This window comes from Pelobates fuscus, chromosome 6 (genome assembly GCF_036172605.1).
Source record: "Pelobates fuscus isolate aPelFus1 chromosome 6, aPelFus1.pri, whole genome shotgun sequence".
Lineage (NCBI taxonomy): Eukaryota > Metazoa > Chordata > Amphibia > Anura > Pelobatidae > Pelobates > Pelobates fuscus.
The window spans coordinates 57,582,854-57,727,032 of NC_086322.1; the positions used below are offsets into that span (position 1 = coordinate 57,582,854).

Here is a 144,179-nt window from a genome sequence, read left to right on the forward strand (position 1 = left end):
ATACCTGTTATATATATATATATATATATATATATATATACACATAAAAATCCAATATCCCCCGCAATCACGCTTAGTAGATTTCCAATGTGCCGGGTGCCATAGCCTGGACTCCAATAGTACAGTATGCCAAAAAACAGCTGCTCACCGGTCTTTAAAAGCTCCAATATTTTATTAAGTATAAGTTAAAATGAGAGACCAACGTTTCAGTCCCCCGTTCGGGACTTTCCTCAGGGTAACAAAACAACATGCTATCAAAACAGGAACCTTGAAAAGGGAACACCACCTTCCAACTACCAACCAATAACCTGGTTCCCCACAACATGGAAACTCCTGTCAGGCATTGTAGCCTCCAAGATCCCAGGGCATATAAGTCAATATATATGCAAAATTCATAAGGGAATTGGAAACAACACCAGAGGATCAAAACACCAACTACTGGTAGACCAAGCAGTCACAAGAGATTCTAAGATCAAACAGACCAATCTGTGCATGGTCTGGATAAACTACAAGAAAGCCTACGACCCAATGCCACACACATGGATACTGGAATGCGTGGCTCTCTACTCAGTCAGAAAGACCATAAGAGCCTTCATCAAGAACTCGATAGGCAAGTGGAAAACAACTCTATTATTAATATTATGTTATTATTTATATAACAAATTCCGCAGCGCTTTACAGTGGGTGGACGAACAAACATGTAGTTGTAACAAGACAAGTTGGACACACAGGAACAGAGGGCCCTGCTCAATGAGCTTACATGCTAGAGGGAGTGTAGTAAAGTGACAAAAAAGGTAAGGATAGTATTAGACTAATGACAGTTGCAAGAGAGGAATCAGTCGGGAGCTATTAACAATTTAATTGATACGCTTTTATGAAGAAGTGAGTTTTTAATGATTTTTTGAAGGAGTGGAGACTGGGTGAGCCTCTAATGGAGGAGGGCAGTGAGTTCCACATGAACTGTTTGTTCTATAATTCTAGTAACCTCCTGAGATCTCTACTTTTTGTTTCTGCTTTTTTTTTGTGTTTGCCCCAGCTGTTCCCTTTCCCTTTGTAATACAGGGAATTAAACAAGGTATTACTTGGATTTCGAATTACATAATTTATAGAAAGTTTTTCTTGCAACGTATACTAGGCTTCACTAATTAGAAATATGTCTAAATAATTTTTTCATTAGGACACCACAATTTTTTTTGCCAAAATAAGAAAACTAGACCCATTTTCCATTTTATCCATTGTTCCAGCCTGTGTGTAATGGCCCAGTACATTGATATATTATTACATCTAAGATGTTTGGGCGTCCACATAATATCTATTAGTGAGGTGCTCGAGATCCGGGAGTTTTCCATGTCAACACATTTTGGGACATGCATCCTAATTGCTGATTCTAATATAGAGGCCTTGTGGTATGCCGCTACATTGAAAAGTCCCACGCCACCCTTGGAGGAGTGCTTTTGCATGAGAAAAAATGATACTCGGGGTCTGCGGGAGTCCCATATGAATTGGTTAAGAACCGTTTGGTTTGCTTGTTCAGAGCAGTTGGCAGATGCATGGGTAACATGCGGAATGTGTACAGTAATTTTGGCAGTATAACCATTTTGGTAGTATTTATTCTACCTAGCCAAAGAAAACTTTTCCACTGGGAGATTGCGGCGGCGCACATTTGTGGCAGAGATTGGTAGTTCAATTTGAAGGTGCCCTGTAGCGACGGAGCTATTTTGACGTCTAGATATGTAATACTGGATTTCCCCCAATTAAAAGAGTAGTGTTGTGTGAGGTGCTGTACTGTTTGGTATTATATGCCCACTGGTAGGGCTTGAGTTTTGGCCTGGTTGGGCTTATAGTGAGGAACTACACCATATTCTTTAAAGAGTTGAAGGAGTGCTGGGACCGAGGCAGTTGGGTTGCTTTGTGTTAGCAACATGTCATCAGTGAACATCAACAATCTAATGTCCTTTTTCCCCAATAGTACCCCTTGTATATTCGGATGTTGTCTAATCTTGTGGGCTAGTGGTTCTAGGCTAAGAATGAACAGTAGGGGGAGAGGGGCACCCCTGCCGCGTTCCGTTGGTGATGTGGAGGTTGTCTGATAGGAATCCTGCATGGTAGACCCGCACTTTCGGTAAGTTAAATAGAGCTAGGATGCCTGCTATGAAGGAAGGAGGGAAGCCAAATTTAAGTAGCGCATTTTCCATGTACCTCCAATTCAACCGGTCAAAGGCCTTCTCCAAATCTAATGCCAAGAGAAGACCGTCGTCTTTGGAGGGCTGCATGTGGTGAAGAATGCTGTTAAGAATTTTATGGGTATTTTCCGACCCTTGTCTGCCCTTTACAAAACCTCATTGGTCCGCATGAATTATGTGCGGAATAACGCCAGCTAGCCTATTTGCTAACATTTTTGCATATAGTTTCACATCTGAATTCAAGAGGGTAATGGGGTGAAAGTTTTGGCATGCCGTGGGGGGTTTCCCAGGCTTTGGTAGGGTGGAGATGTGGGCCAGTAACATGTCGCTTGGGAGAGCGCCCCTGTTATAGTATTCTTTAAAAAGTGCCGTCATGTTTGGGATAAGGAGATCTGCAAATTTGCGGTAATAGACATTGGAGTAGCCATCTGGACCAGGGGTTTTGCTAGCTGGGTGGTTTTTTTTTATGGCTTCCGCTATCTCCGATTTGCTAAAGGGGGCAGAGATAATAGTTAGTTCCTCTGGGTTCAGGTGAGGCAGCTGTACTGAGTGCAAGAAGTTTTGTATGGATTCTGTGGTGGGGTGAGAGGATTGTCTTGTAGATTGTAGAGTGCTGTAGTATTTTGCAAATTCGTTAACTATATCCTTCGGGTGTAGGAGTTTGCCTTTTGTGGGTGAGTCAATATGAGTATTTTTGGAGTGTGTCATGCGGACTTTCAGTTGAGAGGCTAAGAGAGCTCCTGCTTTGTTGCCCTGCACAAAAAAAATGTATGCTTGCACTTCCAAAGCATGAATATGGTTTTGGCCATTTCCATCTCCTTCAGTTTGGATTGTTTCCATCTCCTTCAGTTTGGATTGAAAAAAGTCCCACAGAGGACTGAAACGTTGACAGAAATGTTGTGGCTATTCTCAGCCAACCTGCACCTTTCATTTTCAGGCACATCTTCTGCTATTTATAACACACCACTAACCCCTTCTCCCCCTTCTTTAACGTCAGTTGTTTTAAGTGTTAAACTCAGATTGATCAGTCTTGCTTCAGCACTGAGGAAGAGCGAAAAGCTCTAATTAATATATTTTGAGTAAGTTATACCTTGAATGAAAATGTTGTAGACGTTCCAAACAACATTATCTTTTAGTGTAAATTATTCAAATACATACTAAGAAACTATAAACTACTCTAATATTATTAAGAAATCTATTAGAACATTGACCAGTTTTAATCAAATGTTTAGGCGTCACTGCTATCCACAGTTCATAAATAGAGATGTCGCGAACATAAAATTCTCTGTTCGCGAATGGCGAACGCGAATTTCCGCAAATGTTCGCGATCGGGCGAACCGGGCGAACCGCCATAGACTTCAATAGGCAGGCGAATTTTAAAATCCACAGGGACTCTTTCTGGCCACAATAGTGATGGGAAAGTTGTTTCAAGGGGACTAACACCTGGACTGTGGCATGCCGGAGGGGGATCCATGGCAAAACTCCCATGGAAAATGACATAGTTGATGCAGAGTCTGGTTTTAATCCATAAAGGGCATAAATCACCTAACATTCCTAAATTGTTTGGAATAACGTGCTTTAAAACATCAGGTATGATGTTGTATCGATCAGGTAGTGTAAGGGTTACGCCCGCTTCACAGTGACAGACCAAACTCCCCGTTTAACGCACCGCAAACAAGCGCAAACAGTCCATTTGCACAACCGCAAACTCCCAATTTGCACAAGGTTGGATACCAAGCTAGCCATGTCCCGTTCCTTGTCCTCACTGATGTCATTGAAGGTCTCTTCCTCCACCCAGCCACGTACAACACCAAGGGTCCCGAAAGGTGACAACAAGACCCCTGGGACGCCTGCTCTGTTTGGTCTTCCACCTCCTCAAAGCTACCTTCCTCCTCTGACTCCTATTCTTCAGACTCCTCTCTCTGCGTTGCCTCTCTCTGTGTTATTATAAGGTGTGTTAAGTAGTACTATTCCTATCAGTTTAATCCCTATTACGTCCCCTATCAGGGGACGTGTATATGGCATCGATTTTAGGAACTGGGAGATGGAAAAAGATGCTTGGTCGGTCCTCCTACTTCAAATTTGGGGCACTGCGCGTGTAATCTAATGTGCCACCAGATATGAGTGGTGTGTTAAGTAGTACTATTCTTATCAGTTTAATCCCTGTTACGTCCCCTATCAGGGGACGTGTATATGGCATCGATTTTAGGAACCGAGAGATGGAAAAAGATGCTTGGTCGGTCCTCCTACTTCAAATTTGGGGCACTGCGCGTGCAATCTAATGTGCCACCAGATAGGAGTTGTGTGTTAAGTAGTACTATTCTTATCAGTTATCAGTTTCCCTGTTACGTCCCCCTCATCAGGCCTTTTTTAGTCGAATGTATCGCCCACTGTCAGTCCCTTCGGGATCCATCCCTCATTCATCTTAATAAAGGTGAGGGAATCTAGACTTTTTTTACCTAGGCGACTTCTCTTCTCAGTGACAATACCTCCTGCTGCACTGAAGGTCCTTTCTAACAGGACACTTGATGCGGGGCAGGCCAGAAGTTCTATCGCAAATTGGGATAGCTCAGGCCACAGGTCAAGCCTGCACACCCAGTAGTAGAGTGTTCTCTGAGGGTGGACCCCGAAGGGCTGTGGCGATGCGTAGGACTTAAAAAGCTCTGCATGTCTTCCATCAACAACACGTCTGTAAAGCGTCCTGTCCTTGCCGGCATGGTCGTGGGAGGAGGAGGATTACTTTCACCTCTTCCCCTGTTAGATTCCCGTTGTGCTGTGACATCACCCTTATACGCTGTGTAAAGCATACTTTTTAATTTATTTTGGAACTGCTGCATCCTTTCCGACTTGCGGTAATTCGGTAACATTTCAGGCACTTTCTGCTTATACCGGGGGTCTAGTAGCGTGGACACCCAGTACAGGTCGTTTTTCTTCAGCCCTTTTATACGAGGGTCCCTTTCCCCCTGTTCTTCTTCTCGTCCACGGAAGCATCGTCATCATCAACCGCTTCACTTGTATCTGGCAACTCAGCAAAGGAAGCAAACATCATCATCATCACACCGTACGTCCATGTGTGTAATGCTGCCTGACTGAGACATATCCCTGTTATCTACATCCTCTGGCAATAATGGTTGCGCATCACTCATTTCTTCCAACTAATGTGTAAATAAATCAAGTGAAGCGGCTTTGGTGCTAGTGTTGGTGGTGGCGGCCAAGGGGGCGAGTGGTAACTTGAGAGGTGCCCAAAGCTAAGCTGGAGGAGGATGGTGCGTCAAGGTTCCGAGCGGAAGCTGTAGAAGATTGGGTGTCCTGTGTTAGCCAGTCAACTATGTCCTCAGAACTTTTCGAGTTCAGGGTACGTGGCCTCTGAACACTGGGCATTATTCTAGGGCCAAAGGGAAACACAGCACCACGACCACGACTGCCCCTGCGGGGTGGCCTGCCTCTGCCTGTCATTTATTTTTCGATTAGTGGTACTATGCGTGCAAACTACTGTGACAACAGATATGAGTGGCACTGTGCACTGGCAGAAGTTGGCAGAGTAGACGCTGTAGGCCTGACACACACGCTTGCAGACAACTAACTGCTATTCAATCTATTACAGTCAAAATTTTATTTTATTTTTTAAATGTACACTACTGTTACACCAGATATGAGTTGCACTGGTGTGACACTGTGCCCTGGCAGGCCCTGAAACGCACACGTGTGAAGGAAACTGACTGCTATTATTTCATAGTCAAATTTCTAGTTTTTTTTTTTTTTTTTTATGTACACTACTGTTACACCATATATGAGTTTCACTGGTGTGACACTGTGCCCTGGCAGGCCCTGAAACGCACACACATGAAGGAAACTGACTGCTATTATACTACAGTCAAAAAAGTTGTTTTTTTTTTAAATGCAAGCTATTGTGACGACAGATATAAGTGGTAGCACTGGGCAAGTGGGCACAGTATACGTTGTGAGCCTGACACACACGCTGGCAGGCAGGCAACTGCAATTAGATTACACACAAAAAAAAAAAAAGCAGACTGATGTTCTAGCCCTAAAAAGGGCTTTTTGGGGTGCTGTCCTTACAGCAGAGATCAGATGAGTCCTTCAGAACTGTAGTGGACACTGAATTCACTAGCCTAGCTATCGATTTCCCTATTAAATCAGCAGCAGCTACACTGACCCTCCTCTCACTAAGAATGCAGCTTCCGGGGGGCGGGGCCTAGCTGTCATGGAGGAAAGACGCACTTCGTGTGAGCTCCCTCAATATCTCACTTTAAGCAGCTATCAACAAGCGAATTTCACCCCAGAAGGGGATGACCCAGCAATGTTGCTCCTACCTGGCCGACCCGACATGCTTAATAGTGGTCAGCAACTCGACAGAGTCTTACTTACCTCCGCGTGGCAAGTGTGGCCTGGTGCTCACCGGGCGGGAGAGGCGGCCGATCTCCTGATCCTGGGATGCCCAGGAGCAGCTACTTCCCGGCAGGAGCTCCGTTACCCTGCCTCGGACCGGTGGGGGTTATCCCGGTCCACCCCATAGAGGCTGTCTGGAGCTAATGGACGCACAGAGCACAGCTGCCCAGGCTGACATACTCATCTGTGACTCTCCCAATATGGCGGCAGCCGTGTGTCCTCCTGGTACCAGCAAAGCATGGCAGGATATTGAGTCTAAGCTGGACAGTCTCTTTAATCAATTTTGGAAGCAAATAACAAGCAGGAAGCCCCAACAAGCTCCACCACAGCCCCAACAAGCTCCACCACAGCTAAGCGAAGCAGTCCCCATTAAAATCCACCAACGCAAAAGGCGTCGAAGACGGGACCGGAGGCACAAACAGAAATGCAGAGCCTGCCCCACGTCAAGCACTCGCCTCCACCTTAAGCCACCACAATCCCGCACCGGACTTGAAGCACCACCAGGACAGATCCGACCACCCGACAAAACAAGCTTCCACCACCTCAAGCCGCGAACCCGGCACTCAGCCAGAGACTTGCCTTTGTTGTTGTTCCAGGTATCAGGGACTCCCAGGGTCTGCACCTGGCGCCCAGAAGGGATCGGATGTAAACAGCAGTATGCCAAGCATGTCCCACTATAGCCGATCCTCCACACCATGCCTTTGATCACATGAACTGCTCTCTACACATTAACTAATCGTAAAGTAGCAAGTGTTTAGACATGTAATTATTTCACCTCCTAAAGAGTTTATTGTCGTAGTTCCTTACATGCCTTTACCTTAACCGTTCATGTATTATGTTATTCACTAGTCTCATCTCATGGGGCGACTCACACTTGATTTATAACTAGTGGTGGAGCTGCTGATATAAATACACAGTTGATAACATGCAAGCTACACCCTAAACATGACAGCCATCTTTCACAACAATGTACTGCTATATACTCATACCCTCAGTGCAACTAGCCATGATATACGCATGTTCAGCCTAGCATGCTCAAATATAACACACTTCTGTCAAAAAAAAAAAAAAAAAAAAGAATGCAGCTTCCGAATGAATCTAAAATGGATACTGTACAGGAGGTGGGAGGGTCTGGGAGGGAGGGTCTGCTGCTCATTGGCTGGAATGTGTCTGCTGACTGTGAGGTACAGGGTCAAAGTTTACTCAATGATGACGAATAGGGGGTGGACCGAACATCGCATATGTTCGCCATCTGTGGCAAACGCGAACAAGCTATGTTCGCCAGGAACTATTCGTCAGCGAACTATTCAGGACATCTCTATTCATAAACAACCAACTCTCAGAACAAATTTATTCCAATGTATATTTATAAACCAGGTAATTATAAATTAGTCTAATACATACTTAGAGACTATTGGTGTGGCGGAACCAGCCTCGCCACTGGGCATTGGAGAAGACTGATTGACAGCCTCCTGCCCTGTGTCTATGGCCCCATGTTGAAATGATTGATTTTCCCCTGCAAAGACCCGAAAACCGGGTCATTCTGTACTTTCCCTATGTGAGCAGTGTTACCCCAGATAGCTATGCCATGGAGCCCATTCGTGTAACAAAAGAATATGTGAAAGACTTTGGCTCCATGGCAATTGAACTGTATGTATGTTATCTGAGCGCCATTCAGTCATAATGTGCGCTCAGATCTAAGCTATCTGGGGATATGTTGAATGTACCGGTTTTATGCAATAGCTGCACAGTTATATATTGTTATGTATTTTATTGTATTTTGCTACCATGTGGCTAATGGAGTTTTGCCTCTGTCCTTGGAGATAATTGGATTACTTCCCAATTATCTCCAGGATAGAAGACTCTGTGAAACTGGTTTTGGGCAGAAAAGCCATGCTTCATTTGGTCAAATAGGATTTTCCCTTAACTTTTTAACCCCTGAACCGATTGCCCTGATTTTTGAGTATATGTATATTTCAAGCATGCTGATTATGAAAATGTATGTTTTATGTGAATGGCATTGTAACGGATCGCCCGGCACCCCGACTGGGTACCTCCGTTAAAGGATGCTCCTAGCGTTTCCGGAGGACTCCAAGCACTGCAGCAGACACCACAAACACCGAATCAGTACATTATGGTAGCAGTCCATAAGCCCCAATTCAGTCCCTTAAAGGGCAATACCTCCCAGGGACCATAATCACTGGGCAGGAGGCTAGCAACCAGGCTTCTCCAGTTCTCAGTGGCGAGGTTGGTTCCGCCACATTTCTCCCCTTTACCAACTAGACTAACAGGGTATCTGACCTCCTGCCGGTCAGTGCCCTGGTTAGTCCAGCAACCCACCCACAAAACAGGAACAGCAGAGTAGCCCACCCACAATAACTGGTTACTACACCTGAGTAGAGGAGAACTTTGTCCATGCCCAGGTGCCTCACCACGGCTGTGCTGGGGGCTGGTAGACTGCCTTGGTGGGTTGCTGAGTGGGCAGAGACCAGCGGTACTCTGCCCGGATGCCAGCACTACCACGGGAGTAGTCGGGTTGAAGCCTGGTTGTTGGAGACCGACTGTCTCCCCTTTAAATACACCGCTCTGCTGCTGGAGACCGACTGTCTTCCCTTGAGTTACACAGCTCTGCTGCTGGAGACCGACTGTCTCCCCTTTAGTTACACAGCTCTGCTGCTGGAGACAGACTGTCTCCCCTTTGGCTAAACAGCCCTGTCATGGGGGGGCAGGACCGACCGTCCCTACCCCCTGTGTTGGAAGTGCAGAGACCACGGTCCCATCTGCACAGGTGTGGGGCTTGCAGTCTCCCCCTGGTACATGAAGCTGCCGCTGGGGAGAGGTGGTAACCAGCTCCTCTCCCATTAGAACACTCTGCCGCTGGGGAATGGAGACTGGGCTCTCTATTCCCTGTACATTAATAATCTGCCGCTGGGTAGAGGTGGTAACAATCTCCTCTCCCATACATACTTCCAGTCTCTGCGGAGGGAGACCGACTGTCTCTCCTCCCAACACAGAGTCCTGCTGTTGGGGAAAGGAGGCTGGGCTCTCTATTCCCTGCTGGATACTCTGCCGCTGGGGAATGGAGACTGGGCTCCCAATTCCCAACAAATCACACTGCCGCTGGGGAGGGGGGACGGCCCCTTCAGCTCCCTGTAACTTGGGCGCAGAGACCACGGTCCCATCTGCACTGGTGTGGGGCTTACTGTCTCCCCTTGGTGTGCTAAGCTGCCGCAGGGGAGAGGGGGTAACAAACTCCTCTCCCTTACACACCTTCAGCTGCTGGGGAGAGGGGATAACAGGCTCCTCTCCCTGCACCGTAGACTGCCGCTGGGGAGCAGGGCTGACCCTCTGTACTGCCTGTAGGCAGGGCGCAGAGACCACGGTCCCATCTGCACTGGTGAGGGGCTTACTGTCTCCCCTTGGTGAGCTGTGCTGCCGCTGGGGAGAGGGAATAACAGGCTCCTCTCCCTGAACCGTAGACTGCCGCTGGGGAGGAAGGACGACACCTTCAGCTCCCTTTTTGTCTGCTAGCTACTGCAGATACGCTGCCGCTGCTTTCCTTGTGCTCTGTATGTATTTCTCCTCCGGGGGTTTTGGTCCATAGAAAGCCAGCAGCATTTTCATCATAGCGTCAAACTCCTCTTGACTGTAACTGGGCGCCATGCTTGCTCTGCTGAAGTTGCTTCTTTTGTAGATAGGGGCGCTGTACGGGTACTAGCGTTGCCCTCACTTTGTAATCCAAACGAACTGTGTCTCCGAGCTGCTTTACCTCACACTAGGACGCCATCCCACCGCTGCCACCAATGTAACGGATCGCCCGGCACCCCGACTGGGTACCTCCGTTAAAGGATGCTCCTAGCGTTTCCGGAGGACTCCAAGCACTGCAGCAGACACCACAACCACCGAATCAGTACATTATGGTAGCAGTCCATAAGCCCCAATTCAGTCCCTTAAAGGGCAATACCTCTCAGGGACCATAATCACTGGGCAGGAGGCTAGCAACCAGGCTTCTCCAGTTCTCAGTGGCGAGGTTGGTTCCACCACAGGCATGTATATTTTGGAAGTTATTAATATTTTGTAAAAACTGTATTTCTCTGCCTGTGATAATTATATTACCCATTGTGTTCAGTAATAATATCACAGGCAGAGGGGAGGATTTTGTGTGGGAGTGTCTGAGTGTATTGTATGGATTGATTGGCTGTATTTCAAAACCCTGTGGGCAGTACTATGTTTGTGAATAAAAGAGGCTGTATGTGCCAGTACAGTCAGTTCTGCTTCACCTCAAAACGAAGTGTTGTCTCGTTATTGGGGGAATTGGATTGTATGCTGATTGCCAGGAGTGTAAGCTGATTGTATGCTTTTCCTGTTCAGCTGTTTACAGCATTCATATGCTTGAGAGCATTTGTATGCTTCTACGTTTCGGTGGTTGTGGTGTCTGCTGCAGTGCTTGGAGTCCTCAGGAAGCGCTAGGAGCATCCTTCAACGGAGGTTCCAAGTCAGGGTACCCGTCGATCCGTTACAATTGGGATATTGACTAACTTTCACTAACTCTGGGTAGCTAAACGTGTACCTTGAGTTAGTAGATGCAATACTGTCTTAATCTATTTTATTACATACCGTATATTTATATTTAAGGCTGGGCCTGTAGTTGTGGGAGGGGCTTGAGTCCCTTTTATAAGGACCCGTTATTGGTCTGACAAGTTGAGTGTGACTACTTCTGGTCACTCACAAGTCGCCATCTTGCAGAGCTTATCTGTGTCCTCCTTTTCCTGGTTTCCTGGCTTGCTGTCCGTTTGTTCCGCTTACAGACTGCTTACAGAACACCACCAGCCTGCTTCCTCTTCCAGCTCCCTCGGAGACTGACCAAGAAGTGCTCACTGAACCATAAGTTAGACCCAAGCCATCGCGCCGTGGTCGCATTATATGGCATCATCCCGGTTTGGGTCTATTTCATTACTTACTGGTTTGTACGTTCGTACGCATGTTTTTGTGCCTTCTCGCATGTACACTTACTTACAATAACTAACGTTAGGAGTCTTTTACCCACATGAACAGTAACTTCATTCGGCTCCTTTCGCATATAAGTAGCAATACAGGCTTTTTATAAGTGTTATAATAATAATAATAACTAGTATTTCTATAGTGCCTTTCTCCCAGTGGAACTCAAAGCGCTTTTCATCGCACGCTCTCAGAATTAACCAAATTGTCAGCTGAATAGTAAAATATGTTATTATTACCCAGTTGATGGTACTAATGTTATCGACCTCAGAAGGATGAAGGGCTGAGTTGACCATGCTGGAATTTGAGCCTGTGACCTTGCATTTTTGAACAGGCTTTGTAGTTTGGGAATTTACCAACTGAGCAACCTCACCGGCTGTATTAGAATAATTTGTGCAAACAAATTTAATTTCTTACAATGTATCGGGAACACACGAACATCTGTTTGTGGTATTCCCAATTTCTTTTTGTTTCTAAGTTCACATAAGTATACAAATCAATGAGAATTTGGTTTTAAGTTAGTCTACTTATTCAGGTAGTGGATCCCCCTGGTTTAACTTGGTATTACAGCTTGAATTTAATTGTAGTTAGTTTTGTATTATCTTAGGGGAGGCTTTAGGTTATATTGGATATATTCATGTGTTACACCTGATATTTTGTTAAACATCTATATGTTGGCCATATTGTGTTCACAGGTTTGGTCAAGTACTATTAATCTGCATGAATTGTTCCTATCTTTGGGCGGCTCATCAAAGTTGTCACTTCTAGGTTGGTCACATTTTAGTTACTAATTATGCTATAATCCTCAATCCCTCCTCTGATGTTTATGGTCGTGTTTCGCTTGTTTAGATGATACTCTCTGTCCAGCCTTTTCCAGTCACAAGGTGCGCATAATTTTGTTGCAGCACTTGCCATTTAACCTTGTATCTAGCAGTTTGGGTAGGTTAGCTTAAGTTAATTGGGTCCATGATCTGGCCCACACATGTTCCTACGTTCTCAGATATTACCCTACGTTTCTCATCTTTAGGTTGCTGTACCTTACTACTACCCTTACTCTACTTCTACTGTTGAACCTTCTTTACAGTCTCAGGTACGACATTTAGTTATTGCTCAAATGTAGTAGTCCCCTATTAGTAGACGTTACTGGCTATTAGGGATCCAGGGGTCCAGTAGTGTATTTTTCTATGCCATAGGCTAGTGGTCCCACGAGGCCAACACCCATCATCGTACTCTGAGGTATATGCCCATCAGCCCAACGCATAGTTATTTGCCTCGCATGTTTGCATAGAAAGGGCCTCACCTATCCCATACAACCTTCTGCTTTAATTGTCACCAAGAGGCTGACACCCCACCACAACATTAGATGGCCTCAAATTCCCCTCAGGATAACGCATAGTTAGAGCCTCTCAAGCCACTTGGCAACTAGTGGGCCTCACCTGTCAACCGTTTTAGTGGAATTGTCTCGACGCTTGGCAATAGCTAGTCTGCCAGTACCAATTGTGTTTCACACTAATGGTGCTTTCTATTTCAGTATGTCTCAGGTTCATGAAGTTCCAGATGAACTTTCCCTTCCCAGCACCCCCACTAGGTATGGTACTCCTTCCCGTGGGGCAGACACTGCTAGTCCATCGTCACTTAGATCATGGACTATCCTGCGCATCACTGCTGAACTCCTCAGAAGGAATATTCCATTCCCGGCTACTGGCAGGAAAGCAGAATTGTTCAGGCTACTGTATGTCAACACCGACAACTCTGATGCTGGGGAAGGGTCTAGTGGTTCCCAACTGCCTGATGTCCAAGCCATGATGACCTCATTGTGCTAATTAATGATAGACTGGAGAAGTTGGAGTCAGGCAGCACCCCTAACTTACCTGCTAGATCCACCAATGCAATTTTAACTGGATCATCAATGTCAACCAGGGCCGGCGCTACCATAAGGCGGCCCAGGCGGCCTTAGGGCGCACCAGCCCTGGGGGCGCAATGTCAGGCTGACCGGAAGGAGGGAAGCACACTGCGCTCCCCTCCAGCCGGTTACAATTTGTAGCGTGGCCGAGCGCAGCCCAGATATTCCCGCCCGCGGAACCCAGCCTCTGCCCACCCACCTCCTACCCCGGTGTCTGCCGACTGCCGCAGGCTGTGTGGAGGGGGCGGGGATATGAATGACATCATATCCCTGCTCCCTGTGTACCGCACAGCGCGGCTGGCGCCCAATGATGAGGCTGGGCTGCAGGACAGGACTCCACAGAGCCGGACAGAATGCCAGTAAGTATGTAAGTATGTATGTCTCTGTCTGTATGTAAGTATGTATGTCTCTGTCTGTATGTCTCTGTCTGTATGTCTCTGTATGTATGTATGTAAGTATGTATGTATGTCTCTGTCTGTATGTCTCTCTCTGTGTGTATGTATGTCTCTGTCTGTATGTCTCTGTCTGTATGTATGTATGTATCTGTCTGTATGCCCCTTTTTGTATGTCTCTGTATGTATGTATGTCTCTGTATCCATGCATGTATGTATCTGTATGCATGTGTGTAACTCATGCCTTTATGTCTCTGTATGCCTTTATGTCTCTGTATGTACAGATGTATGTATGTGTCTGTGTGTCTCTGTATGTCTTCGTATGCATGTTTCTGTATGTATGTGTCTGTATGACAGTTTGCCTCTGTATGTATGTGTCTGTATGTTTATGTATGCCTGTATGCCTGTATGTCTCTGTATGTACGTATGTATATGTATGTATGCCTGTATGTCTTTGTATATATGTTTCTGTATGCCTGTATATCTCTGTATGCCTGTATATATGTATGTGTCTGTATGGCGGTATGTCTCTGTATGCATGCATGTCTTTGTATGCCTGTATGTATGTATGCCTGTATGTTTATGTATGCCTGTATGTCTCAGTATATATGTATGTATGTGCCTGTATGTCTTTGTATGTATGTTTCTGTATGTCTCTGTATGCCTGTATATATGTATGTGTCTGTATGGCGGTATGTCTCTGTATGCCTGTATATATGTATGCCTGTATGTTTATGTATGCCTGTATGTATGTGTATGTATGTTTCTGTATGCCTGTATGTCTCTGTATGCCTGTATGTGTCTGTATGACGGTATGCCTCTGTATGTATGCATGTCTTTATATACCTTCATGTCTCGGTATGCATGTATGTCTTTGCCTTCATGTCTCTGACTGTATGTGTCTGTGTCTCTATGTCTCTGTATGATTATTTCTGTGTTTGTATGACAGTGTACCTGTGTGACTGAAAAATGATGCCTGTGGCTTGGGAGGAAATACACACAGGTGAAGATGCATTTTTTTTTTTTAAAGGAGGGTGAGGGGCACCAAAATGCATCTTCGCCTGTGTAACTAAAAATCCTAGCACCGGCCCTGATATCAACCACGGGTAATTCTCTGATTCCACTGAAAGTCCTTGAGGCCCTTAACCCATCGCGTATGGTTCTGGGTAACCTCATGAACGATATCCTGGAGGGCAAGGATGTTAACCTTGTCTTGCTCCTAATTGCCTTTCAGGATGTCATTGAGAACAGGGCATATGCATATGGGGATATTTCAGTGGTGCTTAAAGCGAGAGGCCCGAGGTTAAATAAGAAACTGTCTATACCTGAACTTGTATTGGCTTTTGGTATCTATAGGGATGTGTTTTGTTCCATCTATCCCAAGAAACAAGATGAACTGGATGTGTATATGCATAATCTGGTGGATCTGGGGTACGGTGGTACGGCCTTCTATGATTGCCACCGTTCTTTTTCAGAAAAAGTGGCTGCAGTTCCGATTCAGTTTAACTTCAGTGTGGATTGTAGTAGACTGGATAATGAGTTATTCTGCAGACACTTTGCAGGCCTCAGGACTCTGGCTTGTGCAGTTTGCACATCCACGTCACTCTCAACAAACTTATGCCCTAACACTCCCACAAATTCTACTAAGGTAATTAAGGATAAGCTGGGTCGGGACATTGTGTTTTTGGGCAAGTCCCAAATATGTAATAAATTTAATGTGGTATTCCAGTGCTTGCAGACTATTGCACATTTGTTCCTATTGCTTCCGGGCTCATGCGATGTCCATGTTCCCTAAACCCTACCTGAATTATTACAGTGCCACCCCTCACAACACTTGGTTAACTTTCTCATTGATGGGTTAACATTGGCGTTTCACACGGGTATCATACACTTGCCATATGGGACGCTTGAATGCAATAATTTGCAGACAGCACTAGCAGATCCAGAATCTGTGGATAAATTGATAAAGACTGAGTTGGAACAGGGATTTGTTCTCGGCCCTTTTAGGTCCCCTCCTTTTACTTCATGGAGGACAAATCCTATTGATATAGTCACTGGTAAATCTTCGCATAAACGCAGATTGATCATTGACCTATCAGCACCACATTCCTCCACAGTTGCTAGTCTTAACTCTCCTTACAATACTCCACCATTGACAATGTCATCTGGGCCATTCTTGCAGCTGGGGCAGGGGCATAGCTCAGTAAAACTGATATTGTCAATGAGTTCAAACTACTTCCTATTCATTCCTCACTTTGGCATCTGCACGGCATTAAGTGGCGGGGTTTCTATTATTGTTTATTCCAGCTCACGTTTGGTTCCAAAAGTAGCACCAAGATATTCTATATTTTTGCAGAAACCCTGTGCTGGTTTCTACTTAATGTGTGCAGATGCCCGACTGTAATACATTATTTACACGATTTCCTCATGGTTAACGACAATTCTCACCCCCCTCACAGGTCCTGACACGGTAATAAACTTTTTGTGTATTAAACTAGACTCGGTCAACATGCAGTCCTGTCTTCCTCATGATAAGATTGGGTGCAATCTGTCAAAATTGACCTTTACTTGCAATTAGGTTCTTGCAACTGTAAAGAACTACAGTCCCTGCTTGGTTCACTGAATTTTGCCATGAGGATCATCCCACAAGGTAGATGCTTAATTTCCCGACTACTCTCTTTGTTCCCTAACCTGACCTCAGACAACACCCGCATCACATTAGATCCACATGCAATAGCTGACTTCATGTGGTGCACCTTTCTCACAAATCCGAATGGAAAAGCAATGTTTATTCCTCCAATCTCTGACAATTCCCCAACACTCTGGACAGATGCTGTGGCCAATATGGGTTTTGCAGCTATCTGTGGTGATAACTGGCTCTGGGGTCCCTGGCCTGAAGAAGTTATGTCCCTACCACGGTTTTCTAAAACTTCAGCCTTATTTGAGCTATACCCCATTATTGCCGGCAGCAATTACTCAGTCAGATGCTTCTCAGACAACCTAGCTACCTACCACATTGTAAACAAAGGTCGGTTATCATCTTTGATAGTTATGAGATTTTTGAGGGGACTCACTTGGGTGGCAGCCAATCACCAGTTTTTCCTTACTTGTATTCACATCCCGGGGGTCACTAATGTATAGGCTGTTCACCTGTCTCGTTTCCACTTACAGGCATTCCACAAGACTCTGCCCACCGCTTCCCATCTGGCTACTCCTGCCCCTCCATTCCTAGACATGTTAATGGATTAAATGTTTTATTATCACACGCACAGAACCTTATCCACCTAGTGTCACGTCCTGCTCTGTTCTGTGGAGATGTCTGGCACTGGCTTCTGGTATCCAGTACTTCTTGTTTAGTTTTCCTTGGTCTTTTGGTTTTCTATTCTATGTCTGGTTTTCTTTATGCTGGGATTTCTGGGTTCATTCTTATAGTCCGTCCCTGGATTTCCCAGTCTCTTGGATTCATTTAAATGTTTGTTTTATGTTGCCACACCCGTTTGTTTTCCATCATTCCTTTTTGTTTCAGTGTCCTGCAGTCAGCTCCTCAAGTCTTCTGCCCTTTCTTGCAGGTAAGTGCTATATATGTCTTCTTTGGATGTTTTAGCATACATTAGGCAGTGTAGGACCTGCCAGATATGGGGTACATTGGCGTTGTTGGCAGGCTTATGCAATGTATGATCATATAATGTGACTAAATCCACATGATTTCCATATGTAGTACTTAGTTATTTCTCCTCTTGTTTTGCCTATGTTATCTTGTCTTGTTTTAGTTTGTATACCCAGTCCATGTACAGTCCTGTCCAGTCATGCCTATGTTATGTTCATGTTTTCCTCTTGTCTTGTGTATATGTTCTGGGTTTAGCTTACTATCTTTCTCTGGTTCTGGGTTCTATTAGTTCTGTCTTGTTTTCATGTTTGGTGCCTATCTCTAGTCTTGCCTTGTTTCTAGTTCTGGATACAATCTTGCTGCAGAGCCTCCCTATTCAGCTCCTGGGAGGTCTGCTTAATTTCCAAGCTCCTAGTTCCTGGTATCCGCTGAAGCTGATTCAGGGTTTTGGTATGTGGCTGCACAACGCTGGTGCTCAACACCAGGGGGCGTGCGGTTACCCTGCACCAGACCCTGCTAATCCACCTCCACATTGTGACTCCTACTCTGAACATCAGGCATACTGGGTCCCGGTCCTGCACCGCCACCCGGATAGTGTCTGGGTCCCAGGCAACGGACTGCCACCCTGACACCCTGATTAACACTAGGAAACCCTACGATAGGGCTTTTTACCTTTTCACTGCCGAATCATTGCTGATTTTCACATTTATGAAATGTTTGCTATGGAGTCTTTATTGGGGTTTACTTCTTTTTGCCCCCTTAAGCTAAAATTTTCATATAACACTCAAACTCTAACAAAGGGGCATTTAACATCACATGCTGATACAACACCCTAACAAAACAGGATTCCTATCATCCTACCTAATTAAAACCTTACTGAAAGGAGAAATCTGACACAATATAACCCTCTAAGAATCTACCCATCCATGGTAAACTGTTCCAATCCCTATCCGATATATTAGACACGTCAACTTTCGAACCTATTACCAATATGGTAATTAAAACCGCCATATACCTAGCTTTTTACGGATTACTACAACCAAGTGAGTTCGCCTCTATTAATCTAACTTCCACAGATTACCTTAAAACTACAAATATCCATAAAGCTAGAGATCACTACATCCTTTCACTTTCCCACTCTAAAACTAGCCAGGTGGGACGCCCGGTCGTCATACCCTTCTACCATACCTATAACAAATGATGCCCAGTTAAGGTATTAGACAAATATTTCAGCACCATTCGCAAACTACCACACCAACCACTTCTAGAATTACATGGTTCCACACTCACTACTGCCAAATGTATGCTCTATGTTCGCATGCTATTAACAAGGTTTGGTCTTAATTTAACTTACTACTCGGGCCACTGTTTCCTCATAGGGGCAGCATCATCTGCCTCCTCTAATCATGTTCCAGCACATATCATCAAAGTAATGAGATGCTGAAAATCATCCACCTATGCCTTATATATACCAGAAACAGTTAAAGATATTCGTCAGGAATTTCGTAAATTATCCAAGGGATTTGATGTATTGTAGAATGAATACATTTTGTATGGTGCACTTCTTTTTGCCCTTTTTTATTACAGGCCTACTGCATTGTCGGTTCCCACCACAACCGACTGGTGTTTTAACTATGGTATTTGCTACTACTTATGTGTTATCTAACTCTTACGGCAATATTGCCCTGACCACAAATATATATATATATATATATATATATATATAGATATATAATTTTTTTTTTTTGAGGTATTTAAAAAAAAAAAAAATCCCATCTCTGCCTGCCCCATTACGATATATTTGATGTGGTCACCCAGTACATGGCACTTAATATTGTGTCTTTTTCCCTATTAGGAAATATATAAATCATATATGTTATATTCATATTTTTTTAAAATATTTGTCAAAATATATATTAGATACCTCTGTTCTTAAATAATGTGACTTTTATTGTTTTTGTATTTTATATTGGGTTTTTATGTGTAAAAACTTCAGTACTGGGTGTAACAAATGCCCTGTTCGTTTGGATTACAATGTTGTTAATGTTTGAACTCTTTGTTGCAATACCCTGCACCTATACCACATACGAATTTAAAAACGAACAAACTATACCCAATTTGTTTGTTTACTGAATGTTAGACCACCCAAGCCAGTCGTGTGCCGCCAATTGACTAATTTGACTCTATGCCAAACCGCAACCCCAACGTTTTAAGTGGTTCACTGGGTGGCTGTCGATTCGTTTGCATGAACACGTGGCTGCGGCCATCTTGTTTTGTCGAACGCGTCCAGCGGAATTTGGTCGTCGAGTGTCTGGAACTATTTCCGGACACTCGATCTCCCGAACACCGCTGAGACTTCCAGGATCACTTAGATTTGTGATAATTCATTCGAAGAAGGTGGCATTCGGTAGAAACATCATACGAATGAAGAGGCACACGACCATCACATGCACAAACGTTTATGGGAACTATTGTTCGACATTTTTCAAGGCATGAAAGAGACCGGCCGCACCAGCTGAATGCATGGAACTATTTTGGGCAGTAGCCTCGTGTGTGGCCGGGCATAAACTGGACTTCCATATAACTCCGGAAGCCCTGAACCGATTTGCATGATTTTTTAACATGTTGTTCCCCTAACTATGGACTATCAGAAAATATATGATTTATGGGGTTTGGATATGGTTTTATGGTATTTCTGAAAATGGTTACAAATTGCCATTTTTTCGTTTGGAGATAATTGAGTTGATACAGTAATTAACTCGATTATCTCCCAAGCAGAGGGGAGGAATTTTGTGTAATGAATGAGTGTTTCATTATGTGACTTTATGTTTATTGGCTGTTCTCTGTGCCCAACAAGGTCCACCTGGGTGGCAACCTTTTTGGAAAAGTTGCATAAAATGCCAGCATGGCCCAAAGATTCAGTTCGGCTTAACCCTCAACACATAGCCTTGTCTCGTGCTTGTAGGGAACCTGCTTCACAGCTAAATACGAGCTCTTGTAAGAACTCTACTACACCTTCTACTGCTGGCTCGGCTGAGATGACATCTGGAGAATATTGCAGCACAGCTCCTCTCAAGGGAAAAGGACGTCTCTAATGGCATACACCCCTCTGATACCCAGGGTGGCCGTTACACTGAGTGTTTAATATTTTTATAAGTAGTGCTTGTAATGTCCCTATTTTATGTTTGACTCGCAATGAGTTTTATTTGCAGTTATAATAATAATATCCACAATGAATGTGTTTAATAGCTGATTACATAACAAACTTTAATGAACTTTAAATGAAATATAGTAACAAAGTATGTCAATTATAGACTTGAAAATCTATCCAATTGGAATTTATTATGGAGGAGTACGAAATGCCCTTCAGCATCCTTCATAAAGATGGGAGATCCATTTCAGATGAAGCCGGAATGTGAAACACGTTGATGTAAATGTACTGACATCATAAGGTGGGCTGAGGGAGTACCAAACGGAGGTCCCCGCGGAATTGAGAGAATACTCTGCAATAACTTTTTAGTTAACAAAATGCTTATGCCCGCATATTTTCACCACCAAAATCTTGTAAGCAGTTCTAATTTCGCTGATTGGTTTTAATCATAAGTATATAAATAAAGTTTGACCATTCTAAGAGGCTTTATCCATCGCATGCAATCTAGTGAGCTGTGTGGTCAGCTCTTTAGGATGTGAGTGGTAGCTTTTCAAATATATTTTATACTATTATTATAAATAGGGATGCACTATTATTTGTTATGATTTTTTCTTTCAATATGTACTGGTACATTATTTGGAGTCACTTGGAAATATGTTTTTGATACCATTTATTTACATAAGTATATCCCACTATATTGGTGTTTGGAGCACGGCTGTATAGAGTTATATTATATGGTTGTATCCATACCAATACCTTCTTTAAGTAGGTAAATGTTAATTATTTTATTCTATTTGGTCTCTGGTTGAGCAATATCCCCAACCTGTGATCACAGCGATACCCATATTACATCTATATTGTCTTATTTACTTAGAACTTATCAGGGCTAACTGTACAACTAATTTAGCACAAATGTTATACAGATGGATACGTTTCTCTCTTTATATTATATAAATAATTAAGAATACAATAAAAATAGGGATTTGGAAGCAATATCTTTTGTATTTAAAATATTTTATTGTATATAAATGAATACAGACAATATAATTTTTTTACAATCCATTATAATAATGAAAGCAGAGTGAATAAAGTTAAATGCATATATTTGCATTATAAGTAAAATAGAATAACATACCCTCCTGATTGTACAAGAGAATCTCTCAGTCTTGTATTAATGCAGTTGCAAAAACATATTCTCCATCAGCCTTTTTCTAATATTGATCAAAACATATATATATATATTGATTTTAATCCTAGACCTAGGTTTAAAATCAGTTCATGTTAAGAAAAAAAACAGAAAAACAAACGTGACCTTGACAAACCATCAAGGCAATGACCAAAAGATAATGTGACATACCCTGATTTGTTATCACTAGACTAAAACAATTGGCGTTTTTGTCTTTGATCATGGTCATTATCTGAAAAAAACATATTTTGTTTGATCTTTGCATTGAAAAGGAGGTTGGTTAAAAGTTTTGAGCAAGGATGTTGTTTAAGATTCAAGAAGGTCCTCAAACTCTGGGGCATAACTTGCTTGTACGGATCCTGGAAAGAGGGATAGGTTAAATTTTTCAATGAACTGTTGTATATCAGATTCCTCAGATAAATTGTTGGAGGTGGAGTTTTGAGGACATCTGGGTATTTGGCTAGAATTGGTTGCAGATTTTCTTTCAGCATCACCTATAATGAATATAGATTGAATAGAAATAATGACAATCTCTCTGATATTGGCCTAAATATATAGGGATTATTTGAATTAGCAAAGTACCTGTGGTATTTTTACATTGATATGTAAAATGGTAGTTTCCTTGCACAATCTCATTAAATGTAAAAAATTATCTTTTTTGTATTATCTCTCAAGATCTCTCTGGAATAGTTGATAATTGGAAACAGATAGATATGAAAATGATTTATTCTTCTTTGTTCTCTTAGGGATTTGAGAAACTGTCCTCCAAGTTACGATCAGTAAAAATATAACTATCGTTATCATTAATAGTTTAAAATACCAAAACCTGTTCCAAAACCAGTTTTACCGATATTTGCTAAAGTTTTGGCTACTCTTTGGGGGAAAAAAAAAATCTACTGTAGATAAAATTGGGGCAAGTGACTTACCAAGTTTTTTGGACCCCCCTCTAGTGCAGGAGTGGCCAAAAGGTAGATCCCTATCTGTCATACAACTCCAATGATGCTATGCCAGCTGGGGATCTACAATTTGCCCATCCTTGCAGGGTTGCATTTGTGAGCAGGGCTGGTGTGTTAGAATGTAAGCATGTTTTGTATAGAGCATATATGTGCATGTTGGGGTGTACTTGTGTGTAGTGTTTGTGTTTGATTGATGGGTGCTTGTCTGTATTTTAATACATCGGTGTGTTTGTAATGTTTGTGTTTACAGGTGTGTGGTTATATGTAATGCTGGCTTTTAAATGTGGATGTACAATTGTGTATAGTATTGTTGTTTGAGTGAAGGGGTGTGTTTGTATATAATTTTGGAGTTTGAATGCAGTGGTGTGTTTGTATGTAATATTTGTGTTAAATTGCAGGAGTGTGTTTGCATGTTGTGTTGGTGTTTGATTGCTTGGATATTTGCACATACACACATATATACTTACACAGATATACAAACACATTAACACACAGATACACACATATAAACACATTGACACATACACACAAATTCATATACACACTGACACACACACAGATATACACACACTGACAGAGATACACGCCTTGACATATGCACACTGACAAATGCACACACCCTGACACACAGATGCACAGACTGACACACACAGACTGACACATGCACACACGCTGACACAGATTAACACACTGACACAGACATGAACTGCCTAACTCACAGATGCTCATACACATAGACAGATGCACACCCTGAAACACAGATGCACACACTGACACATGCAAACACCCGGCACACAGATACACACACTGACATATAAACCCACACACAGATGCACACTCTGATACACAGATGCACACACTGACACACACATACACAGATATTCAGACTGCCACATTCACACACTCTGACCCAGATACACACACTGACATATAGACACACACATGCCCTCCCTTACTCACAGATGCACATACAAATAGACAGATGCACATCCTGACACACAAATGCACACACACATATACAGATGCACACCCGGACACATATATACACACACTGACATATACTCACCTTGACATACAGATGCATGCACACACATACACACACACACACACACACACACTGACGCACACACACTCAGATGCACACACTGAAACATACACACAACTTGACATAGATACATACACGTACAATCTGATATACATAAACACATACATTTCATAATTTTAAAATTTCCAGCCACCCTTCTGCCTCCTGCGTGGCGCTATGTTTGAAACTGGGACGAAGTGACTGGCTGTCACTTCCTCCCAGGCACAGATATTACAATTTATAACCATTGAGCGGCCCTAAGTGTATGGGCCACCTGATGGGCCACCAAAGCATATAGGCCCCAGAGCAGCCACACCGGTTGCATGGGTGGTAGCTCCACCACTAGAAGTCACGTTCAAGAAACTGGATGCTTAACAATGTTAATCTCACTTTTTTAAATGGAAACTATAGTCACCCAGATGCGAGGCGCGAGGGAGACAGAGGGAGCTTTAGTTCCAGGAATACAGGTTTGTATTCCTGGCACTATAGAATGCCTTTGAGTATGTTTTCAACTTGTTTGTGGGTGGAGTGTAAGGTGATTTAGAATTTTTGTAAATGAGCCCAAAAAGCATTCATAAATGGTAGCTTTACAGATATTGGAGGTATATGTATTTTAATTGTATAGGGAGTTTTAACATGTTCCTGTAACAACAGATATCATAATCTGTTGTAGCTATGTCTTGTTGAAATGGGGGTATGTTACAACCAGAATATGAACTCATAATTATATATGATCCATTTCCTAGAGGTTCAAAGTACAAATAACCACTTTCTACTTGTTCAATATCGATTAAACAATCAGTAGATGTTGCAGGGTCATTACCACAAGGAATTTGTGCTTTTATTATTAATTTTTTGGGTGGCTGTTAGGATTTGATATCTCTATCAATTACTTATTACATTAATATTTAGGTATTTGCTTACTACTTAGTACCTCTGATAACTTTTTGTACATTACCAGCATGTTTTGATCCTTTTTGATATGCATTGTGAGATATCTATTTTCCTTGTACCTATCTTATAATATTTTTTTTTCACATTAATAGTTATGCTCCTTGATTGGATATTATCTTCCACTTATGTTAATCAGATTTGTGTCAATCATATCACTGCAAACGTAAATGAATACCGGGTAGTTTCGGATTTGATAGTAATCGTAGTGGATTCTTTCTTTTAAAGATGGTACTTCATTCATTATTGCTATTGTTAGTGTAATCATATGTTCTTTAAGTACTATAATGCCATTGCGTAATGTTTCACTAGTAAGACCAAAAATTCTGGCCACTACTTGGATTGCATCTACAAGTACTTGTCCAGTATATATGAAGGAATATGATTTATTGAGCAATTTCCGTCTACTGCGAGACAGAGGCCTTAATGTACATTAATCTGGAAAAATAGTTGGCATGCCAATATACATTTTGTCTAAAAAAGTATTATTTGTAGGCCAGGATGCAGCTGCATATGGCATTCCAGCAATATTTTTCGGATTCCACTTCAGATAGTCACAAGGTCTATCTTTTTTTGAATTTAAATATTATTAATTTTTTTATACTATTAATTACAGTATCTATTGTATATTTTATACCATCACTAAAACATTTCCGATACAGGGAATAAACAGCATAATTTACCTTAGTAATTATAATTTTTTATTATGCACCACATTCCTGGAAGTCTGGAATGAAGCAAGAACCCTTGATCAACAACTTTAGGTTGCCAGTTGAAGTCTTGATTGGTATTGTCATACCAAAGAGAGCAAGGAGTGTAATGGTAGACTACAGTTGGAATAGAACCAAATAAAGATTCATTTTGTTACCAATGTCTCTGTAGTTATATTACAGGGGTTTCTTGCTTTGCCAGTATGCACATAATATGTAGAGTTAAAAGGACACTCCGGTTAAAATAACAATTTCAACTAAATTAAGCTGTTATGCTGCCAGTAGGCCCCCTGGGTGCACTCTTACATTTCAGGGATAAACCATACTTCAGTGGTTGCCTTCAGTGCCGATCAGCAGCTCCCCAGGCAGTATCTGGCTTCTGATCTCAGTTTCAGAAAGCGTGGAGTGCCGCCGGGCATCAGCTGACCACTCTAAGCCAATCAGCAGCAACCATTACCTATGCGCTTCCTGAAACAGAGATTCAGAAGACGGATGTCGCCTGGTGGACCTGCTGATTGGTGCTGGAGGCAACGTTGTGGAATGGTTTTACCCTTTCAGGTAAGAGTGCACCCAGGGGTTTCCTGGCACCATAGCAACTTTTAGATTTGGATGGTGACCAGAGTGTCCCTATTATTAAAGCTATACATTTTGGTTTAGTGCAAGTGTCCCATGGTGTCAAGTCTCTGAGCAATTTTGTTTTCCTCCTGTGTTCCATTCACTTAGCAGGGCATCTGCTCTCAGTTGGCCTATAGTGATATTAGCCATTAGTTTTTGTTTAAGTTATTTTTCATTAGTTGATGTACTTCTTCTGATTTCAAATTCTCTTTCCACCAAGAGTCATGATAGAGTTTGTTACTACAGAATATAGTTTGGTGCTGTTTCTAACTCCAGCAGGATATCTATGTTCCTCTACTTCTGCTCCTTCCCAGCATGTAATGTTTATGGAATTATAGGTAAAAATGTGTGTGTTGTACTGAGAGGTGCTCAGATCAATTAGGTTATCTCTGTATAGTGTTCCATCTTGAGAAATACCTGGGCATGGACACTGATCAGCCTTTATTTCATTTTTATAGTAAAGACAAAAGGGAATTGGGGGCACATCCAGAACATGCATCTTGCAGGAATGGTGCTGCCGTAGTGACGAAAATGTATACATAATACAGATTAAGAAACAGCACACATATAAAAATAAATTTCTAAATTCTATAAGGCTTCTTAAAATCACCTAGCTCAGCAAACAAATATTGGGATTCACTTACACCATATGGCTATATTGTGTTAAGTCCAACACTACTTCACAGTACTTAATATTGGTGTGTCCTACACAAATTCAAACCTGGGAGACGAATCATATGGTGCTAGGATAGTGTTCATTTAGGGCTTAGTATTTTGTTTTGATGACAGTTGCTGGAGCAGAATCAGGGAGCAGGGAGGGAAAGCTGTTTAATTGATATGCTTTCCTAAAGAAGTAAGGTTTCAAAGATTTTTTGAAGGAGTGGAGATTGGGCGAAAGTCTAACAGAGAGGGGAATGGCATTCCATAGGAATGGTGCAGCCCTAGAGAAGTCTTTAAGGTGAGCATCAGAGGTAGGAGTACAAACAGGGGATTGACGTAGGTCTCCGGCAGAGCGTAGGTGCCTAGACAGGACACATTTGTGTATTAGTGAGGATAAGTAGGTCAGAGCAGCATTGTGTAGAGATTTGTAATCAAGTATCAGATTCTTAAATTGAGTCCTATATCTTATGGTATCCAATGTAAGGACTGACAAAGGGGAGGCGTGGGAGCTGCGGACAAGATGAGCCTCGCCGCCGCATTCATTATAGACTGTAAAGGGGCAAGTTGGGAACATGTAAGACCAGTGAGATAGAGTGGTATCCATCCATTAATAGAGTGGTATTTATCCATCGAACAAATTAGGAAATACGAGGAACTGGGGGCGTGGCTTGATACTCGATGTGAGCGGTCGCACTTGCTCGGAGCTCCCGACCGGCGAAATAAAAGAACTGGCTAATAAACACATCTTTAGGCACTAAATGGGCAACAAAAGGAAAACCGACCCGGCCACGAACACCCTCAACCCCGAGAACCCGAAAAATTCTACCGGCCTCGATAAATACTTCCGAGACACGGTAAAAATCCTCGGAGAAGGCCTAGCAGACAAGATGGCGGCACCCGTTTCCACACACGAGGCCGCTCGACAATGCACAGCCCCGGAGGCCCCCACTCCATCCAACGAAATATCAGATGGCCTAGCTAGCATCAGAGAAACACTCAAGCACTTACCATCAAGAGAAGAGCTGGCTGGAATGATATCTAAGCTGGAATCAGCCGTTCAAGACCAAGTTTCCACGCTGTCGGCAGATATCAGGCAAGTGAACACTAGGGTGGGGGACCTAGAGGAAGACAGAGACCAGATGCTAGTCAGAATCCTTCAACTAGAACAAAGCCAAATGAAAACTGATTCTAAAATTATGTTTACCATGAAAAATACAGAAGATTTAGACAACAGGGGGAGGAGGAATAACGTCAGAATCAGAGGGCTTCCAGAATCACAGGGAAACTCTGAAAACCTGTCACAAATACTCCAATCCCTGTTTAACAAAATTTTACAGAGACCTGAAGACACCCCAATTATACTGGACAGAGCCCATAGGGCGCTAAGGCCAAAAGGCCTACCACAGGACTCCCCCAGAGACATAATCTGCAGAGTACATTACTACACAGAAAAGGAGGCTATAATGAGAAACGCCAGAGACACTACAGACATAACCTTCAATAATTCGAAAATATTGATTTTACCAGATCTGGCATGGATGACTTTAAGGGGTAGGAGAACCCTAAGGCCCCTCACCATGGCCATGCAACAAGCAAATATCAAATACCGCTGGGGTTTCCCCTTCTCCCTCACAGCCTCTCACCAGGGCATCCAAGCAACTTTAACGTCGGCTGCAGATGTGGACACCTTTACACACAGACTAGGACTGCCTAATATAGATATACCAGATTGGTATGATGTGTCCGAACCAGAAAAACTGAGGCCACAAAACCCAAGACAAACCATCCCAGCAGCGGACACACGGAAAAGAGCCTCATGGAAGTCACCACCAGACTCGCCCTTTCTGCGATCAAGAAAACACCAGATGACCCCGAGGAAGATAAACTGATAATATTGCACAACAATAGGGACAAAAGACTCAACACTATAACCGAGAGACACGGTAGAACTTTATTACCACACAAGCTTAACCCTCAGTCTGGGAAAGGGTAACTATGAAAAACGACTACCACATGTTTGAATTGATCTACAAATATATGAATAATGTGATAGTAACTATTATATTAGCCTTCTAAACTGTACTGTTGTATCAAATGCATGCATGCTGTATATTCACTCAATGTATTTGAAAACACCCGATATCCTAACAGGCGGCATATCCTATAATGCTACAGACAACACACGCTGCCCCTCCATCCTAAAACTAACCATTTGAACAGTAAATAAGCCCTAAATTAGAATTAGACCAGTTGTGAACGTAATGCGTCTTTAATTCGCCACTAGGGATGCTACTTAGCAGCTAAGGCGTCATTAGACACGCAATCCCACTAGATAACGAACCAACAACAACTAGACAGTGCCAGTGTCCCCTCAGGACACAGCTAACAGCCCAATAGGGCACTGAGCGGTACCCACTAAATTAAAGAAATTCACATCATAAAATTAATCACTTCCTGTACCAGTTATATTTGCTGGTAACTCCCAGGCCTGGTACCGTCTCCTTGATAGAGGTCTAACACAAGACAGACCCCCCGGCTGCTTTAGTAGCGCGTAGAAAGTAAACCTCTATAATCACACGAGAAGGTTCACACCTTTTGCTGAACATCTTCTCGTAGTACGTCAAACTCGACACACTTAAGAAATCGATTTGTATATAGTTATTGATATTTGTTTATCTTGTTTATAATACTCTGTTCTGTTCGGCCAAATATTGGCCTCTCTTTGCTTACATACACACACGTACGAAATCCTCCCAGTTCCGTGGGTTTAATACACGCAGCACAAACTCACCTGGCCACCCAGCTCCAACATATACACCGTTTAAATACAGAAATTGTGTAAAGGAATTTACCCAACCATGGGCTCCCTCCGTATATGCTCTATGAATGTCAGAGGGCTGAATACCCCCGAGAAAAGAAAAATGGTACTAACCGAGTTAACGAAGAATAAAACAGACATAGCGTTTCTTGAAGAAACACATCTCAAGGGCCCTGACGCTCCTAAACTTAAACACCCAAACTTCCCCAACATATACTATAATAACTATAATCTCAGCAAATCAAGAGGGGTGGCTATACTAATAGGCAAGCACATCCCCTTCACCTATTCCTCCCACATAACAGATGACACAGGGAGATACATTATATTACAAGGAACCATAGGGGCAGAATTTGTCACACTAGTAGCCATTTACCTCCCAAATAAACACCAGTGCGGGACGCTTAGAAAAATCATGGCAAAAATCAAACAACCTGCAAACGGTATACTAATTATAGGGGGAGACTTTAATGTCTCCCTAGACGCCAAAAAGGACAGTACCTCCACCCAGAGCACACATCTCAATGCATCTAGGATCCAAATGCAGCATATTATCAAGACTCACCAACTATCCGACTGTTGGAGGGTCTTCCACCCAACAACTAAGGATTATACTTACTATTCCATTCCCAACAAAGCTTATTCCAGAATCGATTATTTTCTAGTAGGACACAGAGATCTGAGCCTAGTTTCTGACACATCCATTGGACCGATAACGTGGTCTGATCACTCACCAATACACCTCACATTGACCATACCATCTCTCCCCCGCCCCAAAGGGACCTGGAAACTCAACCCCAATTTACTGCAAACAAAAAAGGTTAAAGATTCAATCAACAAAGTGCTAAAGTTTTATTTCAAAGAAAACAAAACCTCAGACACTACCGCATATACACAATGGGAAGCACATAAAGCAGTAGTCAGGGGGGAACTGATCAAATGGGGTGCCCAAATCAAACGGGAAAAACACAAACAAATTGATGACCTACAAGACCAAATTTCACAAATAGAAAGCTCACATAAAACAGATATGACAGAAGCAACCTACCGCACACTGTTGGCCCTGAGAACTGATCTTAAATCTCTTCTACAAGATAACGCGAAAAGATCAATCCTTTGGACTAAACAGCTACATTATGCCCAAGGGGATAGATGCGGTAAATTCCTGGCAAATGCCTTGAAACAAAAACAAACACTCACGTATATTCCTAAAATCAAGCGATCAGACGATTCGTACGCCCACACGACAGAAGATATAGCTGACACCTTCCATGAATATTACACCTCCCTATATAATTTAAAGGAACAAAAAAACAACTCCAACGATATTAAACACTATTTAGAAAACAAATTTGACAGAATCCTCCCTCTAGCAGCAACAAAATCTCTAGAAGAACCATTCACAACAGAAGAACTAAACATAGCAATCAAACAAACACCGCATAACAAAAGCCCAGGACCTGATGGTTTCTCGGCTTCCTACTACAAAATGTTCCGACAGGAACTCACCCCCCACCTACTTGAGGCATTAAATTCGATTCCTCACCATGAACATATTCCGAGCCAAGCTCTAGAGGCAACCATTACACTATTACCCAAGCCAGGAAAGGATATAGAAAAATGTGCAAGTTACAGACCAATATCCCTAATAAACGTGGATATAAAATTATTCACAAAAATGTTAGCGACCAGACTTAAGCCCTTTCTCCAGGATTTGATACACCCCGACCAAGCAGGCTTTGTCCCAGCCAGAGAGGCAAAGGACAATACTTCTAAAATCGTAAACTTAATCTACGCTACAAAACATAACCCACACCCAACACTACTCCTGTCAATAGACGCCGAAAAGGCATTTGACAGGGTAAACTGGACATTTATGTTCAACACACTTGAGACACTAGGTTTCGGCAAAAGATGGAATCAATGGATAAGAGCGATTTACTCAAAACCCACAGCCAGACTTAAAGTTAATGGACAACTTTCCAAACCCTTCACCATAAGCAATGGGACACGACAAGGGTGCCCCCTGTCCCCTCTGCTCTTTATATTAACACTAGAACCCCTACTTCAGGCAGTCAGACACCTCTCAGACATTAGAGGTATTAAAGTGCAACAACAAGAATACAAAGTCTCGGCATTCGCTGACGACTTACTTTTCACGATTGAGAATCCCTTACTTAGCCTACCTCACCTAACAAAAACAATGGAAGAATACAGCTCACTTTCCAACTTCAAAATTAACACTGACAAATGCGAGATTCTTAACATCAACACGCCTCTAAATCAAGTTGAGAAATTAAAACAAATCTATCCGTTTCAGTGGGCCCCCCATGCTATTAGATACCTAGGGATCAATATCACCAAAACACACAAAACACTTTACAAAGAAAACTTCCCCGACCTCATAACGACAATCCGAAAAGATCTAGATAGGTGGGACAGACCGCACTTCAGGTGGATGGGGAGAATAAACATTATCTCCATGAACATCCTACCACGAATTCTATATCTTCTGAACACAATTCCAATACATATCCCCAACATTTTCTTTAGAACCATCCAATCTATGCTCACCTCATTTATTTGGGCGCACAGGCGTCCGAGAATTGCATTTAGCCTATTGACCAAACCTAAGACGGGAGGTGGCCTGGGTTGCCCCAACATACAAAACTATCACAAGGCTGTACACCTAGGAAGGATCCTGGAATGGTCCAAAGAGGGCAATACAAAAGCATGGGTATACATAGAACAATCTCAAATACAAACTCCTCTGAAATCCCTCCCCTGGATTATATCGGGAAACAAGGGAGGGTTAGCTAGAGATTTACCCACAATATCGGCCACTCTACATACGTGGAAAAAGATATATACATATCCTGACTTTTCACCAACACCTTCCCCATTTTACCCAATATCACAAAATCCAAAATTCCCCCTGGGAAACGAGCTTCCATATCTGGCCAATATAATACCTAAATCCAGGGATAGAGGCCTAACGCTACAAGACCTGATGTCATCAAGTGGCGTTCTACCACTAAACACTTTCCAAGAATTAACACACCCCACGTTGACACAAACTTTCCAATACATCCAGATAAAACATTTTCTGTCTACTGAAGGGCTCCTTACATGGCAACCTAGAGAGCCCACTCGCTTTGAAAATATGTGTTCTTCTCCACCTAGAACGAAAACAATTTCCACATGTTATCACATGTTACAGAAAAACACTAATGGTAATCTCCCATGGTACACGATACGAAATAGCACATGGTTCCTCTCCCCAGTGGAAGAGTCTCAATGGACACTGATATTCAATAAAATGATGAAATCCCACTCTAGCATAGCACTACAAGAAATAAACTACAAATTCCTGGCCCAATGGTACACCACTCCTGTGGATATTAACAAATTCGACCCAAACGTGTCTTCTCATTGTTGGAGATGCACAACAGTAAAGGGCACCTACAAACACATCTGGTGGGAATGTAGTAAGGTGGAGGGATTTTGGAGAGAAGTGCAGAGAGTCACGGAACTGACAAGCGGTATCCGTTTACCTTTTAGTCCTGAGACACTCTTATTCTATCATACTCCCTTGTCGATACCTAAATTTAAAAACTCCTTAATCTTTTATTTGCTAACTGCAGCTAAACTAGTTGTTGCAGGACTCTGGAAAACCAACACGAGACCATCAAGGAGAGAATGGTTTCAGAAAATTGAAACAATCCGCAGAATGGAGGATTTGAGGATGTCTTCCTTAGGCAAATCTAATATAAATAAATCAATCTGGTACCCATGGAACTCCTTTATGTTGGGCTCAAACTAACCTAGAAATATAACGGGTTCAATCCTAGACCAGGTTATCCCACGGATATACCCACCATATAATGAAATAACAAATACATCGGTTTTGTACCACAAGCAACCACAATTGTATTACCAACGACGTGTATGTAAGCATTATGTAATATGTATTATGTATTATGTATTATGTATTAAGTATTATGTAAAATGTCTTATGTATTATGGATAATGTTATTTCTCCTTTTAAAGACTATTGTCTAACCACAGTTTATAATTCAATATGTTCAATGCGCAAAAACGAAATAAAAATAAAATAAATAAAAAAAAGGAAATACGAGGAACTGAAATAGTAATTGGAGAAAAGATATGGGAAATATCTACATACGTGGGAGCCTTGTACCAAACACGTATTTCTCTGCCAGCCTTCCCCACACTCTAAAGTACTCAACCCTTATAATGAACTACCCCTGAGGTTGTACGTGGTTGACTATTTACAATTAACTTACTTGAATGTCTAATCATTTGGCTACAAACACAAAGCAGTTTCTCCAAAAATGAGATGTTAAACTCAACAAGCCTACAAACCATTAGAATCACCTGGGTCTCCCTTTTTTTTGTGTTATTTTTATCTTATATATTTTTATGTTAAGTAACTTTTACTGAAACTTTATTATTATGCTTGTAACATTGCTAACTGTATTTAACTATGCATGTAACTAACTGTTGTAATTCTTAAATTTACAAAAGAAAACTCTAATAAAAACAATATATACAAAAAATATTTTTTTTTTTGTGGTGGATGTGCAGCATGTAAGATCTGTAAATGGAGTGCGAAGAAGATTTATTCACTTAAAGTCCAACAAACATGTTATTTTCACACTGGATTTTCCATGTTGACTCCATTATGTTGAAATGAGTGGGAGATGATTAAAAATCAGATTAAGAGAACACACTGGTGAAAGCAGGTTCACAACTCACCATTTAGTAGATTTACGGCAGAACTGGAATTTCTCTTTTTTCCCAAATAGGGAAGGAATAAAAACAAGAGACTGAATGATGGTTTGGTTGGCAATATTAGCAAATGAACTGAGCATATAAATTAAGTCTCCTCGATTTCATGCTTGCAAGGACCCTATTCGTGTCAATATCAGGGATTTAATAACATGTAAAAACAAGGACTACACTCAGGTCTTAGCCACAATCTTCTTGTTAAAGAAGGATTGCTAAAATTCCCCATTGCAATTTAAACAGTGTAAATAAGGTACTTTTAATAGGAAATGTCTGTGACGAACAGCCGGCTTCAGCCCCTAGTCGCCACAGCTTAGCTGGGGTCTCAACATCGCTTCCCACCCTGCAACAGGGTCATGGCTACAGCTTCAAGTGATTAAGCTCTCCTGCAGAGAGTATAGCTGATCTACCCAAACACTAGTCCAGACTGAGTGAAGGGTAAAAAGGAACTGCTTTATTATGGCCACGTTGCTTTCTTATATACACAACCCTCAACCGGGGGGTCTCCAAATAATACAATCCAAGACCCTTCCAGAGATCTCTGTGCCTGGGAGGTAATTGAGTTAAAGACCGGTAAGCTATTATCTCCCAGGAACAGAGAGCCAAACACAAAAACATGCAAGTACCCCAAAACATCTAAAAACATATAACAGCCCCACAGGTCCTACATACCCAAGCAGCCCTGATCTGAGGCCCACGTTGTCCAAATAGTGCTCAGATCCATGCAGCATAGGCGAAACACCATTGTGTCAAAGTTCTGACTGGCCGATTGCGTGGTCCTGGCTCAAAAGGCTCCAGAGCGTTTGGTGCTTTTGTCGGTCAACTTTCGGGAGCTCCTGCAACCGAAATATGGGGTGCTCTGTCTGGCTCTCAGATAGATATAGTTCCCCCTTGTCTCAGGCTCCTTGCCTCCAAAAACTGCTTTCCTGGCGGGTTGCAAAGTGGTTCAAAACTCCGGACCAAGTTGTCTGGAAATCGCAAGGTCGCCTCATGACGAAAACTGTTCCATAACATTCACGGTTAAGTAGAAGTGACTGGGGAACCACAAAGTCCTTATCATGAAATAAGTTTCATAACGGTCATGGCTAAGTACCGCTGAGGACCGTTTGTAGTTTTGTTCATGAGAACGGCTGCCAGAGAGCTAGCGCTCAGTTCTATTCAAATGAAGGGAACGTGCCGAACCAGGGTTACAGAGGGAAAGCTGCTAATGGTGGCTGTGCAGGGTAACTCCCGAATGGGGTCTCAGAACTGGACCATAGTCGCTTAGTCAAAAGGTTTCACAATAGCTCTCCTGGCAAGACTGACAGGAAACAGGTGTTCCATTAGGTGGTGGTGGTAATGTCAGGAAGCACTCTCCGACTGGCTCTAGTGGGATTTTAACCCATGCTTCCCACTTTCTACTCCTGTTTTCCTTTAGCCAACCCCAACAACAAGGTGGGAGAGTAATAGGCACATTTGAGTAAGCAACAGATGGTTAAGAAACCCAGAAAGGGTAAAAGACACAGGCGGTTTAGGGATACAAAGGGAGAGGAGTAAAAGACACAGGCGGTAAGATACACAAAAAGGGTTATGAAACAGATAAGGAGGTTTATAAGACAGGAGAGAGACAAAGGGGGATATGACACACTATAGATGGGAAAGACATGAATAAGGAGGATAAGAGACACAAGAGTCAGTAGAAGAACACAAAAAAGGCATTAAGATGCAAAAGTAGGAATAAAAATAACAAAGGGCAATACAATATGCAAAAGGGGATCTATTGAAAGATATAATGTTCTTAACATCCCCATATCTGATTTTATTTCATCTCCATGCTAAAACATTGAGAGTGAGTATAGAAAGTTAAAAGTTAGATTTTATTTTACATATTGCAAAAATAAAAAATCAACATTTCAGTTTATCAACTAAACTTTCATCAGGATTTATTTAATTGATAAACTAAAAAGTAGATTTTTTTTGCAAAATGTAAAATAAAAGCTAACTTTTAACTTTCTATACCATCTGCTGTTGTATACATAAAATACATAAATAATAATAATAAATAAAAATAATATATGTATATATATATATATATATATTTATATATATATATAGTTTTCCTGATCTCCTGGTTTTGACCTTGTCTAGTTTTTGACTCTGTATTGTTCTGAATTACCGATCTTAGATAGTTTGTTCAAATTTCCGTACCTCTGTAATCCTGACCTTGGTCTATTCCTGGTAGTACACCGTTTACTCCTGACTCATCGATATCTGGCTCCTTACTGATTCTATTTCCCAACCTCTGTTCAGTGGTATCATCTGTGGAATTACAAAACAGAAACATGGATTTACAAAAAAGAAAAAAAAAAGTGGAAATGGTGCGTGTGTGTTGGCACTTAATGAAAATGTGTCAGCTGTCAAAACATATGTAATAGTGTACAAATATTTGGTGTAACCCTTACTCCAAATAAATGTGTGAGTGAAGAGTTCAAAATGGCTCAATAAAGATACTCATGTTTCACCTGGGGGTCCTCATATAAAACTTGTAACACAACATACAAATGATAGTGAAATATTGAAATGATAAAACAAAATATACTATGAGTATTATACTGTGTATTGTGTGGCTCTAATCGCAAATGCTTCTGCGCCTTCAAGGCTGCACACCACCTAATTTCTTTAGCTTTTTCCTGCAAGAGTACACAAATAAAAAAACACACTTGTGTAGTAGATTTTAGAAATAAACAGCCTCTCAATTTTAAGCTTATTAGCTCACCTTGAATGAAGCCTGTGAACCTGGCTCCAGGTACAGCCAGCTTAAAGTCAATTAGGGTGGCGCCTTTCTTCTTTAATAAGTATCACTCTCCCAGGAATATGCAGATGAATTTCCATGGCCAGATCAAGTGCAAAATATATAGTCAAATAAAACGTGCATTGAGCAACAAAATGTATAAACGATTTGTCTGTGTCCTCCGTCCTGAAACGTGTTTCACCCTATGAGGTTCTTTCAGTCTGTGCTTTTCATTTTTAGGCCTCTCTTTTTAGTTTTACATGGTTCTGATTTTTGTTATTATATACTTTTTATATTATTTGTAAGCTTTCGTGTTTTTTAGGGATAATATGGACTTGTAATGAAGGGAAAATGTATAATATGATTGTAAAAAATAGTATATTGTATATCATAAATCGTATATCGTATTACTTATATTGTAATATTGAGAAGATCTATATATTATAGGACTCCTATAATTGATGATTTGGTTGGTAGTATTAGCAGATGAGCATTTAAATTAAGTCTCCTCATTTTTATACTAAAGAAACTAAACATAAAAGTGCTATATAAGCGTAGTTAATAAATAAGTGAATATTCTAAGTGATATGTTTCAAGATACAACTGTACAGCTGCTCCCCCTCAATATGTGTGAATTTCCCAATAACAATTTAAAACAAAATATGTGACAAACCAAGAAAAATCTAAATGGAGCACCATTATATGTGACAAAAACATCTAAAGATTATACAACTTAACTTGCTGTTACTTGTGATGTTCAAATTGCAATCTCTGCAATATAATAAAAAATACACAATAGTACAGAATCTTTAGTATTTTTAAGAAAATAAATATAAAGTGCTTGTGTAGACTCACTCACTTATCCAAGAGCTAATAGACCTAGCTCTGGTGATATTAGCCTTATGGCCTTCTTTTTAGATTCCAGAAGACTTGACCAATCTCTCAAACAAAAAAGAAAATATGCAATGGCGTAATATCGCTTTAAGATGTAAATTGGAAGTATGTGTACAAATCAATACTCACAAAAATGGAGCCTCCTAATTGGCTCTACATGTAATTTTCGTATAGTTAAGACTATGCCTCCTTATTTACCACTGGCGTATCTGGAGCACTTTATACACAAAAGACTGCTGGTGTATTTGAATTTTGTTGTTTTGTAATATTGTTACTATGTTTTTTTTGTTTTTTTTAAATTCTTTATTTTTGTTGTGCGTGATATAACAATAGGCTCGGTCAGCCACAATAGCAGTTCCAAGCAGTAATAAACAGTTATAACATAACGTGGCATAGGAGTATACAGCACATTTTTAGTTTTGGATGATAACATATTAGAGTCCAACGCTTCACCAGTATACATAGAGTAGTATAGGAAGGTTATCACAAGATGAGTAATTCAAAGATTACATTGCTATGCATGGTAGGGTATACTAGATTCTCCGCTAGATAGGTTACAGGTTTTTCTACTCTGTATAACACAAGTATGCTTGTGGTTAGTGCTAAGCTGGGCTGCGAAACAAACAAGCTTCTCTCGATTAAATAGTAAATGATAAGTAGTATAGGTAGGTGATCACAATAGGAGTAATTCAAAGAGTACAGTGCTATGTATATTACGGTATACTAGTTTCTCTGCTAGATAGGTTACAGGCTTTTCTACTCTATGTAATACAAGTATGCTTATGGTTAGTGCTAGAGGTTAGTGCTAAGCTGGGCTGCGAAACAAACAGGTTAGAAAACAAAAGCATGTCATCTTTGGCTGTGTCTCGGGCTAGACATGGTTAATATGTGCAGTCTGGCATGGTACTGCTGTCTCGGCGGGTTGCAGTGCCTCGTGTAGATGCTTCTTGAGGTATTAAGTCCCATCCCAGCCCGTGTCATATCTCTGGTTTGGGTGTGTGGGAAAATGCGAGTGTGCGGGGCAGGGTCTGTCCAAGTCCCCCCTATAGCCCCGGGCTTGTGTGAAGGCCTGCACCTCAAGTCCGCGAACCGGGTGACTCACGTGGGAGGCCGAGTTCTTCCCCTGTGGGGGGGCTGCTGTGTGTCTTAGTCAGCATAAGCGGTCAGTGCTCTGGGGTTCCATCCCCGACGGTCTTCAGCCCAGGTGGGCCCATTCTGTGTGCCAGCCTCGGGTCTGATAAGGAGTGCCCAGGGGGGTCCTGTCTTTCCTCTGCTCTCCCTCTATCCCCGCATTCCCTTCCGTTGTTGACGCAGGTGTCACCAGGTGGGCTTGGGAGCCGCGGCAGTTCTCCGCCACGAGGTTACAGCCAGGCTTGCTTGTGCGCTGCTCGCGGTTGTGCCGTTTAGTTGTTCGTCGGCCATCTTGGTACTCGCTGTCCGTTTCACAGCGCCCGGCCAGAGTGGAGATGTAGCCGTGTACACAGGTGGTCGCCCGTGGGGACCGGGATGACCCCCCCGGCCCAGAGGGGGGAGGGGGTGGCAGACCGCCGGCCAGAGAACTGGGTGAGCGGCCGTCTCACCCGAGCTCAAGCCCGTAGGCCTCAGGCCTCGATCGGGTGACTTTAGTGCCTTGGGGGACCCATCAGGTATCTCTGGAATCCTCATCGCATGGGTGGTGTTATGCTCGCATTTTCAAGCTGTTGTGTAGCCATGGCCCGCCGTTAGCTCCGGTTTTTCGGCTCCGAGGCAGGAGCTCAGACAAAGCGTGTCTGATCCGGCTGGCGGCCAGGCCCCGCCCCCCTGTTACTATGTTTTTAATGTAAAAAAAGGTCTATACTTGGAATTACGCTACCAGCAGTTCTCCTGTTCAAAGAAGGTGGTGTTTTTCCTCATTTGTTTTTATTTTGCTATTCATTTGTAATATGTTTTTGAAAATAAACTGTATCCCATTTCACTACTATGTTAATTTTTGGCATTGTTCACAATCCAGCCTAATAGTTTTTTGAGATTTCTGCTTGTCCATATGCCATAACCAGAGTATATCAGTCTTGTACCAAATCAGGGCAAGTCAACCTACAATTTAAACCAACCATTTGGGGAGTTGTATAAGCAGCTACAATAATGTAAGGTGGCTGTCAGTGCTCAGAAGTAATCAGTAGCACTTACTTTGTAATTGACTCTGCAAAATATTCTTCAGTTTGGGAAACTTTTCAAGGTAGATGTCTTGAGACAGATAGGCAAAGAAATATGGTATTAGGTCTTTCTTCTTTTCGATGAGGCTCAAAGTTTTATGCACAACAGTCATAGTAGTGCTCTCATCTGCTTGAAGTTCCTGTAGTTCAAACAGGCATAATGGAATACTGTAATCACATAATTAGTAATCATACAAGGTCTTGTAACTACAGTAGAAAAAAAAAGTATGTGTATAGAGGCATCAATTTAAAACATTATTGTAAATCACAGGTTACACACTTTAAGATGTCATAGAGGCATAACAGAGATTCATATACACATAGACCCCATGTATTTGTATATGCATTAATAAATGTGTATATCAATATCACTTGTAAAAAATAAGATGAAAGGTTTCCAGGAGCGAAATTAAAATAAAATACTATAATAATATAATATATCAAAATAAATATAGTTCATATACACTCAAAAAGAGATTAGATAAGAAAGTCCTGAGTAAGTTCATAGGTTGAATCTCATTAGTGTGAAAAAATGAGAACAAAGTATTATAGATACATAATAGCAGCCCAATAGTCCACAAGAATGTAGCAAAAGGGTAATCACACTGAGCTGTGCATATGGGTATTTGAACTCACTCAGGACTTAGTATCTAATCTCTTTTTGAGTGTATATGAACTATATTTATTTTGATATATTATATTACTATAGAATTTTATTTTAATTTAGCTCCTGGAAACCTTTCATCTTATATTTTACAAGTGATATTGATATACTTGTTTCTTCAGGGAGGAGTTGTGACCCCCCCACCCTCCATTCCAGCTTTATAGCTATTTATTTGACTAATTGTGGCTTTATCCATTGATTATTAATACATACTTTTAGTCCCTCTATTATAAGAGCCAGATTACTAATTTCTGTATTACAAGCACTCTTTTTATTTCCATTTTTTCTGTGCTTTTAACCCCTTAGGACTGAGCCAAATCTACACATTGTGATCAAAACAAAACGTAAACAAAAACTGTAATTTGTGCTATATGTCTGTTCAGGCGTAATTCGCCTCTTTCATTTTATGTGCACCCACACTTATTATATATACTTTTATTCAGGGGAAACAGGGATTTCATTTAACATCAAATATTTAGGTATGAAACATAATTTAATATGTGATAAAATATAAAAAAATGGGAACAAATAAAAAAATAATAATATTTAGTTCTATGTGACATTCTAACTGTTTGCTTTTACTGCAATAAAATACACATATGTGTCAGAACTGTTTGCTTTTACTGCAATAAAATACACATATTTGTATTCAGCGATGTCTCACATGTAAAACAGTACCCCAGTAAGTTTTATGGTGTTTTGGGAAGTTACAGGGTCAAATATAGCATGTTACATTTTTCGTTTTTTTAACATTGAAATTCGCCAGATTGGTTACGTTGCCTTTGAGACCGTATGGTAGCCAGGAATAAGAATTACCCCCTGTAACGGATCGCCTGGCACCCCGTCCGGGTACCTCCATTAATGGATGCTCCTAGCGCTTCCTGAGGACTCCAAGCACTCTGGCAGACACCACAATAACCGAACCGATTCAGCATATGAATCTTCTCAAGCATATGAATGCTGTAGACCGTTGAATAGGAACCATACGAATAGGCTTACACTCCTAGCAGTCAACTGGAACAGCATGCAATAAATCCTTCCCCCAATAATGAGACGACACTTCACTTTGAGGGTAAAACAGGAACTCTCGACTGGCTCATCCAGCCTGGCTTTTATTTCCATCTCACACATACAGGCCACACCCAGGGGGAGGCATAAAATACCCAATCCGAGATATGGTACAACCCACACATCCCCTCCCCTTAGCCTGAGAGATAATCCACTTATTATACCGTTTAAAACATAACTTTTACACAATATCTGTAACTTCAAAACCATACATCACATTCACATACAAATCACATATTCAGACTCAGCATACTTTAAACATAAACACTTCCAAAATTCAGGCAAATCCCTCCAGTGGATCAAAAGTTACACGGAAGTCCTTTTATGACCGACCGCAAGCACATTTTCTTGCCCAAAACAGTTCCATAGATTTGGGCTGTGCGGTCGGTCAATTCCTGGCATAAAAACGGCTAAGTCCCATTCGAAGTGTGCCTGTACTTCGACTTTAGTCGAAGTGTCGAAGTGGAGTTGATGTTAAGGGTCGGCAGTGTTCGAAGTTAAAATGGCCGCCGCCACGTGGTCCTTTGTCCGATACCGGCCACTTCGACGACTTCGACAACTTCGGTAACTTCGGTAACTTCGACAGCTTCGACAGCTTCGACAGCTTCGACCGCTTCGACAGCTTCGACAGCTTCGACAGCTTCGACAGCTTCGACAGCTTCGAATGTGTCCAAAGTGCCATATACAAAAGTACCAATCTGTCCCCAAAGTATTTAAAGAGCTAGGGACAGTATAATACAATCCACCTGCCCAAAAGTAGTTCTTAAAGGGTCAGTACATTATGGTAGCAGTCCATAAGCCCCAATTCAGTCCCTTAAAGGGCAATATCTCCCAGGGACCATAATCACTGGGCAGGAGGCTAGCAACCAGGCTTCTCCAGTTCTCAGTGGCGAGGTTGGTTCCGCCACACCCCCACAATAGCATACCATTTGCAAAAGTAGACAACTCAAGGTATTCCAAATGGGGTATGTCCAGTCTTTTTTAGTAGCCACTTGGTCACAAACACTGCCCAAAGTTAGTGTCAATATTTGTTTGTGTGTGAAAAATGCAAAAAACTAATTTGAACGCCAATTTTGGTCAGTGTTTGTTACTAAGTGGCTACAAAAAAAGACTGAACATACGGCATTTGCAATACCTTCGGTTGTCCACTATTGCAAATGGTATACCATCATAATTTTCATTCCTGAGCTACCGTACGGTCTCAAAGGCAACATAACTAACCTGGCGAATTTCAATGTGAAAAAACTGAAATGCAAGCCTTATATTTGACTCTGTAACTTTTGAAAACACTATAAAACCTGTACATGAGGGGTACTTTTATACTCGGGAGACTTCGCTGAACACAAATATTAGTGTTTCAAAACAGTAAAACGTATCACAACAATTATATCGTCTGTGTAAGTGCCATTTGTGTGTGAAAAATGCAAAAAATTTAACTTTCAATGACGATATCATCGTTGCAATACATTTTACTGTTTTGAACACTAAAATTTGTGTTCAGCGAAGTCTTCCGAGTAAAACAGTACCCCCCATATACAGGTTTTTTGGTGTCTTGGAAAGTTACAGGGTTAAATATAGTGCTAGCAAGTTAAATTCTCTGGACTTTTGGCCTGGGTTGTATATATATTATTTCGTTCTACGTGTATTTTGATATCAATATATATATATATATATATATATATATATATATATATATATATATATATATATATATATATTAATTTTAAAATATAGTTAGAATATAGTTAGAATGAAATTACACATATATATTTTTTTATTTATTTATTTTTTACATTTATTTTTTAGCGTATTTACATGTTTGTTTTATATAATATATAAATATATACATATATATATATATATATATATATATATATATATATATATATATATAATGATAATTATATATATATATATATTTAATCAATATCATTGTATGTGTATGTGTGTATATGTGTATATATATATATATACTTAGATCATATATATAATAAATATATATATGATCTAAGTATATATTATTGAATTTTACACTGTTTTAAACTGTATTTAATTATTTTTTTTCAGACAGCAGGGGGAGTACCTGTCATTACATACACTCCCCCTGCTGGCAATGCCTTGGACGTCCTTGCAAGGACCTCACGATAACATGACCCAGGGGGGGTGAAGAGAATGGAGGGGGCTCCCCGGGCTCTCAAGTCCCCATACCGCGACCGGGTAAGTACCCTGGACGGCAGGGACGTTCTATGCCGCCCTTTCGGCATTTAGAGCCAGTTCCCTAAGGACGGCATAGAACACCCGCTGTCCTTAAGGGGTTAATACTTTGACATGTATTCTGTGCCTTTTATTTTTTTTTATTATTGCTAAATGTGTATTGCATGTTAACCAATAACAGTGTGGAACACCCATCCTTCACAACACCTAAAAATATTGTTTACATTCTTGTTAATACCTATAAAACATTTACTGGTGTAAATTTTTTAATGACTTCAACATTATATTCCAAGATCAAAACACATGTCATGAAATATTCAGACTTTTATGGGGGGCAAAGTGGGGTCTTACCTAGTATTATAAAGGTGTACATACTAAGTGTAGATTGGATGAGCCATATTAGTCCAATAGAAAAGATGCCAAAATACTAGAGTATTGCAGTATGAATTGATACCTTTCTAATTGGACTGACATGATACAATCTTTCGAGAGTATTTCTCTCTTCCTCCGGTCTGAAGCAATACTCAATGTATTGCTTCAGACCTGAAAAAAAAAAAGAAGAAAACGTTTGAAAGCTTTTCTTTTAAGTATGTTAATCCAATAAAGATATCATTGCATACTGCAATACTCTGTTATTTTAATACATTTAGTGAATATCATCAACTTTAGTTTAATTTAAAAAAACAGCTTCTAAAAATGCAGAGCAGTTATTAGTACATACTAGTAATTCTAGTTCAGTTAGAATTCCTCTGTCTTGCAGGCCATTCATGAATGGAAAACGTTCTTTAATAACATTGGAAAAGCGAATTTTCTCTCGGCTCAAAATTTGTTCTAGTTCTATAACATTGGCTGGACATTTATTCACAGGGTCATCTTGTGCCTTGATTTCTGTAACACAAAGGTGGAAGTTTATTAAACAATTGTTATAAGCATCGTGGCATTAAACACTCTATGGTAAATCTTCACTCAAACATTTAGTCTTCAAGGTGCACTATGCTAACAGGCCAATAAAACTTAGATTTGTTAAAAGAGATGGTCTTTAAAAAGAATCATCTGCCATTACCCAGCATTATACGTAGCTGAATTTATTTGCAGATAGTAACAATTGCAGCAACCTTGTTTCTTTTTTAGATTTTTTCATATACGAATGCACAATAATTTCATTTTCATTTATATTTTGCATTTGAACTTTATCACATTGCAAAATCCAAGAAATGATCAATATCCCCAGGCAGATATTTGAAAGCTCATTAGATTTCACTAGATAATGATTACCGAAGTTTGACCATTAAAACCAAGCTAAACTTTTGTCATTGCTGTTAATCACACAATCTGAAGATCAGTATGCCAAAATCACAAGGTAACAACAAACAAAATGGTAATTTTGGAGCTTTGCAATTATATCACAAGAGGTACCCAAGAGGTAGCAGGCTGGACATGCACATGCAGAGTACATGGATTGCAAAGATTAATTTGACATTGACAAACAGTCCATTGTTGAAAGAGTTAATGTGAAACTTACTAGCATTCCGTCACTGAAAAGGTTAACATACAACTCTGCTATCTTGTACTTTCCAATGGATTTACTTGCTGTGACCCTAGGAGTAGCAAGATTATGCCATCACCCTATTTCCCTTAGTGACCAAGGGGTAGCAGAATGGACATGCACATACAGAGCATATATATGGATATAACCCCTTCTACCCTTAATTGGTCATGGGAGCGGGGTGAGAGATGAAAACCCGCTAACAGTTTAAATTATATGCTTTCCTGAAAAAAGTGTGTTTTCAAAGATTTTGTAAAGGAGTGGAGATTGGGTGAAAGTCTAACGGAGAAGGGAAGGGAGTTCCACAGAAAAGGTGCAGCCCTGGAGAAGTCTTGGAGGCAAGCATCAGATGTGGGAGTACGGACAGAGGATAGATGTAGGTCTTCAGCAGAGCGCAGGGGCCTCTACGGGACATACTTGTGTATTAGGGAGGAAAGATGAATGTATCAAGAGAATAACAGATGGCAGGAAAGCTTGTCTACTTCAAGACCTAAGGTTCAGGAGACCTTACCAAAGGGCAGGCTAATTAAGGTGTTGTCCATTCTCGGTACTCTCTTGCAACTTGTTTTTTGCTCTCCCTACTTCAAGACTAAAGGTTCAGGAGACCCTGTTGATCCTGTTGGTCCTTCCTTCCAGGACCCAGATATTTCACACCAGGAAAAGAGTATGATAGAGCTCAACCTTGAAAAGTTGTCATTCTTCCCCCAGAGGAAAAGCAAAGTAAAAAAGATTCTGTTTCTAACAGGTGGATGGAGATCCTTCTAGATCTAGGTAAGTTTACAGGATTCTTGAATATATTTCAATATAAAGGCATTATTCCTAGTACATTGGATGATGTCCATAGATTGCATGATGCTTATTTCCTTGAACCAATTGCCTCACATCACCAGATGTTTCTTAGATTGCAGTGGAAGGACATTTCATTTTTAAATCTTCATGGTTAAAGATAAATGTCTGCTGTAGTCACCTTGCTCCCTCCCAGTTCAGGGTATAGCTGGGAACACAGTTTGACACAGTTCATGCACGGTACAGCTCTCTTCTGAAGATCAGGGTAAACGTATATCCTTGGCTACCTTTACAGATTTGGGTTGCCTTCTTTCCTGGTCTATTTCTAATTAGGGGATCATTCAAATTATTTCTACCAAGGAGGTTCTAAGTTCTTCAATTGCTTAATTGCTCAATTGCTCACTATTAAGTTAGCTCTATCTGTTACATTAGCTTTGGACAGAAGGATAGAAGGATAGAACCCTTTGCTGTCTTTTACGACATATAGAATAATCCTCAACTTTTTCCTATATTTAGTCATAAAGTGACTTCTTCTCTCTGTATTAATGTAGAAATGATTCTTCCAGCTATAAAAGCCTATTGACTAGAATAAAAACTCAGTAATAAAACTCTCATCTTGTCCTAGATAGATGTCTTATGATCTAATTCTATAGAGGTGATATATGGCTTTCTTCTTATAGTCTGTTTATCTTTCTATCCTAATGGAAAGCCATCAGCAGATGAATAGTCTTGGCTATTTCAGGCTACTAAGCCCTAGCTTACAGTACGTGAAGGTGTGTTAGCTCTCCACTAGAGCCATTTCCCCCCCTTAAACATTAGTGGCCAGGTTTCCCTAGAATGTATAAACCAATACCTTTTTTCAGACTATTTTATGATATATTTGAGCTGGTCAATTTGAAAATGTGGCAATAGTGGGCAATCAGTTTTCATTCTCAATGTATTTATGAAGTGTGTGTCATAACTTTGCATTCATAATTTGAAAATATTGTGTATTTCTTTCCCTCCCTTGGTTATTGCTTGGGTATTACACATTGTTGTGCTGTCATGGATATGGCCAGGAAAAGGGAAATGTTTTCCCACTTACCATATTTTTTTTTTCATGGCCATAGACCATGGCAGCACAAAGATCCCAACCTAGGATATTGATGGAAACAAGACTGAGAATGTAAGAGGTAGGAGTCGTTACTTATAACTTTTTCTTTAATAAGGTTCCAGTCTAATTATGGATGGGGAGGATATACCCATTGGTATATGTATAATTGGTGTTGTATAAGTTATTTTCCCCAACACCAGGTTACCTGCAATCAAGTGTGTCCTGATAAAAGTTTTATATTAAAAATGAAAATTTAGATTTTTTTTATCTGCAAGTCTAAATAAAAGCTTTGTTTTAACATTTTATTTTTATTCTTGAAGCAAGTTCTTGGAGTGCTATCATTTTGTACCTGATAGCCACAACATTAACCACTGACAGATGGATAACATTGATTATGTTGTTATAATGGCACATGTCAAGGAAAGGGATAAATTAGGCAGGAAGTGAATAGTCAACTCTTGAATTTCATGTGTTGGAAGCAGGAGAAATGGACAAGTGAAAAGATCTGAGTGACTTTTACAAATCGTTATGGCTAGACGACTGTTTCAGATCATCTCTAAAACGTTTTGTGGGGTGTTCCCAGGATGCAGTGGCTAGTGCCTACCAAAAGTGGTGCAATGAATGAAAACTGGTGAATCGAGGTCGTGGTCATGGGTGCCCAAAGCTCATTGATGCATGTAGGAAGTGAAGGTTAGCCCACCTGGTCCAATCATACAAAAGGGCTACTGTAGCTAAAATTATTGAAAAGGTTAATGCTGCCCATGAAAGAAAGCTGTCAGAACACACAGTGAATTGCAGTTTGCAGTGTATGGGGCTGTGTAGTCAAAGACCTGTCAGAGTGCCCATGATGGCCCATGTCCACTGCCAAAAACACCTTCAAAGGGGTGTAAACAACACAACTGCACCATGGATTGCCTGGTCTAATGAATTATGTTTTATTTAGATCAGGTGGGTGGCTGGGTGTGTTTGTCATTTACTTAGAGAAGAGATGGCAGAAGGATCCACTATGGGAAGAAGGCAGGCCAGTGGAGGCTGTTATGCTCTTGACAAAGTTCTGCTGGAAAACCTTGGGTCTTGGCATTCATGTGGATGTTACTTTAATATGTACCAACTACCTAGTGACCCTTTCACAAGGCACAAGGTTACCACCCACGTGGACCTTGTGGAGCGCAGGACACAAAGGACACAAACCAATCAACACAGTATTGTACAGTTAGACACTCCCAGATAATGTACACAAACCCTCCCCTCTGCCTGTGATGCAATTACCAAACACAATGGACTAACTCAGTTACCACAGGCAGAAAATATCCATTTTTACCCAAAGTCCAGAAACACCCCAAAACACAAACATATCCCCATAAATCCTCCATCTCTAGATAGCCCTGATCTGGGTGAACAACATATCCAAAAATCACCCAGATCAGAGCAGGGGTTCAAATGTTTTATGGTAGTCACATTTGACCGTCCGCAAGCATAGCTATCATACCCCAAATAGTTCCACAGATTTAGGCTGTGCGGCCGGTCTATCTTCTCCTCTATCCTGGAGATAATTGGCTTAAGTGTCTGTGGTAAGCCAATTATCTCCAGGTATAGGAAATATCTCTAAGTCCAAAAACTGTTGCAAAAACCACATACAAATACATAACTCTTATAATACAATGTTTAACCTATATGTCCAACATATCCCCAGATAGCTTGGATCTGAGCGCTCAATATGTCCGAAAAGTGCTCAGATCTCACGAAAACAGTTGGATCGTCATGGGGTTAAACAATAGCAAGGGCTGATGAGAGATCGAGGAGGGACAAAGCAGCCAGTTTCAAAGTGTCTGGCAGTGTCCCTGGGACAACGCCATGCTGGATAACAATAGGACAGGAAACAGGGGAGGGGAAGAGGCACATTTCCCCATGGAAGTCGCTTTTTAGCCAGTCTTTTTGCAGGCCCCATAGTCTTGGGGCAAGAGGCTGGCAAGCAGGCCTCTCCAAATCCCAGTGACGAAGGTGCTTTCGTCACACACCCACACAAGGTATACATACAACTTAACTGTATTTAGAGACCTCATTTTCTTTTGCATCAGTTATTATTGGGCAAATCAAAAAAAAAATACATTTTAAAAAAGAGCAGCCAGATGCATGCTTAGAGTAAAGCATAAGAGAAATAATAAGATTTATAATGTAGTATTCCAAAAATGCTGAACCATTTAAAAAATATATTTTGTATGCCTTTACTGGGTTTTAAAAAAAATAACAATTTTATTTAGATTACTTATAAAGTGTACACTGTAAACCAAATTCAATACAAGATGATTAAAATGATATCCAAGAATTGGTTAATATTCTCATTGTTCCTATTGATGAAAGTACTACACCTTAAGAAATTACATTGCAACTTACGTTGTGAGATGTCATTTAGCTTGCAATATAAGTCCAGGAAGCATTTCTGAAAAATGTAATCAAAAAAGGTGTCAATGTAATTTTTCTTCTTCTCAATCCAGCACAGACTTTCATACACCACATGGTGAATGGACCTCTTATCGGCTTGCAGCAGCTATGAAAAAGACAGACAATCAATGTTAATTTGAACATGTAACTGACTTTGTTTTCATTTTGTTTTACAAAACAAACTTCAGTACTAATACCTATGTATTCATTTTCTTTTGTTTTTCTCATGTGTACCATTTCCTAGGTATTTTTTGTCATGGTCGGGACTTTTTTTTTTTACCTTATTGTCTTTTATTCTGGTCCTTTTAGAATAAGGTCCTTTTAGAATATTATTTAGTTTGCTGTGCATGCAACGCCACCAATCTTACAATAAAACAAAACAAATAGTAGCCAATAGAAGTTTAAGTAAGAAGCACACAACAAGCACAGGACAAAATGGCATGTTTAAATATGTAAATAGATATATAGATATGTTTTTGTTGTAAAGATTTGAAAATAATAATTGTATATATTATACATAATAAATGACTAACAATTAATTAGGGAAACAAGGTCAGGTGGTGGAAAGCATAAGGCAGTATATAAAAATAAAATCTGGCCAGGTCATTGACAGTGGCAGAGCAAGAGAACCTAGATAAATTGATAACGGAGGACAAGGTTGTGCAAATTACTGTATTAGGTCAATACCATTGGGGAAAAGCCCAGGTCCAGATGTCTTTTCAGCTAGTTACTACAGGATTGTAATAGGCTGCTGTTTTTTTGCGAGCATTATCTACTCACTGTGTTTTACTGTATATTGGTCTCTGAGGAAGTCCCCTGGTGGATGAAATACGTAAGACCAATCCTTTTTATACTTTTTATACCAATAAACCTCCTTTTTTACCTATCTACCTCAGACTCCGTCCTGAATGGTTCCTGATACCGGGTGACACTTGATCCTAAGAGGGAGATACTAACCCCCCAAAACATCGGGGGAGGCACCAATAGAGTGCAAATACTTTCAACATCCTGTGAGTGCAATCTATAGCAGGAAATATTACATTTCTAAAACTGTGTTATGCTATGTTTTATTTCATTTGATTTTAGATTCATCAGCTGAATCCCACACATATTGTATTTCTTAGTTACTACAGGATGTTTGTAGCAGAATTAAGCCCTTACTTTGCAGGGATGTATAACTCAATTCTTTACAGTAATACATGAAGTAATAATATGCTAGAAGGAAATATTACAATAATACTTAAGGATGGGAAAAATCTATGATAAATGTGGGAGTTACCATTTCATATCTCTCCTGAATCCCGTGGTGGAACTAATGCAGAGAGGGCCATGGTGTAAAAAGGTTTTGAGCCCTCCTTTAGTGCGAGAGTGGCCAAAAGGTAGATCCCCATCTGTCATACAACTTATGTTGATGCTGTGCTAGCAGAGGATCTACCATTTGCCCATCCTTCCAAGGTTATATTTGTGTGCAGTGTTTCTGCATTTGAATGTAAGCATGTTTTTGTATAGAGTACATGTGTGCATGTAGGGTGTACAAGATCAGCAAAGGGATGGGTGCAGGGTGCTGTGAGAAGGTGTGGTGGTCAGTGGATAGCCGGTGTGGCGAGACGAATCGGCCACGGATCGGGGTGCCTGCCTCTCATCACTGGGTGAGCTCAGGCTACTGGACAAGGGTCCGGGTCGTTGGGGATCTCGGGGTCTGTATCGTTACTTGCCTGAGGTGAATCCCAGGGTTAAATGGTGTCCCTATCTCTGGATTACGCTATGTCCTTTCCCTGTTGGGGGGTTTAGTCGTCTAACACTAGTCTTCCAGTGGATTTGCCGCTTTTTCCCGGTATACGGTGTGTGCCTAGTGTGTTTTGCAGGCTGGTGCCTACTGGTGTGGAGACTATGTGTTGGGGCTACCTCTATATGGCTTGTGTGGGTGTGTGTTCATCGCACCTCTCCACAGCGATGTGGGCAGTGCATCTATGCAACCAGTGAGGTCTCCTCATGTTTTCAGTCGTGTTGCTCTCTGATGTGCGTGTCCTGCAGGTTTGGTGTAGGCCTGAAGTCACGACTGCCCCATGTTGGGTGTTCAAGGGGGATTCAATTTGGGATCTGGGACCTGCTCCTCTCCTGACTTTGCTGTTAGGTCTCTACTCTCGTCTCCTCTCTTTAGTGAGTGGGGGTTTGTCCCTGTGTCGACCTCATGTGGTAATCTGCCAATTTATAGGGCGGCGAGGGGGTTGGTGCCCCGGGGGCGTGTATTATAAGCTTTTGCCCAGAATGTCTGTAGCCTGTCCCGGCTGTGGATTGAGGCTAAAGGTGACAAAGGGGTGTGTATTATCATGCCTTGGTGTATTCCTTGCCTGCCATGGAAACTGCAAGAACCCATTAGTCCCAGTTCTGGTGGGCATCTGCCCCGTTCGAAAAGTGACGTGTATTCATTAGCGGCGTGAAGGATAAGTCGGTGTGGTCGGCGCCCCAAGGGGCGTGTATTATAAGCTTTTGTCCAGAATGTCTGTAGCGCATGAATCCAGGGACATAATCTGGCTTACGCACCATCAGGGTGTCTTGACCTCGGCGTACCTGTAAGGAGGAGGGGTACCCCCAGCGGTATTGAATGCCTGCCGACTGGGCGCAGGGCCCTCCTGGCTTGCAAGGTGTAGCGGCACAGGTCTTGATAAATAGGAATGGCTTGGCCATCCATGCAAAGTGGGCTCATGCAACGGACTGTGCAGCACATCCTCCTTTAGCTGAAAATTGTCCAGGCAGCATACTATGTCTCTTGGTTGCTCGCCAGATGCTGGAGGTGGTCTCAGGGCTTGATGGTCTCTCACTAGGCCTAGACGGGGTAACTGTTGGCCGCCCAGCACCTGGCTGAAAATGGTGCGGAGTAGTTCAGCAATATTTTCTGTTGGGCTTCCCTCGGATCCACAATACTGAATTCTGAAAAGCTAGATGCAGCAATCTGATTTTGTTAGCCAGATTGTTAGACCATATTTTGCACACAAGGTAAAATCATATAAATAATCGTTGTTCAGCGTAATAAAGGTGGAACAACTTAAAATGTCATTCTCTACACAAGGATACCCCACCTCCTCTAGACTGTTCGTTTTAGCAGGGTCCTCTTCAACCTGTTGTTCCTGTAAGTTTTTGTAATATCTCATTTATGTCTCCCCCTCTTATAATATTGTAAAGTGCTACATAATGTGTTTGCGCTATATAAATGCAGATAATAATAAAAATAATAAAAGTTATTCACACCATTCAGAAAGATCATATGGTAAAATGTACAATTCAAAGAGCCCATAAAGGAACTTAAAAATATAACAAATGTGGACTATTTCAACATGTTATAAATACTCATCAATAATCTTAACAAATAATAATGCTCACCAACAATTCATGTTCAGATAGAAAACCCAAATCTTGCAATCCATGTAGAAAAGGGAACTGCTGTGTTATAGCAAGTGAAATTGCAACCTTTTTATGCTGAAATATTTCAATTCTGGAGCAATTAGCCTCTAACGGCATCCAATCTCTTTTGTTTTCTGTATAGATATTAGGAGAGAAATTTACACCATTCTTAGTTAACTTTAAAAAAAAAATCACAAATGACACATAAAAGTGAAAAGAAATACCCCCCTCCTCCAAAAAAGAAAAATCATTAAAAAGTTTCCTTGGGTGCCGGTGATAGCATTAGGTATGTACCGTTCTAAAGCATTCTTCTCAATAGTAAACCAGAGGTAGACCTAGCATATCAGCTGATTCTTTTAGTCTGTCACCACTGCCCAAGGAAACTTACATAGTTACATAGTTATGGTATGTGTAGATGAAGGTAGCAGTGCCTGTGGGAATACTCGTATATGAAACATGACAAATGCACAGAGGGAGACTATATGGTGTAGTAAGTTGAGGATACTATTGGAAATAAAAAGGAGGAAATGCACTTACAATATTTAGAGCTGCCAAGGAGCTCTAATTATATGCGCCCAGGCAGTACAATCCCCGCCTATGGATGTTAGATGCGTCTCTTGTTCCGATGGGGGTTGGTCCGATGATTATGAAATACAAACAAGAAAAATACCAATATAGTGTAATATGCAGGAGGTATTTTGTATGTTTGTATTTCATAATTGTCAGACCCACAGTCATGCTTCATGGAGTGCTGGGGAAGCTTTCTCTGATGTCGCAGTCTTGGGGCAGTCGTGTTGCTATAGCAATTTCTTTTCAAATTACTGCAGTTATGAACTATTTTTATAGGACACAGTGACAAGTAACCCACTTGCACCATAACCCAAGCTTTGAGAATTGCAGACCTCCCGGTTATCCTGAATCTGGTGTAACAGTACCAATTTTTAAATCCTGTCCCGCTATCCCAAGTTTGTTTCCTAAGGTTCTGCTTCAGAGGACACCAGGAATGCATAGTGCTATGCTAAGGTTACAAGAACAAGCAGAAAGCTCTGTAACATGTGCTCTGTCCATGGTCCAACCTTAAAAGGAAATTATAGTGCCAGCAAACAAACTAATTTTCCTTGCACTATAGCTTCCCCCCACCGTCAAGTCCCGTGGTGCAGAAGGGGTTAAAAAACCCTGTGTATATAAACAGGGCCGGCCTTAGGGGTGTGCGAGCTTTGGACCAAGGGGGGGGAAATAGGTGCCCGGGTGGAGGATAAATTATTCTCCACCGGGATCTATTAAAAAAAAAAATTGCGGCATAGGGGGCGGGGCTTAATGGCCGGCAGAGGCGGGGCTTATTGTAAGGCGGAGGCGGGGCTAATACCCAAAGCCCCTGCACAGGAAGAGGGATGAAAGAAGGACTACAACCAAGTGCATCCACTCCACTTCCAGCCAAAATGGAAAGAGGTAAGTCTGTATGTCTGTGTGTGTGTGTGTGTGTGTGTGACTGCCTGTTTGTTTGTGTGACTGCCTGCCTGTGTGTGTGTGAGACTGTCTGTGTGACTATCTGCATGCCTGTGTGTGTGTATGTGTGACTGTCTGCCTGCCTGCCTGTATGTATGACTGTCTGTGTGACTACCTGTCTTTGTGTGTGACTGTCTGACTGCGTGTGTGTGTGTGTGTGTGATTGTCTGCCCGCCTGCCTTTGTGTGGCTGTCTGTCTGCCTGTGTGTATGTGACTGCCTGCCTGTGTGTCTGCATGATTGTATGTATGTGTGTGTGTGTGTGTGTGTGTGTGTGTGTGTGTGTGAGAGACTGTCTGTCTGTTTGACTGCCTGCCTGCTTGTATGTGTGACTGTCTGTGTGACTGCCTGCCTTTGTGTGTGACTGTATATCTGACTGCCTGTGTGTGTGTGCCTGCCTGCCTGCGTGTGACTGTCTTTACTGCTTGTGTGTGACTGTGTGACTGTTTTCCTGTTTGTGTGACTGCCTGTGTGTGTGTGTGACTGCCTGCCTGTGTGGTGTGTGTGTGTGTGTGTGACAGTCTGCCTGCCTGTGTGTGTCTGACTGCCTCCCTGCATGTGTGACTGTCTGCTGTGTGTAACTGTTCGTGATTGTGTGCCTGTAACTGTGTGTGCCTGTTTTCTTTTAACTGTGTGTTTGTGTCACGTTTAAACATTTGTTATGAAGGAACACAACTGCAGATTTCGTATAGTTGAATTTTTATTAACGAAAGGAAAAGGAAAAGACTTTAATTCCAATTTACAGGTACTGAAGCCTTAAGTAGTAAATGATAACTGAAGTCCACAGTTACAGGCACTGTAGCTTTAAGGAGTAAACGGTAGTAAATTGCAGACACTGAATCAATAAAGAGTCTCTTAGTAGAGTTAACGGTTTAGGTGATAAGTAATTACAATAGCTGTTCCATACTTTAACTGAAGCAAGACAGATGCAGATAACTGATATGAAGTATGAGTTGAAGTTAGCTGTAACGGGATTGTTTTTACCGAAGGACTTTTGGAGACAGGTAATAACAGCTTTTAGATGCAACTCTTATCACATTGGTTTTACTTAGCTTCCGGCACATAGAACACTGGTTCCCAAGATCTCCTCAGAGGCGTATGAAGAGTGTTTAATCTTTAGTCGTGGATGAGGAGAGGTGAAGGGAACTTTGCAGAGTCTTTCAGTCCGGTCTGGTAGCAGAGGCTTTCACCATGAAGTTGTAGCCGGGTTGTGAGTAAGGAACGTAGTTCAATAATCCAGCCCTGATCAGCTGGTGCAGTCAGATTAAATAGGCAGACCGTGTCATAAAGGGGTGTGGCTAGGCTCCGTGGAACCAGGAAGTAAGAGGATACCACAGTTAAGGCATGACAGTACCCCCTCTTTAATGAGCAACCTCTGGGTGCTATTGACTTGGTTTAGAAGGGTAACGCTTGTGAAAATTGGAAACCAATTTGTCAGCATGAACGACAGAGGAGTTTTCCCATGTATCTTCATCAATTCCATATCCTTTCCATCTGATGAGGTATTGTAAGGAGCCACGATGGATCCTTGAATCCAGTATACTTTGAATTTCGTATTCTTCTTCACCCTGGACCAATATGGGATCAGGAGAAGTAGTGACATTTCTTTGGAAAGGGTCAGGATGATGAGGCTTCAACAAGGACACATGAAAAACAGGATGTAGCTTTAAAGTTGGTGGAAGTTTCAATTTAACAACATTACGGTTGATAACCGATATTATTGGAAAAGGACCAAGGAAAAGAGAACTTAACTTCTTTGATGGACGATTTGTAGAGATGTTCTTTGAGGAAAGCCAGACAAGATCACCAATTTTATAAGAAGGTGAAGGTTGTCTTTTTGTATCAAAAAACTTCTTTTGATTGGAGGAGGCCAATTCTAGATTCTCATGCAATTTCTTGAATAAAGAGGACATATGAGAGATTTGATTCGAATCGGAGAGATTAGATGAAGAAACTGTCTGAGCAGGAAATGAAGAAGGATGAAATCCATAATTGGATAAAAATGGAGTCATTTTACTGCTGGTATGAAAAGAGTTATTGTATGCAAATTCTGCCATAGGTAACCAAGTTATCCAATCGTCTTGTAAGTGAGAGCAATAACATCGTAGATATTGTTCTAAGCATTGGTTGACTCTTTCAGTTTGTCCATCTGTTTGAGGATGATATGCAGATGATAGTTTACGTTGGATATGAAGAGTGGCACATAATGCATTCCAAAATTTGGAGGTAAACTGAGTTCCTCGGTCTGAAATGATTTCGTCTGGCAGTCCGTGAAGTTTGACTATGTTATCAAGAAATATTTTCGAAAGTTCAGAGGATGTGGGTAACTTCTTTAAAGGAATGAAATGAGACATTTTCGTGAAGCGGTCTACCACCACTAAAATGGTGGTATGATGATGAGAAGGAGGTAATTCTACCAGAAAATCCATAGAAACGGATTGCCAAGGTCGTTCAGGAATTGGTAAATTCAATAATTGACCAAATGGTTGATGATGGGCATGTTTTGATCTTTGGCATACAGAACAAGATTTGACATAAGATTCAATAGTTTGGTCTTGACGAGGCCACCAATAGTATCTTTTAGACAATTCAAGGGTCTTTTTTATACCTGGATGACCTGCCAGAGGAGAATCATGAATAAATTCGAGTACTTTAATTCTGAAAGAGGGAGGTACGTAAATCCGGTCTTTGAAGTAGTAAAGACCGTTTTTCTTGGATAATTGAATTGATTTAGGAAGTTCGAGAGCATCTTCACTGAGATCTTTAATGTCATCAATAAGAGAAGATAAGATTCCAATGACTTTAGGCGAAGGAGGTTCAATTTGAGTGTCTTTATGGATCCTGGAAAGGGCATCAGCCTTTTTGTTTCTAGACCCAGGTCTAAAGACGATTTGGAAGTTGAACCGGGAAAAAAAGAGATTCCATCTCACTTGTCGAGCAGACAGTGTTTTATTGGAGTGAAGATATTCGAGATTTTTATGGTCAGTATATATGATTAAAGAGTTCTGAGCACCTTCAAGAAGGTGTCTCCAGGTTTCTAAAGCCACTTTGATACTTAATAATTCTTTTTCTCCTGTAGGATAATTCTTTTCGGCAGGAGATAATGATCGTGAGAAGAAGGCAACAGGATGAAGAGGTTCTTGAGGAGTTTTGTGTTGAGAAAGGACAGCTCCAATTGCAATTTCCGAAGCATCCGTTTCAAGGACATAAAGATATGAAGGATTTGGAAGTTGAAGAATAGGAGCTGTTGTAAATTTTCTCTTTAATTCAGTGAAGGCAGTTTGAGCCTTCTCGTTCCAATTGAAGGGATGTTTTTTACTGTTAAGTTGATTGAGTGGGTGAGCTATTTCAGAGTAGTTTTTAATAAATTTTCTGTAGAAGTTGGCGAACCCTAGAAATCGCTGTAATTCTTTTACTGTAGAGGGAACAGGCCAGTTGATGATACAATCGACTTTTGAATTATCCATACCTATTGAATGAGGGGAGATGACATAACCTAAGAAGGTTATTTCTTTGACGTGAAAAACACATTTTTCGGGTTTAGCGAATAATTTGTGAGTTCTGAGTCTTGATAATACCCATCTGACATGTTTTCTATGTGTCAGGGTACCTGAGGCCTCTACCTCTAAGGGAGGTAGAGACTTGGTGGTTTATCCGTCCAGGCGAGCTGTTTCCTCCGTTCCTCGCGGTTCATCCAGCCACTTAAACACCGGCCGCGAGGAATCCACGTCCTTTTCTAGCAGGACGCTCAATACGTGACGTCATGACGCTATCACGAGCGACCTGTCACTCAAGTGTCCGATATCCAATCGGCACTTGTCAGAGGCGTGCTTACCATCCGGAGCCAGGGTATTTAAGCTTACTTCTCTCTTCAGCTCATTGCCCTGTCGTGGTTCTAGCTTGTCTAGTCACTCAGTGCTCTGGTATTCTAGTTTGCTCTATTTGGTTTTGACTCGGCTTGTTGTACTTCCCTGCTTCTCTGTTCTCCCTTGATCCGGCTTGTCTCTCGCTTATCTGTCTTCCCGTTCCCTCGACCTCGGCTTGTCTCTGACTATTCTCTATTACTCTCGGTACGTTAGTCCGGCCATTCTAAGGCCCGGTATACGTACCTTTCCACTCTTTGTACTCTGCGTGTTGGATCCCTGTCCCGATCCTGACATTACGACAGGGCCAATGGATCCTGCAGGTACAAACAGTCAGCTTGGTTCTTCTGATCCCAGGTTTGACGCCATGGAGCATAGGATGGATCAGATGGCTTTAGCACTACAGGCACTTTTGTCTCGTGCTAGTAACCCACCTGAGGAGACACGTACTCCTTCTATTTCTCCTGCAGTCTCAGGTCTAGAGGTAGCCACTGTAGGTGCTTCTTCCCGTATTACCCCACCAGTACGTTATGGCGGGTCACCGGAGAAGTGCCGTGGTTTTCTGAACCAGATTAGCATCCATTTCGAATTACAACCCCGCTCTTATCCTACAGATAGAGCGAAGGTTGGATTTGTTATTACTTTACTCATTGAGAAAGCTCTGAGATGGGCCAATCCTTTATGGGAGAATGATAATCCACTAGTCTATAATTATAATGCCTTTGTAGCTGCGTTTAGAAGAACTTTTGACCCTCCTGGCAGAAAGGTCAATGCAGCTAGATTACTGTTGCGCCTTAGACAGGACAATCGAACACTTGTGGACTATGCACTAGAGTTCAGGTCCTTGGCGGCAGAAGTTAAGTGGAACGAACAGGCTTATATAGATGTGTTTCTGAATGGGTTATCAGATGTAATTCTTGACGAGGTCGCTACTAGAGAACTCCCTGAGAATTTGGAGGATTTAATTTCTTTTATATCTCGTATTGATGAACGCATAAGAGAGAGGCAGAACACTCGAGATAGGACCCGTAGACCCTCCTTTAAACTAGCGCCTACCTTTCAAAATTCTGAGTTCGAGGACTTACGTATTTCTGAACCTATGCAGATAGGCAGTACTCATCTCACAGAGAGAGAGAGACAGTACAGAAGAAGGGAGGGTTTATGTATGTATTGTGGAGTCAGAGGACATTTACGCCTAAATTGTCCTAATCGTTCGGGAAACGCTCGCACCTAAGTTTCTCTAGAGGACAGGCCTTGGGTGTTTCTACTTTGTCCTCTATTCACAACTACAAAGAGTTCAGGCTTCTGTTACCCGTTTCTTTGAGGTGGGAGAAGGGAGTAGTAAAGACTATGGCACTAATCGATTCTGGAGCTGCTGAGAGCTTTATAGATCAGGGTTTTGTTGCCAAGCATGCTATCCCATCCCAGTTAAAAGAGACACCACTGGCTGTTGAGGCCATCGATGGTAGACCGTTACTTGAGCCTGTTATTTTCCATGAGACCATACCGATTAACTTAACTGTTGGCATCCTACATAAAGAGGATATATCCTTAATGCTCATTTCTTCTCCGTCTATTCCCATAGTCCTGGGGTACTCCTGGTTGAGGAGACACAACCCTATTATTAATTGGGAGTCAGGGGAGATAGTTTCGTGGGGAGAGAATTGTCAAGAAAAATGCTTGCGGAAGGTCTTACCTCTCGGATTAACTAACACATCGACTACCTCTGACAATCCTACAGAGACACAAATTCCGCCTCAGTATCTAGATTTAAAGGCAGTATTTGACAAAAAGAAAGCCGATACCTTACCCCCACACAGGTCCTTTGATTGCAAAATTAACCTACTCCCTGGTACCATGCCTCCCAGAGGTCATGTATACCCATTATCTACAAAAGAGAACTCAGTTCTAGAGGAGTATATTCACGAGAATTTAGACAAGGGATTCATCAGGAGGTCCTCCTCCCCTGCCGGGGCTGGATTTTTTTTTGTTAAAAAGAAAGATGGTTCTTTGAGACCTTGTATTGATTATCGAGGCTTGAATAAGATAACCATTAAAAATGCCTACCCGATTCCCTTGATCACCGAACTCTTCGATCGTTTGAAGGGCTCTACAATTTTCACCAAGTTAGACCTCAGAGGGGCATATAACTTGGTGAGAATCCAGCAGGGACATGAGTGGATGACGGCATTCAATACTCGATATGGTCACTATGAATATACTGTTATGCCTTTTGGGTTATGCAATGCGCCAGCTGTATTCCAGGATCTGATAAATGAGGTTCTTAGGGAATTTCAGCAAGATTGCGTCATTGTATACCTAGATGATATACTCATTCATTCTAGTGAGATTGAGACTCATCACAAGCAAGTCAGGAGGGTTTTGCACAAGCTTCTCCAGCATGGCTTGTACTGCAAGTTGGAGAAATGTAGCTTTGATCAAACCCAGGTTACCTTTCTCGGCTATGTGATCTCTGGGGAGGGATTTAAGATGGATCCGGATAAGCTCCAATCCATTCTAGAGTGGCCTTTACCCAAAGGTCTTAAAGCCGTACAGAGATTTATTGGTTTTTCTAATTATTATAGGCGCTTTATTAAGGGCTATTCTTCCATTATCGCACCTATCACTAATATGACCAAACAGGGGGCTGATACTAAGAATTGGACTACTGAAGCTCTCCTTGCGTTCAAAACTCTCAAGGAGCTTTTCGCTTCCGCTCCAATTTTAGTTCACCCCGACACTTCTCTGCCTTTTCTACTTGAGGTAGACGCATCAGAGACTGGTTTAGGTGCTGTCCTATCTCAAAGGTTGGGGGTTGATAAACCATTACATCCATGTGGATTTTTCTCTAAAAAATTGACCGGTACTGAAAGCAGATATGACATTGGTGACAGAGAATTACTAGCGGTTATCAAGGCTTTGAAAGAGTGGAGACATTTATTGGAAGGTACATTACATCCTGTTACCATTCTAACTGACCACAAAAATTTGTCTTATATCGGAGAGGCTAAGCGGTTGTCCTCCAGGCAGGCTCGTTGGTCGTTGTTTCTTACCCATTTCAATTACGTTCTGACTTACAGACCTGGGTCAAAGAATTCTAAAGCCGATGCGCTATCTCGCCAATATGAGCCCTCTGCTTCAGTTGAACCACTTATGTCCTCCATTGTACCCAAATGCAATATTATTGCTAATACCAGTCTCAAAATTCATTCTCCGCTACTTGACCAGATCTTGAAGTCACAACATCTAGCTCCCGGAAACACTCCTGAGGGAAGAAACTTTGTTCCTCCTGAACTTCAACTGGAGCTCTTACAATGTTTTCACGAAAGTAAAATAGCTGGTCATCCTGGTATTCGCAAGACATACTCTTTGATATCCAAGGATTTCTGGTGGTCTTCACTTCGAAAAGATATTGAGGAGTTCGTCGCAGCTTGTGAAACTTGTGCCAAGACTAAACTACCTCATGCATCTCCATGTGGCCTGTTACACCCCTTGGACATTCCTGAGAAACCTTGGTCCTGTTTGTCCATAGACTTTATCGTTGATTTACCTGCTTCCAAGAGACAGACTGTTATTCTCACGGTGGTGGATAGATTTACTAAGATGGCCCATTTCGTGCCATTACCTAAACTTCCGACTTCTCCTGAATTGGCGGAGATTTTTGCAAGAGAGGTTTTTCGCCTACATGGGATTCCTTCGGAGATTGTTTCTGATAGAGGCTCTCAATTTGTCTCACGTTTCTGGAGATCCTTTTGTTCTCAAATGGGCATCAAATTGAACTTCTCCTCGGCCTATCACCCTCAGTCTAACGGAGCTGCTGAACGTACCAATCAAAAGATCGAACAGTATCTGCGTTGCTTTGTTTCCGAACACCAGGACGATTGGGTCGGTCTGATTCCTTGGGCGGAGTTCGCACACAATAACCTTGTTTGCGATTCAACTCGCTCTAGCCCTTTCTTCATGAACTATGGCTTTCATCCTTCGATTTTTCCTTCGGTTTCCTCTTCTCAGGGGATACCGTCGGTTGATGATCATGTCGCCAACCTGAAGAAATTATGGGATCAGACTCGGCAAATTCTGTTACATAGTTCCTCGTTGTTCAAGAAACACGCTGACAAGCATAGAAGAGCGGCTCCTGTTTTTGTTCCTGGGGATAGGGTATGGTTAAGTACTAAGAATATTCGACTAAAAGTTCCATCTATGAAATTTGCTCCTCGCTACATAGGTCCTTACAGGGTTCTCACTCGTATCAATCCGGTTGCGTATCGCCTTGCTCTGCCACCTGCCTTACGCATTCCTAACTCTTTTCATGTCTCCTTGTTGAAACCTCTTATTTGCAACAAATTCTCCTCTAAGGTCTCCTCGCCTCGTCCTGTTCAGGTGGAGGGTCGGGAGGAGTACGAGGTCAGCTCCATCGTTGATTCCAGAATTTCAAGGGGAAAATTGCAATATCTGGTCAACTGGAGGGGATATGGTCCTGAGGAGAGGAGTTGGGTACCTCAGGAGGACGTTCATGCTTCTCGCCTTCGCAGAGCATTTCACCTCCGCTTCCCATCTCGCCCCGGTTCCTTCCGCCCGGTGGGCGTATCTGAGAGGGGGGGTACTGTCAGGGTACCTGAGGCCTCTACCTCTAAGGGAGGTAGAGACTTGGTGGTTTATCCGTCCAGGCGAGCTGTTTCCTCCGTTCCTCGCGGTTCATCCAGCCACTTAAACACCGGCCGCGAGGAATCCACGTCCTTTTCTAGCAGGACGCTCAATACGTGACGTCATGACGCTATCACGAGCGACCTGTCACTCAAGTGTCCGATATCCAATCGGCACTTGTCAGAGGCGTGCTTACCATCCGGAGCCAGGGTATTTAAGCTTACTTCTCTCTTCAGCTCATTGCCCTGTCGTGGTTCTAGCTTGTCTAGTCACTCAGTGCTCTGGTATTCTAGTTTGCTCTATTTGGTTTTGACTCGGCTTGTTGTACTTCCCTGCTTCTCTGTTCTCCCTTGATCCGGCTTGTCTCTCGCTTATCTGTCTTCCCGTTCCCTCGACCTCGGCTTGTCTCTGACTATTCTCTATTACTCTCGGTACGTTAGTCCGGCCATTCTAAGGCCCGGTATACGTACCTTTCCACTCTTTGTACTCTGCGTGTTGGATCCCTGTCCCGATCCTGACACTATGTTCCTCAGGAGTGTTGGAGTATATGAGAATATCATCTAAATAAATGATGACACAGACGTCCAATAGGTCTCTAAAGATATCATTTATGAAATGTTGAAAAGTTGCAGGGGCGTTGCAGAGGCCAAAAGGCATCACCAGATATTCGAAGAGGCCATATCTTGTTCGGAAAGCAGTTTTCCATTCATCATTAGCCTTTATCCTGATGAGATTATATGCCCCGCGAAGGTCAAGCTTAGTGTAGATGGTAGCAGTTTTCAATCGTTCAACCAGTTCATTTATGAGGGGAAGAGGATAACGATTTTTAACTGTTATTTTGTTTAAGGCTCTGTAATCAATGATAGGACGTATAGTCTGGTCTTTGTTTCTTACGAAAAACATACTTGAGGCAGCAGGTGAACTAGAGGGTCTAATGAACCCTTTCCGTAGGTTTTCATCTAGATATTCTTTGAGAATTTGTAATTCAGCCTCAGAGAGAGGGTAGATGTGCCCAAAAGGTACTGGGGCACCAGGTATGAGGTCTATAGGACAATCGTAGAAACGATGAGGCGGGAGCGTTTCAGCTTCTTTTTTACTGAAGACATCTGAGAAGTCTGAATAACAAGAAGGTATGGTTGGTTCTTTGGAGGTTTGAAAAATAGGAATTTGCTGTAAACATGTTTCTTTACAATAATGTGAGTTAAAGGTGATAGAGAAAGGAGACCATGAAATTTGAGGGTTGTGGTTCCTTAACCAATTGATCCCTATTATAACGGGATAGAGAGGTGATGGAATAACATCAAATACTAGAAATTCAGTATGAATATGATTGGTGGTTACCTTTAGAGGGATGGTTTCATGAAGAATCGGTCCCGAGGAGATAAAGGAGCCGTCAATCACTTTAACAGGAACAGAAATGGCTTTTTGAACACAAGGAATTTTATTCTTTGTTACAAAGGTTGAATCGATGAATACTCCATGTGCACCAGAATCGATGAGAGCTTCAGTCACAATTCTCACCTTATCCCACTGTATTACAAGGGATACAGGTGTGAACGGAGTGGTCGATGTTGAGGGGGGTGCACTGAAGATCGCAGAGGTATAGGCTTGTCGACCGGCCTTTGTCCGTTTTAGTAAGGGACAATCAGAGACCAGATGATCTTGAGAGGCACAATACATGCATAGGTTTAATTGACGTCTTCGGTTCTTTTCTGCAGGAGTGAGAGGACTTCTTATTACCCCTAATTCCATGGGTTCACTTGGTAAAGAAGTTTTTGCTGGAGCTTTTGAGGGAGTAAAAGGTTTTCGGTCTTTAGAATGAAAAAGGGCGTTTTCTGCCTTTCTTTCTCTTAATCTTCTGTCAATGCTGATTGATAAGTGAATTAGAGCGTTCAAAGTAGTAGGGAGTTCTGTTCTAGATAGTTCGTCTTTTACAGCTTCAGATAACCCAATTCGAAATTGATTGCGCAATGTGATGTCATTCCATTGCGTTTCAACAGCCCATCTTTTGAATTCAGCAATATAATCTTCAACGGGTCTATTTCTTTGCTGTAGTGTTCGGATTGTTAAATCAGCTGTAGCTTGTTTGTTAGGATCTTCATAGAGAAGAGACATGGCTTCAAAAAATTCATCCAGTGAGCCTAAGATGGGGTCATCATTGTCCAAAAAGGTATGGGCCCAGAACATAGGTTCACCTCTTAGAAAGGAAATAACTGAAAAAACCTTAGATCTTTCTGTGGGATAAGCTCTAGGTTTTAAAGCAATCAATAGTTTGCAGGAATAAAAAAACTCCTTATATTTGGAACGATCACCATAGAATTTTTCAGGGTTACATACAGCAGGATCGCTAGCCGAGAGCAGAGTAGTATGAGGAGTACGAGTTTGTAAATCTCTGACATAAGTGAGAAGTCTTTCGTTAGTGACTTGCAGGTCTTGCACACCTTGGGTTAGTGTATCAACTCTTTGATTCAGCGTAGTTATAGTAGAATCGAAATCTGCTGGATCCATTACAATGGCTGGATTATTCTGTCACGTTTAAACATTTGTTATGAAGGAACACAACTGCAGATTTCGTATAGTTGAATTTTTATTAACGAAAGTAAAAGGAAAAGACTTTAATTCCAATTTACAGGTACTGAAGCCTTAAGTAGTAAATGATAACTGAAGTCCACAGTTACAGGCACTGTAGCTTTAAGGAGTAAACGGTAGTAAATTGCAGACACTGAATCAATAAAGAGTCTCTTAGTAGAGTTAACGGTTTAGGTGATAAGTAATTACAATAGCTGTTCCATACTTTAACTGAAGCAAGACAGATGCAGATAACTGATATGAAGTATGAGTTGAAGTTAGCTGTAACGGGATTGTTTTTACCGAAGGACTTTTGGAGACAGGTAATAACAGCTTTTAGATGCAACTCTTATCACATTGGTTTTACTTAGCTTCCGGCACATAGAACACTGGTTCCCGAGATCTCCTCAGAGGCGTATGAAGAGTGTTTAATCTTTAGTCGTGGATGAGGAGAGGTGAAGGGAACTTTGCAGAGTCTTTCAGTCCGGTCTGGTAGCAGAGGCTTTCACCATGAAGTTGTAGCCGGGTTGTGAGTAAGGAACGTAGTTCAATAATCCAGCCCTGATCAGCTGGTGCAGTCAGATTAAATAGGCAGACCGTGTCATAAAGGGGTGTGGCTAGGCTCCGTGGAACCAGGAAGTAAGAGGATACCATAGTTAAGGCATGACAGTTTGGCTCTGTGACTGTCTGCCTGTAACTGAGCATGTGTGACTGTCTACCTGTAACTGTGTGTGTGTGTGACTGTCTGCCTGTAACTGAGCGTGTCTGACTGTCTGCTTGTAACTGTTTGTGTGACTGTCTGCCTGTGCCTGTGTGTGTGACTGTATACAGGCAACATGGTGGGGAGAGGGGGCAGGGGTGCGCCGTGAAGTCTTGTCGCACAGGGCGCCTAATGGCCTAGGGCCGGCCCTGTATATAAATGTAGGTTTGTGTGAATTTGAATGTCCATGTGTATATGATTGAGAGTGTAAGTTTGTAATTTCCCTAACAAAAGGGGATTAGAGAGTGCGGGGGGCAGTTTTGGGTGGGGGGCAAAATACATTTCCACCCAATGTGCCATGTAACTTAGGTACCCTCATTTTACCAGGATTACATTACATACATACATAATATTAAACCATGTATTAAGGGAATTTAATACTACATGGCTCCTTAATTTAAATAAAAACACTCACCTTGTAAGATGTTCTGTAACTCAGGAAATAATTTTAAGAAACATTCTTGATGTATATAATCAAAAAATGTTTCAAATCGTGTTTCTTTTTTCTCAATCAAGCAGAGGCTTTCATACACCACTCGATGAATGGTCCTTTCATCTGCTTGCAAGGTCTATCAAAAACAGACAGCGTTTGTTATTTTAAATACATATTTTATTTAAAGGTGAACAATCATTTCTCTGGAACTTACACCATTGGGCTAAACTCTTTCATGTGATAATTGGATTGGTTTAAGAATTTAACAGTTGATATCACAATTTAGTCCAGTCCTTGTATTGACTGGGCAAACAATGCACTGGTAGAATAGTACATAGAGGACAATTTTTATTTAGAAAGGCGATCTTGACCGTTGTTAGATTATTTAAATTCAACCAACTAGGAAATATCTTTGACCTCAGTGTGGGATCAATTTCAAATACATTTTTCAGACCTAATTACATATATTGATCAAGAAGAAATTAAAACAAAAATGTTTTTTTTTTATCTATCTTTGGCTAAAGATATACACAAAAGTCAGTTTATTAGAGTGATGACGAATTGTAGTGATGGAAAAAAAAACAGAAAACAAATTGGGAAACTGAAAAAGGACCTTTTAGAGAAGAGTTATTGTAAAAAGTATTTGGATAAAGGAGCAAACCTTAAAAACTAGATATGGACCAATTAATACAATATACGAAAAAAGAGAAGAATAATGATTTGCACATTCCCTTTGTTTGTGATTTTAATATATATATATATATATATATTTTTTTTTTTATTATTATTATTATTATTATTTTTTATTCTAAATACTGGCTTATTTTATTAAAAGATACAACTTGAAATTATATTTTACATGAGAAACTAGAGATAGTTTTTAGAGGAGTTTAGTAAGAAGTTATTTTTTTTTCCCCAACAAAATATTTAAAAAAAATAATGAGCAAGGTTTTTTAAGTGTGGAAATTGTGTAAAAGAATACTGGTCATCAAATATTAATACTCACCAATGATTCACGTTCTGATAAAAAATCTAAATCTTGCAATCCATTCAGAAAAGGGAACTTTTGTGATATGGTTAAAGAAATTGCAACCTTTTTTTGTTGAAATGTTTTCTTCAATCTCTCATCTACAGTGTAAGTGGGAGTCTTATATTTATCCACAAGCATTGGATCTGTGTTGAATTCTGTATAGATAGTAGGAGATAAGTATTTTTATATTTTTGATCTGATTAGTTAATTTGAAAAAAAATACAAACTACCAAAGAAGGAAACACACAGAAATTATAAACAACAAAAACTGACCATATTTTTAAAAGAAATACTTTGTTTAAATGGACAATCTAAGCCTCAAAACTATTTTAGATTAATGAAGTGGTTTTGGTGTAGATTATCTAATCTCCGCCAATTAAAAGTTAAACCATTTTATTTCTGCAGCCCTAGCCACTACTCCCCTGACTTTGACTCACAAAGCCTCCTTACACACATCCTGAAATATAGGTTTTATTTTCAAAGCAAGATCTTCTGAGAGTGTGTTTACTTCAGAAGTTCTTAGCTCCGTATCTGTTAATTGCCTTCTAGTGCAATGCAGACTCCTGTATTAGAATAGCTAAAGTTAGATAATAAAAGAACACATAAAATAATCACAGGAAGATACAATCATTCTTTTAAAACTTCACACTTTCTGAACCTTGGATCTATAGTCTACGTAAAAAGTTGTATTTATTATTTTTTTGTTTTTCGAATTTCATATTTCTATTGCTTTCAAATGTTTACAATGTTTCTCAATTAGAAGTATTTGTACTGTCCAATATTAACAATTAAAATAGGGCAGTCAAAATACAAACCAGGATTAAAAAACCCACAAAGCATGAAAATCCAGGGTAAGAAGACAAAGACAAGAACCAGAACTCTTAACAATCAGGTACACAATAAATAGAGGGACCATTAACCAAAGTAATAGAATGAAATCCAAAGCTTACTCACAGCGATAAAGCAGCATTTATAGAAGCCTGATGGACAATGCAAAATACCTGAAGGCTACCACAGATCAATGCAAAATACCTGAAGACTACCACAGATCAGAAGGGTAGTTTATGTGTGGCAAAAGGTGAATAACAGGCACAACTGCCAGCATTTGTATGGATCAATGCAAAGTGGCCATAAAATTACAGTTGTTCTCAAAAGTTTGCATACCCTTGGAAAATTGGCAACATATATATACCATTTTTAAAGAAAACATGAGTGAGCATGCAAAACACATTATGTTTATTTCTTATGGGATTCATATTCAACGGTAGGTTATAGCAGAATGGCACAATCATAAAATAAAACATGGCAACAAAGTAAAAAATTAAATGGCCTCTGTGTATTGCCATTTTTAGCATCAATGACAGCGTGCAGTATTTTTTTTGGGTTGCAGCGTTAGTTACATGTTTGAACAATGACACCTAACATAACACATGCTAACAACATGCATGTATATGAAGTCAAGATATACTGCACTTTTTAAAACTGAGAAAAACAAGAAAGAAACGAGTAAGAGATATGACACGCTTATATCCTCCAGAAGAATGTAAATTGTTAGAATGTAAACTGCCAGTATTTTCTTAAAACATGCTGCATTCATCTTGCCATCAAGTTTCACAAGATTCCCTATGCCTTTAGAACTCACACACCCCTGCCATATCCCAAAACATCAGTGAGCCACCACCATGCTTCACAGTGGAGATGGTATTCTTTTCACTATAGGCCTTGTTGACCCCTCTCCAAACATTGGGCTTCTGGTTGTGACCATAAAGCTCTATTTTGGCCTTGTCATTCCAAATTAGAATATACCAGAAGTTTGAGACGTGCCAAGGTGTTGTCAGGTGTATTGTAATCAGGCTTTTTTTGTGGCATTGGCGCAGTAAAGGTTTCTTTCTAGCAACTCAACCATGCAGCTCATTTTTATTCAAGTATCATTGTATTGTGCTCCTTGAAACTATGGCTCTGGGGTGTATTGCCATTTAAAAAGTCTACTTGAGCTTATTGGATTTTAAAACACTTTTAAATTTTAAATCCATGGGAAAATGTGCCTCTTCCCCCCGCCCCCCTATTTCCTCTCCTATTGTTTCTCCAGCAGGGCGTTGTCCAAGGGAAACTGCCAGACCAGTTTAAACTGGCTGCTTTGTCCCTCCTCAATCTCCCATCAGCCCTTGCTATTTTCTGACCACACCCTACTATAGTGCACTTTTCACATTGAAAATAGACCGACCGCACAGCCAAAATCTGTGGAACTATTTTGGGCATGAAAGCCATGCTTGCGGTCGGTCAAAAGAGACAACTTTAACCACATGGCGATCCAACTGCATTTGGGATATCTGAGCGCTGTTCGGACATATTGAGCGCTCAGATACAAGCTATCTGGGGATATGTTGGACATATAGGTTAAACATTGTATTGTATGAGTTATGTATTTTTATGTGGTTTTTGTAACAGTTTCCTGTACCTGGAAATAATTGGCTTACCACAGCCACTTAAGCCAATTATCTCCAGGATAGAGGAGAAGATAGACCGGCCGCACAGCCAAAATCTGTGGAACTATTTTGGGCATGAAAGCAATGCTTGCGGTCGGTCAAATGTAACTTCCATAAAACTTTTGAACCCCTGCTCTGATCTGGGTGATTTTTGGATTTGTTGTTCATCCGGATCAGGGCTATCCAGGGATGTATTTGTGGGGATATGTTGTTGTTTTGGGGTGTTTCTGGACTTTGGTTAAACTGGATATTTTCTGCCTGTGGTAATTGAGTTAGTCCATTGTGTTTGGTAATTGTATCACAGGCAGTGGGGAGGGTTTGTGTACATTAGCTGGGAGTGTCTAACTGTACAATACTGTGTTGATTGGCTGTTGTGACTTTGTGTCCTGTGCTCTAGTGATGTCCCAAACAGTTCGCTGGCGAATAGTTCCTGGCGAACATAGCTTGTTCGCATTCGCCACGGATGGCGAACATATGCGATGTTCGGTCTGCCCCCTATTCGTCATCATTGAGTAAACTTTGACCCTGTACCTCACAGTCAGCAGACACATTCCAGCCAATCAGCAGCAGACCCTCCCTCCCAGGCCCTCCCACCTCCTAGACTGCATACAATTTAGATTAATTCGGAGGATTATTATACATTATCCTACATAGCCAGTAACCTGTGCTTATTATACATTATCCCCCCATAGCCAGTAACCTGTGTTTATTATACATTATCCCCCCCATAGCCAGTAACCTGTGTTTATTATAAATTATCCCCCCATAGCCAGTAACCTGTGTTTATTATACATTATCCCAACATAGCCAGTAACCTGTGTTTATTATACATTATCATCCCATAGCCAGTAACCTGTGTTTATTATACATTATCCCTCCATAGCCAGTAACCTGTGTTTATTATACATTAACCCCCCATAGGCAGTAACCTGTGTTTATTATACATTATCCCCCCCATAGCCAGTAACCTGTGTTTATTATACATTATCCCTCCAATAGCCAGTACCCTGTGTTTATTATACATTATCCTTCCATAGCCAGTAACCTGTGTTTATTATACATTATCCCTCCCATAGCCAGTAACCTGTGTTTATTATACATTATCCTCCCATAGCCAGTAACCTGTGCTTATTATACATTATCCCCCCCATAGCCAGTAACCTGTGTTTATTATACATTATCCTCCCATAGCCAGTAACCTGTGCTTATTATACATTATCCCCCCCCCATAGACAGTAACCTGTGTTTATTATACATTATCCTCCCATAGCCAGTAACCTGTGTTTATTATACAATATCCCTCCCATAGCCAGTAACCTGTGTTTATTATACATTATCCCCCCCATAGCCAGTAACCTGTGTTTATTATACATTATCCTCCCATAGCCAGTAACCTGTGCTTATTATACATTATCACCCCCATAGCCAGTAACCTGTGTTTATTATACATTATCCCCCATAGTCATTTATCGTTGGACCTAGGCATCATGATGTCTTAGGCCGGCCCAGAGAGTGAGTGAGTGAATAATGTAATATATATGTTCAGAAACATATTAGTAATATATGTAAATCGGGTTCATGCAAAGAGGGTGAAAAGGTATTAAAGAAAAACACACTTATTGCATCCAATTTACAAAGCCAAACTTTTAAAAGCTTTTAAAAGCTTTCCTCATTTCTTTCTCGGGATGAGGAATATATCGGTTGTAGACTGAGGATTTCCATCTGCCCAATCTTTTAATAATATGCACTGGAGTGTCAGTGTTGAAGGAGACCGAAGCTGCCCCTATTCTAAACGAAAGACCCGAGACATGGATATAACCCAATCTTAGGAGTAGTGTTCTGATGTAGAAGATGAATTTAGCCGTAGTCAGAGGGATTCAGCGAGAGTAGTGGTGAAATGTGTGTGGCATGACTGAGTGTGGGTAACTAAGAGTCAAGTAATTTAACTGGGCACTAGTTCTAGGTGGGATAAAGTGGTATAGCGGATGGATGAGTAGTTTGGTTCGTTTTAGAGGTTTGTAGAGAAACTATATAGTGATCATGATTTTTAGCGCTATCCAATATTTTTAAGGTGGTCTCAAACAAACATAAAATGCTATATAATATTTGTGGGAATATCGAATAGTCGTGTACAGTAAATAAGAGAGGGCTCAGAATATCGAACCATCGATCGGTATCCAACTTTGTGCAAATGGGGAGTTTGCGGTTGTGCAAATGGACTGTTTGCGGTTGTTTGCGGTGCGTTAAACGGGGAGTTTGGTCTGTCACTGTGAAGCGTGCGTAACCCTTACACTACCTGATCGATACAACATCATACCTGATGTTTTAAAGCACGTTATTCTAAACAATTTAGGAATGTTAGGTGATTTATGCCCTTTATGGATTAAAACCAGACTCTGAATCAACTATGTAATTTTCCATGGGAGTTTTGCCATGGATCCCCCTCCGGCATGCCACAGTCCAGGTGTTAGTCCCCTTGAAACAACTTTTCCATCACTATTGTGGCCAGAAAGAGTCCCTGTGGGTTTTAAAATTTGCCTGCCTATTGAAGTCTATGGCGGTTCGCCCGGTTCGCCCGTTCGCGAACATTTGCGGAAGTTCGCGTTCGCCGTTCGCGAACGGAAAATTTTATGTTTGCAACATCACTACTGTGCTCCACAAGGTCCACGTGGGTGGTAACCTTGTGGGGAAAACTGTATATAAGAAATGCCTTTGTGCTCATTAAATCAGTTCTACTTCACCCTCAATTTAGAGTCTTGTCTGTTATTGCGGGAATCCGCAACAAGGGATTGCTATGCTCTTCATACTCTCTTGAATAATCACTAAGCTCTTGAAAGAGCTTGTTCTTGCTTCACTCTCTGGGGAAAGAGAGGTTCACCCACTGGAACCTGGAGCCTTGTTGTAGGTCCAGGGTGGGTAGGAGACGGCGAGACCCCAACCAAGCTGCGATGGTTCGTGCTTATCGTGTCAAGTGGAGTGCTTGGAGCTCTTGGGAAGCACGAGGAGCACCCATCAACTGAGGTACCCAGTCGGGGTGCCAGGTGATCTGTTACACCCAAATTTTCCTTTTCCTAATAAGTGCAAACAGTACTAAACAGTACTGATTGGCATTTTCAAGGCTTTGGATATATTTTTATATCCTTTTCCATCTTTATAAAGTTACATTACTTTGTTAGGCAGGTCTTTTGGCAGTTCTTTTCTGCTCCCCATGGCTCAGTATTTAGCCTGCACAGTGCATTCATGTGAGAGCCAACAAACTCATTGACTATTTATACACAGACACTAATTGCAATTTAGAAATGGACAGGTGTGGGGAATTAACCTTTAATTTCTCTCTTAACCTGTGTGTGTGACCTTGAGTGTCTGTAACAAGGCCAAACATTCAATGGTATGTACTTTTGATCAGGGCCATTTAAATTATTTCTGTTATCATTATTATTTAAAAAGGAGGCTGTAACGGAACTCCTCGTACTCCGACCGAGTACCTTCCATTGATGGACGCTTCCTAGCCTGCGCCGAGGACCACAGGCACCGCATTGGACACCACAACCACCGCAGACTCCACAACCGCCGTAGCTTAATTGGAGTCTCACCGTCGTCTGTCCACCCTGGATCAGCTTCTGTCCTCCAGGACCATGTGGGGAAGAACTCTCCTCCAGGAGAGTGTATCAGGAACAAGATCTTAAAAGAGTTAAGTGATTAAAGCTCAGGGGAGTATGTAGAGCATAGCAATCCCCAGTGTGAGTATAGCTGTCCCCTCCAATCACGAGACAAGACTACGTGTTGAGGGTCAAGAAGATCTGATTCCATTGAGCATTTATTGCTGCTTTTATGCAGGATTTTACAGGTTAGACACCACCCACTGAACCTTGTGGGGCACCGACAATACAGTTACAGCAACCAATCATACACAAGATGACGATAGAGCACACCCAGCAGTTACAGTGAATTCCTGCCCTCTGCTTAAGAGATAATTGAGTTAATAAACTGTATCTACTCAATTATCTCCAAGCTGAAAAGTTACACTTTTTATATATTTTCATTACTTTGTGAGTTCACATGCAATATCAATAAAACATATATTTTAATAACCAGCATAATTGGGGGACAAACGTATCTAAAATTCACTTGAATCGGTTAAGTGGTTCAAGAGATAGGTGGAAGTCATATTTTGACCGAGGAGGGACAAAACAGCCAGTTCCAACTGTTTTGGCAGTGTCCCTGGGACAATGCCCTGCTGGAGAACAGGGAGACAGGGGGAGGGGAAGAGGCACACCTTCCCATGGATTCAAAGGACAGAAAAAGTGTCCCAAAAGATTCAATATGTCCATACATTGTTTTTAAAGGGCCTTACACCCCAGGGCCATAGTCATGTGGCAGGATGCTGGCAATCAGTCCTCTCGAATGCCCAGTTTGTCACAGAGGCAAACATTTATGTGATCATAAATGGCTTCATATGATCACTATCCTTCAATAAAATACTATTTTTTGCATGATAAATCATATTTTCAAAATGAATGCCAATATTTCACATTTTCTGCCAGGGTATGCAAACATTTGAGCACAACTGTATCTTCACACTGGACAGAGGCAAGTACAGGTCAGATTTCATAAAAAAATATGACACTTGGTCTGTGTGATGATAGGTAGATTTCTTCGAGAACACTACTCAATAGAGGACCACATTAGGTCCAGACTCCAAAAAGGCAGCACACCTGGCAGCACACACAGGTCCAGAAATACCGAATGCAGCACACCTGATGAAAAAGGATTACCTGTAAACCCCTGGAATGCTCCATTTGTTGTAAAAATATTTCTATCTTTTTTGTTTACACTTACCTATATAGATAGCACTATTGGCAGCCTTTTGTCATTTCATATGATCTACCTCACCACTATTCTGCTGTGATTTTGTCACATCCTGTTCTGTTCTGCGGGGATGTCTGGCCTTGGCGTCTGGTATCCAGTACTCATTTTTACAATTCTTGTTTAGTTTTTCTTTTTTTTTCTGGTTTTCTATTATATGTCTGGTTTTCTTTATGCTGCTTTTTCTGGGTTCATTCCTTTATTCCGTTCATGGAATTCCCAGTCTCCTGGATTCCTTTAAATGTTTGTTTTTATGTTGCCACACCCGTTCCTTTTCCATTAATCCTTTTGTTTCAATTGGTTCCTGCAGGCAGTTGCTTCATGTCCTCTGCCTCTTTCTTTGCAGGTAAGTACTGTGTGTGTTATTGTTTATTTAGTCATGCATATCTAGGCAGTTAGGACCCACTATACTTGGAGTACTTTGGCGCAGTGGTGGGCTGCATACATCTTGACCATTTATGTATGTCTAAATCTGCAATGTTTTACATATATAGTACCTAGTTATGTCTCCTCTTGTTTTGCCTTGGATCTCTTGTCTTGTTTTATTTTGTCTTCCCAGTTCACGTACAGTCCTGTCCTGCCCTGTTCATGTTTCCCTCATGTCTTGTGTACATGTTCTGGGTTCTGCTTTCTGTCCTGCTCCGGTTCTGGGTTCTTCTAGTCTGGTCTTGTTATCTTGATTGGTGCCTGTTCTAGTCTTGCCTTGTTTCTCCCTATCCAGTTCCTGGGAGGTCTGCATGTCATCAAGCTCCTAGCTCTTGGGATCCGCAGTAGCTGCATCAGGGCCCTGGTATGTGGCCGCACGAACCCTGGTGCTGAACACCTGGGGGCGTGTGGTTACCCTGCACCAGGCCCTGAAAGTCAATTTCCACGCTGAGAATCCCATCATCATCATCAGGCACTCAGGGTTCTGGTTTCCGTACCGCCACCCGTAACAGATTTACTGTCTGAGGGATATCCTGTAAGTAGGGATATATTACCACCGCATGCTGTTTTATCCAGAGCTGGTTATAGCTCTATACAATTTCAGTTGGCATTTTTAGACTTATATGTTGTATGTTATACAGTCTACTACCGTATTGCACTATTACGTATTGCACTATTATATTGGTCCTTTCTTTTTTTTGCTCTCTTTCATGTGCTGCTATTGAGCAAAGTTGTCCATTAAATCACCCTATTACTGGCTCTTTTTCTTATTGAGTTATGGTTATATAACTAGAAAAGCTAAAATTTCTGGGGAAATTGTGTGAAGTGTTCTTGCCTCCACCAGTAGTCTACAACTCAAGTGGGAGGAGTGACTGTTATTATTTATTTATATAGCATATTTAATTGCAACGTTGTTGCCCAAAGTGCTTCACAGTTACATTAAAAGATACATTTATAAAAACATTAACAGGTGTACAAAAGGCCCTGTCTATGACATCACTTGCTGCTCCAGCCTGGCACAGGTCAGAGTATTTTGGCGGTTGACATCTCCAAACGGTCATATTTTAAAAACTATACATCCTACATCAAAGAGCGTTATATTGTGAGAATCACAAGACCCATACCTACATTTTGATGCATAGTATGTCTCTGCAATATTAACAATGAAGTCACAGTTTAGCAATTGCCCTTCAAGTTTGAGCTGGCGAGAGTGGAGTTTCAATGAATGTCAATGGACGGCGTGAGTTGCAAACAAATGGTCATGTTGTGAAAACTATCAGGACTATGGCTTAGCCGTGGACATTTTTAGTGGCAGCAGGGATAGCTGATATACAATTTGTGTAGGTGTGCTTGAAAATGAGGGAGTTGGGGCAGTTTAGAAATCATGTCCTGATTTTTCTGCTTTTGCCAGCTCCCACTCTAGGTTTGAACATTTTGCCATTCATTCCTATGGGACCAATTTCGCCACAAAAACTACGATATTCCGTGAACCTTTCGGCGAAACGTTCCACAAAGTAATAGCAATCCAATCGGGAACAATCCGCACGTTTCAGTATATTACTGTCTTTGTAGTGTAAAAACTGTGGGAGGAGTTAGGGTGGTAAATTTGGCTATAATAAGAATAATAATAATATATATGTGAGATAACATTAAGTGGTCTTGCTATGCAAGAACACTTAATAAAGAGTCAGCATTACTATAAGATCAATGAGTCATTCACCTGGATTACCGGTCCAAGCATCAGCCTAACACCCTCTCGCATTCTGGCATTTCTGTGTCAGTTAGATCACTGACATATATGGTTACAAGGAAATATTATTTTTGTTTCTTAGCTAAAAATCGCTCTTTGATTTAAATAAAAAGTTACTTACGTTGAAAGATGTTCTTCAAGTCAGGAAATAATTTTAGGAAACATTCTTGAAATATGTAGTCAAAAAAGATATTAAATTGTGTTTGCTTCTTTTGAATAAGACAAAGGCTTTCATAAACCACTCGATGACTGGACCTCTCATCTGCTTGTAACTTCTATAAAACATACAATGGCTGTTACTTGCATTCATAGTAAACTAAAAGGGAAATGTCACCCATCTGGACATCACACCATTGAATAAAACATTGAAAATCACTTTTAACTTATATCACTTATAATCACTAATTTTGATACAGCAATCCAGTAAAGTCCAGGAACAGCCAGAGCTGTTTTGTTTTGTTTTGGAGAAGGAGAAACAGAAACCAGACTTTTGCAAGGCAAGAAATTGTGTTTGTCCAGGAATTTTTTTTTTTTTTTGATGAATTGAAAATCAGTCAATAGGGTGAATAGGGAACAAGGCATATGGAACAAGACACCTATTGGCGTACTGCAGTGCAAAAATGGCTACAATATTGCTTAGCTTAATGGATTTGAATTTTGCACAAACAAGTCTGAGTTAAAATTATATAATTATATCTGTATTAAAAATAATATTCACCTTCTCCAATAAGAGGGGGAGAAAATCATAACCCTCAAACATCTATTCGAATTAAAGAACTATAGAAATCTAATGGCAAAATGCGCAAAAGTTATAAACAAATGGAAACAAACTGATAGAACTTATTAATTATTGGGAAAAAGAACTACAAGTACAAATAGAAGAAGAAGAATTGATAAGTTCTCTAAACAAATTAAATAAAGATGTACATTCTCTAAATCTCATAGAAACCCAATTCCATCTCGCAAACAGATGGTACCTGACACCGAAATGCCTAAAAAAAATCTTTCCAGAATCTTCAGACAGATGTTGGAAATGTAATTCTAACGAAGGTAACTTAATCTACAGCTGGTGGCATTGCATACCAATAAATAACTTTTGGAAAGAAGTAACCAATATAATATATCAATTAACAGAAATAAAATTAGTTTTTAAGCCTGAAGTGATCTCATTAAACCTGCATTGGCCAAAAATGACAAAAAAAAATATTGATGATTATCCTACATTTATTACAACAGCTTAACTAATGTTAGCACGAAACTGAAAGACAGTGACAATACAAGGCACTCAAGAATTAATATCTCAAGTCATATGGCAAGCAAGAATGGAAAACGGCGTCCTGGTGAATTTAGGAAACATATACACCCAAATTGAAGACTGGGATACATGTATATGTAAACTGGAAATGATAATCTAACAAATACCATTATGGTTACTTTATCCATCTTCTGATTCATGCAATAATTAAATCATGTATAGCTAAGGCTCAGATTAAAGAGCCCCCAGAAATGAGGAGAGAGGGGAAAAAAAGAAGATATAAGATCGCAACCCCCAATTGGGCAGACAAAAACAAAAAACAGAATTGTAAAATAAATAAAATATACTGAGCATAAGAGGCTCTCTCTCTCTCTTTCTAACTACATGTCTGTTCGTCCACCCATTGTAAAGCGCTGCGGAATTTGATGGCGTTATATATATATAATATAGTTATAATAATAAAACAAAGAAAGGTATTGAGTAAAATGATAGAATAGTATATATAACTAATTTACAAGGGTTTGGGGGGAGGAAGGAAGGAAGGGGAATTTGGGGGGAGGGGGGACACAGGGAGCACAGTTAAGTGTGCAAGAGATAATTATGATGACTAAAGTACCATGGTCTGTAATATAGAAACACTAACAAAACCACACAAGGCAGGTACATGTCTGAAATATAAATATATATATATATATATATATATATATATATATATATATATATATTAGTTTAAAAAAACTTGTTTAGAGAATTGTGTCCCCTTTGCAATCTTGTATGAATGAAAAACGGGGAGCAGCAGCATGAGTCAATTTAGTTTGAAAAAAGGAGATATGAAAAAAATGAAAGGAAAATATGAGTGGGCAAATAATGACACACATACCTCTTCTACCTTGAGAAGAATTAAGCTTTCCCACACATTAAAAAAAACAAAAAAAAAAAACACGAATTTTGTCCGGATGGACAAATTACAGGTAAAAATACTAAATTCCATCCGCAATGGCAATTCTTATATTTACTAAAGCCAAATACGGTCAGCCCGAGCAAATCTGCAGCAATCACTCTGATGCATTCGGTGTCTCGATTAAAATCACTGTTTTCGCATCTGAATCCTATACAAAGTATAAGATACAGAATATTACCAAAGCACCTGTTTGACTAAAATTTCAGACTGAATGCATCGAGGATGCACATTCGTAAATTATCATTCACTTGCCTTTTCTCTTAAAGTGAATGATAATGTTAAGTACTATTTGCCCTAAAAATTAGCACTAGCAATAAGACCCCATATTATATAAGGGATTTTTGAAAACCTTCTTATGCCCTCATTTGCCATGTGGCAGATGGGGACATATCTATGAAACTTTAAAAACTACTTACTTGTCAGCTATTGTTGCCCAGGCACTACAAAGGCTGCAATTCATGGGAATAGAGCCTGTTAAATAACAGAAGGAGTCATTGTCTCTATTAAGCTCTATCATCAGCTACCCCATGGCTTTGTTTCTCTCTGCGTTCATAGTATAAGGCCTATCACTGGCTTTCCATGAAGAGCAACTTGGTAGTATGCATTTGTAATGTGCGAAAGATACAATTAGAAGAGTTATTAAAAAAATATATAATTCAATGTGAATTCAAAGAAAATTGCAAATTTAAAGCCAATATTAACTGGTAAACGTGTGTCAGTCAGCTATGCTTCAAGTTTGGCTATTTTGGCCTGAAATTTTAAATTCACTTTCAGTTCACTTTAGTTAATAACTCTTTCTATGTAAGTTATTGTTATAGGTTCTATCCTTTGCATCTGTCAATCAGCATAAAGAGAAGCAATTAAACCAACGTTTCTGTTTCTCCTCCTCAATTGCAATGTGTGTCCTGGCTTTGTCCTGGATTATACTGGATTGCAGTGTTATTTGTTAATTATTTAATATAAATTTGAAGGAATACTTGACATCACATTAAAATAAAGGATATAGGTTCTAATAATTTTCATTGTTTTATTCCGTAGCATGATTTCCAAAAGGGAGTCCCCCATTAATAACATAAAGGCATACTCACCATGGTTTCCATTTTTGACAGAATACATAAATCTTGCAATCCATTCAGAAACGGAAAAGTAGTTTTTATAGCAAAAGAAATAGCAACTTTTTGCAATTGAAAAAATATTTTACATTCTTCATTACTTTTGGAAACACGAGGTGCAATTACATACTGTCCAGCTGTATTTTCTGTTCAAATAAAAATAAAGAATATTCTAATTAATAAACCTAATATTTATAATAAAATACAATATACTGTATACCTTTGTTTCTGTTTTAATAAAAGACTAATGTAAAAAAAAAAGCATTTGACATAGTAAACTGAAACTTCACTTTACACTGAAAAGATTTGGTTCCTCTGAAGTCTTCATAATGAGTGTTAAGGCTCTTTAGCAACCCCCAGTGCCAGAGTTTCTTCAATGGGATTATTCTCTGACACGATGAATGTCCATAATGGAACCTGCAAAGGTTGTCCTTTATCACCCCAGCGTTTTACTCTCTCTGTCAAACCTGTGGTACAACATATCAGACTAAACCAGTACATCTCTGGTGTAACATGTGGCAGCACAAATCCGTGTGGGTGGGAACGTTTACAATATTCATGGGAGAGGACTAAGCATAACTTCCCAGGCCTAATAATAATATTCATGGGGAGTACCTACCTATATTAGTGTATTAGTATTTTAGTATTTTAGTTTTCCTTTTAAGTCAAACATAATTAATGTTACAATATAGTAAATCCACCAAGCAGCAACGATTTTTCCATACAAACCTTTATTTTCTTTTTTTTTTTTTTTTTTCTTTTTTTTTTTTTTTATTCTTTATTTTTATTGTGCAGAGAATGACAAACAGATTTGAAGTGCCATGACGGTAGCAATAACATACATCAGAAATTCGTATCATAGCATTGGAGGATTGTGCACATTTTTATAGTTTACATAACAAGCTGAGCTATCATTTTAAACAGAAGATCTGAGTGAGATTCGTGTTTGATCATGTTGGAGTTACACATCAGAAATATTTTGCCTCTGGTCCCTGATACCCAGTGTACAGCTTTAACTATCTGTGATAAGAGAAGAAGCATAGAAAGCGATATAAAAACAGCGGAGCATAATAACAGGAGTGTTAAGCCACTAGCAATGAGAGAAGTAAGTTAAACTAGCTTGGGTGAGTGCTGCTGTGTGGCCTAGCATGGTGGAAGGCCTGTGGCAGGATATGGTCCTGTGTTTGCAGTTACCCGATGACCCTCAGTGGGTATCTACAGTCCCGGCCAGTGGGGTATTCAGTCATGCGAGGGAAGTGTACAGCTTTGTCTTGAAAGATTGAATGAGATAAAGCAGGAAGAAGGAAACCTTAAATACTTTGAGTCTAATCAGGCCTCAGGGGCCCTTGCGGCCTAGTTCCAGTCCGGTTGGTGAGGTCAGTCCGTCAGTGGTGCTGGATCTCGCCTGTCTAGCCTCCAAAGTGTGCAGGTTTAGTTCAGCGGGGCAAAACAGCCATGTGAGGCTCTGCTCCGCCCGTGTCCTCCGTGTCCTCCTCTCGATCTGCTGCTGCATGCCGGCTGTCAGGTGTGCATCACGGTTTTTTCAGCAGGGGCGTGCGGCGCTTTGCGTTGGAGACCAGATCTCTTCTCGACTGATAGGTAGGGTTTTGCTGTCTCGTTGTGCCCTCTTCGCTTCGCCGGCTTCTGGCCTGCTGAGATGCTGCAATGTTGTCAGGCTTGTGTGTAGGTGAGGAGTATCCCTTCCCTCTGCCATTAGCGCACATGGCGTCCACCATTTTGGATGAGGTGCAGAGGTCGCCGATCAGGGTGGTCTCGTTACTGGGCCTTAACTGTGCTGTAGCGGTCGGTGTCCCAGGGCAAGGACCGGGATCACCCCCCTGGGCCAGAGGGGGGGGGAACAGGGCCGGTACCACTCTGCTCTGGGCCCTGAGGTCAGGCATTGTTAGGTGGGATTGTGGGGCAGCGGCCGTCCGCCCCACTCACCGCCGGAGTAGGCCCCATCTGGGGCTTCAACGATTCCTCCTCCAGGGGACTGTAGCTCAAGGAGCCAGCCTCTCCCCGGATCCAGTGCCTCCTTTGGGCCGCTGGTCATTCCTGTCGGTCAGCTTGTAAGTTGAAATTCGCTGGTTTAGGGTTTAAATTTTAGAAGATTGCAGGAGCTGTTCATCCCTGCGACCGTCCAGCTCGGCGGTCCGGCCCCGCCCCCTCACAAACCTTTATTTTAACTTAATAAAGTTGTCTTATTTTACACAACATATATTCATATCCCCACTAGAAAGTAGGTGTTATTAAAAACAAAGCCATCAGAATTGGTTTGTCAGAAGAAGAAAGTAAGGGAGGGTATGGATCATCTTTCCCAAATCACAAGCAGCAGTAGTGCCACAACCTATAAGCATCTTAATGCCTCTTCCTCAGCCATGAGTTCTACTGACATTATTAACCAACATATGAAATATTCATACAAAGTACAGTATTTTAGGGTTACAGCTTATCTAAAATCAAAAATAGCACATAGCATAATATTGTTTTCAAAAATCACAAAAGCTAATATTAATTGCACTCACAAGATGTTATAATTGTATAGCACTCACTAGTGCACCCCTCGATGTAGATGTTACTTTCAGAGTGTCTATTTTACTTGATTCCCCTTAAAGTAAATTGTAAATCCTTTGCTTCACATGGTTATCATTAGTGATGTACCGAACGGTTCGCTGGTGAATAGTTCTTGGCGAACATAGCGTGTTCGCGTTCGCAACGGCGGGCGAACATATGCGCGGTTCGATCCGCCCCCTATTCATCATCATTGAGTAAACTTTGACCCTGTGCCTCACAGTCAGCAGACACATTCCAGCCAATCAGCAGCACACCCTCCCTAGCAGACCCTCCCACCTACTGGACAGCATCCATTTTAGATTCATTCTCAAGCTGCATGCTTAGTGAGAGGAGGGAAAGTGTAGCTGCTGTTGATTTGATAGGGAAATGGATAGCTAGGTTAGTGTATACAGTGTCCACTACAGTCCTGAAGAACTCATCTGATCTCTGCTGTAAGGACAGCACCCCAAAAAGCCCTTTTTAGGGCTAGAACATCAGTCTGCCTTTTTTTTTTTTCTGTCTAATGTAATTGCAGTTGCCTGCCTGCCAGCTTCTGTGTCAGGCTCACAGTGGATACGGTGCCCACTTGCCCAGTGCCACCACTCACTCACTGGTGTCACAATAGCTTGCATTGAAAAAAAATATATATATTTCACTGTAATAGATTGAATAGCAGTTAGGGACATGTGAGTGTGAGGGGGAGTGTATAGATACAATGGTAAGGAGTTCTTTGAATGGTGGGAGTAGTATTAGGGGCTAAAGGGGTGTGACAGTATAAATAGGTAGGCAGCTTACAGAATAGCAGCCATCTTAATTATCAGTTGGTAACAGCTTCCCACCCTCCCTCCCCTTGTTTGTTTCTTATTTGTGTTTGTGGTTTGTGTTGTTTTTTGTCACAGTGTTGCGGTATATGGCCCTTGTCAACTGGGGGTTGGACCAGCGGTCCGTGGAAAGTGGATGGGTAATCTTGGGTACAGTTATGAATAACAGATGTGTCCACTGAGCCAATAATCAGCAAGTGGTTAGCATTACGAGAATGGAAGGCCCAGGAAAGGCATTTTGCTGGTTGGAACAAGGGGGCATGCAGATGCCCAAGTGAATGTTTTTGGTTAGCAAGGTGGTATTTAGTGACGAATATATATTTACTGAGTAAATTATGTATATGGTATGTTTTTTGTTATAAAGTTAAAGTTTAAAGATTTATACATATTTATATATTTAATAAAGCTGTGGCCTATTTTCTCCAAGTAAGTCTGTGGTTTGTTTATTTTAGGAAAATAAGTGGTTGGGGTTTAATGGTTGGGTACGGGCCATGCCCATACACAATACCCTCTACCTACGCACATGTATTTGATAGGTTTTGGCTTCATTAATATGTTGTGTTTTTTATGATCAAATCTTTATAGTTTTTGCATCAACAAATACATTTGTCTGCACTATAAGCCTTCCTCTTTAACCACACTCTCTCACTCCAGAAAAAAAATATTTCCTTATTAAATGTAAGCACACAGCTCAGCCACAGACAGTACTGAATGACCTGAACTACCAAGCAACCTGCATTGGAAGGAGAGGACACTCAGGGAATCATAGAGCAAAGCATACCTCTACCTGTTTATGGTTTATCAGACTGTTCATTCAGTACTGTCAGTGACTGAGCTGTGTGCATTCTTTAAAAAGGAGGTATTTCTGGCATGAGGGGGCGTGGCTAAGGAGGCAGGCTTACGGTGCCTCATTCTGCAAACCATTTTTTGTTGTTCAAAAACTGGAAAGATTTGAGCATGCCAAAAAAATCTGCATATAAATGAGCACATCTATAAAATTAATGTTCTGTTGGTGCTTAGAGTGTTCCTTTAAAATATTATTTTATGACAGTTCCTCCCTTATCACTTGTCTGCTATATCTGAGAGTTACTGATGCAATCTGGGCGTCCTGTGGAGACTTGTAGACAAGACTGGAACCTCAGACCAGGGAGTAAGGTGCAATATAGAATGATAGGTGTATAGCTCAAAGCAATCCTTTTTTAAGGGACACTATAGTCACCTGAACAACTTTAGCTTAATGAAGCAGTTTTGGTGTATAGAACATGCCCCTGCAGCCTCACTGCTCAATCCTCTGCCATTTAGGAGTTAAATCCCTTTGTTTATGAACCCTAGTCACACCTCCCTGCATGTGACTTGCACAGCCTTCCATAAACACTTCCTGTAAACAGAGCCTTATTTAGGCTTTCTTTATTGCAAACTCTGTTAAGATTTTATTATCCCCTGTTAATAGCTTGCTAGGTCCTGCAAGAGCCTCCTGTATGCGATTAAAGTTCAATTTAGAGATTGAGATACAATTATTTAAGGTAAATTACATCTGTTTGAAAGTGAAACCAGTTGTTTTTTTTTCATGCAGGCTCTGTCAATCATAGCCAGGGAAGGTGTGGCTAGGGCTGCATAAACAGAAACAAAGTGATTTATCTCCTAAATGAAAGTGAATTGAGCAGTGAAATTGCAGGGGAATGATCTATACACTAAAACTGCTTTATTTAGCTAAAGTAATTTAGTTGACTATAGTGTTCCTTTAAGGCTTAATGCTTTTTTTTCAAATTGTTTATTTCTTGCTGTAACTTCTTTTCATCTCTTTTTCGGTGATTGTTTTTTTTTTTCTAGCTCACATTTTGTTATGTTATTCTGCTTCTTAACAAAATAAGGGACTTACTTGTTAAGATGAGTTTTAAATCCGGAAATCTTTCTATGTAGAGTTCACGTAACAGAATATCAAAGAAATCTTTAAGTGGCTTTTCCTTTTCTTGTATCCAGCACAGACATCTATAAACAGCTTTACAGGCAGGCTCTGTGACTATCGATGACTTCTATGGGGAGAAAGTATATGTTCAGTCCATGTTAAAAAGACATTTGAATCGCCAATGGGGTACCGAACAGATAACAGTTTTGGAACTATGGACATAAACATGAAAAACAAGTGCATTCACATTTTTTTATCTGTTTGCTCAGCTCCTAGAATTTGTTCTCTAGCAATTTTGAGAGTCCAACACTGTTTTTCAATCAGTATATATATAGCTGTGCTACATCCGGACACTGATTCAGTAAGTACACTCCTGTGGTGCATATTTAATTTAATTCGAGTGTTCAGTTTGTTTTGGAGGGATCTGGGGTATATATTCTCTTGTCTGCACATTTGTTACATGTTACCTGTCCTGATGAAAGCTCCATGTTGGAGCTGAAACGTTGATATTTTATATGGAATAAATAAAAGCTAAATTTTACTACTTCAACCAAGTCCCAGGAGTGCGATTGTTTCTACACCCATATCTACCTTTGCCACAACCAGCACCGGGCACTACAAAAGTCTTCTTGGAGTGCAAGCTACTACAATGTATATATATATATATATATATATATTAGAAATTTACTCAAATCAGCATAAACATTACAGTTTGGTGTAGTGGTTATGTTTCAGGGCACCACTATGTGTCCGTTCTAAGCCTCTAACCTGCCTCACGCCTCTCAGCTCATCACTGTTGTCCAGGTGGACAAAATCAACATTGATCATGAAAAAGCATATATTCTGCTCTATCAGTGTGACTAAGAAAGGGATGGTCACTGGGTATTGAGGAGAGCTCAGGCCATTGTCAGACCATTACAGATGATTTGAAGTAGCAGATTATGTCCATGGGCTTTTACAGCATATTCACTATACAGAGCTGTAGTGATTATGAGGGCAGCCATATCATGTCAGATCACTTACTCCCAACATGAGGAGCGTGCTGTACGGGAAGACAGGGAAAGTTCCATACTGCATTTAGCATAGAGCAGCCCACAGCACCACAGTCAAGCGCCTTCCTGCAGCACAAATGTAGATGAAAAGGAGTGAGGCTAAAACATAGATGAAAATAAATGTTTTGGGTGTCTGTCTGTATGTGTTCTAGTCTAGTGTGCAGCAGTGTGTATGTGAGTAACAGTGTGTGTGTATCTAATTATGTGTGTAGCAGTGTGTATCTATGTGGTACTGTGTATTTTGGTATATGCGCAAGGCTAAACATTTCCATTCCTTTAGCCCTTGAAAGTGGTACCTGTCATGAGTGTATATGCTAGTGTTTATCTGTTAGTGCAGGAATAGGCAACTTTTTAGTAATACTGTGCCAAAACAAGACATTTGGCGTGTCGGTCCTATATTTTTAAATTGAGTTGTGTATTTTGCCATAATCTGCTTATGGTTTTTATGGGTGCTGTAGTTACTTTGTAACATTGTATTTGTGCGTATGTGGGCTGTTGCATTGTATAGGTCAATGCATAGTTTGTGATATTGTTTATAATACCTATGAATGTTGGCTGTGTATGGGGGATGTTTGTGGAATTGTGTGTGTGGATGATATGTCACAATGAGTTTGGTGGTGTGTGTATGTATGGTGCTGCTTGTAGTATTGAATATGAGAGGCTGTGTGCTGGGTTGTGTGCATTTATGTGGATTGTCAGTGGTGTTGTGTATGTGGGGACTGTGTGTGTTCGTGTGTGGGCTGTTTGCATTATTTGTGTGAAGGGGATGCCTATTCTGCAGCTCTGTGTATAACTAGCAGTGTGGGTGCTTCCGTGAGGTAAAGTGGGGACCAGGCTGGCCAGGTACAGGGCAAGGGCAGGAGCTGCAATAGCTGCTGCGATCTGCTCTACTCCAGTGAGGATTCCCGTTCACAACTGCCGAGAGGAAGTTATCTGACACCACTCACTCTAAGTGCTGCAATGCACAAATTGAGGATTGTCGCTCACCTCCTGTTTGCACCAGCAGATATCTGGGACTCCTGATAATCAGGAGACTGTTTAGCTCTAGTAGCCTTGAGTGCCATGCATTAGGTTGCTAACTCCTGTGTTAGTGTGTCTAAAAATGTGTATCTGTGTAAATGTGAGAAAAAAACAAACAATATGAGAACTCTGAGAATGGGCAATAGCGTAGAGAAACTTAGTAGCTCGGTTAGTCCCCACTCGGGTCTCAAAAATGTTTTTGCTCACTTGTGCCATTACAAAGAGAACCTTTACCATTTGCATATCAGACTGATCCCACACATAAAGACAGTCAAGAACCAAAATGCCGGCACTCAGCGATAACTAACTGAAGGGCAAACTACTGAGTTTCTCTTAGCTTATGCCCATTCTCATATTTTCTGTTTGTGTATCTGTGAGTAAATATCAATGTGTGTATTTTTCCAGTGGTTTTGTAAAGGACCTCAAGAGTTTTGATGGCAGTCCAGTGGCTATGATGCTTGGTGTATCCATTAAGGTTTTGGTACCTTTAAATAGTTTGGCTTGTGCCAATGATAAATTATATGATCTGCCATGGCCTTAGCCCTTTGATTTTGCACAGAAATGCACAGTAGGACATGGGGGAGATGCCTGGAGGAACTCAAGGAGTTGTATGGGTGGGGGTGTCAGGAGATGCACTGGAGCATGTGGGGAAGGGCATAGGGGGTATATGAGGGAAACACTGGCAGGTGTGTGGCATTATTTATGGGGAAAGAGAGAAGCAAAGGAAAGTGTACTTTATGTCATTATGGGAGTGGAGGTTCATTATATGGGCTTCAGGTGATGGGGTTTTGGGAAGCAGGGCAGCACTGTGCAGCACAATGTCTTGTGTAATGTATTATGTATTATGACTTTAGTGCCACAATCTTCGAATCATGCAGACTACCAATCTAAAGTACAAATCCAAATTAAAATCAGGTAGATACAAATTATGGTGAGACTGGTAAAAATATGTTCTTTATTATTCAGTATTCAATAAATGTTTGAATTTTACAAATAAAAAATAAAACTGATATAAGGTGTGCATACCTATCATTTATATTTTGTAGCAAGCTGCAATATCCATTTTAACAAAGTTTTAAATGCCTTCAAAACTAATTTAAATGAAGGATGCTTGAAATTCATTCAATTGGAGAGCTGCTTACTAAATACCACCTGTTGGGGAAAGGCTAGAATTGTAGTAAATGTGCATCAAGTTTCCACTGATCACTGCATACATGTGCATACAAAGACAGAGGTAGAACTGGAGGCATACCCAATCAGACTTTGCAATCAGTACTTGGTTACATTACCCGTGAGCTGTCATAATTGAATCATACTGAGTGGGAGCCCTGACACTAGTTAGACATTTCAAGAGGTGCAATGGAAAAAGTAGAACTGTATGCCCGACTGAACCTAAATGTTAGGAACAATCCATTTATTTATTAAGATGTTGGTTTAAACCTTAAAATGGCAAGCTACAATAAGTTGCCAGATGTAGAGATCTAATGTCTCTATACTCTATTTTAATGGAAAGACATCACTCACACTGTTGTCTTTAATTCAGAAATCCCAAAACATCTAACATTAGGAAGAAACTTTTGACTTACCAACAAATATGCTTCAGAGATGTAACCAAAAACTTTTAAATCTTCAAAAAAAAAGTAATAATCAGTGATGGCAAGACAAATAGGAACCTTCTGTCTTGCAAAGATATTTTTGAGACTTTCTTCATTATCTTGACTTGTCCCATAAAGTTGTCCTAAATAAGGAAACATGTTGATTAATTTACAAATCCATCTCATGAGCAATTTGTATTTTGTGTAATAGAAAATGAGGGTGCATAGAACAACATATCTATTATTTTGGGGTTTTTTTGCTAACTGAAAAGCAATGCACTTAGAAAAGAATACGTCACTTGTCCACAGACTGTGTAAAAGGCATGATATGGCCTATGGTATTCAGAGATTACGTTTGTTAACATGAAGAGCTCAACTCCCCCCATACTAGGAATGGATTTATAGGGCTCAATATACTGGTCTGACTCTAAGCCATTTGCCATTTTGCTCAATGATCATTCTATAATGAAAGGATCCCAAAAGAGATCAACTTCTGAATTTCCTGTTTAATCACATCTAAACTTTTCAGATACAATTATAACTATTTAAGTTCCAACTTCAAGACCCATATTTAACCAATGTATTAAGCATGTCTATAGAACATGCTCCTTATGATATGGTTTCAATATCTTAGCTCCAATTCCAAAAGAGATTCCAAGATATCCATGCACAAGAAAGGACCCTGAAGAGTAGGTCAAAAGCTGCCACTTTGAATTCCCGGCAGCTGTCAGTGAAGCCGTGAATGTTGGGGTTGTTACAATGTTTCCATTATAAGGATGAAAAGGAGGGGGGAGAGGGGGCACTCCTGTATCATGTCATTGCCTATTCTCACTAGGTCAGACAGTTGACCATTTATTCTGATACGGACATTCAGTAATGAGTAGATGTCCCTCACCCAGTGTAACCAATTAAGTCCAAAACCCAAACTCTTCAGCATCTCCATGAAAAGGGACCAGTCCACTCCTAGAAATATGTATGATGTTGAGCATTTTGGTTGTGTTGTGTTTCGTTACTCTTTCAGGGACAAAACCTGTCTGGTCTGGGTGGACCAGCTTCCTCAATAGTGTTTTTAGTCTTTAGGCCAAAATTTTTTGTAAATATTTTTAGATCAATGTTGAACAGGGAAATCGGTCGATAACTACCACATACAGTAGGGTCTTTGCCTGGTTTGTGTATTAAAGAAGTGCCAAGTCAGGGAGGGGTACTGAGTGAAGGAGGGTATTGTATGCTGACACAAAGGGCTTGGAGAGTTTCCCTGCAAATTCTTTGTAATATTTAGCTGTGAAGCCATCTGATCCAGGACTCTTACCTAAGGGCAATTTTTTGTTTTGTTGTATATAATTGGATACAATTAAAGAGAGGCATGGTAGGGTGAGTAGAGAGGTGGGAGAAAAGGGAAGGGAAAGTCAGTAGGTGGTCAAAATTTAGTAGGAGTCTTCTTTACGGCTTGTGCAATGGCTTGGTAGTTCCTCGTAGGGTATAGGATCGCAGGTTGTAAAGGTAAATGTCCAAGATCGGAGTGGCCATCTTCATGTTCCATCTTCAACATGTGCTTCATGTTGTAGCGGGTCCGGAGTATGTCCCAGATGTCCCAGATTTCTGCATCGTGATCATGGGTGTTGTGGGCCTCTCGATGTGCCTTGGCTGGTTTAGGGTTCACCCAGTTCTTGTCTGTGTCTCTTGGAAGGCGTTTGCCATCTCTGTCATTGTGGCAATCTTGTATGTGAGACAGGACCATACCAATCAGGGATTTGTACATGGCTTGGGTGAGGTAGGCTATGTCTTGCGTGGAGGAAAGGGAGTGTGTGGAGCCCTGTAACGGACACCTTCCGTTGATGGACGCTTCCTAGCTTGCGCCGAGGACCACAAGCACTGCACTGGACACCACAACCACTGCAGACTCCACAACTGCCGTAGCTTAATTAGAGCCGCGCCGTCTTCCGTCCACCCTGGAATCAGCCTCTGTCCTCCAGGACCGTGTGGGGAAGGCCTCTCCTCCAGGAGAGCGTATCAGGAACAAGAACTAAGTGATTAAAGCTCAAGGGAGTATGCAGAGCATAGCAATCCCCAGTGTGATATAGCAGTTCCCTCCAATAACGAGACAAGGCTACGTGTTGAAGGTCAAGAAGATCTCTTGTTTAATGTCAGGTTCTCTGCTTTTATGCAGTGCTCCCCTGCAAGGGAGACACCCAAAGGCAATTAGGCATTAACCAATAAGATAACGGTTACATCCCACATATTCCCTCCCCTCTGCTTGGGAGATAATTGAGTTTCTTACTGTATCTCCTCAATTATCTCCAAGCTAAAACTTATACATTTTATACATTTTTATAACTTTCTCATTTTACACAGTACATGAATAAAACATTTTTTATGAACAACACAACTTTTTTAAAATTCGTGAAAATCCGTTCAGTGGTTCCAGAAATATTAAAATGTCTCTTTTGACCGACCGCAAGCACATTTTCATGCCCAAAACAGTTCCATGGATTTGGGCTGTGCGGTCGGTCTATTTTACACCGAGAAATTGACTAAGTCCCATTCGAACGGGAGTCAAAGAAGGTACGGGTCAGCGGTGTTCGTGCAATTGGGTAGCCGCAAACAGTTCCATAGATTTGGCTGCACACACCGCTGACCGCGTTCGAATACGTTAAAATACTTTTAAACTGGCACTTCGAATGCAGTCGAAGTGCCGAAGTCGTCGACGTGTTCGTTTGTCGAATGGCGGCCACTTCGGCACTTCGACTGCATTCGAAGTGCCAGTTTAAAAGTTGTAACACTGCTCCAAAGTATTTAAAGGGCCAGGGAGGGCATACAAAAATCCATTATGCCCAAATGTAATTCCTAAAGGGCAATACATTCCAGGGCCATAGTTGCAGGGCAGGAGGCTAGCGATCAGTCCTCTCCAATGCCCAGTGGCAAAGGGCAGTTTGTCACATATCTCCCCTTTGGGGGAAGACTAACCAGGCACCTGACCTTCTGTCGGTCAGTGCCTACGTTAGTCGATCCACCAACCCACAATAAACCAGTGCCAGAGCAGGCCCCCCACAACAACAAAGTTCAAGAGCAGCCCACCCACAACAAACAGTTACTGCACCTGGGTATTTCGCTGTGGTGATGGGGCAACACGCTGTGGGGACTTGAGGGGCAGAGGCCAGCGGCGCTCTGCCCTGATGCCAGCGCTTCTGCTGGGGTGAAGAGAGTGCAGGCCAGTCCTGTAACAAGGGGGTCGGTAGGGCAGAGGCCAGCGGCGCTCTGCCCTGATGCCAGCTCTTCTGCTGGGGTACTGGGAACATAGTCCGGCTCAGTAGCCAGGGGAACATGGGGGTCATTGGGGGTTAATATCTCCTCTGTTAACCCTGGGGCCAAGTTAGGAGTTAGCTGGGGAGGGGAATTCGTACTTACCCCCTCCTCCTGTTGTCCCTGTGAGGGTAGTTGGGGATCTGGACAGGCTGTCCAGCATCGATGTACATGAATAAAACTTTTTATGAACAACACAACTTGTGGAACAACATATTCAAAATTCGTGAAAATCCATTCAGTGGTTCCAGAAATATTAAAAAGTCTCTTTTGACCGACCGCAAGCACATTTTCATGCCCAAAACATTTGGGCTGTGCGGTCGGTCTATTTTACACCAAGAAATTTAATAAAAGTTGTAACACTGCTCCAAAGTATTTAAAGGGCCAGGAACAGCATACAAAAATCCATTATGCCCAAATGTAATTCCTAAAGAGCAATACATTCCAGGGCCATAGTCGCAGGGCAGAAAGCTAGCGATCAGTCCTCTCTAATGCCCAGTGGCAAAGGGCAGTTTGTCACAAGCCCCTTTGGCTCCCTATCAATTAAAAGGGAATCCCACCTGTATTTAATATTTCTGTCCCGAAGAAGGTAAGTAATCAGTCCTAGCTCCCTTCTTGCTTGTAGAGTTCCCCAAGACAGGTCTGGGTAGATTTGCAGTGGTGTGTTATGAAACAGGAGTGGCTGCAAAGTTTGGTGGAACACTCTCAGGATCTCCTTTTTCAAGGTGAAGTAGTGTAGCCTACAAATTACATCCCTTGGCGAGTCTTTGGGGGTGCCCCTTGCTCCTAGCGCTCTATCCAGGAGCACTGGTGTCTCTGGGGTTCTTCCCAGAATTAAATTGAACACCTCTGCCAGGATAAATGGTCATTTTCACCCAGACCTTTAAAGCTAAGATTGTTTCTTTGTCCCCGGTTATCCAAGTCATCTAGGGACCTGTGCATGAATGCGATGTAAGCTGTTTGAGAGTGTAGAGCAGTCTGAAGCTGTTGTATCTGGGTGGAATGGAAATCCCTTTCATACTCTAATGTGCTCGCGTGGTCATTAGTGTGGCGTATTTTAGTGCTCAGAGTTTCCAGTTTGTTGTGGAAGGATACCTCCAGTTTTCCCAGCATGTTGGCAATATCACTTTTGGAAGGCAGGTTCTTGATAGCCTCCCTGAGATCTGTATCAAGGTTTGGTGTTGATATTTCAGAGCCCTCTGTGCTAGATGGGATTGAGCCATCCTGCAAGGATTCCGCTGCCATGTTGGGGCCTGAGGAGCCTGATTGTAGATCAGCATGATCGCAGAAAAATGTAGTCAGCGCACCAGATTTTCCACTCGATTGTTTGCCGGTTGGTAGTTGAGTTGAAAGGAATTGTTTGGGGTATCCCATTGCATTTTTTGGAGCCCAATGGATAGGAATTTGCTATGGTTGTGCTTGGAGCTTTCCTAGCACACGTCCATACAGTCACGCAGTTAGCTCCCCCGAAACGATCCGAGGTCAAGAGCACAAAGAGACAGCGTAAACTAGGACTAGCCGGGGTCTGGTACACAGTAAACAGCAAGCCGGCAAACAGAACAGATAAGGATGAAGAGATAACGTAGTGAAAAACAAAGCCAAGGTCAATACGAAGGAACACAACTGAACACAACAAGCGCTAAAGGGAACTGAAACAGAAACCACGATAGGGCAGGGAGTAAAGGGAGAGGTAAGTTTAAATAGTTTCTAAACTAATGTGATTGGCTCCAGTCATATCCACACCCCCAAAAGGTAAGTGTATGGGGAGTGTGGCATGACAGGGGCCAATCGGAGCCTTTTGACAATTTAGGCTCCCACTGTCTCTTTAAGAGCGCGCCCAAGACCCGCGGCGCGCTCTTAGATTCGGGCAGGACACGTGACCGCTTCTTGCGGTCACTGCCCGCCTTCCCACCGAAGCCGTCGGATGAGCCGAGCGCGGCTCGTGCAGCAGCAGGACCGCGTGCGCGGCTCGAAGAAAGGACCGCGGCCGGCCCCTGGATAAGGTAAGTAACGCTACAGTACCCCCCTGAGAACACACCCTCCGGACGGGTAGGGCCAGGCCTGGCAGGAAAACGAGAATGGCAAGAACGCACAAGGCGGGGAGCGTGAACAGCATCAGCTGAAATCCAACTGCGCTCCTCAGGCCCATAGCCCTTCCAATGCACCAAGTACTGAAGTCGACTCCTAAGGAAACGAGAGTCAAGAACAGCAGAAACTTCGAATTCCTCATGACCTTCCACAGAGACAGGAGGGAGAGGTGGAGTATGCCGGGTATAGCGGTTGCACACGTAAGGCTTCAACAATGAGGTGTGAAAGACATTAGGAATACGCAAATTCTTAGGAAGACCCAAGGCATAAGAAACAGGATTAACCTTATGCAGAATACGATAAGGACCAATGAAGCGGGGAGCCAATTTCATAGAAGGCACCCGGAGGCGAATTTTCCGCGTGGAAATCAAAACCCTGTCCCCCACAACATAAGAAGGAGCCGCTCTGCGATGCTTGTCAGCCTGAGCCTTCTGGCGAGCAGCGTAATCCACCAAAGAACGCTGAACCTGCTCCCATGTATTACGCAAACCAGCCAAATGCTCATCCAGAACTGGCATGCCCTGTGAGGAAAATGCAGCCGGAAGAACAATGGGATGCTGGCCATAGACAACATAAAAAGGGCTTTTGCCGGAAGAATCATGAGTGCCGTTATTCCGAGCAAACTCGGCCCAAGGAAGCAGATCAGACCAACGAAGGTACTGCTCCAGAGACTGGTTGGCACGTTCAGCAGCTCCATTAGACTGGGGATGGTAAGCGGAAGAACATGAGAGAGAAATACCCATTTCCGAACAAAAGGCTTTCCAGAACCTGGAAATAAATTGGCTACCCCTATCGGACACAATAGATACGGGAATACCATGTAACCAAAATACTTCTCTAGCGAAGATAAGAGCCAGTTCCTTGGATGTGGGCAACTTGTGAAGAGACACAAAGTGAGCCATCTTGGAAAACCGATCTACTATCATCAGGATGACTGTGTTACCATTCGAAGGGGGTAATTCAACAATAAAATCCATGGATAGGTTAGACCAAGGTCTCTCGGGAACGGGTAACGGATGCAAACGCTCACAAGGAACTCTACGAGAAGATTTCATACATGCACAAGTAGTACAAGCACCTATGTAGTCAGTGACATCCTTGCGTAAGGAACCCCACCAAAATTATCGAGAAACAGCTGACATTGTTTTGGTAATACCAGGATGTCCAGCAGTCTTAGTATCATGATATAATGACAGAATCTCCCGTCTCTCGGGAACATCAACAAACAACTTATCAATAGGCCTCTCGCTAAGTGCCATGCTTTGTTTCGCCTGAATGGTCTGCAAGAGGGATGAAGAAATAGACAACATAGTAGTAGCTATTATCCTGTCTGGGGGAATGACAGGAGTGACATCAATCTCCTGTTTGTCAGCAGTTTCGAACTGTCTGGACAGAGCGTCTGCTTTAGTGTTGCGATCACCTGGCCTATAGGTGATAATATAATTGAAATGGGACAAAAACAGTGACCACCTAGCCTACCTAGAAGACAGTCTTTTAGCCTCACTAAGGTAGGATAGGTTCTTGTGATCTGTAAATATGAGGATGGGATCCTTAGTTCCTTCTAACAAATGTCTCCATTCTTTGAGTGCCCCTGGATAAAGTAAGTAATGCTACAAGAAGGTGACATTACATCCCTCCCCTTTCATTATAATTTGAGTCCCCAAACAATGGTCATGAGTGGGGCCTGGGTGGTTCTAGCCCCCCCCCCCCCTGCTTTATTATTTTAATTAATAGCCCCATTGGCGAACAATGATCTGTCCATATTACATTCTTTAAATTAAAGCTCTCACCCAAAGCCCATAGGTTTTTGCAAGAGATGAACCTGTACAAGGTTCCTCTTGGTATTAAGCAAATAAAACATAAAGATCCTCAGCACTCGCTTCAACATGTATGTAAAGAACCTGCAAAGGATTATAATCACTGCTAGAGACTATCTTCTACTTGTTGTCCCATTCAGTTATGTGCACCCCACCCTGTGTATGGTTGCCTGTTTCATAGAGCCTGATTAAGCTATCACCGCCAGCGGGAGCTACTGGCCTCCCCTTTGGAACTCTGGCTTAGCTACATTCAGCGCCCGACCTGGTCATGTTTGCACCTTGTTTCCCACCCCTTCCCAATGAGCTAAAAGGGTGCTTTTTTGGAGGGAAAAAATGATGACCAATTGCACCCTAGGAACAGGAGGGAGCTCTCCTGCCTCGAGCAGCTAGAGCTCCAAGTAATTGACTTGCATGTGGTCGCAAACGCATGGAACTACTTTTGGTCAGAAATTTCATAGCGGCTGGCTAGAACTTTTGGCTAGGCGTTTGGACAATACCCCATGGATACAAGCTAGGCATTTGGACAATACCTCATGGATCCCCAGATAAGTCTAATCTAAGCACCAATTCCCAGACTTATGCGGGGATATATAATATGTGGGGTACAATGTTGTTTTGTGTGTGGTTTGGGGGTTATTCGGTTTTGCGAGAGATAATTAGTTTAACCGAGAGCAGACACAATTATCTCTTTAGACACACAGGCACCTAGGCGGGCTTACTGTATGTTGACCCCATGCTGGGTGTTTGTGTAAATAAACATGTGTTCTTTAAAAAAAAAAAACAGTTGTTTTACCCTTCATCAAGTCTCGACTGATGTTGCTATAATCACTTATTGCCTTGTGGGATTTGGGAGAGATTTACAACACTATGGGTGCAGGAGCTCCATTACAAATGTTCTCAAACAATATAATGGATAAGGAGATGATCTGAGTATGTGATCAAAGATTGCACAATGAAGTTTCAGTACTCGGGTAGTGGAGGATGAGTTTTGAATCCAGAGAGGTAAAAGACATAAAGGGGTGATCCAGAGAGGCAGGTGAGAATGGTAGAAAGTTGCAGGAGACAAAAGTGAGGCACAAGGACAATGTCAGAGGATAGTCAGGACATGAATAGAAGAAGCAGCTGATGATGAAGTTGGTGTTACGGTTGCCTCCAGGCTAGCTGGAAGTTGGACTGCTTGGATATCCTGGTTCCCGAACTTGGAGAGTGAGAGCGCCACTCCAATCAGCATACTGTACGATTCCTGTAAATGTAGAACATCCCACTAGCTATAACAAAGCTAGGATACACCTTTCCCTACAACACAAGTTGAGGCTGCGAGTTAAGGGTGAAATTAACTGGTTTAATGGGTACTCTGGCACAGTAATTTATACAAGTTTTCAGGCCAGGGGACAACCCCCCTGGACCTGATGGTACACTCGACAATGCAATGTCCCAACCAATGGGAGTAAAGTGCCTCTTATGAAAACACTCCCCCAGCCCTGGAGATGATTGGTCCCAACGGTTACATTAATCTAATTATCTCCATGTCCATGAAAATACCACGTTTTTTTACCCACATAAAAACAACATAAAAATACATAACTTTTATATTTTAATATTAAAATATCCCATTCAACCCTTCTCTGGATAGCTCAGATCTGAGTGCACAAAATATATGAATTGCGCTTAGATCTCATGAATGGTGTGTAAAAGTCACAAAATAAGTCTGTTCATATGGTTTTGTATGAATGGATAAGACAACCGACACCTCAGCGGGATTCGTGCAAACCAGTAGCCGATCCTAGTTCCAGGGGTTGTATGCTTAGGTCCTGCTGATCATTCGACAACAAAAAAATGGCCGCAGCCTCGTGTTCAGCATACGAACGGCGGTCACCTTGGGATAAATGATTATGCTGCGGTTAACCGCAGAAACCGCAGGTTAATTGGAGGACAACCCCAGACTATAGGTGGTCATCGTTCGCCAGTTCTTTCGTCGGTTCGGTGGTTACTCTGGTCAACCAATTGCATACGAACGGTGACCACCCTGATTCCAGTCAATTAGGCTGTGGTTAACCACAAACCGCAGCGCCTGGGAGATTGATTGTCGACACACTCCTCACTTAGGGTGGTCAGTTGTTTGCCATTTCTTTCGGTTGTTTAAAAGGTGACTGAGTTTAATTGGCGGCACACGACAAGGGCCGGGTGGTCGACTGTTCGTATATACGAATGGGTAACCGGGCTCCTTCGTCTAAGCAGGGATAGAACAGTATCCAGGTAGTAACAGAAGGAATAATATTATAACAATATTCAGGGTAGTGACAAAGTAGCGGTCTCGTAGCAAACAGAGGGGCCTCTGTAACAGTTGGTAACCGAACTGCTTACATTTAGCAAACACTGTCTGCAAAGCAACTAGATAACACACAGAAAGGCAAGCAAGGTGCAGCTCAGTAATCAAGCAATGTGTCTAGCAAAATTCAATAGTTAAATAGGGAACAATTGATTAAAGCAACCTGAACCTGTTGCATCTTTTATGCAGAGCATATATTGGCATTTTGGATGTGGACTGCCTTTTTGGGTGGGAGCAGTCAATGTGCAAACAGAAAGGTTGTCTCTGTACAGGCACAAGTGATCTAAGACTAGTTTGAGCATGGACACACAGCATGGAAAGCCATTTGATTTGATCTCCATTCTCATTGTGTTATGATACCCTGTTTATGTTTTGTTTTGGTTTTCTACTGAAACTGACTTCAAGCAGACATAGTTATTAAGTGGTAAAACCTGAAATTGAAATCTTATGTCCTCAAAGCAAACGTTATTCTGGACCTTATAAACATATCTAAGCCCTGCGCTGTCCATTTCATTTTTTATTAGTTGTTGTAAATCAATTTACATTTGTTAGTCATTGAATCACATGCAAAAAAATTATTTTGAACTTGATTTGCACACAGATGGACAGACAGACAGACAGAGAGAGAGAGAGAGAGAGAGAGCGAGAGAGAGAGAATTATCAGAGTGTAGAACAACAAGCTCTTCACTTAAAAATGATCACTGGAGCTTTCACAGTTATGTAGTTTCAGACTTACGATTATGATTTACAAATATTACTTACCAACTTCCACATCCATTTCTGTTCCTTTCTTCTCCCTTACTGTTAAGATAACTCAAACTTCAACTGTGTGGGACTGGGTCTGTAAATGGAAAAGGTGTTTTTGAGTACTTTACATCTGCCGGCCATTTTAGTTTTCCCCCAGATAATGTTTTAAAACACTGCACTGTTTGTATTAAAAAAGTGTGAAACTTCACAAACTGTGTAGAAAAACTTGGAACATGTAACATATGTGACATATGCACATAGTAATGTCACTATGATAATAGGGATTATAAGAAACAGATCCCCAATCCCAGGTCCCCAAATTTCAAAAATAATTGACACACAATACAAGTTTAGTCAGCTCAAGCCTGATTTGGCAGCCTTTTGACCAGTGAGGGTTTTTGTCAAGTTTAAATCAGTTTTGTAACTAGACTTGTGCATCAGTTCTCAGACAAAGGTTAAAAGTTACAGAAGATTTTGATTTTTGTCATTTAGTCTGAAAACGAACGTAACATTGATAATTAACAAAACAAAGATTAACAAAACAGTTCGGCTCTAAATTTTCATTCAGTTCCATTTGTTCAAGCACAGCAAATGACAGTTAAGCAGTGAATGTTTTCTGACAATTCCTGTGATCACAATCACAGACCAATCATCTTGCAGTGATAAGAAGTGTTTTATCAGTGAACCATTTGTAAATAACTTGAAAAATTAAATCAATGTAAGACTTTGTGTCAGTTTTACATAATTTCATAATGCTGGAACACAGTGAACTAGCACCATTGTGTTGGCTGGGTTGCTCACACACACAGTTACAGATAGACAGTCTCACAGGAAGACATTCTCTCTCTCTCACACACACACACAGTTACAGTCACACACAAACAATTACAGGCAGACAGTCACATACACAGTCACAGGCAGACAGTCACACAAACAGTTACAAGCAGGCCGTCACACGCAAACAGTTATACACAGACAGTCATATACACAGTTACAGTCAGTCACACACACAGTCACAGGCAGAAAGTCACACACACAGTTACAGGCAGACAGTCACACACAGTTACAGGTAGTCACACACAGTCACAGACAGACAGTCACACATAGACAGTCAAACACAGTCTCACACAGCCAGTCACACACACACATACAGTTACAGACAGACAGTCACACAGGAAGACATTCTCACACACACACAATTATAGGCAGACAGTCACATAAACACAGGCAGACAGTCAAACAAACAGTTACAAGCAGATCATCACACACAAGCAGTTATACGCAGACAGTCACATACAAAGTTACAGGCATCCAGTCACACACAGTTACAGGCAGACAGTCACACATAGACAGTCACACACAGTCTCACACAGCCACACACACAGTTACATTCAGACAGTCACACACAGACACAGTTACAGACAGTTACAATTTTCCATTAAGGGCACTAGGGGTGGGGTGGAGCCACTGCAGTCCCTGTAGTTTGGTTTTTGGGAAAGCTGGGACTACTTGCTGCATCTACCTCAGTTTTCATCAGTAACACCAGGCAGCGGGTTCAGGTTACATTTAGCTCTGCCCCCACTGCCCAATTAGCTCCACTCCATAGCATATTTAACTCCACTAGATATGTGTTACAGCAGTAGTAAATCTACCAAGCAGCAATCCATTTTTCAGCTCAAACTACTTTTTTTGGCATAATAAAAATGTGTTTGCTTATACAATACACATTCTTGTCCCCATTTATATTATGATAAAAGCAACCCACCAGTCACCAGTCAGGAATACCTTAAGGAAGGATAGGGGTCAACTTCCCCAAACTACCATCAGCATTAGTGCCATGGCACCTCAGCATCTTAACACCTCTTCCTCAGCCACGACACTGCTAAAAGATTGTTTAGGTATTTTGGATTGAATAGCTCTACTAAAATTAAAATGAATATAAAAAACATGGTGAATAGGATTTCCTTATTAGAAGAGAGATTTTGCAATATGGATTTTCAACATACCGACCCAAAAGAAGATAATAAGCAAATGTCTCAGAAAGTAAGAGAACTGGAAACTAAAAGATCAAAGATTGTCTTGAGTAAATGTATAGAAATGAATAAATGTATATTGAGTAAATGTATAGCAATTTTCTTGAGTAAATGTATAGGCTGATATACACGACTGTAAAATGAAAAGAGTTCATAGGTTATATAACCCAAAACAACCAAGAGACATTATTGTGTATCTTCATTCATATTTCTTTTTTTTTTATAATTCTTTATTTGTCATGTGCAAAAATTTTACATCAAGCGTGCATAGCCAAGACAGCATCTGCAGGCAATTTGCATAATATTCCAAGTTGTAGTTGTTGTCAAGACAGCACATATTTTTTTTTTTTTTTAAATTAACATGAGGTTAACAGGTCAACAGGTTAACAGGTCAGTAAACATTGGTGATTAATAGTTTAGCATGCTAGGTTAAACGTGTAAATAATAAAACTAGTTGCGCTGGAGCTTAGACATGTATTGCGTTACATTAATTGGTAAGACAGCTTTTACGTTTAAGTGTTGGTTACACGTTGTTAACTGCAGGAATAGGTTAGCAGCCCCAACGCTGGTTTTTACAGGTTTAAGTTTAAATTCGAGGTGTCCCTCTGTCTATGACTGACTAATTAGAAAATGCATGGGTGGTTACAGAGATTAGCAGTGAAGCTCTATGACAGAAAACTCCTCGAGAGGAGATGTACCAACACATTAAGAGCGACTATTGCTGATTAAATAATAAACATTCAGTAAGCAGTACTTATGGTACAAGGCATGATGTGAGGTGAAAGTCTGGCAGGAATGAGACATGCCTGCTCGTCCTCAATCTCCAGCCTATTCATCCGATCCCTTTTGGTTGCAAGATGCAGTCCCCGATAGCCACGGTCTCCTGAGACATCAGAGGCATAGCTGTGGTGAGGTACCGAGTTGTGATGGTGCATCTGTAGTTTGTCAGGCAATCGGCGCTGACCTGCTGGGTAGGGTGCCTCTGGTCTGCTACGGGGTTGTTGCGGCTTAACTTTGTTACGGGTGTTTGTCGTGGGGCAGGCACTGCGTCGGTGCTTGCGCCGCCGGTTCCTTTGTTGGTTCCGCTTTGTTGAATAAAATAAAAGTGTTTTGGAAGACCCACCAGGAACAATTTGAGTCTCCAGAAGACCTACTAATATGGATGCAGTCAATAAATATTGACATCTCAGAGACATTAAAGAAGGACGCAAAGTAGTTTCTAATGTTTAAATTATGAAAAATAAATACATATTTTTTTGCCCTCTCCAAACAAATATCTGCGTTATTGGTATGATAGAGAAGAAAAAAGGGAAAAGAGCAGAAAGTTAGTGGTGGCATATTTAGAAAGCATATTTAAAAGGAAATTTTAGTGAAGGAAGCAAGCTTGTTTTCCTGGCACTATAGCTTCCCCCGTTTCAAGCCCCTCTCCCCTTATGGTACTTATCTGGGTCCAGCGGCTATGTTCTTCGAAGCTGGCTCGGATCCGCCTTCTCTTCTCCGCCACCGCCGTCAGTTGGAAGGGGAGAGCTAATGTGCATGCATGGCACTGGCTGCGCTCGCATTAGGATTTTCCCACAGAAAAGCATTATTCAATGACAGCCACAAGGTTATTATTGCAATTTATAAAAAAAGGCAATAATTACCTTTGCAGGGTTAAGGGTATTGGGAAACTGCACCGAGACCACTTCAATGAGCTGAAGTGGTCTGGGTGCCTATAGTGTCCCTTTAATTGTGTTGAAGAACTGATTGATCTAGTTATAGAAATGTCTTTCTCTAATTATAGACCACCAAGTCCACCAAGTGTGAGACAATTTTGACATAAATTATGATGATGTTTGCTTGGTATGCACAGATAGATGAGTGGTCTGCACTTTGATTGGATACAATGTATTTGTTTATTTTTTGTTTTTGTTTTTTTGTAATTTTAATGTCACTGGTTTGATTAAAAAAGATAGAGGAGGAGTCGTGGCGGGCCAAGGCTGACTTGTTAACTATTATGCACAATAAAAATAAAGAATTAAAAAAAAAAAAAAAAAAAAAAGATAGAGGAGATAAAATCGTACGGAAAATAACAGGGTTGAATTAATGATTACGATAGGTATTGAATTGAGTTTTTTATGATAAAGGTAAAAAAGGTTATTAAATATTTGGATAAAAATGTATTGCACAGATTAGTGGACAATTTGAAAATTATAATAGTCACTGATGTCTAATGCACAAAGTTACAATAATGATAGATATTAAAGGGATACTTTGGTGCCAGGAATACAAAGCTGTACTATACAAAGCGGCACTATAGCTCCCCCAGCCTCCTCCCTCCCTCGCGCCCCCTCCCCCACCCAGTAAATAAAGGGTTAAAAACCCTTAATTTAATTACCTTACCCCAGTGCCGGTGTCCCTTGGCACTGGGTCAAAGCTGCTCCTCCGTCCCGCATTTAGCAGGCTCTAATGTGCATGTGCGGCAAATGCTGCGCGCACATTAGACCTCCCTATAAGAAATACTTTCAATGCTTTCCTACGGGGGAAAATCTGATGCTGGATACTGGACCAAAGGTCCTTTTTAATTCAGGAGGCAGAATTAGTGTTTAACATTGCAGCACTAGGTGCAAAAGGGACACTGCACCCAGACCACTTCAAAGAGCTGAAGTGGTCTGGGTGCCTATAGTGTCCCTTTAGGATTTGACATAAATTATGTTTGAGGCATTTTTTTTCCTTCTTTTTCACCAAATGAATTTCTGCATTTTTGGTATGATAAAGTAAAAGAAAAAGAGAAAGTTAGGGGTGGCATATTTATAAAGGACACTTAATTGTGTTAAAGAACTGATTGATTATAATTATGGGTGATAAAGGTATTAACTATTTTGACACAACTTAATGCACCGAGTGTTGGAAAATGTGGAGATAAATTATGATGATTATTGTTGGGTATAATAGTATAAGGTGTATTATCGTATTATCTTATTTATAGTACACGTACATTTGATACATCTTGTCACACAGAATTTAATCTTGTAGTTGTTTTACGGAATTGCAACTCAGCCACCGTGCAGACTTGTATCTATGTATGACTGTCGATTTTTACTGCTTTGAGTTGATGTGTCTTTTATCTGGTGGTACTATTAAATGTTATCTTTATCCTATATAAGATTGTTTTACTCATTCACTCCCCTATAGGAGCATTCACACAATTTTAGTTTTTTACTTATTGATAAATGGGAAAATGTACAACATTTAGAAAATGTCAATAAAATAGATATAAGAAATAACACCGGTCAGATCATGATATCACTATATAGGAAGTGAGGGAGGCAGGTTATCATTGAAAAAGCTCCACATGGAATATAAATGATTATTTATTAGGATGCTTCCAATGTTGAATTAACTAAAGAAATCATACAGTGTTACTTCTCTCAAAAAGCTCTTTCAAAATGGTGAAACCTTATATCTAGAATGAGAGGGCACTTTATAAACCTGAATAGTCAAGCGATTAAAAAAAGAGGCGAGAATCTAAATTATATATTCGATTAAATCAAGTAGCATAATCTAATAAATTAGATCCAACAAGTAATCAACATCTAGAATTGGCTAAGATTCAAAAACGTATTAATTGAGAATTAATGGAAAATAAGATCAAAATTATGGAAAAACTTTAGATTTTGGTCTTGATTAATGTGACACCAAGTCAAGGCCTTGCATACGTTATGTTTAACCTTAAGATTTAGACCAAACATAGATTAGGATATTCAGATCATGACAATAGACTGATAAAGATGTTTTCCAATAATTTTCTTAAGTGAACTGATTTTAACATAAGATTTATATTAAGATATATATGTCTAAATTGATTTATATTTAATAAAATATTTTAAAAGACAAATATTATGGCTTCCAAAACAATCCCAATTTTTATATTGTATTCTCAATTATTTATATAGGGAAACTCTTACCAATTAAATAAAAATTATGGCGAAAGATATCTTTATGGTCAGCCGTGCTAAAATCTATGCTTTGAGGCTTTATAGTAGTAAATAGGGGTACTAGTGGTTACATGTGTAATGTAGGACTTGATAATAGAACTAAGCTTGTATTTTACATTCCAGAGCCTGTATTTGAGGATTTGAAGGAAAGATATCAATTTGACTGATGGGATTTATATATATATATATCATATCTGGGCATCAATTTAACCAAGAATCTATCAAAAATGCATCAGTATAACCTAGCATAGGTATGGCCTTAACTTAAAATTGAAATAAAAAGATGGGCGAACTTGAAAAAAATCTTGGCTTGGTAGGATAATATCTCTTAAAATGAACACCCTCCCAAAAATTCTATATTATGTTAGAACCATACCGCTTGACAATTCCAATGTCTTTCTTCAAGACAGTACACTCAACTTTTCTACTACAATTTATTTGGAGAAAGAAAATATGTAGAGTAAAATGAACAACCTTACAGCTGATAAAACAATATGGAGGACTAGAGATGCCATATTTCAATGAATATTATTATGCAACCAATGCAGCTGCTCCCATAAAATTAATTTAGACCATAATAAACTGAAATGGCTTGAAATGGAAACTGATAAATTACATTCTTATTTAATCAAAGAGCTAATTTGGATACCCAAAAATAAAAGATGATCTATTTAACAAAAACCTCTATAAAATCATGGGATATTGTATTTTCGTATAAAAAGCCCACTTCAAAATGGTCTAGAGCTATGCCAATTTCTATCCTAAATTATTACCAACCAAAATTAGCAGATTAGCAGATTGGCAGATTGGAATGTGAAATCCATGCATAATATTGATAATTTCTTTGATAACAATTATTGATTTAACAGATAATATGGCACCCCAGTATTCCATAATATCAAACACATTGCAAGATAAATCTGACATTTTTGAAAAAATTTGAAATTTGAAAAAATGTGAAAATTTTTATTTACATTACCCACAGCAAAAACACACAATTTATTTGTGCTATAATCTCTTTTTCTCTTTCAATTACTTTAAACAAAATTTTATGTTAACATGAAAAAGGGAATTAGGGTCACAGTGGGAAGAATGGTCAGAGAGGGGTTGCTCAATGTTCAAGCCATGTAGAAAACCACTATAAAATACTTTATTGGTAGTACTTAGCCCCCCTCATGGTTACCTAGTATGAATTCAAGGCTTTCAGATAGATGTTGGTAAACAAAATTATAACAAGGTAAACAAAATTATAATAGGCCATGTCTTTTTTAGTGCCCCGGACCAAGGTGTATCAACAGTGCCGAAACGAGTCGAGCTATTTTTTGGCTTCACTTATTTAATTTTTTTCACATGCACTAGTTATGCACAGTTGTTGTAATTGTGGGATTTCGGTTATATAAGGGGTCTTGAGACATGGTAGGGTTTCTGTATTTCGATAGTTAAGGAGTAACGCCAGATTAGTTTTGTTGAAGGATGCTTCTATGTAGAAATCTTCGAGTACAAGTTCAACCTAGGCTATTTGGTTCAGTTTAATAGTGGCTACTTAGACTCTTCTAGAAACAGGACACCTTTTCTTTATAAAGCAGCAGGTGTGTTTACTTTAGGGGCATTTTGTTACTTTTTTGTTGCAACATTGATAACGGTGTCTTCATTTAATCATAAAAATCTCGAAGTAGGTTAGCTATTCAGAATACTTCATGATATAGCGGCTATGGGGGTTTACTAAAATATGGATGTACCGTATATACTCGAGTATAAGGCGAATTTTTCAGCACATTTTTTGTGCTGATAAACCCCAACTCGACTTATACTCGAGTCAGTGTCTGTATTATGGCAATATACATTGCATTAATACAGACTGGGAGCTGTGTAGGAGGGGGGCTGGCAGAGAGCGTTTACTTACCTCTCCTGCAGCTCCTGTCAGCTCCCTTCTCCTCCGCGCCAGTCCGGTCAGCTCCCCTGTCAGCTCCCAGTGTAAGTCTCGCGAGAGCCGCGGGGTCATAGTGCGGCTCTCGCGAGACTTACACTGGGACTTGCAGAGGGAGCTGACCGGACCGGCGCAGAGGAGAAGAGAGCTGCAGGAGAGGTAAGTAAACGCTCTGCCAGCCCCCTCCTACACAATGCACACCACTGGACCACCAGGGAGTGAGAGCCCCCCTCCCTGGCCAGCTAACAACCAGGGAGGGGGGACGAAAAAATAAAAATGTAAATAATAATAAAAATATTTAAAAAAAATTATAAAATTTAAAAAAATATATTAATAATATAACAAAAAAATAATATTAAAATAATAATTTAAAAAAATGCCCATCCCCCACCAAGGCTCTGCATCACACTCTGCATCACACACACACACTGCATTCATACACACACACTGCACTCATAAACACACTGCATTATTTAGAAATTTACCAGTAGCTGCTGCATTTCCCACCCTAGTCTTATACTCGAGTCAATACGTTTTCCCATTTTTAGGGGGTAAAATTAGGAGCCTCGGCTTATATTCGGGTCGGCTTATACTCGAGTATATACGGTATTTTTTTTATGATTGTAATAGTTGGCCTTTATTTTGATTGCTGCCTGTTTAGCTATATATGGGCACCATAGTGTTAGATCACTGACCAGTTTCTTTTTTCTGCCGCACCTGGAAGTTATAGAACTGCTGTTTGGTAGAATCCCTCATACCCCCTTCATTTAGATTGGTTCTCTCTAGTCTGTCCCTCCTTGGCCACCCAAACCCACCTGCTCTCTAATTATTGTTGAGCCATTTGGGCTCTTTTAATGGGTTTTTCAATCTGTTTGGGTTTTCCTTTGTAATTGTCCTTTTTGAATATATTAATAAAATTGTGTATATTTATCATATTTTTTTTCAATTACTTCATAAGAGACCTTTTTGTCTCTTTGGACCTTTGTGTCCATTAGACATTTATGTGTTTGTTTATATATGATACTTAGGGCTACCCCCTTTTAGGTTCCCTTAGCACACCACTAAGTTCCTTTTTGGGACTGAGCTTTGTTCTGGTTACATGTCCTTATTGATGCATCAACAATTATACTTGATAACAAAAGATATGAACAGGCACTAAGACAAATCTTTCAATATTGTATAAAACTTCAATGGGATATCTGGGAAACTGAGGTGAAAAAAAAGAATGGTAGAGATGATATTATAAGGTACCTTCGGTAGAAATTCATGCATCTCTGCTGTATATTGAACACACTACAGACCTACTTTTATTATAGCCAAAAATTATGGAACCACCCCCTCTCCTTTTTTTCTTTTTTTTACCTTTATTCTTTCTTTTTTTATTTTCATTAATGTACATTGTTCCTTATTTGCTTGTTTTAAAATTATATTGTTATGTTTTACAAAAATGTATCAATAAAAACTATTTGAAAAGTATGAAGCTTGCTTATTTATGTTTATTGCTGTTTAGAGATACATACTGTAGCGGAGCTTCAATATTAAGTCCCAATATCTCCGCTGGTAAAAGAAAGTAATCCAAGAAAAGCGTTGAAATGGAGGCAATATCCCAAATTCCCCAGTAACCGGATGAAACACAGTTCTGGGAGTCAACTGAGGTTTTTATTCACATGCTCCAGTATTTATGTGATTCCCCATGCAAGGGGTTTCCTTAATCATCTTACAGGGGTTATACAGTAGGGGACTACATGGGGAACTTAACATACAGGACATTTCTTCCACCATGCACTGCTGTACGAGAGGGATACTCCCACAGAATATCCTGTTAAGTGGATTATCCCTCCGTACAGCAGAACCAAGCTTTTTATTCCAAAATATGTAACTGGCACATCATTCGTGCTATTGGACCGAATGACATGAGTAGATAGCTGGGATCTGAGCGCATATTTCGGTAGATTACCGCTCAGATCCCAGCACAATTAGCAAAATATAAAATACATTTTAATATGGATTCTCCATAAAAGACTCAAATACATAGTGTGAGTGAAAGTACCGAAAGACCGGTGTTTCCGAACGGTCTGGAAGTCCAGCTGTATTCGTGCCATCGAGTAGACGATTTTAGTTCCAGGCACTCGACGACGAACACCGCTAAGCTAAAAGTGAATCCAAGATGGCTGCCGCTGCCGCGTAGTCGGTATCCGAATGACAGCCACCCCGCGAATCAAGTAACTGGGGAATGATACAATGTAACAATCTGTTAATGGGAGCCACACAACCTCCTGTGTGTGGTCTCCCATTCGGGACTGTGTACGTTTCACGAACAGTGTTGAAAGTCACTGTTTGTGAAATTACCATATAAATGCTAGCGGCTTTCGTGCCACTAGCATACGAATGCCCTCTATCACCTTTTACCACAAACACATAAAACAACATAGGTTAAACAGCCTTTCTAGGACAACCATGAGATATATACAGTAATAGTCTGAAGTGGCTAGGTCTGCCACACATACTAAATGAGGCACAATTTTGAAACAAGAAAACATGGATTACTAAGAACAAAAGCGGAAATAGGGAAGAAAATAAATGGTTTTAAAATGAAAAGAAGGACAGATGGAAGAAAAAATAAAAGAAGGGAAAAAAATAAAGAAAGCAAAGGGAAGGGAAAAAAGAATAGGAAAGAAAAATTACTAGATATGTTTTCTACTATCTCTTTTTAATGCATATTTATGCCTAATTTATAATGTATTTTGTACTTTCTTCTTCTTTTTTTTTTTTTTTTCAAATGTAAGTGAAGAAAAAAAAGAAACTACCATTTCCCAATTGAAATTTTTTTTTTTTTTAAAGTAAGCAGCACCTTATGGGGAATGTAAATACAATTACCTCAGCTGCCCTGCCTTTATTACAATTCCCTTCATTGCAGTGTTCTAGCCCTTCCTGAGTCCTGCAATGGGGCTACGCCAGCTATCTCCACAGACGAGGTTGGTATAAGCTGATAGGAAGTTGTTTTGTTCCACACTGGAGGGTATGCACTCACTCTACAGACTGGATGTGAGGAAAAGCTTTGTTCTTCTCAGGGTGGATGGTGTGAGAGGGTTGTCAATTTCCCAGTGTCTTCTAGCCTGTGCCTTTCATTTTATTTTTGAGATCACTGTTTTTAAGATAAACTAATCTCCTGCCTCCCCCCTTTAAAAAAAAAAAAAATGCCTTTTACTGTAGTGGTTTCGTTGCAGTTGATAGAAGCGAATAGGGCATTGCGTTGTTTTTTTTTTAATCACTGCTTTTTTTTTTTCATCAGTCGCTCACTCACATTTTCCTCATTTTTTTAAATCCCATTTTTTTCAAGTTCTCTCACTTGTTTTTTTTAATATGCCTGTAATAGTATCATTTTGACATCTCAGAATTTGCTTTGTGAACATTTCTAATATTGTAGGCATTTGCATTGCTGTACAAGAGGCAACTTTTCCCGCCCTATTCATTAATCCAAATCGTTTCCCTGAACAAAATTCATCCAAACTGAAACATTGTATGAACACATTCCATATGATTTTAAATCATATATTTTTGGTGGGAACGGATGGGATTCGGATGAATTGATTCAGAAAAAACACGTTTTTCACTGTGCACATGTCTAGAATGGGGATATAGATCTAAATATCCTACCTGCCTTTACCTCTTAAAATAGATAAATATACAATTTCTCACCACAAAGAAACTATTATTCAATAAAGGTCTTTCTGCTTAAATGTTCACATGTTCTTAAAGTGTAATAAAAATGTGATCATTTTAAAAGCTACATAGAGGCAATAACCAACTATTTTAATATATGTATTGTTTTCCTCATCTATTCTAAACAGTAAAACATATGATTAGTAAAGTTACATTATCATGACTGGGGGTATCGTGCCACTTTTTTCCCCCTCTACTAGATTTGCTTATGGACATTAATCCCCAAATTTCCAAGACCCTTCATGGATGTTATACAACTAGCAAGGTGACCATTTTTTCAGATCACCTGTGGTTATAGTTCCTATAACCTCCGATCCAGTACCAACACTTTACTTAGTCTACCTCAATATAAAAAGAAAGCAGCCTGATCCTCCTTCTCCTACAGAGCACCGCATTTGTGGAACGACCTCCCGCACAAATTAAAATCTTCCCTAAGCTTAAAGTCCTTTAAGAGATCCCTCTCTACATACTTGAAAACAGAATGCACCTGTCATGGTTGATTATATATTTCCTACCTGTTCTATGTTAAATTTTGTATATATTGTATATTAATATTGTATTTGTATTTTATTGTACTCTAACTGTAACAATGCAATGATTTGTGGACCCAGGACATACTTGAAAACGAGAGAAATCTCAATGTATCTTTCCTGGTAAAATATTTTATAAATAAATAAATAGTCACTCTTAGATCTGATAGTGAGTGCAGGGTATTAACTGTAACATAACACTTGCCATGATGTTGCCAAGTTGTTACGATGCTTAGACCGACCATTGACAACAGGAGTTTTGTTTTGTTTTTTTCTTGACATATTAATTGTCAGACCGGTAAATAGGTATCATAATAAATACATGTAAATAGCCACTTGGTTATATTACAAAAAACAAATACATGTGTAAGGTAGATTGCTCTCTTGAAGTAAAAAAGACTTTGCATTTCACTCTATTCCCTTTGCACAGAAGTCTGTCTAGTGAACAAATTACCAAAAAATAAACTGGTTGAGTAGAACCTGGTTTTGTCACTTTTAGTGAAACATCTAGATACTGATTGAGTTAAAATAATTTAAAATTGAAATGTACACAGAGCTTTATAAAAATATTACTAATGTACAGTGTGTACTTACCCTTATGTCAAGATCTAAAGTGAACTTCCAGTTGATCAAGTCGATCATGTAACTAATGCCACAACACGAAAATCCATTTATTATATACTTCCCAAAACATCTTTCAGTTTCATTTTCCCATGCTCTAAAACAGACATCCAAACATGCAAAAACTAATTTCAGGGTGGTGGCCTCACCTGCAACTTCACAAAAAAATCGCACAACTCAAAATCCCCAATTGTCAATATGACAATATTTTATTAACCCCCTCACCCCCCCCCCCCCTCCCCAATACTTATTAACTTTTTTCAATTGCAAACAAAATTCAGTTGGTTTGGAATAAAAATGAGCTGATAATGGGTGTTCTTTAAAACCTTTTGTAATATTCCTAATATGTTTTTCCACTCTAATGTGTACTTGTCCTGTGGTTTTCCCTGCTTACACGAACATGTTAAGACATAAATTCCATTAGTATGGTGACAGGTTAATAGCTGTTTAATTTTATACTGTGGAAGCTCCCTTAAAATCCTTTTTTTAAATTGAATTTCATAATTTTGAATTTACAAAAAAATTACATTACATTACAAAACACATTAGCACAAACAAACAAGTCCATGGGTTACTCGCAAGGATGTGAAGCTTTACTACAGTATAATCTTGACCTTCTATATTTCATGCATGTTTTTTTATTTATTTTTTTTTTTTTTTATTTATTGTGTCGGCTGGATCCCAGGATTTTCAGACATTACATACTGTACAGATTGAATAAAACAATCAGTGTAGCCATTTACAGCTGGGGTTTGGCCCTCAATACATATGCCTTCCTTTATTCCTTTTATTACGTTAGTATGGCGGTTTAAGTTCAGAACTGGGCTCAGCCCTGTGTTTCCACTGGTAGGACTCAGGTAGTTACTCCTAGTTGAGGGGGAGGGAGTAAGGGGAAATGGAGGGGTGGGGGGATGCAGGGGCAGTGGCAGGCAGCGTGCACCTCATCCACTCCAGGGGTTCCTATCCTATCATTGTTTTTGGGTGTTCAACCATTAGAATAAGTTTCCCAGGGCTGCCAAATCTTTCTGAAGTTTTTCTCCGTATTTCTAATCTGGGTGGGCAGTTTGTCTGCTATCGTGGGTGTGGAGTTTTTAAGCCATGATTGTGCTAGGAATCGTATGGCCACTAGGGTAAGTTTGTTAAGGAGTTTTTGTTCCTTCACAAGTAGTCCGTCGGTGGGTTTGGACAGCAGGGGTCCATAGCTATCTGCCTCTCAAACACATCTGCCAGCAGGGCCTGCACCTGTGTCCAGAAACTGCTGACCTTTGGGCATGTCCACCACATGTGTATGAAAGTGCCCTTATCCTGCCATTCCTTCCAGCATGTATCTGTCATGGTTTTTCCCATCCTGTTGAGTTTTACTGGGGTTGTGTACCATCTCATCAGCATCTTATATGATTGCTCCTGTTGCAGCATTTTATGTACTTGTTTTATCTAGAGATCCTTGGAATGGCAATGAGGACTAGGTTTGCACCTAGCTATGCCGATTTATTTATGTCCCTTTGGCACAAGTATACATCTATAGGGGTCATGGCTGGAAACAGAACCTGGTTAACTATCACAGTTTTATAGATGATCTTTTTTTCTGGATCTGTAAAGGGTCTAAGATATCTACGTTTTTATTGATTTCAAGAAATCACATACATAGGGAGTTAAATTGACCATGGACCATGTCCATTTTTTTAATCTTAACATTGATATTGTAAATAACTGTACATATATATACAAAATGCAGAATCCAGCGCACTCGCTTATTAACTAAACAGTGATTTCAAATCTTAGAGATTGTAATAGTTTTATTTAAAAACACCTCACCTAGGCAAAAAATTATGGGGGTTTAGTTACATTATATGATCATACATTGCATAAGCCTGCCAACTACGTCAAAGTACCCCATTGTTGGCAGGTCCTATCCTAGTAGCAGCCTAATGCTTGCTCTTATGAGATTAATCCACTCACTTGTGAAATACTTACTTACTGGGACTCTCTGCAAGTCAAGGCTAAATAGGGTCCTGGAATGAGGCACCTGTAACAGGGAGGGGTGCAAAACCAAGGAGTTGGCCTGGGACACACACACACCACACACACACTTTTTTCAAGAAGGTTGATGTAAACATTTATATTTTATGATAGTTGCCACTGTGGTCCACTGCTCAATAATATCCCCAAAGGACAATTTATGAGAATTATAAAAACTGTACCAAACTTACCAATTGTGAAAATCAAGCAAAAAAAGCAGAGGATTTACTTTACTACTAAAAAAAGCATATAATGAAGTTTACAAGTTAGATAGAAAGGACTTGGTAAATGAAAAGGAATATAATGAGCAAATTGAGACAAAAAAAGAGGAAAAGGTAGCATTATTTTTTAACTATTCAGGTATAAGTGATATATTAAAAAGAATTATAACAAATATTGGTTTATTTAACCCCTTAAGGACCAAACTTCTGGAATAAAAGGGAATCATGACATGTCAGACATGTCATGTGTCCTTAAGGGGTTAAGCTGATGATCAGCTTTTAGATCATATTATTACAACAAGACCTAGAATTATTCACAGAGGAATTCCTAATATTAAAACACACTTTGGTAAGAGCAGTTTTAATATTATTAATAAAGTTAATCATGAGAATTTTAATAATAATTATTTAATAATAAGAACTGCTTAGCTTGTTAGGGAACATCATCCCATAAGTTAATGTTTAAGGATTTTAAGGGAGTTTCCATGGGGAAAATCTATGAATTAAACAGCTATTAACCTGTCACACTACTAATCTAATTTATGTCTTAACATGCCCGTGTAAATTCCAATATGTATGGAAAACCACAAGACAAGTACACATTAAAGAGGAAGGACTTATTAGGTATATTACAAAAGGTTTTAAAGAACATACATTATCAGCTCACTTTTTTAAAATTAGCATAATAGTGATCCCAATCAAATTCAATTTTTAGCATTTGGTTATATGTGTAATCTCAAATTGGATAACCCTTACTTAAACATCAAATTTGAAAACAAATGAGGAATAGTCCCACAGAGGGACCAGACCTCAACAAAAAGACCACTATTTATTTCACTCAAACAGGTTAACAATTAAAGTCACTTTATTGGTTTAATAAACAAGGAAGTATAGTGTTATGGGCAAAATGCAAATATTGTATTTCTCAAACTGCGTACTTTCTCTTTAAGACATATTGCAAACTGACAAGGTGTTAGAAATGGAACATATTGGTTTTGCATACATGTTTCTTTAAGCAATAACCTTTTACCTACTTTCACTGCATAATACGTGTATGTCATTTAGTCCCAGACGAAATACAATAATGCATAAACAAGCTTTAAGACTATGCTACAACTCTTTCGGTACATAATATACTGCGGTAACTCTAAATAGATAAAGATGTTCAGACTTTAAGATGCCATCTTGTCCTAAGTCAGGGAATTTCCCATGACGTGTGCACCCTTATGTTTTAGTTATGGCCTTGTATCTTTGCTAAGTTAAGGGAGGTCCTAAAGTGAATAAAGTAAAAGTAGTGTTACTTTTTCATATATGAACTATGGTAAGCCTAAAATAAAGACACCTAATGTATAAATATGTGTACCTTTTAAATGTTAACACACAGAGGAGAGATTTAGAGACAGATACACTGTCGCTCCATATTATAATGATTGAGAGATGTTGAAATGTTCAAGAGGGTATTTTATTCTATTTAAAATGATATTGTTAGCATATAGTTTAATCTTATAAACTCTGCTATAAATTATTGTAATGGATTTTATATGTCTATATTTATATTTTTATTTAATAAAATATCTAAAAGACAAAACTTTATTGCTCCAAGACAATCCCTATTTTATACTGTATTCTCAATTATTTATATATTTTAAGTAGAGGATCTCTTACTAACTATATAATATTATGACTAAAGATATCTGTATGGTTAGTCCTGCTAAGTTCTATGCTTTAAGACGTTATAGTGGTAAATAAGGGAACCATCTGCGGCTACAATTGGCGCCCAATGTAGGGCTTGTACTTGGAAGCTTTAACTATAAAATAATGTATACCTAGGTGTAACCTCTTATACTTATAAGAGAAGACACAATACTTTGTCATGGCACAAGTCTTGAAATATCAAGAATTTAATGAGCTATCTGTAGCCCACACTCAGAGAGAGATCTTCATCATGAAGAGATGATTTTAATGTGAACTTGTACAAGGCACTTGGAGTTCAGGTGCCAGGTACATTGTAATTAGCGGAGCGCTTATGTGATAACCCAGTATTATATTGTGCATACAAAAAAAGTAATATTCAAGCACTTAACTTGGATTTTTTCTAGTGATATATTGGTGTCTTCTGTGCCTTTAAAATATAAAATTGCATATAGTGTGATAATGTTATTTTTATAAGCACAGGAAAAAAGGAAAAAATGGAAAAACTCACATATTCCAGAGCTAATATAACCTAGCTCTGGTATGGATTGCTTTTAGGTCCGTTCCTGGGCGACCTCCCCCTCTTTATTTCAGTACTGGCGTAGATCCAATGTTACCTCTCAAATAGAAACAGTATATAGTGAAGGTCCACCAGACCTGGATTACAATTCTTTTATAAGTGAAAATATACTCACAAATGTAGAGCCTGTAACCTGGCTCAGTAAATCAGCTTAGTGTAGTTTGGGACTACACACCCATCTGTATAGATGCCGGAGACTTAAATTCGGTAAAAAGTCTTAAAGACTGAGGAAGCCGAAACTGAACGGTGAAACGCGTTTCTTTATTTGAATAGACTTTTTTTAATAGATTTGGTATTGTATTTTTTATACTTAATTTTATTTCTATTTTGGAAAAATAAAATAATACTTTTTTACCGAATTTAAGTCTCCGGCATCTATACAGATGGGTGTGTAGTCCCAAACTACACTAAGCTGATTTACTGAGCCAGGTTACAGGCTCTACATTTGTGAGTATATTTTCACTTATAAAAGAATTGTAATCCAGGTCTGGTGGACCTTCACTATATACTGTTTCTATTTGAGAGGTAACATTGGATCTACGCCAGTACTGAAATAAAGAGGGGGAGGTCGCCCAGGAACGGACCTAAAAGCAATCCATACCAGAGCTAGGTTATATTAGCTCTGGAATATGTGAGTTTTTCCATTTTTTCCTTTTTTCCTGTGCTTATAAAAATAACATTATCACACTATATGCAATTTTATATTTTAAAGGCACAGAAGACACCAATATATCACTAGAAAAAATCCCAGTTAAGTGCTTGAATATTACTTTTTTTGTATGCACAATATAATACTGGGTTATCACATAAGCGCTCCACTGTTTTAAACTTTGTATTTCACGGATTTGTGTGTTTGGGGAGAATTACACATTCAGTGTGATAGCAGCTCAATTTATAATAACGATTTGATACATTGTATCCACACAAAACGTTTTCACTGCACAGACTTGTGTTCACGCTACATTGTAATTAGCATTCATTGCTGAAATTGTGGATCTTAATTAATATCATAAGAGAACATATATACATATTTGGTAAACTCCCTAATATGCCTAATACACCAGCACAGCATGTTCCATTAGTTCCAGGACAGTGGGTTGTAGGCAGGGGGCAGCCATGTTCCCTCTGTAACTGCATGAGTTTGCATGCGCAGAAAAAAAAATATTAATACAAGATGTTGTCAAGAGAAAAGTGATAAGACAAAGCGATGAAAGCAACACCTGCTATTATATTACTAATAGATTTTGAAGTTTAATTCCAATAATGCAGAGAAAATTGCATTATGGCTTAATGAAAACATTCATGCCACAGAAGCAACAGACAGACAGGATTTTTAATTATTGCATTACTGCCTTCGGGATTGTAATATCCACTATATATGAAAAGTTTTAAAAACAGTAATAATTTCCATATTATCAGTTACACTTGCTGTTGACTAAAAAATCAGGAATTATAACAGCATAACTATTTTTGGCGTCTGGGATTTTCAGACAAGGTTGCGGAGTTAGAAACAGATAAACAATTCCAAGGAATTGAGATGTCGGTTATTTTTTGTATTCCAAATTATGAACAACTGACAACTTTATTACATACAGCCATAAAAAGAAATACATGGCTTTTAAAAACATTCAATGCAGTACAATGCAGTACACTGCAGCATATATTTTATATAATATATGCTTACTTGCTTATATTTTTACATAAACAGAGCTGAAATGATGCCCCCCTCCTCCCCAGAAAATCTGTTAATACTAAAAAATATAACAGAAGGGCAACATGTTGTTATACATCCTTTCCTGATCTAAATGCTCTGCAAAAATAAATATTTATAAAATAATTAAAAATAATATATATGTAAGATAAATCAGGGCAAAATAAAATTGTTATCTCAGTTATCTCTGATAACTTTTAAACTGAAATTGTTGAAAGGTTTATTTAAATGAAATGTTAAATACATTTACAGCTTTAATAGTGACCAAAAGATACTAAATGATGTGTTAAGCCAAGTTAGCCCAATTCATTAGAATAGCATAAGTATTCTACTATTTAAAGTGCACAATTCCTGCTCATAATGACTTTGCTTACTCAGGTACAGACTTTAGTCTATTGCAATGGCAGAAGGATTAAAGTCCACCAATTTTAAAAGGGAAAGCTTAGTTGAATCATTGGTACTACCCCACTGTACCTGCAGTGGTAGCAGTAACGAAATTAGAACAATGATACTGTACTGACTGTAATCAGATCAGACACATGTAATCTCAGTGAATTTCAGAAACTAGGCTTTCATAAAATAACAATAGTAAAAGTTCATATTTATTATTTTTTTAACTTTGTAGCAGTGAAGTGAACAAAACCAAAAGAAACAAATATAATCAAGTGCTCAGAGATAAGTGTGTGAAATTACAGATTGATTAACAATGAGGTAAGTTTGTTTAAAGATCTACTTACTATAGAAATTCTTCAGCACTACTGGTATTTTTCTGTACACTTGCAGAAAGCACTTACACTGTCATGAGTAAGGTGTAGATACTCAGATAGATACACAGACACACAGATTCACATTCAGACACACAGATAACACACACAGAAAATATGCAGACATATACATAGAGATAACACATACACAAAGATAACATACACACAGATAACATATGCACACACCAAGATAGCACACACACACACACAGATAACACACACACCCACAGATAACACATTCAAAGATAACACATACACACAGAGATAACATATACACACAGATAACACAGCACAAACACACACACATAACATATACACAGTTATAACACAATACATACTGTCACTATATTTATATCGGCAGACATTTTGTGTTAAGACAGCAATTAAAATTGTATACTGCCAGTCACCCTCAGAACAGAGGTGTCTCCATTTTGTATTACAAGGCTAAGACAGACACAACATTTCTCCCTCTATCACTCTGTTATAAAGCGGTTTTGAACCTGCTGATTTAAGCCTGCTGAAAGCTGAATTCTTGCCATTAAGGGAGACTACCGAATTTTGGAGAAATTGATCGCAGACACAGCTAAAGAAGGGGGAAGGAAAAATAAAAGGAAAAGACCTATTAACAGGACTGGCAAGTAGCAACTATAATGTGACCGATTTAGAGCTATTGTCTAATCATTGATTGCAAAATCCATATATATTCATATATAAAATAGAGGAAAATGTGGACTTCGAACATTTTATACATAAACTACGGTTATCTGATTAAATCCTAGATTGGAGAAAAAAGGAAAATAGCTAATTGGAATATCCAAAACATTGTCTTTTGGACAGATAAAGCTGTCTTCAAACTTTTCCTTTTTTTTTTTTTTTTTTTTCCTCCTCTATTTTTGGGAGAAAAGTCGCATCTAACTATAGCCAGAGGTGGTAGCAATATAAATCAACTCCCATTTTGTGGTAAAGGAGAGAAAGAGAAGAAGGAAATAAAAAGTAATAAAATAAAATATGCCTCCAAAGAAGGAAAAAGAAAAATCGACTTCAGCCAGCGTAACTAATACAGATAGACCTAGAAACATTAACATCTTCTGTTCGCCTAAAACACAAGATAGTTCTGCTATTAATAGATTATCACAGGGAGGCGGAAGAGATTCTACCACTTCTGTTCATGAACACTCACAGATGGCTCCTCACCATGTGACGCAACAGACACTTAATGAAGCTTTGGAGACTTTGTATCTCAGGATAAAACAGGATTCCGATGAGAACTCAAGAATACTAAGGTCAGAAATCTTGGAGCTATCTAAAATCATACAAGATTAAGCGTCTATTACCCAGAAACTGCAATTGAACCTTGAAGATATGAATTTAAAACATAAGCAACTGGAAGGAAAATTACAATCTCTAGAAATAAAAGTTGGCGACTTGGAAGATTGATCTAGGAGAAATAATATTAAATTACGTGGTGTTCCAGAAACCATTAAATATGACCAATTAGATCTTTCTTTCAGAAAATTATTCCGGAAACTCCATTAGGAGATCTCCCATTTCAAAGGTATCATAGGCTAAACAGACCGAAGAACCTTCCATCCACTATAGCTAGAGATATTATTGTCTGTTTTTCTAACAATATTATCAAAAATCAGATCATGCAGACTGTACAGAAAAACAGGATTATTGACCCTGACTTCAAAGACATCAAAATATTTGTGGATTTATCTATACCTACTCGGCAGAACAGGAAAAAATTTGCTACACAGACCACAATATTGAGATCAAAAGGAATCAAGTATAAATGGAACTTCCCAACGACTTTACTAGTATTTTTCCCAAGACCAAGGGTTTCTTTTTAAAGATGCTGCTGAGGCACAAGAAACTATTGAATCTTGGAACCTCAATTAACTTAAATTTAATATTGATAATTACCACTGTTAGCTACTTCAAACTGGTCTTAAAATAGATGTATCAATAGAGGTTGGAAAGGAGAAACAGAATGGAAAAGAAGCCCCACACCCCTTTTTTTTTCTTTTCTTCCGGAAACAGAGGGTTATTTGATACTTATTCATAGGTTTAGTGGTGGTGATCATAATGTTTTATTTTATTCTTTATTTCTATTTTGATTATGGGACAAACATTTTTACATGGTGTATATTGAAATCTTGGATAGTACTCATACTTTACTATAATGACATACACATAATTCACATTTTAAATCAACCTTATAAGAGTTGTTGGTTAATACACATTGGAATAGTTTCCACTATAGGGAATGGTATCAACTCTTGCATAGTTAAACTGCAAGGTTAATTGTAAGAATAACTGCAAGGGTAACTGTATTTAATATTTTATTTAGTTTAGTCTGTATTTAGTATTTTATTTAGTCTGTTTGACACTAGAACTTATTGGAGTTAACTTCTAAAACTGGAATTAATCATTCTGCCGTAGCAAATGAGAATAGGAGGTTATAGAAGAGATATATGGTGATAATAGTATGTTATGACTATCGGTTGGGGATATTATAATAATATAAGCTTTTTGTTTTCTCCCTCTTACCTTTTAATCAATCCCAAAGAAATTGTACGATATTGATAGATTTGATATATCTTATGTATTTTTCATAATTATTAGATGATATTTTTAGGTAAGATCGCCCATACTTAATTACAAGGTTTTCACATACAATGCATAATATATTTTCAATTAATAGAGGCCACAGTATAATATGCACTTGAAATATTTTATTACAAGTATTAGAATAACTACATTATTGTATCAGTATGTTTAATATAATCAGTCAGGTGTGATCTACTGTCAGTATCTATACTTGAGTTAAGAATCTCGTTTCCATTAAAAGAGAGGAGGAGAGAAAGGGGAAAGGAAAAGGAAATTGTGTTTTTTTTTTTCTTGCTAGTCGATAATACCAAATTATTAATCTGATATCTATAGAAGTTTCAAATTATCTGGCTAATTAATTAAATAATAAACAAGGGCTACTTAAATCTATAAGCATGCTTTTGCCATGAATCTCTCCCTTCCCTCTCCTCTTCTATTTTTTTCCCTCTATTTAATGTTGGTCTAATGTACTAATAATATCTGGTATAGCTATATATATCCTGGACTTGATTAATCCTACTAAGTAGACTATATATTAATAACTTAGCTTAAAATTAGCTTGGATATATATATTGTGGCGAAACCGACCTCGCCACGTGTCCTTGGAGGGGGCTGATTGCCCGCCTCTTGCCTTTGGACTATGGACCAGACTTTATGGGAATGTGATACCCCAGATAGCCATACCATGGAGCCTATTCATATAATGAAAGACTATGGGAAAGACTTTAGCTCCATGGCAATTGTACTGTGTGAGTAGGATCTGCGCGCTATTCGGTAGTTTTGTGCGTGCAGATCCCAGCTATCTGGGGATAGGTGAAATGTCTGTGTGTTATGTGTAAATGTGACTTTATGTATTTTAAAGTGTTTTATGTTGTTTTGCAACCATGTGGTTAATGGAGTCTGCCTTTAGTCCTGGGTAATTGGATTACTTCTCCAATTAAGTCCAGGGCAGAAGGGAGGAAACCAGGGTGCATTGTGGGGATGTTTTTCTGCCAGCCAGAAAGGAACAAAAGATACTTTTAGTAACTTTTAAACCCCTGGTCGGATTCATGCCATTTTTTAATATGTTGTTCCCCTGAATGGATTGATTGTGGATATGTATTTTTATGTGAATGTGATGTATGGTTTTAAAGTTATGAAAGTTGTGTAAAAGTATATTTTACACTGTATGCATAATGGGATTATGTGTCACACTAAGGGGAGGGGATGTGTGGGATGTAACATCTATGTCATTGGTTCTTTTATGCCTCCCCCTGGGTGTGGCCTGTATGTGTGAGTTGGAAATAAAAGCCAGGCTGGATGAGCCAGTCCAGAGTTCCTGTTTTAACCTCAAAGTGATGTGTCGTCTCATTATTGGGGGAAGGATTTATTGTATGCTGTTCCAGTTGACTGCTAGGGGTACAAGCCTATTCGTATGGTTCCTATTCAATGGTCTACAGCATTCATACGCTTGGGAGAATTTAAAGGTTTCTTGGATTCGGTGATTATGGTGTCTGCCAGAGTGCTTGGAGTCCTCAGGAAGCACTAGGAGCATCCTTTAACGGAGGTACTCAGTCGGGGTGCCAGGTGATCCGTTACATTGGTGGCAAGCGGTGGGATGGCGTCCTAGTGCGAGGAGAAGCAGCTCAGAGACACTGGTAACGTTTGGAATTACAAATTGAGGGCAACGCTAGTATCCGTACAGCGCCCCTGGCTACAGCAGGATGGAATCAGCTAGTTTTTGGACAGCGTTCCATGATGAGGAGGAGGAGGCGGCCGCGGACTACAGGGATGCAGACAGAAAGGAAGTCTGGTATGATGCCCTGGAAGACGCCCAGTGGCGGCGAGGTGAGAGTCTCCCCAGTGATGAGCAGCGGCTACAGAAGCGTGTGGCGATGCGCATGTATCTATTGGGAGAGCAGCCCCTGGATGAGTGGGTGACAAGACTAGAGACCCTGGTATGGCGAGAGATCTGGCTAGACAACGCATACCAGGCCCTCTGGTGGCATACCATTCGACTTACCCCCTGGACGGCCGAGCACGACTTACCGGAGGGGGATGATTATGATGGCCCGGGTTTATTATGGGATGCCTTGGAGGACGACATTGATCTTGGCAGCACGGAGGGGTCTAGGTTTTGGGACATCTACGACTACCGGATGGGCATGTATGTCTGGGCTGACGAATGCGAGGTGAGCAAAGACATGACCCACCTGGTAACAAGGGAGTGGGAGCTGGAGCAGGACTACCAACACCTGCTCAGCTTCGTGCAGCTCCAACCTACCCGACAAGCAGAACCAGACCTCATAGACTGGTCCTGGAGAGACCCACAGATGGCAGGTGGAGATGGGATCGAGGTCTCTCTACTGGCCCTACAGGGATGCTGGGCAGTCGGCCCAGATCCCCAGCGGCAGGTTACAGTTCAGAGAGAGGAGCTTGTAACACCCTCTCTCCAGCGGCAGCCTAACCCACCAAGGGGAGACCGTAAGCCCCACACCAGCGCAGATGGGACCGTGGTCTCTGCGCCCAAGTTACAGGGAGCTGAAGGAGCCGTCCTCCCTCCCCAGCGGCAGTGTGATTTGTTGGGAATTGGGAGCCCGGTCTCCATTCCCCAGCGGCAGAGTATCAAGCAGGGAATAGAGAGCCCATCCCCCTTTCCCCCACAGCAGGACTCTGTGCTGGGAGGAGAGACAGTCGGTCTCCCTCCGCAGAGACGGGAAGTATGCATGGGAGAGGAGATTGTTACCACCTCTCCCCAGCGGCGGATCATTAATGTACAGGGAATAGAGAGCCCAGTCTCCATTCCCCAGCGGCAGAGTGTTCTAATGGGAGAGGAGCTGGTTACCACCTCTCCCCAGCGGCAGCTTAATGTACCAGGGGGAGACTGTAAGCCCCACACCTGTGCAGATGGGACCGTGGTCTCTGCACTTCCAGCACAGGGGGTAGGGACGGTCGGTCCTGCCCCCCCACAACAGGGCTGTTTAGCCAAAGGGGAGACAGTCTGTCTCCAGCAGCAGAGCTGTGTAACTAAAGGGGAGACAGTCAGTCTCCAGCAGCAGAGTTGTGTAACTCAAGGGGAGACAGTCGGTCTCCAGCAGCAGAGCGGTGTAACTCAAGGGGAGACAGTCGGTCTCCAGCAGCAGAGCAGTGTATTTAAAGGGGAGACAGTCTGTCTCCAGCAGCAGAGCTGTGTAACTAAAGGGGAGACAGTCGGTCTCCAGCAGCAGAGCTGTGTAACTCAAGGGGAGACAGTCGGTCTCCAGCAGCAGAGCGGTGTAACTCAAGGGGAGACAGTCGGTCTCCAGCAACCAGGCTCCAACCAGACTACTCCCGTGGTAGTGCTGGCAACAGGACAGAGTACCGCTGGTCTCTGCCCCCTCAGCAACCTACCAAGGCAGCCTACCAGTCCCCCACACAGCCGTGGTGAGGCACCTGAACCTGGACAAGATTCTCCCTCACCCAGGTGTAGTAACTGGTTATTGTGGGTGGGAGGTACTGCTGTTTGTGCTTCATGGGTGGGTTGCTGGACTAACCAGGGCACTGACCGGCAGGAGGTCAGATACCCTGTTAGTCTGGGGGGTAAAGGGGAGAAGTGTGGCGAAACCGACCTCGCCACGTGTCCTTGGAGGGGGCTGATTGCCCGCCTCTTGCCTTTGGACTATGGACCAGACTTTATGGGAATGTGATACCCCAGATAGCCATACCATGGAGCCTATTCATATAATGAAAGACTATGGGAAAGACTTTAGCTCCATGGCAATTGTACTGTGTGAGTAGGATCTGCGCGCTATTCGGTAGTTTTGTGCGTGCAGATCCCAGCTATCTGGGGATAGGTGAAATGTCTGTGTGTTATGTGTAAATGTGACTTTATGTATTTTAAAGTGTTTTATGTTGTTTTGCAACCATGTGGTTAATGGAGTCTGCCTTTAGTCCTGGGTAATTGGATTACTTCTCCAATTAAGTCCAGGGCAGAAGGGAGGAAACCAGGGTGCATTGTGGGGATGTTTTTCTGCCAGCCAGAAAGGAACAAAAGATACTTTTAGTAACTTTTAAACCCCTGGTCGGATTCATGCCATTTTTTAATATGTTGTTCCCCTGAATGGATTGATTGTGGATATGTATTTTTATGTGAATGTGATGTATGGTTTTAAAGTTATGAAAGTTGTGTAAAAGTATATTTTACACTGTATGCATAATGGGATTATGTGTCACACTAAGGGGAGGGGATGTGTGGGATGTAACATCTATGTCATTGGTTCTTTTATGCCTCCCCCTGGGTGTGGCCTGTATGTGTGAGTTGGAAATAAAAGCCAGGCTGGATGAGCCAGTCCAGAGTTCCTGTTTTAACCTCAAAGTGATGTGTCGTCTCATTATTGGGGGAAGGATTTATTGTATGCTGTTCCAGTTGACTGCTAGGGGTACAAGCCTATTCGTATGGTTCCTATTCAATGGTCTACAGCATTCATACGCTTGGGAGAATTTAAAGGTTTCTTGGATTCGGTGATTATGGTGTCTGCCAGAGTGCTTGGAGTCCTCAGGAAGCACTAGGAGCATCCTTTAACGGAGGTACTCAGTCGGGGTGCCAGGTGATCCGTTACATATATTATACCGCGACCTCTTCACCCCCCTATTTATAGGGACCTCAATCCTGCAAATATAGGCAGGCTTATCCAAAGGGTTACTATTACGTCACCCTATTGGACTATCAATAGGGAAAATGTTTCCCCTATTGGCACTAATTTTTCCTTTTTTTTCTGGCCGATGGAGAAACGAGCGGAGTATAATAGAGATTTTCTGGTACTATGATGGCACATAATGTTGCTTAATGGAATGTTCAGGGATTGAACTCACCTCAAAAGAGGGGGGCTGTATATAAATTCTTAAATAAGAATCAAATAGATATTGCGTTTATCCAGGAGACTCATTGGATTGATCCTTCCGATAGGCTGTGGAGATTTAAGAAATATCCTTGGGTATTTGCCTCAAATTTAGAGGGGAAAAAAAAGCAAAGAGGAACTGCTTTTATGATTTCCAACAGACATGTGGTTGAAACTATACATTTTTCTTCCGATCCACTGGGTAGACATGTTCTCTTGCTTGTGAAAATAGATGGTACAATTTTTACCCTGGTAAATATCTACGCCCCAAATCGCAATCCGAAAGTACTGCTTGATCAGATTATGGAAACAATAGACGAGATAGCTAGTGGTAACATATTAATGGGAGGTGATTTTAATAGTGTTATAGATCCAAGAAAAGATAGAAGCCACAAACAAACAGGGTGTCCCAATTTAATAAACAGTTATTCATATAATTTAGCAGACTTTATAGCTAACATTTCTTTATACGACTGCTGGAGGATATTCAATCCAAGAGAGAGGGACTACACTTTTTTTTCTTATGTCCATTAGACTTATTCTTGCATTGTCTGATATAATTTTGATATATCATGGTAGTTTTAGAGGCAGAAACTTTACACATCATGGCAATCAGTTTTAGAGACATACAACTGCTTACTCACAGACTCAGAATCAGAAAGGCTGTTGTCCTGCTCTTTCATCCAGGCACCTCACGTTGATTATCCCAGTGGTAGAACTAATGTAGAGAGGACTCTGGTGCAAGTATGTTTTCTGGGCCCCCATCTAGTGAAAGTGTGTCCAAAAGGTAGATCTCCATCTGTCGGAGAAATACAACAATAATATGCCAGATGGAGATCTACCATTTGCACATCATTGCAGGGTTATATTTGTGAGCAGTGTTTGAATGTAAGCATGTTTTTGTATTAAGTATATGTGTGCATGTATGGGTGTATTTGTATGTACTGTTGCTATTGGAATGTAGTGGTGTCCTTGTTTGTAATGTTTGTGTCTGAATGCAGGGGTGTTTGTATATGTAGTGTAGGACTTTAAATGCAGGTGTGCTATTTGTGTATAGTGTTGGTGTTTGAATGAAGGGGTGTTTGTAGATAATTTTAGTGTTTTAATGCAGGGGTGTGTTTGTATGTAATGTTTGGGGGGTAGGCAGAGAAGGGGTTACAGTAGGGAGGGTAGGCAGAGAAGGGGCTACAGTGGGGGAGGGGGGCAGGGAGAGAAGGGGTTACAGTGCAGAGGGTAGGCAGAGAAGGGGTTACAGTGGGGGGTAGGCAGAGAAGGGGTTACAGTGGGGAGGGTAGGCAGAGAAGGGGCTACAGTGGGGGGAGGGGGCAGGGAGAGAAGGGGTTACAGTGCGGAGGGTAGGCAGAGAAGGGGTTACAGTGGGGAGGGTAGGCAGAGAAGGAGTTACAGTGGGGGGTATGCAGAGAAGGGGTTACAGTGGGGGGTATGCAGAGCAGGGGTTACAGTGGGGGATAGGCAGAGAAGGGGTTACTGTGGGGAGGGAAGGCAGAGAAGGGGTTACAGTGAGGGGGAGGAGGGCAGGCAGAGAAGGGGTTACAGTGAGGGGGTGGGGGGGGCAGGCAGAGAAGGGGTTACAGTGGGGGGTAGGCAGAAAAGGGGTTACAGTGGGGAGGGTAGGCAGAGAAGGGGTTACAGTGGGGAGGGTAGGCAGAGAAGGGGTTACAATAGGGGTAGGCAGAGAAGGGGTTACAGTGGGGGGAGGGGAGCAGGCAGAGAAGGGGCTACAGTGGGGGGGTAGACAGAGAAGGGGTTACAGTGGGGAAGGTAGGCAGAGAAGGGGTTACAGTGGGGGGTAGACAGAGAAGGGGTTACAGTGGGGAGGGTAGGCAGAGAAGGGGTTACAGTGGGGAGGGTAGGCAAAGAAGGGGTTACAGTGGGGGGTAGGCAGAGAAGAGGTTACAGTGGGGGGGCAGGCAGAGAAGGGGTTATATTGGGGTGGGGGGCATTGTTTGGGCTCTGTGCCCTACCTTCTTTAAACATCCCTGGTGGTCCAGTGTCTCTGGTGGTCCAGTGGGTTAACGCTCCGGTCTGAGCTCCGCTGGGTGCAGAGCTGCAGACCATGTAATAAAAGTATTGCGCGCTCCCTGAGTGTTGCCATGGTAACGCTCTGGGAGCTCGCGAGACTTCTATCACACGGTCTGCCGCTCTGCACCTGGCGGAGCTGCAGACCAGAGGTGCTGGGCAGACTGATTGGGGGAGCCCGGCGGCATACAGGGCAAGCCGCCGGGCTCCCTCCTAGTGTCAGTCTGCTTGCCTGACTCCCCGGCGGCCCTGGATGTGTGGGTCAGCGCGACCCACTGGGAATCGCCCTGCGAACCACCAGTGGGTCGCGACCCACACTTTGGGAACCGCTGTTCTATAGTATTATCGGATCATGCCCCTATTTTTTTGAAAATCTAATTTAAAGGGACACGATAGTCACCTGAACAACTTTAGCTTAATGAAGCAGTTTTGGTGTATAGAACATGCCCCTGCAGCCTTACTGCTCAATCCTCTGCCATTTAGGAGTTAAATCCCTTTGTTTATGAACCCTAGTCACACCTCCCTGCATGTGACTTGCACAGCCTTCCATAAACACTTCCTGTAAAGAGAGCCCTATTTAGGCTTTCTTTATTGCAAGTTCTGTTTAATTAAGATTTTCTTATCCCCTGCTATGTTAATAGCTTGCTAGACCCTGCAAGAGCCTCCTGTATGTGATTAAAGTTCAATTTAGAGATTGAGATACAATTATTTAAGGTAAATTACATCTGTTTGAAATTGAAACCAGTTTTTTTTTCATGCAGGCTCTGTCAATCATAGCCAGGGGAGGTGTGGCTAGGACTGCATAAACAGAAACAAAGTGATTTAACTCCTAAATGGCAGTGAATTGAGCAGTGAAATTGCAGGGGAATGATCTATACACTAAAACTGCTTTATTTAGCTAAAGTAATTTAGGTGACTATAGTGTTCCTCTAAGGTCCTTTTCAATATTTACGTTTAAGAGCTACTCAGTGTTTGCACTTAGGAACTAATATCTTTTTAGGCATAAGCACTAATCCAATGAATGTTTTTTTTTTTTTTTTTTTATTATGAGTTATAGGTGTGCTTCTTTTAAACCTTCTTTTTAAGCAATATGAATTAAAGATAGTATTGAATGTGAATAGTTTGGGGAATGTGGTTGGATGCATGAAAGCGACTTGGCGGTGGTTGAATGATAAGTGGGAGAGTGCTGGGAGGGTTGTTGTGTGTGTGTGTGTGTGTGTGTGTGTGCTACTTTGGGTGTTGTATGTCTAAGGTTAGGTTACTTGCACTGTTGCTTGTTTCTGGGGATGCTGCTTGTGCCGTGGTGTACTCTTACTTTTTTTTTCTTTAGCTGTATTCTAGTTAGGGATTGTTTGTACAATTCACAGGGCAGCACTTTCATGTGTCACCTATTAATATGGCTATTAAAATGTCAGAGATGAGAGATTTGGGCAATTTAAAACGTACTAAAATATTGGCCTGCCAAGCAGTCACATCTCCAGGTTCATTCTCAGCGCTAACATATTAGCTGTGGATTTTGTTTTAATGTGACAGTTATTATGAAAAATAGAACAATGTGGTGTTATTTGAAACTTAACTTTGTAAATATGTAAAAACATATATTTGGTATATATTTCTTGAGATGATCATCTTAATGTATAAATCATAAAAAATTGTTAATATTAAATATTAACTGTAATAGTCTGTCTGGTTACCCTTGTAGTGCAATTTAAGTAAGTATAATAAATAGATGAAAAAAAAAATAAGTCACTTCATTACATAAATTAAGAAACAAGTTGCTTAGTAAGAGTGTAAAGATGTCAAAAGGCATACAAAACTGTAAACAACTTAATAAATCACTCCTTTTGCCAGAATGCCATATCGAAATCAATGCTATTAGTCTTAAGCACCACTAGAGGTCACTATGTGAACATAAAAAAAACCTTCTGGTTACTACACATATGTATAGATATATATGTATATGGTGATAACATGCTGAAAGCCTAAAGCACCACAAGAGGTCACTAATGTCAACCAACCTAATCCTTTATGCACAACGACCGACTCTCTGTGGAATCTGCATTTCATTTGTCCCTGTAGCATGGAGAGATTAGTCATTCTGTAACTACTTTTGGACATTATCCTTACAGAACTGCTTTTAGCAGAATGCCAATAACCACTATGCTTAGAACCACCACTGGATAATGTTTAACTTCTACAGTGGTTAGAACAACTTGTCAAGTGTCAAGACCGGCCCGTCCATAGACCAAGGTGAGGTCATTGCTCCGGGCGACACACTGACAGGGGTGGCATTTTGACGCTCCTTTCATCATCTTAAACAGGAGTTCCCAACCCGTGGTGACGGTGCAGCTGCACAGTACGGGTTGGGAACCTGTATGAATGTCCATCAGGTGGCCCATGCCCTTCGGGCCACCCAATGGACATGTGCAATAAGGGGCCTGGTTGAGCGCTGTGGTGCTTTAACAGCGCAATCGCACCCCTTCTATCCCACATAGAGAGCTGGGAGGAAGTGACAGCATATGACTTCCTCCCAGCTCAAACACAATGAGACCGAGCCGCGTGGGAGGAGGAATCATGAAGATTGGGGCCGAACCAGGAGAGCAGGCCCCAAACACCCACCAGCCACAGCCAGCAGGAGGCAAGGAACTGTTGGGTGGCTTAATTATTTTAATGTGTGTGTGTAATGTGTGTGTAAGTGTGTGTATCTGCATGTGTGTGTAGTGTAGTGTTTGTATGTGTCAGTGTATTTATCTGAATGTAAGTGTGTGTATGTATGTGTATGTGTCAGTGTATCTATATGTGTGTAGTCTGTGTATCTGTGTCAGTGTATTTATCTGTATGTGTGTATCTGTGTGTAGTGTGTGTCAATGTGTGTATCTGTGTGTAATTTGTGTATCTGTATTTGTATCAGTGTGTATGTTTGTACATCTGCATGTGTGTCAGTGTGTGTCTGTATCTGCATGTGTGTCAGTGTATGATACAGTTGCACAGACACACTGATACACATGCAGATATACAGACACACAAATACAAACATTGCCACACATGCAGATACATAGACAAAAAGATAAAATCATTAATACAGATAGAGTCAAACAGATACAAACACTGACACACACACGCAAATAGACACAGTGTATAGGTAAGTGTATTGGCTGCAGTGCACACACATACTACATACCCAGCACACACACAGACACACACTACATAAGTGGTGGAGAGAAGTGTTCTCTCCCACACAAGCCTGATATTACCAGCTTACTACAGCCTGCACAAGCAAGAATTCTGATGGCATCACCTACCCATCTGATTCTTACACATGAGGACATGTGGTGGGGTGTTAAACGACCTAAGCAAGGCCTTTCTTACTGCTGGATGGGCCATGCAGCCTGGGGTGTATCGGGTGGGAGGGTTGCCACTCTCCTGGCCTGGCCGTGCCCAGGGGATGTCAGTGATTCACGCCAGCCACGTAACCCCCCTTGGACCTGCTGGGGTGATCCCGGTCCACCCAAAGGAGGCTACCCTAAAACAACTCGGGAAGAGAGTTGGTGCGGTGGAACAACTCGGGAAGAGTTGGTGCAGTGACTCAGTTAAGATGGTGGACACAACGCATGTCCATTGACCCATCAATGATAACATAGATGTCTTGGCAAAACTGGAAAAATGGACAAACTATTTGATGCCTTCTGGCACAAATTGGAACACAGGCAGTACCAACTTGCCCCACCACGTAAGAGCAATGTCTCACTCAGAAGCCCATCTCTATCTTACATCCAAAAGTTTTGCCTGACGCTCACATGCATCGATCTGCCTACTGGGCCCAGAGGCTTGCGGTTTTCCTCTCTGCAGTGGGTCCTTGCTCAGCTCCTGGACGGCATAGGATGATTTGACTCATGGACTGGATGATGCACAGTACAGGGTCACCCACCTTTCCCATCTATATCTAGCTGGTGGGAGATAATCTATGTTCTGTGATTTCACCCACTATCTTGTTACCTATTATCAGTGTGTTTCTCTTATATACGCATCACACAGCTCCTTTTCTTTTTTCTTACTACTGTAATGGGAGCCTTGAGGGTTAAAAACACAGACGTGTACATTAATGTTTTGTTTACTCATGCAGACCTGGTCTGTGTAATTTATCTCGGTTTTACTCATGCTTACCTACGCTGGTTACTCTATTATAGTGAATTCATGTATGCCTAGCTAGTTTTCTCTAACATAAAAGAGTGCTGTTTTCTCTGCTATGACAATGATTGTTGCTGTATTGCTTGCTCCTGCTGTTGTGGCCTTGCAAGCCTGTATGTAACCTTAAGCACAAAAAAAAAAAAAAAAAAAAATATATATATATATATATTTAAATATACATGTTGCTGGACCTCCCCCCTCCTTTTTTCTACTCTTGATTAGCAAGGAGAGGGAATAATCCCATCACTCACAGATATTGGTATTGGCACATTGCAGTTCACATACATTGGGATGGCAATGTTTCAAATCGGCACTTCCCCATTATCTCTTTGTTTGCACGTCCTCCGTACATGGCAATTAAATATATTGAATATTTCTACCATTAAGACCTTACCTTTTATTTTTCATAGGATGTTCAGTTCAAAGCAGTACTGGGGAATTCCGATTGTTATTGTTATTAAAGCAATTATTTACAGTGTGTACACACACTTAAACAGTAATATGTTTATTTTAAAATAGTTTTTCTTTCAACATGTCCTATATGTTCTCATGTATAATTTCTTTGGTTGGCTCCCAAACTATTTTAAAATATATGAATAATTCAAACTCATTACATCAGTAGACTTAGCCAATAGACATACAAGGAGGGCTATTTAAAATCTGGCATCTTCAATGACAGCTGGCACCCGATACCTAAGGGTGAGATATACGCGTTGAGTGCTAAGACTGTTATGTTAGCATTAAAGGGATTCTTTTCAAATAGTTTTTATTGGAAAAAAATATTATTATTTTTTTGTAAGATTAAAACAAATTATAAAAACATTGTAATAAGGGTTGGGAAGGGGAGGGAAACTTGGAAGAGGGAAAGGGAGATCCATCCAATGTGACGATTAATATAGTAATATATAAGGCATACAATTTGAGTGATACATTGCAACAATAGGACAAATTGTTACAGATTATAGGCTTTTTTAATTTCGTCTTCCCACATATCCCAATCATACATCAATTGTGCAAAGAGGTACGAGTTACTTCTATGTGGTAGTTTGTGCGATTTATTTTTAGGAGTAGGTTCAGTACTTCTCTAAGTGATGGCATATCTTTAGATTTCCAGTACCTAGGCAAACAAGAGGTGACTACTATCAGAATTCGGCCTATTATTATTTTGTTAATTCTGCTGACGAACTCAGGGATTTTGTTGAATAAAGCAAGCTCAGATGTGAAAGTACCAATGTTTCTATCTACCTTAATGATTAGGTCATAAATAATTTTCCAGTATTTTGTTATTTTTGGGCAATACCACCATTTGTGGGCCATATTTCCCAAACCGCCACAATCTCTCCAACACCGGTCAGAAAACATGTTGTTCATGTTGTATAGTCTGGACGGAGCTAAGTACCATCGATACAAAATTTTAAGATGATTTTCAAAATGGTCAGAGCAAAAAGATATTCCCTTTAATGATTTAAAAAAACTAAACCAATCCTCTAACTCATATTGGGTGCCCAGCTCCGCCTCCCAAGATAGCATGTGCTTACGTTTAACGGTGGGTTTGGTATTATGTAGTAAATAACACATTGATATTGTGCCCTTTCTATTTGGGTCGGGCCAAAACAATTTTTCCAGTGGTGATAATTCTAACTCTTTTTATCGGTGTCTGATATATTATATAGTTCTTTCAGTTTCTCAATAACCAACATGCATTCTTCCTTGCAGTAATTCATCAATCTATGTTTAGTTTGTAATTTTTCTTATGGTAAAATAGTATTGCCATGGAAAAAACTATCTACCGTATATACTTGAGTATAAGTCGACCCGAATATAAGCCGAGGCCCCTAATTTTACCCCAAAAAACTGGGAAAACTTATTGACTCGAGTATAAGACTAGGGTGGGAAATGCAGCAGCTACTGGTAAATTTCTAAATAAAATTAGATCCTAAAAAAATTATATTAATTGAATATTTATTTACAGTGTGTGTATATAGTGAATGCAGTGTGTGTGTGAATGCAGTGTGTGTGTATATGAATGCAGTGTGTGTGTATGAGTACAGTGTGTGTATGAGTGCAGTGTGTGTATGAATGCAGTGTGTGTATGAGTGCAGTGTGTGTGTGTATGAGTGCAGTGTGTGTGTGTGTATGAATGCAGTGTGTGTGTGTATGAATGCAGTGTGTGTGTATGAGTGCAGTGTGTGTGTTGCAGAGCCTTAGTGGGGGGTGGGTATTTTTGTTATTGTTTTTTTTATTATTTTAATAATTTTTTATTATTATTTTTTAAGTATTATTATTATTTTTTTGTTTTATTAGTCATTTTTTTATTATTAATATTTTATTATTATTTTTGTTTCTTCCCCCCTCCCTGCTTGATACATGGCAGGGAGGGGGGCTCTCACTCAATGGTGGTCCAGTGGCATTGGCAGTTCAGTGGAGGGGGCTGGCAGAGAGCTCTTACCTCTCCTGCAGCTCCCTCCTCCGCGCCGGTCCGTTCAGCACCTCTGTCAGCTCACAGTGTAAGTCTCGCGAGAGCCGCACTATGACCCCGCGGCTCTCGCGAGACTGACAGAGGTGCTGAACGGACCAGCGTGGAGGAGGAGGGAGTTGACAGGAGCTGCAGGAGAGGTAAGAGCTCTCTGCCAGTCCCATTGTCTGTATTATGGCAATGTAAATTGCCATAATACAGACATTGACTCGAGTATAAGTCGAGTTGGGGTTTTTCAGCACAAAAAATGTGCTGAAAAACTCGGCTTATACTCGAGTATATACGGTATATTGTTCAAGTGGTATTTCTTCAACAGATCTGAGTCCAAAGAGGGCATATAGTGTTTCAGTAGTTCGATCGGCATAGCCCTATACAGTTTCACTGAGTGGCGATTGTTTTTAAAGGGATTCTATAGTGCCAGTGAAACAAACCCGTTTTCCTGGCACTATAGGCTTGTGCAGTGCCCCCTCATAAACTGCTATCATTACCACTGTAGGGTTAAGGAACATGGGACATTGCACCTAGACCACTTCAATGAGCTGAATGAGCAATGGGTGCCTACAGTGTCACTTTAAGAATTTGATAGGCTACTAAACCATTGTTTTCCATTTTAACACTTTGTAAAACTGCCCAGCTGGCAAATAAATAGTGACAAGCTAGTTACCCTTGAAAATTAGTAATACTAGGGAACAGCTCTGACAGTTTGTTACCATTGTTTTTTTTTTTTTTTTTTTATTCTTTGTCTTATTTTTTTGAACACAGAAAGTCTAGGTCTCTTGATTTACTATATTCATTTGATGCTCACTTTTTATATTTATTTTCTGCACTTATTAAACTCAGACTATCATTTGATTATACGGGAAATAGTAAAAATGTATATGTATGTGTATGTGTATATATATATATATATATATATATATATATATATACACACACACATATATATATAAAAGTAAAAAGTAATGTTATCTATATAATACGTGTGTATATGTATATATATATATATATATATATAATATATGTGTGTATATGTATAAGAATATAGTACGTTTATGTATACATATATATATATATATATATATATATACACGCACACACATGTATTTATATTTTGTATATATGTATAGTATATTATAAAATAATGAAAGAATTTTTAAATATATTATACATATATAATAGTGAGGAATTTTCTCTGTCAGGAATTTTCCCTTGCCATGGTCTTTTGTATCAATTTGCAACTCTCTGTATTTTTCCTTGTCCCCAAACCATATGGTGAGACGCCCCAATGAACGAGATAAGACAAAGTAAGGTTCAAAGTGACTTCTGAGCCTTTAATGAGCTGTGTAACAAGTTAAATACAGCAGGAAACAGGGGTGTTCGTTACAAGCATTATCCAATCTTAATAAAAGCATATATCTTATCTTAACATCTTAACCTATAGCAAGCTTGCAGGTGTATCTTCATGTTCGGGCCTTGCTCAAAGCCAAGTTTCACTAAAACTACGCACTTCAAATTAATATGCATGCGCACTATGAATTAAAGTATAAACATATTTACTACACAGTTCTAAATTACACATTACTATGCAGTTATGATTAAAGGGAGAAAAACAGAAAATAAGGCAGACAGACAGAAACATACAGGATATAACACCTATTACTTGTTACATGATGTTCTATAGCATATAACACTTGTTAAATGATATTCTACAGCTCATAATTGTCTAGGGGTATATTCACTAAGCATTGGATATAGATAAAGTGTATTATTGCAAATAGCTGACATGTGGCAAAGTGTATTATTCCCAAAAATATGTATAATATATTATAAAATGTTTTCATTATTTTATAACATATTATACATATAAAATATATGTACTGTAACAGAACCTTACCTTTGCCTGGGAATACGTATTGCTAAACCGGCCCTTTAACAACTAACCAGGTACATGTACAATAACAGAGACTATAACCACAGTGGAATGTGCTTACCTGGTTCATGTGGATTACTTGTATTACAGTTCGGGACTTTTTAACAACATTCGTGTAGTTATACAACCCGTACGGCAGAGACTCAGTATGTATAAAAACGAACCCAAACTACCGAACACCGGACCACCCTGCTATTTAATTATGTGGTATTTTACCTCCCAGATCGGCACTTACCATCTGTATGAAACGCACAAACTCTTTGTTTCAGTTCCTAGGTGGCCGCCCATTTCGGGACTTTTACACGTGTTCGTGGCCATCTTAGTTCACGAATAGTGATGTCCTGAACTGTTCGCCGAACTGTTCGTGAACTGTCCGCCGGCGAACAATAGCGTATTTGCGTTGGGCGAACATATGCGATTTCCGGTCCGCCCCCTATTCGTCATCATTGAGTAAACTTTGACCCGGAACCTCACAGTCAGCAGACACATCCTGGGAGGGAGGGTCTGCTGCTGATTGGCTGGAATGTGTCTGCTGACTGTGAGGTTCCGGGCCAAAGTTTACTCAATGATGACGAATAGGGGGCGGACCGGAAATCGCATATGTTCGCCCAACGCGAACTAGCTATTGTTCGCCAGCGGACAGTTCGTGAACAGTTCGGCGAACAGTTCGGGACATCACTATTCACGAACAGCGGTGATTTGCCGTCGAGTGTCTGGAACCAAAATTGGACACTCGAGTAGGCGAACACCGCTGAGACCTCCATAAGACCGTAAATTCGTGCTGGAACCACCGACCGTGCTGCCGTTCGATAGATAGACTATACCACATACAGGGATTTCAGCGATCATCAGGAAATGCACGGATGGCAAGATTTTCGTGCCTTTTCACCACATGAACGAGGACCGACCGCAAGGCCAAAACTTATGGAACTATTTTCGACTAGTGTGCCTGTGCGGTCGGTCAAAACTTTAAAGTCCCATAACTCCCGAACCCCTTAACCGAATGGGATGATTTTTAAATATGTTGTTCCCCCAGATTGGGGCGATCTGGGGATACTGGATTTATGGATGTACCCCAAGTATTTGAATGAATGGGATGAATGGGATGAATGTGTTATGGTCTTCCTCTTTGAAAGGTCTGTGTCCAGCCATTCCTTTGCCATTTAATTTTGATACGTGATGAACTTCTGGACCATCTGGACTAATTCTGAGTTTTTGAGGACTTATTTTAAGATTTGCTTAGAACCGTTTTGAACTGATTAAAACTATAAAACGATGTCTTCATCATTCTTGTCATGATTTCTATGGATTCCTAGGAACAAATTTATATAATTAGATATAAGCATGCTATTTAATACATTCAAAATCATGAGAAAAATCAAATGTGCAAGCTACCATAAACTGTTTTATTGATTAATGGTCATTAGAGGTCTGTGGCTTTCCTGACTTCATCTAAATGTATAATATTTTTCAAGCAGATTTTCTGTGAAAGCAATACACTGATGAGCCACAACCTTAAAATCACTGACATGTAAAGTGAATAATATTGATTAAATTGGTACAATGGCACCATTCCAGGGGTGGGATTTATTAGTCAGCAAGTGAACAGTCAGTTATGGAATTTCAGATATTGGAAGCAGAAAAAATGGGCAAGCAAAAAGAAAGAGTGACTTTGACAAGGGCTAAATAGTGATGCGACTTGGTAAGATCATCTCCAAAATGGCAAGTCTTGTTGCGTGGGCCTGGTATGCATTTGTACCTACCAAAAGTGGTGCAAGGAAGGACAACTGGGTGAGCCAGTGTCAGGGTCATGAGCGCCCAATGCTCATTGATGCACATGAGGAGCGAAGGCTAGTACATTTGGAATCATCACAATGTAGCTCAAATAGCTGAGAAACATAATGCTGGCCATGACAGAAAGATGTCAGAGAACACAGTGTATCACAGTTTGCTGTGTATGGCACTGTGTAGCCACAGGCCAGTCGGACTGCCCTTAACCCCTTAATGACACAACTTCTGGAATAAAAGGGAATCATGACGGAATATATCCGTCGTCTGTCCTTAAGGGGTTAATGACCCTTTTCCACTACCAAAAGCACCATCAAAGGTGATGTAATAGTTAGAATGAAAGCGGGTTGCCTGGTCTGATGAATCAAGAAAGGGGCTTTAAAAGGGACTTGGTGGTGTGTTATAGGAACCTAGAGGGGTTAACCCTATAAGACAATAATTAGAAAACTGAAGTGTCTATTGGACTATGAAAGACCCAAAAGGCACAATGAGGACCCTTTAAATAATCAAAAGAAATAATTAAAATATCACAGTTTATTGAATACAAATATAAATACTGGGACCATGCAAAAGAAAATAGAAAGAACCAATAAAAAAGCCAATAAGGCTTTGTGGGTAATGAGGGAGGGTAAGTAGGGGATCACTTATGTGAATCAATGTAAATATACAATGAGCAAAAACTGGAGAAAAGGCTCTATGGTGCATTTAAGTGAAAAAGAGAACTGAATCAGAATGGCTTAAATCCTTGATGGAAAAAACAGGCTGTTCACTTTGTAGACAGATACAGCATTTAAATAAATTTCAGCCCACTTGAAACAAAGTGGCTAAATACACACCCTGCTAGTGAATGTCCAATATATCATAGGGCCCTATGACAATAAAACAATCCAGAATGAACCCTTATCTGGCAGCAAATATGTAAGGATATGTCTATGTAAAAATTGTCCAAGTCAATTCATCAGCCTCATAAATACTGCAATCTTCTACCCCTACGGTACCAACAACCCCCCGATCGCCAGCTCTGCTTTTAGCCTCCATGGGTCGGTGGGGAGAGCAAAGATCTCCCTCACCGACCCACATGCAGGGAGGGAGGCAGGAGAGGACCCTAGTCAGCAGCTCCGCAGGCTAGAGTTCACTCTCCACTGGACCACCAGGGAAGGCAGCTGCAACAAGGATCCCCCCTCCCTACATAAGGTAAGAAGGGAGGGGGGATATTAAGTAATCTGCCCCCACCTCCACTGGACCACCAGGGAAGGCAGCAGCACGGTCCCCCCTCCCTACATAAGGTAAGAAGGGAGGGGGATATTTATTAACTAATCTGCCCCCACCTCCACCCCCACAAATCACCCAGACATACAGCACCCACACACATACAGCAAACACACAACACCCACACACATACAGCACACACACATACAGCTCACAAACAGCACCCACACACACACAGCACCCTCACACAGCACCCACACACACACAGTATACTAACAGCACCCTCACACACATAGCACACAAACAGTACCCTCACAAACACACAACACCCACACACAGCACACTAACAGTACCCTCACACACACACACACACACACACAAACACACACACACAGCACCCTCACACAGCACACACACAGCACCTTCACACAGCACACTATCAGGACCCTAACAAACACACACACAGCACACTACCAGTACCCTCACACACACAAAGCACCCTTACACACAGTACACTAACAGCACCCTCACAAACACACACACAAAAACCCCCTCACCCACATAGCACACTACCAGCAACCTCACACACACATCACACTACCAGCACCCTCACACAGCACACACACTCACACACACACACAGCAGTGTATGTGTGTGTGTGTGTGTATGTATATATATATATATATATATATATATTGACCCAACTGACTCTCACAGAAACCTCCAATGTCTTGACCTAGAGCATTTCTCCACTAATCTCCAAACTCTCTTTTTACCTATCTCAAACCTTACCTGTCCTAGTTCTGCAACCTCCTACAATTCCACCCTCTCCTCTCAACTAGACATCATGGCACCTTGTACATTTAAACACCGCAGGCCCCCCCAACAACAACCCTGGCAAACCAAGCTCACTCGATACCTCCAAAAATGCTCCAGAACTGCTGAATGCTGTTGGAGAAAGTCTCACTGTGCATCTGACTTTCTCCACTATAAATTTATGCTGAGCTCATACAGCTTGGCTCTTTCCTCTGCAAAAGTTAATTACTTCAATACCCTCATAACCACACTCTCCCGCGAACCCAAACGACTATTTCACACATTTAACTCTCTTCTTCGCCCTTCTGTTCCTCCTCCACCTACTAACTTGACCGCCTCAGACTTTGCAACTCACTTCACTGACAAGATCTCTACAATCAGAGAAGAGATCTCTCATCTTTCTCCTCCCCCTTGCAATACTTCCCCTAACTTCACTGCCTCTGCTGTTCTATGTTCATTCGAACCCGCTACATTGGAAGAGGTTTCTGCTCTGCTCCAGTCCTCCCGCCTGTCAGGATCGGGACAGGGATCCAACACGCAGAGTACAAAGAGTGGAAAGGTACGTATACCGGGCCTTAGAATGGCCGGACTAACGTACCGAGAGTAATAGAGAATAGTCAGAGACAAGCCGAGGTCGAGGGAACGAGAAGACAGATAAGCGAGAGACAAGCCGGGTCAAGGGAGAACAGAGAATCAGGGAAGTACAACAAGCCGAGTCAAAACCAAATAGAGCAAACTAGAATACCAGAGCACTGAGTGACTAGACAAGCTAGAACCACGACAGGGCAATGAGCTGAAGAGAGAAGTAAGCTTAAATACCCTGGCTCCGGATGGTAAGCACGCCTCTGACAAGTGCCGATTGGATATCGGACACTTGAGTGACAGGTCGCTCGTGATAGCGTCATGACGTCACGTATTGAGCGTCCTGCTAGAAAAGGACGTGGATTCCTCGCGGCCGGTGTTTAAGTAGCTGGATGAACCGCGAGGAACGGAGGAAACAGCTCGCCTGGACGGATAAACCACCAAGTCTCTACCTCCCTTAGAGGTAGAGGCCTCAGGTACCCTGACAGTACCCCCCCTCTCAGATACGCCCACCGGGCGGAAGGAACCGGGGCGAGATGGGAAGCGGAGGTGAAATGCTCTGCGAAGGCGAGAGGCATGAACGTCCTCCTGAGGTACCCAACTCCTCTCCTCAGGACCATATCCCCTCCAGTTGACCAGATATTGCAATTTTCCCCTTGAAATTCTGGAATCAACGATGGAGCTGACCTCGTACTCTTCCCGACCCTCCACCTGAACAGGACGAGGCGAGGAGACCTTAGAGGAGAATTTGTTGCAAATAAGAGGTTTCAACAAGGAGACATGAAAAGAGTTAGGAATGCGTAAGGCAGGTGGCAGAGCAAGGCGATACGCAACCGGATTGATACGAGTGAGAACCCTGTAAGGACCTATGTAGCGAGGAGCAAATTTCATAGATGGAACTTTTAGTCGAATGTTCTTAGTACTTAACCATACCCTATCCCCAGGAACAAAAACAGGAGCCGCTCTTCTATGCTTGTCGGCGTGTTTCTTGAACAACGAGGAACTATGTAACAGAATTTGCCGAGTCTGATCCCATAATTTCTTCAGGTTGGCGACATGATCATCAACCGACGGTATCCCCTGAGAAGAGGAAACCGAAGGAAAAATCGAAGGATGAAAGCCATAGTTCATGAAGAAAGGGCTGGAGCGAGTTGAATCGCAAACAAGGTTATTGTGTGCGAACTCCGCCCAAGGAATCAGACCGACCCAATCGTCCTGGTGTTCGGAAACAAAGCAACGCAGATACTGTTCGATCTTTTGATTGGTACGTTCAGCAGCTCCGTTAGACTGAGGGTGATAGGCCGAGGAGAAGTTCAATTTGATGCCCATTTGAGAACAAAAGGATCTCCAGAAACGTGAGACAAATTGAGAGCCTCTATCAGAGACAATCTCCGAAGGAATCCCATGTAGGCGAAAAACCTCTCTTGCAAAAATCTCCGCCAATTCAGGAGAAGTCGGAAGTTTAGGTAATGGCACGAAATGGGCCATCTTAGTA

The 144,179-nt window shown here is 40.8% G+C and overlaps 1 protein-coding gene across 1 annotated transcript; it reads right to left on the reverse strand.

The window, feature by feature from the left end:
- Positions 1–21,996: 21,996 nt before the first annotated feature.
- Positions 21,997–81,199, reverse strand: LOC134615356 (uncharacterized). Its single transcript, XM_063459860.1, has 10 exons — positions 81,137–81,199; positions 77,954–78,107; positions 68,281–68,459; positions 67,257–67,410; positions 53,481–53,635; positions 50,052–50,205; positions 44,954–45,120; positions 40,261–40,426; positions 36,618–36,728; positions 21,997–22,321 (listed from the first exon to the last, which is right to left on the reverse strand). Exons 1-10 carry the CDS (start codon positions 81,146–81,148, stop codon positions 22,134–22,136), a joined length of 1,440 nt encoding a protein of 479 aa, XP_063315930.1. The 5' UTR covers positions 81,149–81,199; the 3' UTR covers positions 21,997–22,133.
- Between the last annotated feature and the right edge of the window lie 62,980 nt (positions 81,200–144,179).

Excerpts from the sequence above, each read along its gene's own strand:
- LOC134615356 (XM_063459860.1), bottom strand. Across the intron at positions 50,206-53,480 it reads TATCTGAACATGAATTGTTG|CTGCTGCAAGCCGATAAGAG; the intron begins GTGAGCATTATT and ends TCTTTTTCATAG. Across the intron at positions 40,427-44,953 it reads TAACTGAACTAGAATTACTA|GAACTTCAAGCAGATGAGAG; the intron begins GTATGTACTAAT and ends TTTGAACTACAG.